Genomic DNA, 144,179 nt, shown 5'->3' on the forward strand with positions numbered 1-144,179 from the left:
CAGCTGTAGTAGGAAACTTTGGCAGCGTGCCGCCGTCCCATCATATTCCCTGGGAAGGGCGAGACGCATCCCACTGGGACCGGGTACAGGAGGGACGAGTAGTGGTAACCCTTGTTGTGCTGGTGGAGGCGCTGGAAGGACTCTCTGTCTCTCCCAGCGGTCTATGGTCTAGATTTATATATATATACGTATACTCTTCTGAGGGTAAGATGTTTTGGTCCTCCAATGTCAAAATGTACAAAACATTACAGCTCTCGTGTTATAGTTTAGGCCAAACTAAATAAGTGGAGATTGTTTGCTACAATGAGAAGGAGCGGCGATGGCTAGAAGACCGTTGATGTCGACCGCCGAGCGCCACCCGAACAAGGAGAGGAGCCGACTTCTGCGGGAGTCGTGACAGTATGGGAGGACATGAATATGTAAACTTGATGTCCTGCTGGAAAAGGTTAAATGGATAGTTCACCCAAATTACAAAATTAAATATTAGTTTCCTTACCCTGTAAGCAGTCTATGGACAAGGTATGCCAGCAATACATGCTTTGGTTTAGTTCCCCTGGCACTACTTACAAATGCTTACGTGTTTGGGAACAGTGCCAACCACTGCCAGGGAAACTTAACCAAAGCATGGAATGCTGTCATATCTTATCCATAGACTGCTTACAGGGTAAGTAAACTAATGTGCAATTTTTTGTAATTTGTGGGAACTATCCCTTTAAGACGAGCTTGAGCTCCAAATACTGGAGTTATTTTCTGTTTGTTCCTAGTTAAGGCCTATCTGAGTGATAATGCAGTAAGGCGACATCCCAAATGGCACCCGATCCCCTATATAGTGCACTACTTTTGACCAGAGGCCTGCTGTCATACCTTGTCCAAGGAATAGGGTGCCAATTGAGATGCAGCCTTAGAGCTTACAGTGCTGGTTCCTGCATGTTATCAGACTCATACCACTGCAATGACACTCCTCTTGGCTGACACGTCCCATAAAAATGTACTCACAGATACCTTGATGGTGTCCCAAATGCCTTACCTATATAGTGCACTACTTTTGACCAGGGCTCTATATAGGGATAAGGTAGCCTAGTAGTTAAGAGATTTGGGCCAGTAACTGAAACGTCGCTGGTTTGATTCCCAGAGCCAACTAGGTGGAAAATCTTTCTATGTTCCCTTGAGCAAGGCACTTAAATCTAATTGCACTGGTAAGAGTGTCTGCTAAAATGTGTTTCCTTTTGGGCAGGGTTGTGACGACATCAGTATCACAATACACAGTGGTATAATGGCAAGGAAAATAAACATGAAGTAGTTTTAAATTCTTTAGGAAAACTGCCCTAATGTTGGAAACAAACATCCTTATAATTTTTTGTTGGCTTTTATTATTTTTTATATATATCAAATAATATTTGACATGGAAAATCAAATATCGCGATACTGGTATTATCAAAACCCTACTTTTGGGAGGGATTTCTTGTCTTCGGTGTGTTTTGTGTAAATAATTAATTGTCACAGAAGTGCTTTCTCTGGCTGATAGGGAGCCATTAGATGGAATGAGCTGATTTGCTATGCGAATGAATTCATCTGTTAACCTACAATGTGTACATACACTAATGTGATTGATTACATAACAACATCTTACAGTACACAGAATTAATTTAGTAGTTAGTTCATTAACACAGATTTAGTTAACAGGGGGTTAAAAATGACAAAACAAGCAATCAGACACACACCCACAAACTCAAACAGTCAAAACAAGATACAGAGAATGACTTTATCATCAGGGCGAAGGGAAGGGATCTCTTTATCTGGTGAGGACTCACAGATGGACATCATTATCTTCAGACTGTTTCCATGACGAATGCAAGGACTAATGTTGATGCCAAGAGTTAGATAGCACAGAGGCTATAAGGCTGTGACTCCTTTCGATCATACAGACAAGCAGACGGTTTGTGTTTGAGGTGAAGTGAGCCTACCCTCTTGTGGCAATAGGATGCTAGTATTGATGATTGGCCAGATTTAGGACTCCTGTGCAAAATGTATAATCAAAACCAATGGGTTTATTGTGTATTTTCTGAGTTCTGGCACAAAAATGTATATCTGAACACACATTAGGAAAGAGAGGGAAAAAATAGAGGAGAGGGAAAAAAGAGGAGAGCTTTCTCTGAGACCCATCCCAGAGTACTTCTTGCCCACATGGTTAAAGTCCGTGCACTCTCTGCTGACCAGGAATTTGTTCTTTGGGATCCCAGCCAGACAATGTTGACCCCTCTCCTCTCCTAAAAGCCTAATTAAAAACCCAAAAGACAATGTGACTTCCTGCTTGGATGGTTATTGACTTTGACAGGTTCATCATACGTAATCAATAATCACCCCAGGACAGCCAGAATAGACTAAGGTCAACATTGATATGATACTGGACCACTGACTGCTACTGCTGCTGCTTCCGCAGCCAGCCATTGATTATATTCTGCCTGGACTATCATGTTAAAGTTTGGGTCTTTGTGGGATCTTGGGGTAAATTAAAGCCAGTGCATGTTTAATAACCGGCAGAAAATGAATGGGGGCAATGTACATTTTTATGCCTTTCCCTAACCCTATATATTGTCTGTATATTTCCTTTGTCTATCTTCGATTATGTGTTATCTATGCAGAGCCACAACCAAAATGTTAATGGGGAAAATAGTCATTATCTTATCTAACCCTTACCTTAACCTTACTCTTTCCTAAACCTAACATTAATACATTTGATTTCTTAGGGGAGAATGGGGTAAGTTGAGCCATTTTTTAAATTCAGTAAAGAATATAGTATTCTTTCTAACAAAGATATCTACATTCAGCATGTTGTGTATCCCTGGAAATAATCAGCATTCATGTAAACATAACCGTTTTGAAAACCTAGCTTGTCCATAAAAAGTGGTCTCGTGGCACAACCTGCGTATGCGGTAAGTTGAGCCGCGAGACAAGCTAAGTTAACCTGCCTGCCTACACATTTCTGTACAGAATTAAATATTACGACTACAATGTCTATCTTTACTTCCCAAACACTTAATTCAACACATTCACAATTTAATTTTGTCTTGTAATCATGTTCAGCATCTTTTAACACAGGCAACCTCTTGGTGTTAGGGGGCAGTATGTTCATTTTTGGATGAAAAACGTTCCCATTTTAAACAAGATATTTTGTCACGAAAAAAGATGCTCGACTATGCATATAATTGACAGCTTTGGATAGAAAACACTCTGATGTTTCCAAAACTGTAAAGATATTGTCTGTGAGTACAAAAGAAGTGATGTTACAGGCGAAACCCAGATAAAAATCCAACCTGGAAGTGCCGCATTTTTTAAAACTGCCTCATGCCAATGACTCCTTATATGGCTGTGAATGAGCTACGAATGAGCTTTTCTACGTATTCCCCAAGGTGTCTACAGCAGTGTGACGTCTTTTTACGCATTTCCGTTGAAGAATAGCCGTAAGGGACCATATTTAGCAAGTGGTCACGTGGTGTCTCCCGCAGAAAACGGATATAGGCCAGGCCCTGTTGTTATCTCATATTGGGGTGGTAGGTAGCTTAGTGGTTAGAGCATTGGATTTGTAACCAAAAGGTTGCAAGATTGAATCCCTGAGCTGACAAGGTAAAAATGTGTTGTTCTGCCCCTGAACAAGGCAGTTAACCCACTGTTCCTAGGCCGTCATTGAAAATAAGAATTTGTTCTTAACTGACCTGCATAGTTAAATAAAGGTCAAAAAATTAATATTCCAGTGATAGTGCCTTGGAACAAAAAACATCTATTTGCTCAACTTACCCCATGGCCAACATTTGAACTATATTAGCTCAGGATGCACTTTCATACTATGTTTAGGACCTCATATTGAAGCTTATGGAGACCCCAATTTATGTATCGATATTTTTTTTAAATGATATAATTTGGTTTAGATGCAAGCATCATGAAACCACTAACACTAAAAAATTATTTGACTTGTTGAAAATCTGTTTTTTGTACCTAACTTGTTTAACACTTTTTCCATTTGGTTGGTTCCTTTACAAACTCCATGAAATGATAACATCTTCTTAAATATTTTGTCAAATTATTAATTTGGTGTATGTATTCCTAGAAACAAACTTACCCCTTTGGCTTAATGTACCCCACTCTCCCCTGTGCCTAAACTTAAATTATCATTCTTTAGTGGGGTCATAAGATCTGTGTTTTGTCTGTGTATAGGTCACATTCCAAAAGATGTTTGCTCTACACAAACAGATGGAACGATTGAACATTGATTGCCTCATTTATTGTCTCTCTAATTAATTAAACGTGATCTCGCCTGAAGCCTTAGATACATTATTGGCTTGGGTCACTGTGTCACGCATAGGGACTGAGCTCGCTGGTAACACTGACACACAAACACATATACAATGTAATGTGCAGACTAACACTACCAAACCTAGTCAATATGTTCTATGGCCTCAATTGTCCCATTTGTATAGTAACCTGATGATGCCAGCATACTAGCTATGATTAAATAATTGAATGAGATATACTGTATATTATTTAGAAAATTATGATATTTTGGTTGGCTCAGAGCAGACCACACGCACATGTACTAACACACACAAACTAACAAACACGCACAATCAAACACGCACTAACACACTCAGGCACATAGATTTGTTTTGTACACCACAGCATGACATGTTACCATCAATTGATGCAGTAGTTCCTTTGCCAGTGAAGAAGCTCTATCCTAGCACCTTCCTAATACTCTATATCCTTCACATCGCAGCTATGTCCGCCCAAGGCCTGATATACAGATCCAGATCTATGACATGCACTGAGCAGCAATTCACCCAAATAAGAGAAAGTACTACAAAAATCAAAGCGGTCGTCATGACAATGGCCTACCCGGGCGGGCTGGAGACAGATTCATTCCACCAATCGATGGATGGTTCTATTGTATCTGTGCATGTGCAGAATCCTGCGGTCTGGAACTAGCGGATGTGTGCCAATGTCTATAGACCTAGAAGAGCCAGTGTCCCACATACAGACCCCTCTTTCCAATTTCAGCATCAGGCCAGACCGACCGACAGAGCAGGACAGCCATAGGATACCACATGCCCAGCTAAGAAGGGGAGAAGAGAGAGACAGAGAAGGGGATATAGAGGAGAAAAAGAAGAAGAGGAAAATAGACAAAGAGAGGGAGGTAGAGAGATTGAGAGGAGAAAGGGAGACGAGTGAGACAGAAGAAAAGTACTTTCTGTAAGAGTAGAGGAAAAGAAGGAGAGATGCCTGCTGCCCTTCTCAGACCCAGAGTGCCCCTGGCCCAGACCAACCTGATCAGCACGCTGCTGTTGTCTCTCTGTCTCCACACCGGCTCCGTCACTGGAGGTAAGGCCACCCAACACCACCACTGTCTGTCTGACCCCAGTGACAACTCACCTTGCTGGGTAGGATGACAGCAACACAGGGTTGAATTGAGATAACAAAACATTTCAGAGCAATGTATTGTAGATGGTCATTGTAGGTGCATATAAACCTTGGAGGCATAGTAAATGTAACAGTGGGAGTGTTTGATCCGTACCAAGCTAGCACATTTGGTTCCTTGGAAGTTTTGGGAACGTATTTTTAGGTTGCCGGAAAGTTTTACTCTGATTTTGAGTTTTCCAGTGCGCTATTACTTTCTTAAAACTTTCACTGAATGTTTCAATAAGACTTTTAATACCACTGCTGGCTTATTTTGGGTTAACTTTTTTGAACTCCAAGTACAGACAGGACACATGGAAATACATTTCCTTGGGCATTAATCATCAAAAAACAGATGTATTTTTTTATTGTGGCACAGCATCAGTGAGATGCAATACTATAGGTTGTTATCAATAAAATAAGGTGCAGAGCGTTCGATTTGCCTGCTGGGGGGCAGGGAAACGCTAAGCTCCGCTAAAACCATTGATGGTGCAGTTTTCAAGGGATTGTTAAATACATGTTAACTATTTACTTTAGTATCGTCACATCTTAAAGAGCGTAGTCAGAACTACAAATGTCTGACTATTCCATGTAAAACAATTGTGCACATTTAGCTCCATCGTCCGAGTTATACAGAAAGTAACTCCATGTGTTTAATGATCAGTAAACATCAATTGATCATGTAATTTCAGATACGTGAGGGTAGCCACACAATATCTCTCAATATTGGCCACCATTAATTGGATATTTGAGTGATATAAAATAAAGTTTAACTATACCTGACAAGAATGAGTGGTTTAGGTAATTTTCCATCCTTTGTGGGCTCTGCCTGTCAAGCATCAGAAGGGCACATTTGCCAATAATGTTTACTTTGCAAGCTACCAGTAGAAACTTTGTACAGTTGGCTAAACATATATTAAGTAGACCTAATGTACTTTTTTCACTGACCAATTTAGGCCTACCTAGCGGCATTAGCTAACATCCCTTTTTCAACATTGTTTTTAAGAGTTTTTCAAGATTGCTGCTGACATACATGATTGGCTACATTGATTGATTGACCACGTCAAACTGGCTAGCTAACAAATATTGTTTGATTTGCTTGCCGTCTATAGTGATGATGACAGTAGTCCGACAGACAACTTTACCAGGGCTTGCCAATGTCAAGCTCTTTCCAAAAGCCCAATTTCTGATGAAGCAAGTTAAATAACATGCCAAATGAATAGGCTACCCTCACGTATCTGAAATTACATGATCAACTGATGTTTACTGGTCATTAAAAGCATGCAGTTACTTTCCGTATAACTCTGATGATAGATATAAACAGTTACTTTCTGTATAACTCTGATGATAGAGCTAAACAGTTACTTTCTGTATAATTCTGATGACAGAGATAAACAGTTACTTGTTGTATAACTCTGATGATAGAGATAAACAGTTACTTGTTGTATAACTCTGATGATAGAGATAAACAGTTACTTGCTGTATAACTCTGATGATAGAGATGAACAGTTACTTGCTGTATAACTCTGATGATATAGATAAACAGTTACTTGCTTTATAACTCGGATGATAGAGCTAAATGTGGAATAATTGGAAATGTGTAGACTATGCTCTTCATGAGGTGATGATATTAAAACCAAATAGGTATAGCTAACATTTATTTAACAATCCCTTGAAAACTGCATGTAGCTAGTTGTCAATGTTTTAGCGAAGCTGCCCCCCAGCAGCCAAATCAAACACTCCGTACCGTATTGTGATGTTTTATTGATAAAGACCAATAATCTTCTGTTCCCTATCCATGGATTTAGTCCACTGTGCCACCAGAATAATATTCTTAAAACGTTCTTTGAACATTACTAATGTTTTCTTGTGGTTTTTATGTAACGTCTTCTTGAAGTTCTGAGTACATGACTTTAAATAGAACCATGAGGAAACCTGCAGAAAATGTTATGCCGAAGTACTGAAATACCCACGGAAGAACGTTGTTTCTTAGGCGCTAGCTGGGTATCCTGCACAATTCCCAGAAAGTTATGGGAAAGTTGTATGCAAAATAACCATAGGACCACCACGCACTCACCAAGTTCTAAGAAACATATGCTATGCTATACACACTTGACCTACTCCAATTATCCTACCGCTCCAACAGATCCACAGAAGATGCCATTTCCATCACTATTCACACAGCCATAACACATCTATGTGAGAATGCTGTTCATTGAATACAGTTCAGCATTCAACACTATTGTTCCCTCCAAGCTTGACACAAAGCTCAGAGCCCTGGTTCTGGAGACCACCATCTGCAACCGGATTCTGGACTTCCTGATGGGCAGACCACAACAACCCCTCCTCCACACTGACTCTTAACACAGGGGCACCCCAGGGGTGTGTCCTCAGCCCTCTGCTGTACTCCCAATTCACCCACGACTGCATTGTTTGCATGACACCAACTCTATCATCACGTTTGCTGCTGACATCATGCTTGTTGGCCTGATAACCTATAGTCAGCCTATAGGGAGGAGGTAAGTGAACTGGCATTGTGGTGCCAGTGTAACAGTATTGTTTCCATCCCTCTCCTCGCCCCTACCTGGGCTTGAACCAGGAGCCCTCTGCACACATCAACAACTGACACCCACAAAGCATTGTTACCCATCGCTCCACAAAAGCTGCAGCCCTTGCAGAGCAAGGGAAACAACTACTTCAAGGTCTCAGAGCGAGTGACGTCACCAATTGAAAGGCTATTAGCGCACACCCCGCTATCTAGCTAGCCATTTCCCACGAGTTACACTCACCACCCTTTTGACCTCCTCCTTTTCTGCAGCAACCAGTAATCCACGTCAACAGCATCAATGTAACAGTTTTGCTTCCGTCCCTCTCTTCGCCCCTACCTGGGCTCAAACCAGGGACCCTCTGCACACATCAACAACTGCCTCCCACGAAGCATCGTTGCCTATCGTTCCACAAAAGCAGAGCAAGGGAAACAACTACTTCATGAGGTCTGATTGAAACTGTCTCTGAGCCTGTTGGTATTTACAAGCCATCAGCGTGCTTAACACTTGAATTGGACTGACCACCTGCACTGACTCTCTGCACCTTAGCACACATGCACTAACTCAAGCACACACAGATATACACTCATCCACACACACACACATACATTCATGCTACACACATATCACAACTGCAGCTACCAGGCTCTTATTACGATTGCTAAATAATGCACCATTTCAACACTTGCCCCCAATTTTCCAATTCCCCCTTCCCCGAAACAAGTGTAAATATTGTACTATAAAATGTTTAATCTATTCTACTGAGCCATTTACTTTATGTTTGTATTCTTATCTTATGTTATTTCTTATTGTTGTTGCATTGTCCAGAAGGAACCTGCAAGTAAGCATTTCGGTGTGCGGTGTATACCATGTGTATCCTGTACATACCAGTAATAAAACTTGAATGTCAGTGACTGACATAACAAGAGAAAAACTGCTGATGCACAACCAAATTTCAAAATTGCACCTTGTGGATTGTACCATTCTAACTATCAACAATAAGTTGAGACCCCGACTGAGTTTTGGGAAGTTGATCCGCAGGCCTACTAATTGTTTTCAACAATTAGTGCAGTCTTATAGTAATTTACACTGTCATCCTCATGCCTGTGTGAATCAGTACTGGTTGAGATTTCTGGAAACATTAAGTTAAAGTGTAAATTTACACAAAGGTAACTGATGTTTCTTGTTCCCCTTTCTTCCGGAAAAGGAAGTTTGACCAACAGAAAAAGAGGAACTGCCTCTGACAAATTAATAAAAGCTAAAATAGATCTTCAATTCAAATAATATACAGTCTCTGAGTCCCATTTGAATCTGGTCAGGGCATGTATCACAGCCTACATTAGCAGCACATTAATCAAAGTTGAATTAAAACTGACCTACGATCACCCAGTGTGCACAGCTGTGATGATTGATCCCATGGATTGGGACTCTACCCCCCTACTCCCAATAGTCATGGTGAAGGTTGAGGGGGCATAGATTGGGCTTTGTCCCGTTTCTTTATTTAACAACCATCCTTTCCCCATCCTTCTCTATCCATTGGTGAGGGTGCCCAGGCCATCTCCTGCGTCTATGCCCTTGCTAAAGGGCAAATACACCACTTTTCAACCTCATATTAATTATCTCCAGCATCATACCAGTGTCTGCATGTGAATACGGTAAATGTTTTGGTTTTGTAGAAACAAAAAGTTAAACCATAGAATGTCATTGCCCTTTAAAACCTAAAACTTCCTATTCTAGGCATAATGAAGGCTGATGAGACCCAGAATGGTGGCGGGGACACCATCAGCCACTCCCTGGCCCTGGTGCAGCATCTGGAGGCCCTGCTGGCTCAGGGGAATGGCAGTGATGTGGCCCTCAGGGTGCAGGTAGGAAACTAGCCTAGAGAGTTAAAGAGGCGGGCCGGAGGGTTACCGGTTTAAATCCTAGGTCTTACTGGGAAAAATCTGGTGGCTGACACTGTTCTTGAACCTCTCTGTGTATTTATGTATGTGTCTTGGGAGGATAAAGGAAAGAGACAAATCACAGTGTTTGTGACTTTTAAAAAAGTAATCTTCTCTTCCTCCTCCTCCTCTTCTTCCAGACAGTGGGAGCAGAGCAGGTAAAGGTGATCCAGGCCCACTCCCTGATGCTGTCCCTGCAGAGCCCTGTGTTTGAGGAACTGCTGCTCAGCCGTAACGGCACCACCCTGGTCCTCCTGGAGACCGCTGAGTGTGCTGCCGTCTTCGACAAGTTCATCAGGTAATAATAATAATAATAACAACAACTAGATGGTAATTGTACATGAAGTACAATTGATGGGACTTGCTTTAACACTTTAAACATATTTTTGTAGTAGTGGTAGAAGCTTAAAAAGTTATACTTTACTATTTAAAGCAAAGCAGTTCTAAAGTATGTATGGTTTTGAAAAACGTTATAGTAGTGATAGTGTCTGCAGTAGTAATTGTAGTGACTGGTTATAGTTGAAAAGGTAAGTAGATGATAAGTTAGAATAGCTTGAAAGGTTTAAGAGTTACTGTTGGTGAGTTATATTGTGCTAATTTATGCTAATTTCTATCGTTTTAGACAATAAACAATTAAAGAATTTGAAGTTAGGATTTCCTGAACATGTAAAAGTTGGTTTGCTGTATCTAGATTGAAAGGTTCAAGAGTTACTGTTGGTGAGTTGTATTATGCTAATTTCCATTGTTTTAGACAATGAACAATTTAAGAATTTGAAGTTAGGATAGCCTGAACATGTAAAAGTTGTTTTAGTGTCTCGAGTTTACTCTTGGTGGGTTATTTATGCAACTGTATATAGTTATAGTTGATAAATATCTTTCAAACACTTGAAGTTAGGATAGCCTGAATGTTTTAAAGTTGATTTTATAGCTTAATCTAGCCCTGCAGACAAAGAACCATATATTTGCATCATTCCCCATTTTCAGATAATCAATCATTTCTAATTGTTTTTGTTTGTGAACCACATCTGGAGTTTTGCAGCTAAAATGTATATGAAGCACACCTAACTATTCCTACTAGTATTGGTATGTTTTAGTTACACAACACACACATTCTCCAGGTTTGCAACATTGTATCATTACTGACTGACCAGGACCTCAGTCCCTGTGTCTGTCAATCAACACATTACACCAAGAGCCTTGACAGTTTTGATGATGGTCTCATTAGGGCGCCATCCCACTCTTGACAGTCGCAAAGACCTGCGTTCATGTCAGGCACTAATATCTCATTAAGGTACAAAAATAAACTGATGCCTGTATAATTCTACATGTCCCTAACAAGCCTAGCATAAATAATATTATAATAATGTGAACGAAAAATAAGCTAAAACAAAGTAGCGTCTATACAGGTCCATTAACCCAAAACGAACAGTAACAATGATGATAGACAATCTGCTTGAATATCCTTGTCTAGCTTACACTACTTGAGTAATGGTCATACACTCTCTCTTTAGACCAGCAGCTGCAGGACTGCAACTTCTGTTGGTGTATCATCTGCTTCACGTTCATTGAGTGTACAATAATATACCTATTCAGTCACTCCAAGCCTGAGAGAATCCAAGCTTGCTCCTTCTCGTATGGGACTGTGTAGAATCCGCTGCAAAGCTGCAACCTGCGCTCCTCCGTCAACTTTACACAATCAATTCTGCACGAAACATTATAGCCACACACTCGCCCTTATGCAGGAATCAGTGTAATGTTACCGAATCATCAGGTGGATAGATAGATGTAAATGATACGTTCTCCGGACTAATCTAGCAACCACTTTCTTAATGTATTGCCTATTAACTGATATGTTTCGCTGCAGCTAGTTAAACAGAACTAAATAACGTCGTTAACCAGCTAGCAAGATAGCTTGGTTGATATATGGTTCTTTCACATGCCTCTTTTGGACAAGTTTTCCCAGTTTTTTTTGCCCCTTATGATTAATATAGGGTTTCCCCGAAGGCCTCAATGTCTTTCATTGCCTGTCCTTTCATTCCTTTAGTTTGGTTTTTCCGACATTTTGGCTATTTTATTCGGCAGCAGAAAATGAAAGCGCTTGTCCGCCCATTCTTAGTTGTGGACATAACAGTTTTTTTTCACCGAGTGAGCCTATTTTGATACATACAATACAGTCATAGTTATGGTCAGTAGACTAGTTATGGTTAGTAGTTGTGGTCAGTATCTGTATGGTTCAGTTGCTAGGCAACTGTAGCCTTGTCAACACTTCTCCCTTATACTGTAGCTAATTCATTTTTATTTTACCTTTATTTAACTAGGCAAGTCAGTTAAGAACAAATTCTTATTTTCAATGACGGCCTAGGAACCACTGGTTAGCTGCCTGTTCAGGGGCAGAACGACAGGTTTGTACCTTCCGGTTACTAGTCCAACGCAATAACCTCTAGGCTACCCTGCCGCCCATGCTAAAATGCAGTTTGTTTGTGCTAAAACTAAATAAATACTGCACATAGACCCACAAAACGTATTTGCTAGATTCGTGACAGTGTTTATAGACAAAGCAAGAAAAGTGAACTTCAACGCGTTGTAGTTTATTGGAATTTGGAGATGTTATTGGTAAATAATTAATCCGCTAGCTTCTGACATGACTTGCTGCATCTAGAAAGAAAGCAGTTGATGGGTAACTTAAATAAAAAGCTATATCTACAGATTGATACAAGCTATTCCTAATATTTCTTCTGTTTTGAAAATCGGATAAGTAGATGAACATTTTATATTTTATTTGTTTTTGTCTGACTTGCTGGGGGAGTGGTCATAGCGGCAGTTGTTTGGAAAAAGTGTGGTAAATGCAGTTACTAAAACAGCTGTACCGTTAGTTCCGTAGTGAATATTTTTGTTCCGTAAACAGATATGAATAGCAGAGAAGTAGACGAAGATGTCATACCCTCTAACTTTTTGTCTAACTTGTTGGGGCAGTGGTCAAAGTGGCAGATGTCTGCAAAAAAAAAAATCAGAAAATGTTGATGTGGTTACTAAATCAGCTGTAATTTTTTATCAAATCAAATTTATTTATATAGCCCTTCGTACATCAGCTGATATCTCAAAGTGCTGTACAGAAACCCAGCCTAAAACCCCAAACAGCAAGCAATGCAGGTGTAGAAGCACGGTGGCTAGGAAAAACTCCCTAGAAAGGCCCAAACCTAGGAAGAAACCTAGAGAGGAACCAGGCTATGTGGGGTGGCCAGTTGTCTTCTGGCTGTGCCGGGTGGAGATTGTAACAGAACATGGCCAAGATGTTCAAATGTTCATAAATGACCAGCATGGTCAAATAATAATAATCACAGGCAGAACAGTTGAAACTGGAGCAGCAGCACGGCCAGGTGGACTGGGGACAGCAAGGAGTCATCATGTCAGGTAGTCCTGAGGCATGGTCCTAGGGCTCAGGTCCTCCGAGAGAAAGAAAGAGAGAATTAGAGAGAGCATACTTAAATTCACACAGGACACCGGATAGGACAGGAGAAGTACTCCAGATATAACAAACTGACCCTAGCCCCCCGACACATAAACTACTGCAGCATAAATACTGGAGGCTGAGACAGGAGGGGTCAGGAGACACTGTGGCTCCATCCGAGGACACCCCCGGACAGGGCCAAACAGGAAGGATATAACCCCACCCACTTTGCCAAAGCACAGCCCCCACACCACCCTCCTAGGGACGGTATGAAAGAGCCCTAGTAAGCCAGTGACTCAGCCCCTGTAATAGGGTTAGAGGCAGAGAATCCCAGTGGAAAGAGGGGAACCGGCCAGGCAGAGACAGCAAGGGCGGTTAGTTGCTCCAGAGCCTTTCCGTTCACCTTCACACTCCTGGGCCAGACTACACTCAATCATATGACCCACTGAAGAGATGAGTCTTCAGTAAGGACTTAAAGGTTGAGACCGAGTTTGCGTCTCTCACATGGGTAGGCAGACCATTCCATAAAAATGGAGCTCTATAGGAGAAAGCCCTGCCTCCAGCTGTTTGCTTTGAAATTCTAGGGACAATTAGGAGGCCTGCGTACGTGTAGAATCATTTTTGGGGTTCAAAACCCATATTTGAGTAATAGAGAAGTAGACCAAGATGTAAACGCTTTAACTTCTTCCCTAAGTTGTTGCAACATGGTCAAAGTAGCTGATTGGTGTCAAAAGTTGCATTATTGCATTTACAGTGAATGGAAGATGGAAGTGATGATGTCACGATGGGGCTTTTTAGAATCTTGAGGAAATCCCAAACAAGGAAATGGAGGACAAAATGTGTAATATTTTAAAAAGCATAAAAGTTGTAAAGAAGCAACTCAAGTGCGATTGAAGCTGGGGCTTTGCTTTGCAAGCCCCACAATGATTCATTTGATTTATAAAGCATATTTCTCACATCAAAGGTGCTAAAGTGAGGGAGAGCATTGAGTGTGCTGCCTTCTAAGTTTGGGTGAAAAGGGAGACACTTGCATGCGCGCGCACACACACACACACATACATACACAGTGTGTGTTGCCATATCAGGTTCTTCAGTTGAGGGAGACTAGAGGAAGTAGCCTGGTTAACCATGTGGACCGCTGCCCTCCCCACTAGAGGAAGTAGGTAATAAGTCAGAGGGAATTATACAATGAGGAATTCCCCTCCTGACAAGCATTACACACCAAGGTTTAGGGTTAATTGGAAAAAAAATTGGAGGAGAGGGAGTTTTTCTGTTTATGTCACAAATGCTTTACAGTATTTATGAAAGTGTACAACAGTTCTGTATTTTCATATAGCTTGTGTGACATCTTGTGGGTGTACTAAGTAACTGCAGCCTCTTGACTAATTCAGCATGGTTGGTTGGTGTGAGAATACAGTACATCAATGAGTAGTAAAACCTAATGGTCAATGGAGGAGTCAGCACATCAATCATTGATCATAGTAGTGTTGTCACGATACCATCATTTTTGGCTTCGATACCGATACTAGGTTTAGTATCTCAATACTTAATACCATCACAATACTCATTACCAAAATGATACCCAAACTAGAAAACATTACCAACCCCTACGCTCCGTATTATCCGCTGGCTGCCCCACCACCAGACAAAGCACTGGGCTAGGCTGAAACACCTGCATTTTGGAGCTGCCATACTCAAGAATGCAAAAAAAGAGACCAAATTTGTACATGTACATTAACTCAATGATTATTTATATTTTTACATTCTCAAACTGATATGTGACATGTATGTATTAATAATAGCAAAATAACATGCAAAACAAGGAAAAATTATATATTTACATAATAAACAGTACAAGTCAAAAGTTTGGGCACACATAGTCGTTCAAGGGTCTTTGTCTATTTTTACTATTTTCTACATTGTAGAATAATAGTGAAGACATCACAACTATGAAATAACACATATTGAATCATGTAGTAAGCAAAAAAAGTGTTAAATGAATCAAAATACATTTTATATTTGGGATTCTTAAAATTAAACACCCTTTGCCTTGATGACAGCTTTGCACACACTTTGCATTCCCTCAACCAGATTCACCTGGAATGCTTTTCCAACAGTCTTGAAGGAGTTCCCACATATGCTGAGCGCTTGTTGGATGCTTTTACTTCACTCTGCGGTCCAACTCATCCCAAACCATCTCAATTGGGTTGAGGTCGGGTGATTGTGAAGGCCAGGTTATCTGATGCAGCTCTCCATCACTCTCCTTCTTGGTCAAATATCCCTTACACAGCCTGGAGATGTGTTGCATCATTGTCTTGTTGAAAAACAAATGATAGTCCCACTAAGTGCAAACCAGATTTGATGGCGTATCACTGCAGAATGATGTGGTTGCCATTCTGGTTAAGTATGCCTTGAATTCTAAATAATGCGGAGATAATCCTTTCACCTACTCTGCGTCTCACAAAGACCTCACAAAGACCAAAAATCTCAAATTTGGACTCATCAGAGTCCACCGATTTCCACTGGTCCAATGTCCATTGCTCGTGTTTCTTGGCCCAAGCAAGTCTCTTCTTCTTATTGGTGTCCTTTAGTAGGGATTTCTTTGCAGCAATTAGACCTTGAAGGCCTGATTCACACAATCTCCTTTGAACAGTTGATGTTGAGATATGTTTGTTACTTGAACAATGTGAAGCATTTATTTAGGCTGCCACTTCTGAGGCTGGTAACTAATGAACTTATCCTCTGCAGCAGAGGTTATATTGGGTCGTCCTTTCCTGTGGCAGTCCTCATGAGAGCCAGTTTCATCATAGCGCTTGATGGTTTTTGCGACTGCACTTGAAGAAACTTTCAAAGTTCTTCAAATCATCTGCATTGACTGATCTTCATGTCTTAAAGTAATGATGGACTGTCGTTTCTCTTTGCTTATTTGAGCTGTTCTTGCCATAATATGGACTTGTTCTTTTTAGAAAATAGGGCTATCGTCTGTATACCACCCCTACCTTGTCACAACACAACTGATTGGCTCAAACGCATTAAGAGGAAAGAAATTCCACAAATTAACTTTTAAAAGGCACGCCTGTTAATTGAAATTCTTTCCATGTGACTACTTCATGAAGTGGCAACTGAGTGGGACGGCAGTCTAAGGCACTGCATATCAGTGCTAGAGGCGTCACTACAGACCCTGGTTCAATTCCAAACTTTAGGAGTATGCTTGGGGTCATTGTCCATTTGGAAGAGCCATTTGCGACCAAGATTTAACTTCCTGAGATGTTGCTTCAATATATCCACATAATTTTCCTGCCTCATGAAGCCATCTATTTTGTGAAGTGCACCAGTCCCTCCTGCAGCAAAGCACCCCCACAACATGATGCTGCCTGCCCCGTGCTTCACGGTTGGGATGGTGTTCTCGGCTTGAATGTTCTATTTTTGTTTCATCAGACCAGAGGACATTTCTCCAAAAAGTATGATCTTTGTCCCCATGTGCAGTTGCAAACTGTAGTCTGGCTTTTTTATGGTGGTTTTGGAGCAGTGGCTTCTTCCCTACTGAGCGGCCTTTGAGGTTAAGTTGATATAGGACTCGTTTTACTGTGGATATAGATACTTTTGTACCTGTTTCCTCCAGCATCTTCACAAGGTCCTTTGCTGTTGTTCTGGGATTGATTTGCACTTTTCACACCAAAGTACGTTAATCTCTAGGAGACTGAACGCATCTCCTTCCTGAGCAGTATGATGGCTGTGTGGTCCCATGGTGTTTATACTTGCTACTATTGTTTGTACAGATGAATGTGGTACCTTCAGGCATTTGGAAATTGCTCCCAAGGATGAACCAGCCATGACATCATTTTCTGCAAGCTGTTTAAAGGCACAGTCAACTTAGTGTATGTCAACTTCTGACCCACTGGAATTGTGATACAGTGAAATAATCTGTCTGTAAACAAGTGTTGGAAAAATGACTTGTGTCATGCACAAAGTAGATGTTCTAACCGACTTTCCAAAACTATAGTTTCCTAACAAGAAATTTGTGGAGTGGTTGAAAAACAAGTTTTAATGACTCCAACCTAAGTGTATGTAAACTTCCGACTTCAACTGTATAAAATATATTTTGATTTGTTTTACACTTTTTTGGTTACTACATGATTCCATATGTGTTATTTCATAGTTGTGATGTTCACGTTATCATTCAACAATGTAGAACATTTAAAAAAAGAAAGAAAAACCCATTAATTAGTAGGTGTGTCCAATCTTTTGATAGGTGTTTAGCTAAACAGTTGAGGCTCAAAACCTTCCTTGAATGACCGGTCGCCACTGCTGCCAGGCCATTGCAGGATATCTTGGTTGACTCATTTTCCCCGGCTTTGTAAAGACTACAACCTGACAGGAGCCAAACTTCCTTGTTCCCACCCTCGGAGGCAGTCTTTTGAAAATTGGGGCGGAACTAGTTTACAGGTGCGATGTCACTGACTATCCTCAAAGATTGCTAAATAATTATTATGAATCTGATGATTCCTCCTTCCAAGAAGAGCTGGACGTCGAAATGTTAATGTAATGGCCGCCGTCGGTGGAAGAAGGTGAGGACCAAGGTGCAGCGTGGTAAGTGTTCATGATTTTTAATATAATCAAAACTGAACACTAAACAAAATAACAACTAGGAAGAACGAACAAACGAAACAGTCCTGTCTAGTGATGACACACAAAACAGAAAATAAACACCCACGAAACACAGGTGGAAAAAGGCTACCTAAGTATGATTCTCAATCAGAGACAACTAACGACACCTGCCTCTGATTGAGAACCATACCAGGCCAAACTCAAAAACCAACCTAGAAAAACAAACAGACTGCCCACCCCAACTCACGCCCTGACCATACTAAAACAAAGACAAAACAAAGGAACTAAGGTCAGAACGTGACAGTTAAATGTTATTTTTAAATAGGAACATACAGCCCTATTTATTTCTAATGAAATCAAAGCTTATTTGTCACGTGTGCCGAATACAACAAGTGTAGACGTTACAGTGAAATGCTTACTTACAAGCCCTAACCAACTGTGCAATTAAAAAAAAAAAAAAAGTATTAGGTAAACAATAGATAAGTAAAGAAATTTAAAAAAAACTGTAAAATTACAGTGAAAATAACAGTAGCGAGGCTATACAGGTGGTACTGGTACAGAGTCAATGTGCTGGGGAACCGGTTACTCAGGCTCAGTGCAAATAGTCCGGATATCCATTTGATTACCTGGTCAGAGCAAATTAACTGTCCTTGAATACAAGCAATGTTTACTTATTTCCTATAGTGACACACTAATGGACTGTTTTATTAAAACATGTTGACTGTATTTAGTCACTTGTCAGTACACTTGTATTTTTTTTAATAGAAAACACCATTATATACACTGCATTCGAAAAGTATACTTTTTCCACATTTTATTACGTTAAAATTAAAACATTTTACTCATCAATTTACACACTCTACGCCATAATGACAAATCGAAAACAGGTTTCTAGAAATGTTTGCAAATTTCTAAGTAATAAAAACTAAAATACTTTGTTTACATAAGTATTCAGACCCTTTGCTATGAGACTCGAAATTGAACTTGGGTGCTTCCTGTTCCCATTGATTATTCTTGAAAAGGTTTGACAACTTGATTGGAGTCCACCTTAAAACATTTCTGCAGCATTGAAGGTCCCCAAGAACATAGTGGCTGTTACGTCCATTGTCGGAATGAGACCAAAGCGCAGTGTGGAAAGTGTACATCTTCTTTATTTAAAATAAACACTAAAAAACAATAAAAGATAAACGAACGTAAAGTTCTGCAGGGCTATACAGCTACTGTGCAAAAACAAGATCCCACAAACTCAGGTTGAAAATGGGGGGATGGAAGAACCTTCCAGAAGGACAACCTTCTCTGCAGCACTCAATCAATCAGGCCTTTATGGTGGAGTGGCAGACGGAAGCCACTCTTATAGTAAAAGGCACATGACAGCCCACTTGGAGATTTCCAAAAGTCACCCAAAGGACTTTCAGACCCTGAGAAACAAGATTCTCTGGTCTGATTAAACTAAAGTTGAACCTGGGCCTCCCGGGTTGCGCAGTGGTCAAGGGCGCTGTACTGCAGCGCCAGCTGTGCCATCAGAGTCCTGGGTTCGCGCCCAGGCTCTGTCGTAACCGGCCGCGACCGGGAGGTCCGTGGGGCGACGCACAATTGGCCTAGCGTCGCCCGGGTTAGGGAGGGCTTGGTCGGTAGGGGTGTCCTTGTCTCATCGCGCACCAGCGACTCCTGTGGCGGGCTGGGCGCAGTGTACGCTAGCCAAGGTGGCCAGGTGCACAGTGTTTCCTCCGGCGCATTGGTGCGGCTGGCTTCCGGGTTGGATGTGCGCTGTGTTAAAGAAGCAGCGGCTTGGTTGGTTGTGTATCGGAGGACGCATGACTTTCAACCTTCGTCTCTCCCGAGCCCGTACGGGAGTTGTAGCGATGAGACAAGATAGTAGCTACTACACAATTGGATACTACGAAATTGGGGAGAAAAAGGGGTAAAATTTAAAAAAAATAAAAATAAAAAAAACTACGGTTGAACCCTTTGGCCTGAATGCCAAGTGTCACGTCTGGAGGAAACCTGGCACCATCCCTACGGTGAAGCATGGTGGGGATGTTTTTCAGAGGCAGGGACTGCGAGACTAGTCAGGATCGAGGGAAAGATGAACGAAGCAAAGTACAGAAAGATAATTGGTGAAAACCTACTCCAGAGTGCACAGGAGGGGGGGATTCATCTTCCAACAGGACACAAACGCAGGAGTGGCTTTGGAACAAGTCTCTGAATGTCTTTGAGTGAACCCGATCGAACATCTCTGGAGAGACCTGAAAATAGCTGTGCAGCAACGCTCCCCATCCATCCTGACAGAGCTTGAGAGGATCTGTAAAGAAGAATGGAGAAACTCCCCAAATACAGGTATGCCAAGCTTGTAGCATCATAACCAAGAAGACTTGAGGCTATAATCGCTGCCAAAGGTGCTTCAACAAAGCGGTCTGAATAATTATGTAAATGTAATATTTCCGTATTTAAAAAAAAAACATTTTCCCAAACGATTTAATACATTTATAAGACTGTAACCTAACAAAATGTGGATAAAAGTCACAGGATTTGAGTACTTTCCAAATGCACTGTACATACAGTGCGAAAGTACTGTATTGAACTTTGCGACCTTTTGACACATTTCAGGCTTCAAACATAAAGATATAAAACTGTATTTTTTTGTGAAGAATCAACAACAAGTGGGACACAATCATGAAGTGGAATGTTATTTATTGGATATTTCAAACTTTTTTAACAAATCAAAAACTGAAAAATTGGGCGTGCAAAATTATTCAGCCCCTTTACTTTCAGTGCAGCAAACTCTCTCCAGAAGTTCAGTGAGGATCTCTGAATGATCCAATGTTGACCTAAATGACTAATGATGATAAATACAATCCACCTGTGTGTAATCAAGTCTCCGTATAAATGCACCTGCACTGTGATAGTCTCAGAGGTCCGTTAAAAGCGCAGAGAGCATCATGAAGAACAAGGAACACACCAGGCAGGTCCGAGATACTGTTGTGAAGAAGTTTAAAGCCGGATTTGGATACAAAAAGATTTCCCAAGCTTTAAACATCCCAAAGAGCACTGTGCAAGCGATAATATTGAAATGGAAGTATCAGACCACTGCAAATCTACCAAGACCTGGCCGTCCCTCTAAACTTTCAGCTCATACAAGGAGAAGACTGATCAGAGATGCAGCCAAGAGGCCCATGATCACTCTGGATGAACTGCAGAGATCTACAGCTGAGGTGGGAGACTCTGTCCATAGGACAACAATCAGTCGTATATTGCACAAATCTGGCCTTTATGGAAGAGTGGCAAGAAGAAAGCCATTTCTTAAAGATATCCATAAAAAGTGTCGTTTAAAGTTTGCCACAAGCCACCTGGGAGACCCACCAAACATGTGGAAGAAGGTGCTCTGGTCAGATGAAACCAAAATTGAACTTTTTGGCAACAATGCAAAACGTTATGTTTGGCGTAAAAGCAACACAGCTGAACACACCATCCCCACTGTCAAACATGGTGGTGGCAGCATCATGGTTTGGGCCTGCTTTTCTTCAGCAGGGACAGGGAAGATGGTTAAAATTGATGGGAAGATGGATGGAGCCAAATACAGGACCATTCTGGAAGAAAACCTGATGGAGTCTGCAAAAGACCTGAGACTGGGACGGAGATTTGTCTTCCAACAAGACAATGATCCAAAACATAAAGCAAAATCTACAATGGAATGGTTCAAAAATAAACATATCCAGGTGTTAGAATGGCCAAGTCCAGACCTGAATCCAATCGAGAATCTGTGGAAAGAACTGAAAACTGCTGTTCACAAATGCTCTCCATCCAACCTCACTGAGCTCGAGCAGTTTTGCAAGGAGGAATGGGAAAACATTTCAGTCTCTCGATGTGCAAAACTGATAGAGACATACCCCAAGCGACTTACAGCTGTAATCGCAGCAAAAGGTGGCGCTACAAAGTATTAACTTAAGGGGGCTGAATAATTTTGCACGCCCAATTTTTCAGTTTTTGATTTGTTAAAAAAGTTTGAAATATCCAGTAAATGTCGTTCCACTTCATGATTGTGTCCCACTTGTTGTTGATTCTTCACAAAAAAATACAGTTTTATATCTTTATGTTTGAAGCCTGAAATGTGGCAAAAGGTCGCAAAGTTCAAGGGGGCCGAATACTTTCGCAAGGCACTGTATGTACAACAGCTAGCAATATCTATACCACAACGCAGTTGTGAGCATACTAGGCATTCTCCACCAGAGCTGTTGCTAGATAATTTAATGTTCATTTCTCTACCATAACCTGCCTCCAACCACGCCAGCCCAGTACCTACACATCCAACTTCTTCACCTAAGGGATCATCTGAGAACAGCCACCCAGACAGCTGATGAAACTGTGGGTTTGCACAACGAAGAATTTCTGCACAAACGGTCAGAAACCGTCTCAGGGAAGCTCATCTGTGTGCTCGTTGTCCTCAACAGGGTCTTGACTTGACTGCAGTTCGGTGTCATAACCAACTTCAGTGGCAAATGCTCACCTTCGATTGCCACTGTTGGAGAAATGTGCTCATCTGTACCAGGCAGATGACTGACAGCGTGTATGGCATCATGGGGGCAAGAGGTTTGCTGATGTCAACGTTATAAACAGTGCCCAATGGAGGCAGAGGGGTTATAGTATTAGTAGGCATAAGCTACGGACAATTAACACAAATGCATTTTATCGATTGCAATTTGAATGCAGAGATACCGTGAAGAGAACCTGAGGCCCATTGTCGTGCCATTCATCCACCGCCATCACCTCATGTTTCAGCATGATAATGCACAGCCCCATGTCCCAAGGATCTGTACACAATTCCCTGAAGCTGAAAATGCCCCAGTTCTTCCATGCCTGCATACTCAGACATGTCACTCATTGTGCATGTTTAGGATGCTGTGGATCGACAGCGTGTTCCAGTTTCTGCCAATATCCAACAACTTCGCACCGACATTGAAGAGGACTGGGACAACATGCCACAGGCCACAATCAACAGCCTGATCAACTCTATGCAAAGGAGATGTGTTGCGCTGCATGAGGCAAATGGTGATCACACCAGATACTGACTGGTTTTCTGATCCACACCCCTACCTCTTTTTACAGTATCTGTGACCAACAAATGCATATCTGTATTCCCAGTCATGTGAAATCCATAGATTATGAATTTATTTCAATTGACTGAAATCTTAGAAATTGTTGCATGTTGCATTTATATTTTTGTTCAGTGGATATTATACTATAACGCCAGTCTAACCGAATATGGATGTTATGTTGGTTGAATGTTCCAGGCAGGTTCCAGAATGTTCTTCAACTGGTGAACCTCTTCTTGTGTTCGGTAATTGCAGCTGGTTTAGCCGGCTTTGGCGCTGTGGCGATGTTGGCAGGGATGTTGAGTTTCGGGGGCTGTGACTCTGGCTCCTTGTAGACAACCGTCTGGTCCTTTCTGCACTCCACAGCCAGGTGGACAAGCCTGTTGTCCACATTCTTCACCATCTTCTGCTTCAACCGCTTGCAAAATATTTGTTTGTACTGCAAGTCTCCTGGAAAGTCATGAAGACTGATCATGAGGATACAATAAACCATGTTAGTCTGTAAACAAAAAAGGGTACAGTAGACTGGTATGCGTTTTGTTACACTCAATGAGTCAATGATGGAGCATTGAGATCGGCTTTTAGCAAAGATGTGAAAAGTTTGAGGGGGGATTGACTTGTAGAGTCTAGTTGTGTATTATTGTATATGAGCACCTACAGTTGTGCTGTTGAGTAGACAAGCACTGCCAACCATATAGTGAATAGGCTAGAAGAGTATACTAACAACCACTCTCCCCCATGCCAACGAACTGACTGCAAAGGTGTGAAAAGGTTGAGAAATACTTGTCTGGTAGACAGTTTAGTGTATTGGTGATTTTTTTCTTCTTTGTGTCAATAGATCATGCATATTAACCTTCACACACAATACCCACCACCCAACAGACACCATCCCCTCCTTACTAATACCTAATTTTCTCAAATGTAGACTTCGCCTGAACAATCAACTAAGCCTCCATAATACAGAGAAAACTACAGTAGAAGTTGTAGCCTACTTGTAAACACAGCAACTATGACAACAAGACACAGACCATGTTTATGTCTAGCTCCAGTATATTTATTTGCTCATCATGGAGTCATTGAAAGATTTAGTAGATTTTAGTAAGATTTTATAAGGTGACACACTATTTCCTGGTGCTGAGCTTGATGTTGAGGCCGCTGCAGATATTCTTGGGATCAGACTCTAAATATAACACATATACTCACATTAGCCTCTACAGTAGTTATTTAACAAGCTAGCGCTTAGTTAACGTAACCTAACGAAGCTAATGTTAGCTTGCAAAGTTACAAATCACATCGCCAGATAGCAGCTTGCTAATTACATTGATATGCTTCGGAATGTCTAGCCAGCGTATTATGAAAGCTAGCTAGATAGATTTTAGTTTAGATAAATAAACAAATGTAGTTCGCTAGCTATGACGTGACCATGAGTTGAGACTTCAGTTCCTTTTCAAAATCCTCAGGCTGAAAGTGCTGGCTTCAAACACAAGTAAAACTTTACATGTATGTTAGATGATCAAAGACTGTGTATGTTACCTGTGTGTGTGTGTTAGAGGTACTGTTTCAGTTGTCAGTTCAGTTCAGTTATGATATAGACTGCATCAAGTGCAAACGTAAACAGTATTTATCCCTAACCAAGTTACCTAGTTTCTGAGAGACTGACCTCTGACCCCCTGCTCTTCTTTCTCTCTATCCTTCTCTCCTAGTATTATGGAAGGATCTTCCTGTGTATCCCTATGGCTGTTTTCCTCTCCTTGGGTTTAACATAATATACTGAACAAAAATTTCAACTGGAAGAACTTGTCCCGATTGGTATTTTTAAATCATTGATGAATGATTTTGAGACTGATTCCCTGACCTGTCAATGTTTTTAATTTGCTGTTTTTGATTTTGTTATACTCTTGTGAATTCTATGGTTTTTACTAGATTACTTGTAGTTTTTCATGTTGTTTGTCTGTAATTTTTGTAATGACTTGGTGCTGCCTATCTTGGCCAGGACGCTCTTGAAAAATAGATTTTAAATCTAAATGAGCCTTTCCTGGTTAAATAAAGGTTAAATAAAAAAAAAATTAAAAACGCAACATGCAACAATTTCAACAGATTTACTAAGTTACACTTCATATATAACGGAAAGCAGTCAATTGAAATACATTCATTAGGCCCTAATCTGTGCATTTCAAATGACTGGGCAGGGTCGCAGCCATGGATGGGCCTGGGTGGGTATAGGCCCACTCACTCAGAATTTGTTTTTCCTCACAAAAGGGCTTTATTAGAGACAGAAATACTCATCAGTTTCATTAGCTGTCCGGGTGGCTGGTCTCCGGATGTGGAGGTCCTGGGCTGGCGTGGTTAAACGTGATCTGCTGTTCTGAGGCCGGTTGGACATACTGCCAAATTCTCTACAACGACGTTGCAGACGTTGCAACAGCTCTGGTGGACATAGCTACAATCAACATGCCAAATGCATGCTCCCTAAAAACTTGAGATATCTGTGACATTGTGTTGTGTGACAAAACGGCACATTTTAGAGTAGCCTTTTATTGTCCCCAGAATAAAGTGCAGCTGTGTAATGATAATGCTGTTTAATCAGCTTCTTGATATGCCACACCTGTCAGGTGGATGGGTTATCTTGGCAAAGGAGAAATGCTCACTAACTGGGATGTAAACAAATGGGTGCAGAGCATTTGAGAGAAATAAGCTTTTTGTGCGTATGGAACATTTCTGGGATCTTTTATTTCAGCTCATGAAACATGAGACCAACACTTTACATGTTTACATTTTTGTTCAGTATACAGTATATTTGTTGTTCCATTGTCCAACTAAGAGATGTTGAATATCTATTAATCTCCCCCTTCTCACTCTCTCTATCCAGGTACCTGTATTGTGGAGAGATCTCCCTGTGTCTGGAGCAGGCCACCTCTCTACACAAGCTGGCCACTAAATACCGCGTCCAGGGCCTTCAGCAGGGGGTCACCCAGTACATGACCCAGAACCTGGCCAGCAACTCCCCTTCTGGACACGTGGTGGAATGGTACTGTACCGTTTATTTATTTAATGTTTATTTAACCAGGTCCCATTATTTTACCAAGTCCCATTGAGGTCAGAAGACATCTTTCACAAGAGAGACCTGTATTTTCATTATGACATCCATACATTAGTCTTTACAATAAAGATTGCATTTATTAACAACTAGTTCAACTTGTAAAACATATACTTGACTTAAATAATTGTTATCACTATTCCAGGTACAAGTACGTAAATGCATCAGTTGGTAACATGAAAGCATGGACTGGACTATTTGTTGAAACCATTGCAGGTACTATTACCTAAGTGCATCGGTTGGTATCATGGAAATATGGTCTGGACTTTTTGTTGACAACATTGCAGGTACCAGTACGCCCTGCAGACTGGAGACGTGGCCCTGCGGGACAGCTGTCTGCAGTACCTGTCCTGGAACCTGTCCTCTGTGCTGCAAAGTGGGGAGTGGACGCATGTCAGCAACGACCTGCTCATGACCCTGCTGCAGCGCTCAGACCTCATCCTGCAGGTACGCCTGATCCCAGATCTGTTTGAGAGTCATTCCTCACAAAACTCAGACAACAACAAATACCATAATTTGGGCGATTTTCACAAAATGTAATCCATTGAATAGTCCTTTCTTAACGCATATTTGAGAAATAATTAATGAAAGTCTGCATATTTATGACATTTTGGCATTTCATCTGTAGATGAAAGCAAAGCAAAAATTACTGTCATATGAAGCTTTACTGCTTGCTCTGTTATGAGCAGGGGCCGTAATAGCAAAACGGGGTCGCATTTTCAAAACGCAGGCCAATAAAAAAATCTGCGTTTTAACCATTGAAAGTCAACAGTGTTATTTTTCTTCAATAGAGTGATCAGGGATGTGCAACTATAGTTTTCCTTTACACAAAATACATTAGTGCAACACATTCGGCAGAAAATAGATTAATTTTCATCAGATGACAACATAAGTGCAAAGCTAAATTAGCTTATGTAGTGGGCAGTAATTTTTTACATGTGCATGTAAAGTTTATATTATATTATAAATATCTCACATCACACGACTCGTAATAAGAATAAGCAATTAACCTATTAAAATGTTTATCTGACTCCATAAAAATAATGAAAATATATCTGCAAGCTTTAGGCAATGAGTTGATGTAGACTAACAAGAATTGGTCTTGAGAATGGTCTACAGTACATTCAGAATGTATTCAGACCCCTTGACTTTTTCCGCATTTTGTTTCATTACAGCCTTATTCTAAAATGTATTAAATTGTTGTTTTCCTCATTAATCTACCCAATAATTACAACAACAAAAAAGGTTTTTAGAAATGTTGGCAAATTTATATAAAAAAAAAAACTGAGATAAATAAGTATTCTGTACTTTGTTGAAGCACCTTTGGCAGTGATTACAGGCTCAAGTCTTCTTGAGTATGATGCTACAAACTTGGCACACCTGTATTTGGGCAGTTTCTCCCATTCTACTCTGCAGATCCTCTGAAGCACTGTCAGGTTGGATGGGGAGTGCGGCTATTTTCAAGTCTCTCCAGAGATGTTCAATTGGGTTCAAGTCTGGGCTCTGGCTGGGACACTCAAGGACATTCAGAGACTTGTCCCAAAGAAACTCCTGCGTTGTCTTGGCTTTATGCTTAGGGTTCTTGTCCTGTTGGAGCAGGTTTTCACCAAGGATCTCTCTGTTCTTTGCTCCATTCAACTTTCTCTTAATCCTGACTAGACTCCTAGTCCTTGCTGCTGAAAAACATCCCCACAGCATGATGCTGCCACCACCATGCTTCACCGTAGGGATGGTGGAAGGTTTCCTCCAGATGTGACGCTTGGCATTCAGGCCAAAGAGGTCAATCTTGGTTTCATCTTGTTTCTCATGGTCTGAGAGTCTTTAGGTCCAAGCGGGCTGTCATGTGCCTTTTACTGAGGAGTGGTTTCCGTCTGGCCACTCTACCATAAAGGCCCGATTGGTGGAGTGCTGCAGAGATGGTTGTCCTTCTGGAAGATTCTCCCATCTCCACAGAGGAACTCTGGAGCTCTGTCAGAGTGACAATCAGGTTCTTGGTCACCTCCCTGACCAAGGCCCTTCTCCCCTGATTGCTCAGTTTGGCCGGGCGGCCAGCTCTAGGAGGAGTCTTGGTGGTTCCAAACTTCTTCCATTTAAGAATGATGGAGGCCACTGTGTTCTTGGGGACCTTCAATGCTGCAGACATTTTTTGGTACCCTTCCTCAGATCTGTTCCTCGAGACAATCCTGTCTCGGAGCTCTACGGACAATTCCTTCGACCTTATGGCTTGATTTTTGCTCTGACATGCACTGTCAACTGTGTGACCTTATATAGAGAGGTGTGTGCCTTTCTAAATCGTGTCCAATCAATTGAATTTACCACAGGTGGACTCCAATCTAGTTGTAGAAACATATCAAGGATGATCAATGGAAACAGGATGCACCTGAGCTCAATTTTGAGTCTCATAGCAAAGGGTCTGAATACTTTCCGATTATATTTGTGTCTAATATAATACTGTCTGCAAAATTAATTTCCCAGGCCTGTGGGAACAATAATGTTTTAAAAATGTGACTTTGAATTGCAGAGTGAAATGGAGCTCTTCGCGGCACTGGAGGCCTGGATCAACCAGAACGAACCGGATGCTCTAACGGCCGAGAACGCTCTGAGAGCCGTCCGTTATGCCATGATGCCCCCTCTGGAGCTCTTTCGCCTGCAGACCCAGTCTCCTGTTCTGGCCCGCTACCAGGAGTCGGTCCGGGACCTCCTCTATCAGTCCTACCAGTTCCACTCCTCCTCTCCCCTCCACATGGCCAAGTACTTTGACGTGAACTGCAGTCTCTTCATGCCCAGGAACTACCTCTCCCCTGCCTGGGGGAGTCCTTGGGTCATTAACAACCCCATGAGGGACGACCGCAGCACCAGCTTCCAGACGCAGCTGGGCCCCAGCGGCCATGATGTCAACAAGAGGGTGACCTGGAACTCCCTGTTCTCGCCCCGTTGGTTGCCCCTCAGCATGAGGCCAATGTACTCCGAACAAGGTTCCACACAGCCGACACGTGTTGACGGAGGCCGCCTGCGCATCATTATTACTCCCGCTACATCGAGTGCAGAGTTTGCCGGGGTGAGCTTCCAGAAGACGGTGGTGGTGATGACGAGGAAGCAGGGAAAGATGGTGGTGAGACATGTTTATAATTTCCACCAGAGCACCGAGGAGACTGGTGACTTCCTGGTGGAAGCCGATCTGCACCGTAAGACATCTGAGTACCTGGTCGATGGTTCCCTCCATCTACACATCGTGGTGAAGCCACTCTACCAGACCCTCATAGCTACAAAGAAATGACCACCTCCACTCTTTCTATGCGTCCCAATTCTCTATCCTTCTGCTCTGAGTGTGCACTTGTTCACTTCCCTTCAGGTCACTTGTTCACTTCCCTTCAGGTCACTTGTTCACTTCCCTTCATGCATGTGGAGGAGTGCATGAGTGCACACTTTGGGAGAAATCCCTCTCCGTACATGCAGTGGTATGGTGGACACCATGTAAGCCAAGCACTGCCCTCTTAAAGCATCACACTCATATCGCATAATACGCAATGTCAAGGGAGAACCAACCCACCCCATCATGTCTGCAGTGTATGGGATACATGGATAGTAGACGATATCTGTTTGATAGCTTTTAGAAACATTTTGAACAGTATTTATTCAAGATCAATATGTCTTTCAAACTTAGCTATGTTTTAAATACTATGTCTCTTGGTGATATTATACGCCAGGCATTTACCTCAAAGGGGTCTTTGCCATTCATCACATCTGACATGGTCACCCTGTCCAGGTGCTTATAGCCATTCTGTTTCTCATGTAGCATACCAAGGCCTACAAACCACAGTACTAGAAATTGATAGTGAAATGGATTGAATCCATATAGCCAGTTTGTATAATAAATAACACTAAGTTTATCAAAAACATTTTTAGATTAGATTAATTGTCACTTATTTTTATTAATAATAGTAAATATTAGTTATCTTAGAAAATTAAAAAAATCATACAAAGTTTTTTAGGAGCTTTTATTATTCTCAAGCTGTTCACCAAGGTTCAGAAACAGAGTGTTTCCTCTTCATTGACATTACTGTTGAAGATATATGTTGCTTGTGGTACCATCCAATAAAGCGAAGTTCTTCCAGGGCATTTTCTGTGTTTCCAATATTTTAGAGTGATGTATTACAAATATAGCTTATGTCTTTGTTTATTGATTATGCCAGCATATGAGTGCATTCAAATGGGGAACTTCCAAGTTTCATTTAATGTAAATCATAATACACTTTAAATGAATATTGTGACGAATCGCTACGACCTCCGCCTAGCCATCAAACAGGCAAAAGGACAATATCGGAATCCTATTCTACCTGCTCCGATGCTCGACACACGTGGCAGGGGCTACAGTGCATTACGGACTACAAATGAAGCCCTAGCCGTGACTTGCCCAACGATACCTCTCTACCAGACAAACTTAATGCCTTTTATGCACACTTCGACAAAGAACAACGAGGAGCCCTGCGTAAGGCTCCACGCTAATCCGTAGGACTCGGTGATCTCTCTCTCCGAGGCTAACATGAGTAAGGTTTTTAAACAGGTCAACACTTGTAAGGCCACAGGGCAAGACGATATTCCAGGGCGTGTCCTCAGGGCATGTGCAGACCAGCTGGTAGGCGTATTCAGATATGTTCAACCTCTCAATGTCCCAGTCTGTAATCCCCACATTTCAATCTAACTACCATCATTCCTATCCCCCAAAAAACTCCAAGCCATCCTGCCACATTAACTACCACCCTCAAGCACTCACATCTGTAATAATGAAGGGCATTGAAAGGCTGGTCATTGCACACATCAAGACAGACACCCTGGACCCACTCCAACTTGCATACTTCCCCAACAGAACCATATATGCCACAATCTCAATTGCACTCCACTCTGCCCTCTCCCACCTTGAAAAGAGCAGTGCCTATGTGAGGATGCTGTTCATTGACTACTGCTCAGCGTTCAACACCATAGTGCGCTCTAAAGTCATCACCAGGCTGGGACTGAACACCCACCTCTGCAACTTGATCCTGGACTTCCTGACGTGTTGACACCAGGTATTTGTATTTATTATTAATCCCCATTATCTGCTGCCAAAGCAGTAGCTACTCTTCCTGGGGTCCAGCAAAATTAAGGTAGTTATATACAATTTTAAATTGTATATTTTCCCACCGGGAATCAGTATCAAGAAGAAAATAGTATGAAAATGTATGCACTGACTACTGTAAGTCGCTCTGGATAAGAGCATTACAACACATAAAAACATTAAAACACATAAATACATTTCACAACAGATTTCACACCACATTAAACGTGTGCCCTCAGGCCACTACTCTACTACCACATATCTACAACACAAAACCCATGTGTACGTGTGTGCAGAGTGCGTGTGTTTTCTGGTGTGTGGTGGTAAGAGTCGGCAACAACACCTCCCCCACACTGACCCTCAACACGGTGGCACCAGGGGTGTGTGCTTAGCCACCTTCTGTACTCCCTTTTCCCTGTTTCAAGCCATACGATTTCTTAAATTGTTTGTTAAATAGTTTATCCAAATAGCTACCCGGACTATATGCATTGACCCATATCGTGGAGAAATGAAAAGATCATGTTAATTATACTGTTAGGGTTCTTAGAACTCTATTGTGTCTGTGTGAACTGAGAGGAGCTTCTGAGATTTAACTCTAGCAACTGATTTATGATGGTCTTGTCCTCTCTCAGAGCCCGCATTCCATAGAAGGAGTTGGTGTTTGTGTGCCAGGAGGTACCAAGGTGAAGATGGCTCGGGTATGGATAATGATGAGAGGAACTTTGTTTTGGGGGCCAGACCCTGGTTTCTACACAATGAGAACAGGCTTTTACAGCAGATACTGTCTAATGTGAATTATTGTCATCTTTCATACAAATCCTAACCTTGTGACCCATTCCATATACAGGTATATGTTGTTTGTCATGAACATGCAGGAGGATGTACTTAGCTATAATTTGCTGTGTCTCAAATCCGCTCCTTGGGCTCTAAACAAATCATCTAGGGGTGATGCATCTACCAGCTTCATTATTGCAATAATTAATAGATGTTATTAATACAGTGGCTTGCGAAAGTATTCACCCCCTTGGCATTTTTCCTATTTTGTTGCCTTACAACCTGGAATTAAAATTGATTTTTGGGGGGTTTGTATCATTTGATTTACACAACATACCTACCACTTTGAAGATGCTATTTTTATTTATTTATTGTGAAACAAACAATAAATAAGACAAAAAAACAGAAGACTTGAGTGTACATAACTATTCACACCCCCCAAATTCAATACTTTGTAAAGCCACCTTATGCAGCAATTACAGCTGCAAGTCTCTTGGGGTATGTCTCTATAAGCTTGGCACATCTAGTCATTGGGATATTTGCCCATTCTTCAAGGCAAAACCGCTCCAGCTCCTTCCAGTTGGATGGGTTCTGCTGGTGTACAACAATCTTTAAGTCAAACCACAGATTGTCAATTAGATATAGGCCTGGGCTTTGACTAGGCCATTCCAAGAAATGTACATATTTCCCCTTAAACCACTCAAGTGTTGCTTTAGCAGTATGCTTAGGGTCATTGACCTGCTGGAAGGTGTACCTCCATCCCAATCTCAAATCTCTGGAAGACTGAAACAGGTTTCCCTCAAGAATTTTCCTGTATTTAGCACCATCCATCATTCCCTTAATTCTGACCAGTTTCTCAGTCCCTGCCGATGAAAAACATCCCCACAGCATGATGCTGCCACCACCATGCTTCACTGTGGGGATGGTGTTCTCAGGGTGATGAGAGGTGTTGGGTTTGCGCCAGACATAGCGTTTTCCTTGATGGCCAAAAAGCTCAATTTTAGTCTTATCTGACCAGAGTACCTTCTTCCATATTTTTGGTGAGACTCCCACATGCCTTTTGGCGAACACCAAACATGTTTGCTTATTTTTTTCTTTAAGAAATTGCTTTTTTTCTGGCCACTCTTCCGTAAAGCCCAGCTCTGTGGAGTGTATGACTTAAAGTGGTCCTATGGACAGATACAGTGCCTAGCGAAAGTATTCGGCCCCCTTGAACATTTCAGGCTTCAAACATATAGATATAAAACTGTATTTTTTTGTGAAGAATCAACAACAAGTGGGACACAATCATGAAGTGGAACGACATTTATTGGATATTTCAAACTTTTTTAACAAATCAAAAACTGAAAAATTGGGCGTGCAAAATTATTCAGCCCCCTTAAGTTAATACTTTGTAGTGCCACCTTTTGCTGCGATTACAGCTGTAAGTCGCTTGGGGTATGTCTCTATCAGTTTTGCACATCGAGAGACTGAAATTTTTTCCCATTCCTCCTTGCAAAACAGCTCGAGCTCAGTGAGGTTGGATGGAGAGCATTTGTGAACAGCAGTTTTCAGTTCTTTCCACAGATTCTCGATTGGATTCAGGTCTGGACTTTGACTTGGCCATTCTAACACCTGGATATGTTTATTTTTGAACCATTCCATTGTAGATTTTGCTTTATGTTTTGGATCATTGTCTTGTTGGAAGACAAATCTCCATCCCAGTCTCAGGTCTTTTGCAGACTCCATCAGGTTTTCTTCCAGAATGGTCCTGTATTTGGCTCCATCCATCTTCCCATCAATTTTAACCATCTTCCCTGTCCCTGCTGAAGAAAAGCAGGCCCAAACCATGATGCTGCCACCACCATGTTTGACAGTGGGGATGGTGTGTTCAGCTGTGTTGCTTTTACGCCAAACATAACGTTTTGCATTGTTGCCAAAAAGTTCAATTTTGGTTTCATCTGACAAGAGCACATTCTTCCACATGTTTGGTGTGTCTCCCAGGTGGCTTGTGGCAAACTTTAAACAACACTTTTTATGGATATCTTTAAGAAATGGCTTTCTTCTTGCCACTGCTCCATAAGGCCAGATTTGTGCAATATACGACTGATTGTTGTCCTATGGACAGAGTCTCCCACCTCAGCTGTAGATCTCTGCAGTTCATCCAGAGTGATCATGGGCCTCTTGGCTGCATCTCTGATCAGTCTTCTCCTTGTATGAGCTGAAAGTTTAGAGGGACGGTCAGGTCTTGGTAGATTTGCAGTGGTCTGATACTCCTTCCATTTCAATATTATCGCTTGCACAGTGCTCCTTGGGATGTTTAAAGCTTGGGAAATCTTTTTGTATCCAAATCCGGCTTTAAACTTCTTCACAACAGTATCTCGGACCTGCCTGGTGTGTTCCTTGTTCTTCATGATGCTCTCTGCGCTTTTAACGGACCTCTGAGACTATCACAGTGCAGGTGCATTTATACGGAGACTTGATTACACACAGGTGGATTGTATTTATCATCATTAGTCATTTAGGTCAACATTGGATCATTCAGAGATCCTCACTGAACTTCTGGAGAGAGTTTGCTGCACTAAAAATAAGGGGCTGAATAATTTTGCACGCCCAATTTTTCAGTTTTTGATTTGTTAAAGTTTGATATATCCAATAAATGTCGTTCCACTTCATGATTGTGTCCCACTTGTTGTTGATTCTTCACAAAAAAAATACAGTTTTATTTCTTTATGTTTGAAGCCTGAAATGTGGCAAAAGGTCTCAAAGTTCAAGGGGGCCGAATACTTTCGCAAGGAACTGTACTCCAATCCCCACTGTGGATCTTTGCATTTCCTTCAGGGTTATATTTGGTATCTTTGTTGCCTCTCTGATTAATGCCCTCCTTGCCAGGTCCATGAGTTTTGGTGGGCGGCCCTCTCTTGGCAGGTTTGTTGTGGTGCCATATTCTTTACATTTTTTAATAATGGATTTAATGGTGCTCCGTGAGATGTTCAAAGTTTCAGATATTTTTTATAACTCAACCCTGATCTGTACTTCTCCATAACTTTGTCCCTGACCTGTTTGGAGAGATCCTTGGTCTTCATAGTGCCGCTTGCTTGGTGGTGCCGCTTGCTTGGTGGTGCCCCTTGCTTAGTGGTGTTACAGACTCTGGGGCCTTTCAGAACATATACTGAGATCATGTGACAGATCATGTGACACTTAAATTGCATACAGGTGGACTTTATTTAACTAATTATGAGACTTCTGAAGGTAATTGGCTGCACCAGATCTTATTTAGGGGCTTCATAGCACGCACCACTTTTCCGTTTTTTTTTTAAAGAAATAATTTTTTGAAACAATACATTTTTTTCATTTCACTTCACCAATTTGGACTATTTTATGTGTCCATTACATGAAATGCAAATAAAAATCCATTTAAATTACAGGTTGTAATGCAACAAAATAGGAAACATGCCAAGGGGGTGAATACTTTTGCAAGGCACTGTATGTTTTGAATAAAGTAATATTCTGATTGGTGAGTGACATTGTCTCTCCTCATTATTGATTAGAATTTCCACAACACCCCTTTTTGCACTAACATTTTTTACTCATAACATGCTGCTGCTACTGTTTACTGTCTGTCACTTTATTTCTAGTTATATCTACCTCAATTACCTCATACCACTGCACATCGGCTCAGTACTGGTACCACTTGTCTATAGCCAGGTTATTATTGCTAATTGTGTATCTAGTATACTTTTATTATTACGTGTTTTAATTGTTGTTCACGAAGCACATGACAAATACAATTGTATTATATTTTCACCCACAACAACAACTCCATCATCAAGTTTGCTGACGACACAACCGTGGTCAACCTGATCACCAATGCCGATGAGACAGCATACAGGGAGGAAGTCAGAGACCTGGCAGTGTGGTGCCAGGACAACAACCTCTCTCACAACATCAGCAAGATCAAGGAGCTGATCGTGGACTTCAGGAAACAGGGGTGGGTGCACACCCTATATCCACGAGGCCGCAGTAAAGAGGGTCAAGATCTTCAAGTTCCTCTGTGTCCACATCGCTGAGGACTTATCATGGTCCTCTCACACCAGCACAGTTGTGAAGAATGCACGGCAGTGCATCTTCTCCCTCAGGAGGCTGAAAAGAGTTGTCATGGCCTCTCAGATGCCCTCAGTAACTTCTACAACTGCTCCATCGAGACCATCCAGCCAGACTATTCTCCATGCTCCTGTCTGGCAGACGGTACCGGTACATCAAGGATCAGACCAGCAGATTCCTAAACAGCTTCTATCCCCTGGCCACTGTTAAATTATTGTTTGCCATTACCATTTGTATCTATCCATTTTATCCTGCTACTGGTCACTATTGCTCCTGTTCACATGTGTCACGCCCTGGCCTTAGTATTTTATGTTTTCTTTATTATTTTGGTCAGGCCAGGGTGTGACATGGGTGATTATGTGTTTGTCATGTCTAGGGGTTTTGTAGATTAATGGGGTTGTGTTTAGTACAGTAGTCTAGGTAAGTCTATGGTTGCCTAGAGTGGTTCTCAATCAGAGGCAGGTGTTTATCGTTGTCTCTGATTGGGAACCATATTTAGGCAGCCATATTCTTTGAGTATTTCGTGGGTGATTGTTCCTGTCTCTGTGTTTGTTGCACCAGGGCTGTTTCGGTTTTTCACGGTTCTTGTTTTTGTATATTTTTCATCTTTCATTAAAGATGTATAAAGATAACCACGCTGCATTTTGGTCCTCTCTTTCACCAGAAAACTGTAACATGTATATGTTACCTGTCACGAATCCCGCCGAAGATGGTGCCTCTTCCTGTTCGGCGGCGCTCGGCGGTCGTCGTCGCCGGCCTACTAACTGCCACCAATTCCCTTTCCTGTTTCATTTAGTTTTTTTCTGATTAGTTGCACCTGTTTCTTGTTTTGGTTTTGGGCTATTTAATCCCGGTAGGCCTGCTGGCTTTTGTGCGGGCTTGTTTTCTGTTATTTGATGTGTGTGATTTCTGTGGAAGTATTTTGTTCTCGAACCGTTTCGTCCTGTTGTTTTGGACTGGGTCTTATTGCGCCCGTGTGTGTGGCGTTGACCGACACTGTTGTTTTGGGAACAAAAGGGACTCCTCCACCCACTTTTTCCAGAAGTACATGACATTACCACTAGTATATTACCATAAGTATTTATATATTTCTGTTTTTTCCATGACATAGACTGACCAGGTGAATCCAGGTAAAAGCTATGATCCCTTATTGATTACACTTGTTAAATCCCGTGTGCCTTGCAAAAGTGATTACTGTCCTCGTTATGAAATTATCAACTTTACCCTGTATACCTAAAGATGACCATGCAGTATACACCAAGTGTACAAAACATTAGAAACACCTGTTCTTTCCATGACAGACTGACCAGGTGAATCCAGGTGAAAACGCTTATCCTTTATTTACTGAATGTCCTATGAGCAAAATCATTTTGTGAACCGGCGATTCTTAACGTTTGAAAAAATACTTACATTTTTTATGCTATATTTGGATTGGTTTGGGGTTGTTGGACCAATCCACTCATATCTTAAAATATTGAATCGGTGACAGATGCATATTGGTGAATCGTTACATACTTAATAGATACACAAACTCATCACCACGCACGCACACACCCACCTATCACACATGTTGCGGTTGTATTTTTGTGTATTCAAATTGCCATTGTCTGGGTTTGTTTACATCCCTGTTAGTGAGCATTTCTTATTTGCCAAGATAATCCATCCACCTGACAGGTGTGCCATATCAAGAAGCTGATTAAACAGCATGAACATTACACAGGTGCACCTTGTGCTGGGGACAAATAAGAGGCCCCTCTAAAACGTGCAGTACTGTCACACAACACAATGCCACGGATGTCTCAAGTTTTGAGGGAGTGTGAAATTGGCATGCTGACTGCAGGAATGTCCACCAGAGCTGTTACTAGATAATTTAATGTTAATTTCTCTACCATAAGCCCCCTCCATCATCATTGTAGAAAGTTTGGCAGTACATCCAATTGGCCTCACAACCACAAACCATGTGTATCATGTCGTGTGGTCGAGCGACTTGCTGATGTCAACGTTGTGAACAGAGTGCTCCATGGTGGCGGTAGGGTTATGGTATGGGCAGGCATGTATTTTATCGATGGCAATTTGAATGCACAAAAATACAATTTTTTCTACGGTATCTGTGACCAACAGATGCATATCTATATTCCCAGTCATGTGGCCAAATTAATTTATTTCAATTTCCTCATGTGAACTGTAACTCAGTAATATCTTTGAAATTGTTGCATGTTGCGTTTATATTTTTGTTCATTATATATATTTATATATAATAAAATACCGGAAATAAGAGATGCTATATAGCCTTCAAACATGAAGCAGTTCTTCATGGAAGAGTGGGTCAAAATTCCTCCACAGCGACGTGAGAGACTGATCAACAACTATAGGAAGTGTTTGGTTGGAGTCATTGTTGCTAAAGGTGGCACAACCAGTTGAGTGTAAGGGAGCAATTACTGTTACACATAGGGCCATTAGGTATTGCATAACTTTGTTTAGGAAATAAATGAAATAAGTACGTAACTGTTGTATTATTTGTTCACTCAGGTTCCCGTTATCTAATATTAGGTTTTGGTTGAGGATCTGGTCAAATTCAGTATAAAAAATATGCTAAAGTAGAGAAAATTAGAAAGGGGGAAAATACTTTTTCACAGCACTATAGCTATATAAAGTTTAATATAGCAGCCAGAGAAAACATGCTGATCATTTATCACACATAGCCATACTCAGATACTGCAGTAAAGTAATATAATGCTGTAATACAGTATGCATAACTACATAATTGACTACAGTTCCCACAATCCTTTTGCCCAAGCAGTTAGAACGTTTGTAAAGCAGGCCAATGGTTCTTGATATCTGGAATCCTTGGGACGTCCCTACCCCCCATTGAAGTTGACATTTGAATGGTTAAGGTAAGGATTCAGGTTAAAAAATGGTTAGGGTAGGGACGTCCCAATGATCCCCCATAGCACAAACCATAGGCCAATGGCTCACACCAAAGATGGTGGATAAATGAAGACAGTTCACTCAGGCATTTTACCATAAAAAAAACTGTCAGTGCCGGTCTACATAACATGGTGCGTCTCAGCTGGGTCTGGTCTACTTAGTTCATCGACTTTCATTGAACTAAAAAAACAAAAAAACAGTGAGTGGCATGTCTCGCTTCCTCTTCCGTCGCTGGCTCGCACTGTCTGATCGAAATGAGTATCTTTCAGCTGCCAGCCGTAGCCCATTATTTAAGTGCCGCTGAGAATTCTTTGCGATACAATTGCAAAATTACCAATTTCCAGACCGTTTTGCAAGGTGTGCAATTGTAATATTGCTCTTTGCACGACACACACGGTTCAAACGCAAAAAGGCTCCAAGTGCATAAAGATCGCTGCTTGTATTTTGCATCTTTATTGCAAAGCAAGCCGCTGAAGCAAGCTCCCGTGCGAAGGCGATGGAGGGAGGGAGTGAGAAAGAAGGCAAAGTCTTTTGTGCTTCCCCTCCCCCCGATCAAAGTACTGGGGAAATGTCTCAGCCAAAGGGAGGTAAGAATATTACATGCGATCTGTGCAAAAATAGTGATATGCAATCAGCTCTGCATTGTCTGCAGGTTGGATATAGTCAAGGCATTTTAAAGTTTGATACGTTAAAAGGGTCAGCATTTCCTGTTTAGATATTTTCTTTTGCAGAGTTCCTGGTAAGACGATGCTGTCTAACAATCATTGCTCATTTTTACGGTATTTGCAGTCCTCTTGTACCAGAGATGTTATAGCGTAGATATAACTGTCATACAGTCAGCAACATGTCATAGTCAGCAACACACTGCAGACATAACATTGCAACGCCTTTAAAGCATGCACTATCCATACACATTTCGACGAGATGTTGCATGTGCAAGGTAATGCATCAAATACATGTATTGCACTGCATTTGCACTTTCACACAAGGTGCATCCATTAACTGCGAACTGTGCGTACAGTATTGTGCATGCGTTGTAGCCAGGTCAAGTTCAGTTCAAACGGATTTTTGAAAATCACACAAGTTACTCTAACCATTTTCTTCTTGTTACGGTTTTGTTTTCACTGTCAGTGGTGCGCAATGGAAAATTATTGGGACGCCTCGTCCTAGTGACTGAGCTTTGTTCCTGCAGTAATAAATAATTTAGACATTTCAACAAATAAAAAGCTAAATTTAGATCTGCTGTGTGAACGTCTACTGATGCAAACAGCCAAAGGAACAGGGCAATATGCTATTAAAATACGAGTCTCCAAGCAAAAATGTCCTTTTCACAGTCAGTAAGTAGCTAGTAGAATATTTTATGTCAGCTCTAACAGCTTTCCCTTACGAAAACAGATTGCAGTATGCTGCAAATACTGCTTCCAAAATACGTTTTTTGTTATTGCAGTGTTACGCCATAGCAACCATTACTGTGTCCAAAATATCAGTTGACTGCAGTTACTGCACTTTTACTAAAGTTTCAAAACAGCCATCGCCATCTTTTTTTGTAAGGGAATTCTCTCAAGACCACTGCACAAGAGTATGCCTAGAGACAATAATCAGAACCAACTTCTATAACCCTCTGGAATGCATTTCTACTGACCTAATGAATCCACAGGTGTCAAATGTATTCTATGGAGGGATGAGTGTCTGCAGGTGTGCGCTGCTCCCTTGTACTTGGTTAATGAATGATTACTGATTTAATGAATACTGGTCACTGATTAATTAGGAGTTCCCCTCACCTGGTGGTCTTGGTTTCCATTGGACACACATTAAAAGAGAAACCAGCAGACTCTGGGCACTCCATGGAATTAGTTTTACACCCCTGATCTAATCTTCTCAGACAGCATTTGCATCTTTGAAAGTCTTGGAGTGTTTTCACACCACATGCCTAATTGTTTTATTACTTCTATAAATCCAGAAGTTTTTATGAGTCGGCCTTCCCTCATTAGCCTTCACTGCTGGGGTGAACATGAATTTTGACAGATCATCAAGGAGAAAAAATGTACAGTATATGATTCAAATAAGATAGCCAGGAGTACAATTATCGGATGTGTCACAAAGGGCACCATATTCCTTCTAGTTAGGGCTATTACATTTTTCTGGGGGGACCAGTATTTCCAGCATTATTCACTAGGTTTGCTGCAGGTAGAAAATCCTGGGAGATGTTATTTAACTTCTTTGGGACAGGGGGCAGTATTTTCACTTCCGGATGAAAAGCGTGTCCAAAGTAAATGGCCTGCTACTCTGGCTCAGAAGCCAGGATATGCATATTATTAGTCGATTTGGATCGAAAACACTCTCAAGTTTCTAAAACTGTTTGAATGATGTCTGTGAGTATAACAAAACTTATTTGGCACTCTTTTCAATGGGGTTTCATTGGGAATCTAGAATTCTAAGGCAAGGGCTTGCAGTTCCCATCGCTTCCACTGGATGTCAACAGTCTTTAGAAATTGGTTGAGGTTTTTCCTTTGTGTAATGACGAAGTACGGCCATCCAGAACGAGGGTAACTTGAAGTGTACTGTTAGATAGAGGCGCGTGACCAGAAATGCTCGCTACACTTTGTTATCATCCTGTATTGAACTCTGTTTATCCTGTCTTCAATTTTATCAATTATTTACGTAAAAAAATACCTAAAGTTGTATAACAAAAGTAGTTTGAAATGTTTGGACAATGCTTACAGGTAACTTTTGAGATATTTTGTAGTCACGTTGCGCAAGTTGGATCAAACGCGCCAAATAAATGTACATTTTGGATATATATCGACATAATTAATTGAACAAAAGGACCATTTGTGATGAATTATGGGACATATTGGAGTGCCAACAGAAGAAGCTTGTCAAAGGTAAGGCATGAATTATATTTTTATTTCTGCGTTTTGTATCGCGCCTGCAGGGTTGAAATATGCTTTTCTCTCTTTGTTTACTGGGGTGCTATCCTCAGATAATAGCATAGTTTGCTTTCGCCGTAAAGCATTTTTGAAATCTGACACGTTGGCTGGAATCACAAGTGTAGCTTTAATTTGGTATATTGAATGTGTGATTTCATCAAAGATGAATTTTTATAGTAGTTTATTTGAATTTGGCGCTCTGCATTTTCACTGGATGTTGGCCAGGTGGGATGCTACTGTCCCACATATCCCAGAGAGGTTAATTGACATAGGCTGTCTACAATCAATATCTGGTTGTGCGTGAGTGTTTGGTTGGGGGATTGCCTAAAAGCGACCGTGTAATAGGTTCGGTTTGCTACTAGCAGAACACCGCCAGGTGAAGTGAACGTCTGTGCTTCGCATACTCCCTTTAAAAGACCTTCGCTGGAAAAAAAAAATGAAAAATGCGGCAGTATTACTGTTGCGATGCCGTAGCAACAACATGGCCAGTATACACTTCCTCCAAATATTTGGAATTAATTTAAGATAAATCAAGATCTGTTATTAATTTATTTCAAAAAATTGCAGAGGAGGACTTAGTTGTGCAATTTTACATCTAACAAGAATGTTTGATGCAGTATTTCTCAACATTTGCATTTAAATTGGACATCTCTCGTTGAATGACAACAAACACTTAATTGAAGAATCCCGTCCATAGTTCCCACTCCTACTAGGAGTAGTACTGTTGACTAGTGATGTAATGATTCTCCGATATGCATCATTCCTAATATATATATTAGAGGTCGACCGATTAATCGGAATGGCCGATTAATTAGGGACGATTTCAAGTTTTCATAACAATCGGAAATGGGTGTTTTTAGGTGCCGATTTTGCCGATTTTTATTTTTTTTACACCTTTATTTAACAAGGCAAGTCAGTTAAGAACACATTCTTATTTTCAATAGTCTATGCCTCGTTCAGGGGCAGAACGACAGATTTTCACCTTGTCAGTTCGGGGGACCCAGTCTTGCAACCTTACAGTTAACTAGTCCAACGCTCTAACCACCTGCCTCTCATTGCACTCCACAAGGAGCCTGCCTGTTACGCGAATGCAGTAGAAGCCAAGGTAAGTTGCTAGCTAGCATTAAACTTATCTTATAAAAAACAATCAATCATAATCAATAGTTATAACTGCACATGGTTGATGATATTACTAGTTTATCTAGCGTGTCCTGCTTTGCATATAATCGATGCAACGCTGTGGAATGATTTAACAAAAGCGCATTTGTGAAAAAAGCACAATCGTTGGACGACTGTACCTAACCATAAACACCAATGCCTTTCTTAAAATCAATACACAGAAGTATATATTTTTAAACCTGCATATTTAGCTAAAAGAAATCCAGGTTAGCAGGCAATATTAACCAGGTGTAATTGTGTCACTTCTCTTGCGTTCATTGCAAGCAGAGTCAGGGTATATGCAACAGTTTGGGCAGCCTGGCTCATTGCGAACTAATTTGCCAACCTACATGTACATATTAAAGGGACTATGCATAGATGATAACAGTAGTAGCAGCGATGTAAAAGGGGGGGGGGGGGGGGGGCAATGTTCAGGAGTCCTATGGCTTGAGGATAGAAGCTGAAGCCTCTCGGACCTAGACTTGGAGCTCCGGTACTGCTTGCCGTGCGGTAGCAGAGAGAAAAGTCTATGACTAGGGTGACTAGAGTCTGGCGATTTTTAGAGCCTTCCTCTAACACCGCCTGGTATAGAGGTCCTGGATGGCAGGATCCTTGGCCCCAGTGATGTACTGGGCCGTTCACACTCTATAGTGCCTTGCGGTCAGAGGCTGAGCAATTGCCATACCAGGCAGTGATGCAACCAGTCAGGATTAGAGATCGACCGATTATGATTTTTCAACGCAGATACCGATTATTAGAGGACCAAAAAAAGCAGATACCAATTAATTGGACAATTATTATTATTATTATTTTTTTTTTACACGTGTGTGTGTAATATATGTGTGTATGTATGTATGTATGTATGTATGTATGTATGTATGTATGTATGTATATATATATATATAAGTGTAATAATGACAGTTACAACAATACTGAATGAACAATGAACACTTTTATAACTAAATATAATATATACAATCTATTTAGTCTCAAATAAATAATGAAACATGCTCAATTTGGTTTAAATAATGCAAAAACACAGTGTTGGAGAAGAAAGTAAAAGTGCAATATGTGCCATGTAAAAAAGCTAATGTTTAAGTTCCTTGCTCAGAACATGAGAACATATGAAAGCTGGTGGTTCAATATTCCCAGTTCTTCAATATTCCCAGTTAAGACGTTTTAGTTTGTAGTTATTATAGGAATTATGACGTGTCAACTATTCTCTCTATACCATTTGGATTTCATATACCTTTGACTATTAGATGTTCTAATAGGCACACTAGTATTGCCAGCCTAATCCCAGCCTAATCTCAGGAGTTTATAGGCTTGAAGTCATAAACAGCGCTTTGATGCAAGCATTGCTAAGAGCTTCCGGCAAACTCAGTAAAGTTTGAATGAATGTTTATGAGCCTTCCGCCGCCTACCACCGCTCAGTCAGACTGCTCTATCAAATCATAGACTTAATAATAATATAATAAACACAGAAATACGAGCCATTGGTCATTAATATGGTAAAATCAGGAAACTATAATTCTGAAAACAAAACGTTTATTTCAGTGAAATACGGAACCGTTAAGTATTTTATCGAACGGGTGGCAACCCTAAGTCTAAATATTGCTGTTACATTGCACAACCTTCAATGTTATGTCATAATTATGTACAATTCTGGCATATTAGTTCGCAAAGGCGGCCCAAACTGTTGCATATACCCTGACTCTGCGTGCAATGAACGCAAGAGAAGTGACACAATTTCCCTAGTTATTATTGCCTGCTAACATGAATTACTTGTAACTAAATATGCAGGTTTAAAAGAATATACTTCTGTGTATTGATTTTAAGAAAAGCATTAATGTTTATGGTTAGGTACATTCGTGAAACGATTGTGCTTTTTTCGCAAATGCGCTTTTAAATCATCCCCGTTTGTAGGCTGTGATTCGATGATAAATTAACAGGCACCGCATTGATTATATGCAACACAGGGCAAGCTAGTTAACCTAACTACAATTACCTAGGTGTCTGGTTAGACTGTAAACTCTCCTTCCAGACTCACATAAAACATCTCCAATCCAAAGTTAAATCTAGAATTGGCTTCCTATTTTGCAACAAAGCATCCTTCACCCATGCTGCCAAACATACCCTCGTAAAACTGACCATCTTACCGATCCTCGACTTCGTCGATGTCATTTACAAAATAGCCTCCAACACCCTACTCAACAAATTGGATGCGGTCTATCACAGTGCCATCCGTTTTGTCACCAAAACACCATATACTTTCCACCACTGCGACCTGTATGCTCTCGCTTCATACTCGTCGACAAACCCACTGGCTCCAGGTCATCTACAAGACCCTGGTAGGTAAAGTCCCGCCTTATCTCTGCTCGCTGGTCACCATAGCAGTACCCACCCGTAGAACGCGTTCCAGCAGGTATATCTCATTTGTCACCCCCAAAGCCAATTCCTCCTTTGACCGCCTCTCCTTCCAGTTCTCTGCTGCCAATGACTGGAACGAACTACAAAAATCTCTGAAACTTGAAACGGTTATCTCCCTCACTAGCTTTAAGCACCAGCTGTCAGAGCAGCTCACACCTGGACATAACCCATCTATAAATAGCCCAAACAACTACCTCTTCCCCTACTGTATTTTTTAAATTTTTTAATTTTGCTCCTTTGCACCCCATTACTTCTACTTTGCACACTCATCTACTGTCAAATCTACCATTCCAGTGTTTTAATTGCTATATTGTATTTACTTCGCCACCATGGCCTATTTATTGCCTTTACCTCCCTTATCTCACCTAATTTGCTCACATTGTATATAGACTTATTTTTCTACTGTATTATTGACTGTATGTTTGTTTTACTCCATGTGTAACTCTGTGTTGTTATACATGTCGAACTGCTTTGCTTTATCTTGGCCAGTTGTAAATGCGAACTTGTTCTCAACTTGCCTACCTGGTTAAATAAAGGTGAAATAAATAAAAACCTAGTAATATCATCAACCATGTGTAGTTAACTAGGGATTATGAGAAGATTGATTGTTTTTTGTAAGATAAATTTAATGCTAGCTAGCAACTTACCTTGGCTCCTTGCTGCACTCGCGTAACAGGTAGTCAGCCTGCCACGCAGTTTCCTTGTGGAATGCAATATCTGTGTCCAAAAATGCAGATTACTGATTGTTATGAAGACTTGAAATCGGCCCTAACTAATCGGGCATGCCGATTAATCGGTCAACCTCTAGTTCAGGATGCTCTCGATGGTGCAGCTTTAGAATCTTTTGAGGATCTGAAGACCTATGCAAAATATTTTCAGTCTCCTGATGGGGAATAGGTTTTGTCGTGCCCTCTTCACAATTGTCTTGGTGTGCTTGGACCGTCTTAGTTTGTTGGTGATGTGGACACCAAGAAACTTAAAGATCTCAACCTGCTCCACTGCAGCCCCTTCGATGAGAATGGGGGCATGTTCTGTATTATTTTTCCAGTCGTCCACAATCATCTCCTTTGTCTTGATCATGTTGAGGGAGAGGTTGTTGTCCTTGCACCACATGGCCAGGTCTCTGACCTCCTCCCTATAGGCTGTCTCGTCTTTGTCGGTAATCAGGCCTACCACTGTCATCGGCAATCTAAATGATGGTGTTGGAATTGTGCCTGGCCATGCAGGCCTGAGTGAACAGGGAGCACAGGAGGGTACTGAGCACGCACCCCTGAGGGGCCCCTGTGTTGAGGATCAGCATGGCGGATGTGTTGTTACCTACCCTTACCACCTGGGAACGGACCGTCAGGAAGTCCAGGATCCAGTTGCAGAGGGAGGTGTTTAGTACTAGGGTCCTTAGCTTATTGATGAGCTTTTTGGTCACTATGGTGTTGAACGGTGAGCTGTAGTCAATAAATAGCATTCTCAAATAGGTGTTACTTTTGTCCAGGTGGAAAGGGCAGTGTGGAGTGCAATGGAGGTTGCATCGTCTGCTGGGGCGGGTTGCAAATTGGCGTGGGTCTAGGGTTTCTGAGATAATGGTGTTGATGTGAGCCATGACCAGCCTTTCAAAGCACTTCATTGCTACAGATGCGAGTGTTACAGGTCGGTAGTCATTTAGGCAGGTTACCTTAGTGTTCTTAGGCACAGGCACTATGGTGGTCTGCTTGAAACATGTTGGTATTACAGACTCGGACAGGGAGAGGTTGAAAATGCCAGTGAAGACACTTGCCAGTTGTAGTCTGTAATGGTTTGCAAGCCCTGCCACATCCGACGAGCGCCAGAGCCGGTGTAGTACGGTTCAATCATAGTCCTGTATTGACGCTTTGCCTGTTTGATGGTTCATCGGAGGGCATAGCTGGTTTTCTTATAAGCTTTCCGCTCCTTGAAAGCAGCAGCTCTAGCCTTTAGCTCAGTGCGAATGTTGCCTGTAATCGATGACTTCTGGTTGGGGTATGTACAGTGCCTTGCGAAAGTATTCGGCCCCCTTGAACTTTGCGACCTTTTGCCACATTTCAGGCTTCAAACATAAATATATAAAACTGTATTTTTTTGTGAAGAATCAACAACAAGTGGGACACAATCATGAAGTGGAACGACATTTATTGGATATTTCAAACTTTTTTAACAAATCAAAAACTGAAAAATTGGGCGTGCAAAATTATTCAACCCCTTTACTTTCAGTGCAGCAAACTCTCTCCAGAAGTTCAGTGAGGATCTCTGAATGATCCAATGTTGACCTAAATGACTAATGATGATAAATACAATCCACCTGTGTGTAATCAAGTCTCCGTATAAATGCACCTGCACTGTGATAGTTTCAGAGGTCCGTTAAAAGCGCAGAGAGCATCATGACGAACAAGGAACACACCAGGCAGGTCAGAGATACTGTTGTGAAGAAGTTTAAAGCCGGATTTGGATACAAAAAGATTTCCCAAGCTTTAAACATCCCAAGGAGCACTGTGCAAGCGATAATATTGAAATGGAAGGAGTATCAGACCACTGCAAATCTACCAAGACCTGGCCGTCCCTCTAAACTTTCAGCTCATACAAGGAGAAGACTGATCAGAGATGCAGCCAAGAGGCCCATGATCACGCTGGATGAACTGCAGAGATCTACAGCTGAGGTGGGAGACTCTGTCCATAGGACAACAATCAGTCGTATATTGCACAAATCTGGCCTTTATGGAAGAGTGGCAAGAAGAAAGCCATTTCTTAAAGATATCCATAAAAAGTGTTGTTTAAAGTTTGCCACAAGCCACCTGGGAGACACACCAAACATGTGGAAGAAGGTGCTCTGGTCAGATGAAATCAAAAATGAACTTTTTGGCAACAATGCAAAACGTTATGTTTGGCGTAAAAGCAACACAGCTGAACACACCATCCCCACTGTCAAACATGGTGGTGGCAGCATCATGGTTTGGGCCTGCTTTTCTTCAGCAGGGACAGGGAAGATGGTTAAAATTGATGGGAAGATGGATGGAGCCAAATACAGGACCATTCTGGAAGAATGATGGAGTCTGCAAAAGACCTGAGACTGGGACGGAGATTTGTCTTCCAACAAGACAATGATCCAAAACATAAAGCAAAATCTACAATAGAATGGTTCAAAAATAAACATATCCAGGTGTTAGAATGGCCAAGTCAAAGTCCAGACCTGAATCCAATTGAGAATCTGTGGAAAGAACTGAAAACTGCTGTTCAAAAATGCTCTCCATCCAACCTCACTGAGCTCGAGCTGTTTTGCAAGGAGGAATGGGAAACATTTTCAGTCTCTCGATGTGCAAAATTGATAGAGACATACCCCAAGCGACTTACAGCTGTAATCGCAGCAAAAGGTGGCGCTACAAAGTATTAACTTAAGGGGGCTGAATAATTTTGCACGCCCAATTTTTCAGTTTTTGATTTGTTAAAAAAGTTTGAAATATCCAATAAATGTCGTTCCACTTCATGATTGTGTCCCACTTGTTGTTGATTCTTCACATAAAAATACAGTTTTATATCTTTATGTTTGAAGCCTGAAATGTGGCAAAAGGTCGCAAAGTTCAAGGGGGCCGAATACTTTCGCAAGGCACTGTACGTACGGTCACTGTGGGGATGACGTCAACGATGCAGTTGTTGAGGAAGCCAATAGCTGATGTGGTGTACTCCTCAATGCCATCGGAGGAAACCTGGAACATATTGGAGTCTGTGATAGTGAAACAGTCCTGTAGCTTAGCATCTGCTTCATCTGACCACTTTTTTATTGATCTACTCACTGATGCTTCCTGCTCTATTTTTTGCTTGTAAGCAGGAATCAGGAGGATAGAATTATGGTCAGATTTAGCAAATGGAGGGCGAGGGTGAGGTATGTTTGTGTCTCTGTGTGTGTGCAGTAAAGGTGGAGTTTTTTTCCCTCTGATTGCACATTTAACACGCTGATAGAAATTTGGTAAAACGGATTTATGTTTCCCTACATTTAAAGTCCCCTGCTACTAGGAGCGCCGCCTCTGGGTGAGTGTTTTCTTGCTTGCTTATGGCAGAATACAGCTCATTCAATGCTGTCTTAGTGCCAGCCTCTGACTATGGTGGTATGTAAACAGCTACGAAGAACACAGATGAAAACTCTCTAGGTAGATAGTGTGGTGTACAGCTTATCATGAGATACTCTACCTCTGGTGAGCAATAGCTCGAGACTTCCTTAGATATCGTGCACCAGCTGTTGTTTACAAAAATACATAGACCGCCACCCCTTGTCTTACCAGATGTCGCTGTTCTATCCTGCCGGTACATCGTATAACCAGCCAACTGTATGTTGATGTTGTCGTCGTCCATCAGTTTTAATGTCCTGTTGGTAGTTTAATCTTCCGTGTAACTTGTCGATTTTATTGTCCAAAGATTGCAGGTTTGCTAGCAGAATGGAAGGAAGTGGGGATTTATTCGATTGCCTACGAATTCTCAGAAGGCACGCAGATCATGGGGACGGGGCCTGTTCCCGAGGAAGCAGTGTATCCTTCATGTCGGGCTCGTCAAAGTCATGAAAGGAAAAATAGGATTCTGCTAGTCCGTAGTGAGTAATCGCAGTCCTGATGGCTAGAAGTTATTTTTCGGTCATAAAAGACAGTAACCACAACATTATGTACAAAATAAGTTACAAACAACGCAAATTAACAAACAAAAAAACACAACCGGTTGGGGACACGTAAAACGTCAGCCTTCATCTCCTGCGCCATTTTAATGATATACAGGATAATGTTGATAATTTAATAATGAGGATTCACTTTTGCGAGGCGCATGGATGGCCAAAGCTGGAGGAGAAAATAAGCTCACTAAACTTCTAAACGTTAAAAAAACCATTTGATTTTGCGATGGGGGTGGAATCCAAACTTCTGCTATATATTCATTGCAACAAAAAAAAGAGGCCCAGCTCATGAACTTCATCGGCAGCAGATTTGATTTGAATTTAGAATGGAAAATGAATGTGTTTATGCATCGAATGTTAGTGTATCATATCGCATTGAACAGAATCGCATAGATTCATTCTCTAATCAAACGGAATCATTTCAAACTTAAAGGTATTGTTCCTATATCAGAGCTAGGGTTGCACATTTTGGGGAAAATTCAGAAGTGGAAACTTTCTGTGGGAATTATCAGGAATATATGCAAATTAATATTGATAGCGTTTAAATGTAGATGTTTTTTAATTGGATATATTTACCATATATGGAGACAGAAACATTTTACCTTATCATAAATAGACATAACTGCAAATGATTCAATCCTTCCAATAGAAATAAAAAACAAAACAATTTAGTTCCGAATTTAACTTGAATTTAATGAGTTGACCCTTCACATGGGATGATTTCACTGAACAACAAAAGGGAATATGATCCCCAATGATCCATCGCATCTCCCAAAAATGTTTTCAACATACATCTGTAAAAGTATAGTCTAGAAACTAAAGCTTTGGTTGGCTTCCATGTCTTCTCCCTGGACCTCCTCAATATCCACGTCTTGAACATCAGACTGAGGCCTCATCTTCACTGTCACTTTCCAACCTTGTTGAGGATGGCTTGTTGTCAGGCTCAAAAAGCCTCAGATTTGCCCAGATGGCCACCAATATTTCAACCCTTGTATTGGTCAGCCTGTTTTGTGCTTTGGTGTGTGTTTGTTTTCCCAAACAGGAACCAGTTGGCTCTGAGGCGGCTGATGTTGGTGGGATTTGGAGGATGATGGATGCAACAGGGGAAAGAGCTTCAGATCCACGAAGTCCCTTCCACCAGGTGGCAGATTGCCATATTGCATCTCCATCCCAAAGCCCTTGCTTGGAAGTGTACTTCGCCAGACTGCCAAGAACCTTGCCCTCATCCAGGCGAAGGTAGCGAGACACAGTAGTGATGACACCATAGGCCTTGTTGATCTCTGCACCAGACAGGATGCTCTTGCCAGCATACTTGGGGTCCAACATGCACGCTGCGGTGTGTATGGGCTTCAGAAAGAAGTCTTCACGCTTTTTGATGTATTTCAGAACTGCAGTTTCCTCTGCTTGGAGAAACAGTGAAGTGGGCAGGGCAGTACGGATTTCTTCTCTTACATCTGCAAGCAGAGTCTGAAAATCAGACAGGATGACATTGTCTCCCTAAATCCGTGCATGCAATGGCTACTGTTATAGGTTTCAGGCTGCTTACCACTCTCCCAAAATACATAATTCAGGAGGATCCTCTTGATGGGGCTGTCCATATCGGCAGACTGTGATATGGCCATTTCTTGGAGAGACTCCTTCCCCTCCAGGAGACTGTCAAACATGATGACAACACCACCCCAACGGGTGTTGCTGGGCAGCTTCAATGTGGTGCTCTTATTCTTCTTACTTTAATTGGTGAGAACTTGATGACCCTTCACATACCTAACCATTTCCTTGGCTCTCTTGTAGAGTGTATCCATTGTTTTCAGTGCCATGATGTCATTGAGGAGCAGATTCAATGCATGAGCAGCACAGCCAATGGGTGTGATGTGAGGGTCAGACTCCTCCACTTTAGACCAAGCAGCCTTCATGTTCGCAGCATTGTCTGTCATAAGTGCAAATACCTTCTGGGGTCCAAGGTCATTGATGACTACCTTCAGCTCATCTGCAATGTGGAGACCGGTGTGTCTTTTGTCCCTTGTGTCTGTGCTCTTGTAGAGTACTGGTTGAGGGGTGGAGATGATGTAGTTAATTATTCCTTGCCCACGAACATTCGACCACCCATCAGAGATGATTGCAATACAGTCTGCATTCTCTATGATATGCTTGACGTTCACTTGAAAGCTGTTAAACTCTGCATCCAGCAAAAAAGTAGGTGAAGCATGTCTGGTTGGAGGGGTGTATGCTGGGCGAAGAACATTCAGAAATCTCTTCCAATACACATTGCCTGTGAGCATCAGAGGTGAACCAGTTGCATACACAGCTCGAGCAAGACATTCATCAGCATTTCTCTGACTACGTTCCTCCATTGAAAAAAAAAAGTTCTGATTCCAGGAGGACCATAAGCTGTTGCTATTGATAAGGTGTCTGATTCATAATTTTCACCTCGAATAGAAGTACAGGGACTTTTGTCAGAGGTTGCTTGTTGTGAGCGCTGAGGGAATTTTATGCACTTTGGCCAGATGATTCTGCATCTTTGTTGCATTCTTCACATTTGGCACAGTATTTGCAAATGTACACCACTTTTCCTTCTACATTAGCTGCAGTAAAATGTCTCCACACATCAGATAGTGCCTGTGGCATTTTCCTGTAAAGATGAGAAAAAAACGAGTTAAAAAAACATGCAATTCCATGTACAGATAAATAGTTAAGTAGTTAGATTATACAACTCCTTTGTAAGATAAATGTTTTAAAATGAAACATGTATGGAAACAGGTGAATTAACACTCAGGCTCAATCAGGCTAAAACTAACTAGCAGAAATGGTTAGAAATTATTTAAACACACTTTGCTGTAGGCTACTATTTACTAGTTAACAAAAAATCATGTATGTCATATAAAATATTTTCACCCCACCCAGTATTGTAATCAAAATTTACCAGAAAGCATGAAGTCCTTGGCTCAGACAGTGTAGTAGTGTGGGCTCAATAGCATCTCATTAGTGTGCAAGATCTTCAGAATCAGATGTACATGTGATGGAAGAGTGTACTGCACATGTGATGGAAGAATGCACTGTGCATGCAGAGGGTTGCAATTCCATTGAATTGGGAATTGTTTAACCAAAATATGCCACAAGACCTAGAATTGCCTTATGTGTATCCCACAAAAAAGGTTCACTGTTAGCTTAACTTTTTTGATGAATTTAAGCAAAATTGCCGGTCTTAACTTCCCATGGAAAATTTCTGGAAAAATCCTGGAAATTTACTGGAAAGTTTCCGACCCTTTGCAACCATACCCCCAACATATATTTTTTTTGTGGACCCGGACAAGCACACCTGATTCTACTTGTCATCTAATCATCAAGCCCTTGACAAGTTGAATCGGGTGTTTTTGCCCGGGGGTCCAACAAAATGTGTGCTGTTGGGTGTAGGGCTGTGACATAATGGTATTTCGGATGATGTAATTGGCCAGCTAAATGATTGCGGTGTCATTTTCTCCGCTCCTGTGAATGTACAGCCATGGGTGGACTTTCAGCCATTGCAAGTGTACCCATAGGTGCAAAGCATGAAATAAAACCAGGTAGTAAAAGCAGGAAGTGTACCCATCAACATGTGCTGTGATTTGTTGATTCAACTGATCAATAACAACAAAAACATTCCACTGCATGAGCCACATCTGAGATGCGTTCAACAAGGGAAAAAGTTTGCGAACCCTAGCTAACATATAAAAAAGTTTGAAAAGGTATTGTGTGGCAAATTAAAATGTAGAAGATGAAGAACAGCGGAAGCACTACGGGTGAGTAAAGGCACTTTGTCAATTAACTTGCAATTGAACAAATGTTGAACTTTGTTAATTTACGTTTTTTGTTTTTAGCAGTGTAACTAGCTTGGTTACTTAGCTAACTAGAAACTCAAGCAGCCTCGTCTTAGCAAGCTTAGCTGGCTAACATTAGCTAGCTTACTCACTAACCTTTAGCTAGGCAAACTGTTGAAGTTTGTTTTGTTCTATTTCAGGATTTAACTAGACCTACTCATCTGTAATGCTTCTGATCAATACATGAGAGCCCCGTTACCAAGAAGAATGAGGCCTGGGAAAATTGTAGCTCTAATGCTTCAAGAGAAAAAGTTATACTGTGACATGGGAGACGTGCGATGCGAAGTGTGTGTGTTGTTATGTAGCTACCTCCTCTTTGTCTTTCTCTTCTTTCTTTCCTTTTGCTAGCTTGTTCTCTCACTTCCAGAGAGAGAGAGAGACTGCCTTAGTGTGGCTCAGTTGGTAGCGTTGCAACACATTCCCACGGGGGACCAGTATAAAAATGTATGCTCCCTTTTGACTGAAATGGAAATGTTGTTAATGTTCACTCATGATGCCAAAATATTGTGTCACACAGGTACAAGGCCATCATTGATGGACATCAGAAGACTGGTCAGGGGAGAAGAAAGTGGGAGTTCTAGTTCATGGAGGATGCTGTGACCCCCTGCAGTCATTATATCATCTTTTCTCACACGGTCACCCACAGAAGCACACCTACGGTCACCCACACCTACAGTAGCACTGACACCCTGTCACCCTCTCTCTCTAATACAACACCTTATAATCCTCATACCAACACCACTCCCTACAAACAATCCAAAAATAATACCAGAAGAGATGCTCGAGGGCAAAACTGGACAGTATCATTGCACTTCAAGAAACAAAACAAACACTTCAAGCACAGAGTGAGAGAAACTATTTTCTTAAACAATTTACCGCTGCTCTCCAGAATTTCAAAGAACAGTAGCCTAAATAGATTTATTTATTGTTTATTTGTCAACTAATAACATTCTCCTGAGATTTTCCTTGATTGTATGTTTAACTGAAATTGTTAATAACTAATTGTTTTGGAACATGTTTTATTAAAATGGAAACATAAATAACTGGCTTTGTTAATTAACTTGTGCTTGCACACAAACACACACAAAAAATTCTCATGAAATCCAATAATAATTTATTGATCAAATATGGTTATGTACTATACCTGGGGTTCCCAACTGGCGGTCCGTGGACCAAAATACTGTTACAACACCAGCAAATCAGCTCCAAGTAATTAACATTTTGGAAATCTGTTCCAAAGTATTCACATGCGTAATGGCAAGACACATTTGGTCATGTAGTGTATGTGGACACCTGCTCGTCGAACATTTAATTCCAAAATCATGGGCATTAATATGGAGTTGGTCCACCTTTGGCTGCTAAAAACAGCCTCCACTCTTCTGGGAAGGCTTTCCACTAGATGTTGGAAAATTGCTGCTGGGACTACAACAACCTGTCATTCAATCGAATAAGAGGAATATAGTATCAAAATAAACTGGTGTGAGTGTAAATGTGTTTTGGAGCTTAGTTCTCCTTCAGCTAGGCTAGTTCAGGTTCTCCCTCTTCAGCTAGGCTAGTTCGGGATCTCTCTTCAGCTAGGCCAGTTCAGGTTCTCCCTCTTCAACTAGGCTAGTTCGGGATCACTCTCTTCAGCTAGGCTAGTTCGGGATCTCTCTCTTCAGCTAGGCTAGTTCGGGATCTCTCTCTTCAGCTAGGCTAGTTCGGGATCTCTCTCTTCAGCTAGGTTAGTTCGGGATCTCTCTCTTCAGCTAGGCTAGTTCGGGATCTCACTTCAGCTAGGCTAGTTCGGGATCTCTCTTCAGCATTCCTGCCTGTCAGGGATGGGGTCAATGGTGGCCTACTGGTATTTCCTTGGTGAATCCTTCATGGATCAGGACCAAGTTGTGGAGAACACATGCACTGGCAATCACATGGAGTACTTTGTTGAGAAGGAACATTTACAAGTGCAGCAGTCTCCGCCACTTGAGTAACCCAAACGCCCTCTCAATGTGTCAAAATGTGGACCTGATTTTGAAACACTTTTATTCATCTTGAAGGTGGCAGCTGTTTCTGAATGGGACAATTATGTCCACATTAGTGGGTGGGTTGGTCTCCAGGTGGGTCTCGAGTTCGCTGGTCATGTACATTCTGGCATCGTGCACAGAACCAGCAGTCGCTGTGTAGATGTTTGTTAACATGAGCTGGCTATCGCATACTTCCTGGAGTTGAAAGGTGGAATGGCCATTTCTGTTTGTGTAGTCATCTCTATTGTTGAAAGGTCCCCTGATGGTAATATGGGTGGCATCTATACACCCAATCACCCCAGGGAACCTTGTCTTTTTCTCGAACGCGGTCTGCACTGCTGATAGTTGCTCTACAGAAGACCACTTCACAGTCAAGCACCAGCTGTGTGAGGCCTGTGACCACTTGAACGAGGTGGTGATGCAATGTTCCTTTGTTGAGATTGAACTGGTCTGCCACTCCCCTGAAACTTTCCTGGTTGGCCATCAGCCACAGGGAGGCCAACACCCTATTTTTAATGAGTCTACCTCTGTGAGGCACCATAGGAGCCAGGTCCTCGCACAGTATCTGGAACAAAACAAAATAACAATCTGTTAGCTCTGTCTTTGAGCTAAAAACACTCAATGTTGAGTAATCTGTTACTCATTGGTTGCATTACTGCAAAGTCTGCCAGTAGCCTATTGATAGGCAGCTTACATAGGTTTACAGTGCAGAGTACTTTAATAGTATAACTTATGAGGATGGTGTTACTAAATTAATTAATTAGGCCTATTAAATTATTGGTAAATCATTAGCCTACTTTTTACATACAGTGGGGAGAACAGGTATTTGATACACTGCAGATTTTGCAGGTTTTCCTACTTACAAAGCATGTAGAGTTCTTCATTTTTTTGTATCATACGTACACTTCAACTGTGAGAGACGGAATCTAAAACAAAAATCCAGAAAATCACATTGTATGATTTTTAAGTAATTCATTTGCATTTTATTGCATGACATAAGTATTTGATCACCTACCAACCAGTAAGAATTCCAGCTCTCACAGACCTGTTAGTTTTTTCTTTAAGAAGCCCTCCTGTTTTCTACTCATTACCTGTATTAACTGCACCTGTTTGAACTCGTTACCTGTATAAAAGACACCTGTCCACACACTCAATCAAACAGACTCCAACCTCTCCACAATGGCCAAGACCAGAGAGCTGTGTAAGGACATCAGGGCTAAAATTGTAGACCAGCACAAGGCTGGGATGGGCTACAGGACCATAGACAAGCAGCTTGGTGAGAAGGCAACAACTGTTGGAGCAATTATTAGAAAATGGAAGAAGTTCAAGATGACGGTCAAACACCCTCGGTCTGGGGCTCCATGCAAGATCTTACCTCGTGGGGCATCATGAGGAAGGTGAGGGATCAGCCCAGAACTACACGGCAGGACCTGGTCAATGACCTGAAGAGAGCTGGGACCACAGTCTCAAAGAAAACCATTAGTAACACACTACGACGTCATGGATTAAAATCCTGCAGCGCACGCAAGGTCCCCCTGCTCATGCCAGCGCATGTCCAGGCCCGTCTGAAGTTTGCCAATGACCATCTGGATGATCCAGAGGAGGAATTAGTGAAGGTCATGTGGTCTGATGAGACGAAAATAGAGCTTTTTGGTCTAAACTCCACTCGCCGTGTTTGTTTGGAAGAAGAATACAACCCCAAGAACACCATCCCAACCGTGAAGCATGGAGATGGAAACATCATTCTTTGGGGATGCTTTTCTGCAAAGGGGACAGGACGACTGCACCGTATTGAAGGGAGGATGGATGGGGCCATGTATTGCGAGATCTTGGCCAACAACCTCCTTCCCTCAGTAAGAGCATTGGGTCGTGGATGGGTCTTCCAGCATGACAACGACCCAAAACACACAGCCGGGGCAACTAAGGAAACTTGTCAGTCTATTCTTGTTTTGAGAAATGAAGGTTATTCCATGCTTGAAATTGACAAGAAACTGAAGATGTCATACAATGCTGTGTACTACTCCCTTCATAGAAAAGTGCAAACTGGCGCTAACCAGAATAGAAAGAGGAGTGGGAGGCCCCGGTGCAAAACTGAGCAAGAGGACAAGTACATTAGAGCGTCTAGTTTGAGAAACAGACGCCCCACAAGTCCTCAACTGGCAGCTTCATTAAATAGTACCTGCAAAACACCAGTCTCAACATCAACAGTGAAGAGGTGACTCCGGGATGCTGGCCTTCTAGGCAGAGTTGCAAAGAGAGAGCCATATCTCAGACTGGCCAATAAAAATACAAGATTAAGATGGGCAAAGGAGCAAAGACACTGGACAGAGGAACTCTGCCTAGAAGGCCAGCATCCCGGAGTCACCTCTTCACTGTTGACGTTGAGACCGGCGTTTTGCTAACATAATTGCAAAAGTCCTTTCTAATGATCAATTAGCCTTAAAATGATTAAAATTAAAATGATAAACTTGGATTAGCTAACACAACGTGCCATTGGAACACAGGAATGATGGTTGGCTGGGCCTCGCTACCCCTATGTGGATATTCCATAAAAAAATCTGCAGTTTCCAGCTACAATAGTCATTTATAACAATGTCTACACTGTATTTCTGATCAATTTGATGTTATTTTAATGGACAAAAAAGTGCTTTTCTTTGAAAAACAAGAACATTTCTAAGTGACCCCAAACTTTTGAACGGTAGTGTATAGTTTTTATACAGTGGGGCAAAAAAGTATTTAGTCAGCCACCAATTGTGCAAGTTCTCCCACTTAAAAAGATGAGGCCTGTAATTTTCATCATAGGTACATTTCAACTATGACAGACAAAATGAGAAAAAAAATTCCAGAAAATCACATTGTAGGATTTTTTAATGAATTTATTTGCAAATAATGGTGGAAAATAAGTATTTGGTCACCTACAAACAAGCAAGATTTCTGGCTCTCACAGACCTGTAACTTCTTCTTTAACCTGTTGCGACGAGCAATCCCGAATCCGGGAGCGTAATTATAGCCTCAAGCTCATTACCATAACGCAATGTTAACTATTCATGAAAATCACAAATGAAATGAAATAAATATATTGGCTCACAAGCTTAGCCTTTTGTTAACACTGTCATCTCAGATTTTCAAAAAATGCTTTTCAACCATAGCTACACAATCATTTGTGTAAGAGTATTGATAGCTAGCATAGCATTAAGCCTAGCATTCAGCAGGCAACATTTTCACAAAAACAAGAAAAGCATTCAAATAAAATCATTTACCTTTGAAGAACTTCGGATGTTTTCAATGAGGAGACACTGTTAGATAGCAAATGTTCAGTTTTTCCCAAAATATTATTTGTGTAGGAGAAATCGCTCCGTTTTGTTCATCACGTTTGGGTAAGAAAAAAACCTGAAAATGCAGTCATTACAACGGCAAACTTTTTTCCAAATTAACTCCATAATATCGACAAACATGGCAAAAGTTGTTTAGAATCAATCCTCAAGGTGTTTTTCACATATCTATTCGATGATAAGTCATTCCTGGCAGTTTGGTTTCTCCTCTGAAAATAAAATAAAAATAATCATCCACAATTGCTTCAGCTGCAGCAAGCATATCTACTATTCTTGTTGCATCCATTTTTTGTTTTGCCAAAAACTAACAAATGGAACATGTTTGATACAAACGTTCAACAAACTGTTTAAAACAAACAGTTTGCCACGAACGTTGTTTGCTGCTACTGCATTCCGGGTGGCGTTGCTCAAGCAACTTAAGACTTGTTTGCTACAGCAGCTTGCTTGTTTCAGCAAGGAGCAACAAAGTTTCATCACATTGTTAAGAGTCAATATTGCCGCAGAAACATACTTAAGCGCATGAATGCCCGGCCATCCCGTCTTCAGTCAGCTGTTTGCCCCTCCCCAAGTTAAATAAACGGATGACTACATCCATAACTGTAATTTATATGGTAATTGTGCCAGCCAGGGTTTCCTTTATGAAAATGTTGCGCCGAACATTTGACCGGCAGCATTTGAATTTACTGGACCCATGTCCATTGGGTGTGCATCCTGATTAGGGCGTCCACCCACGGTGCTCAGAATGACAGAAATCACTTTTCGATTAGTGTAATTAATCCTAACCTAACATGTAAGTCGAGGATGCAATGACCTGTGTCCTTACCGCACACTTTGTAGATGTTAGCATAATATTTACCTTTCCTCAGACGACAAGACGAGTTTCAAGTTTGGGGAAGAACATTTTCAGCATAGAAATTCACCTATATAATACATTTCATGCATCATCATTTGCAGACTTATGTAAGATAGCCTACTATTCATAATGTGATGAGTAGATTGAATAGTCATAATTTAGGCTAGCAATATAACTCAATCACTGTTTGCAAAAAAGACTGTTCAATGCATAACTGAACGCCTATAGTGTAGAGACCTGGGCTATAGGCTATATGACATACGTTTCTTCATTCTTTTCACGGGAAAAATACATTTCATGCAGTTTTGCTAAACTTGACATGACTGGTGACATTAGCACAATCTTTTTTAATAAGACAAATTACAGGGTAGCCTACTCTGCTGACACTGACAAACAGATCAGTAAAAATGACGTTTATAATAAGCCTCTGAGAAGGGGAAACACACATTGAATCTAAACTGGAGAAGGAAATTATTATCCAAAAACAAACTTGTGGCACTGACCCAACAATGATAAAAGAGTGAATATGAGTGCGCACTCACTGTGGATATGGCCTATGCTCTCCACTGGTACCAATAAGATTGTCTATATGCCTACTGGTGTTGTCTAAATTAAGTTGAGAATTTTTATAACTAAAAGACAGATTAAGAGTATTTTCAGTGTCTTCTCTTTACAGCAAAAGCCATTTGCTTTCCAAACTAGGTTTTCCTGTGATTATATTTACAAATTTTGCGATATTCCTGGCTGGGCCTCTACTTTTCACTGACAGTCACAACTCAACAATCATGTATTTAGTATTTGCAGCGTGCGCTGCCCAAATTGCAAATTTTGCCTTTCCTTCCGACTGTAGGCAATGCAATTTAAAACAATCCACAATATTTGAAGACTAAGGGGAACTAATGATCCTCTGTGGTCAAATCATGCTTTAGTATCCTATTTTGAATCGTTTTATTTATTTACTTAGGGAAAGCGTCCCCTAGCCTAATGAACACGCCCCCCTATGCACCCAAGTCAATCTACTACCCCCCCATGGTAGAAAAGTTAACTATTTCTATTGGTCAGCTTGTCGAGAAAGAAATAGCCCAAACAGACTCTAGGACTGTTGTTGGACGATAGATCCCAAATTCATACAACCAGTAGGCCTAGGCTAAATAAAATATATTTTTTAAAGTATTAATCTGATGCAACAGATCAGAACGTTTTGCTTAAAATGTTGATAAACTATTCTTTCTTAACATTATCAGAGCACAAGGCAGTAGGCTACCCACGAATGTTCATTTGGCTACCGGACAATGAAAGAAAGTTGAAAACCAATCAAACATGAGAGAAATAGGCTACTGGTTTCAATGGCATATGGTTGTCTTTATAAAATAATTGCCTCCAGGGATATTGTCGGATTTTGCCTAGGCTGCTTTGAAGCAATGTAAAACATTTGATTTGATTTGAATTGCCAGGGACATCACAATACAATATTATCACAATACTTAGGTGCAGATACGATATCGATTGCAATTCTAAACTGTGATTTTATTGCTATTTGATGTTCAAAACATATTGCTCACTATGTCTTCTGTAGAGAGATGAGAGAGAGCAAGGGAGCATGAATTTAGATCAGACATGGAAATAAAAGTGCTGAAAACACGTTGGCTCACTAATTAAAAAGAAGACGGGGAACAAGCTATAGGATGAATAATACATGAGTTATTTTTAAATCTAAAAATCGATACTTGGAGTCAAAGTATCGATATGATATTGGCCAAAATAATATTGTGATTAGTTACTATTGATTCCCACCCATCATTAGTAACCTTTCTGTGCATTGAGCTTCATACATCAGGACAGTAAGCGTCACGACAGTTAGGCCTAACATGACACATTCATCTGAACAAGCTTTGAGGTCTCTGTGTGCTGGAGCTCTGTGTGAAGTGGAGTGTGTGCCGTGCAGCTGAAAATGAGAGGAGCATAAATCCAGGCTTGTCTTCTTTCACCCTCCGAGGAGTAACCAACCGCCTCACGATGCATGCCATCACAGCAGGTCTCGTACACCGTTTTCTCCTTCCCTGCTCTCAAAGGGCAAGGGAAGGAGGGCATCTTAAATGCCACCCTATTCCCTATAATAGTGCACTACTTTTGACCAGGGCCCATAGAGAATAGGCTGCCATTTGGGATGCAACGGGCCTCTGCTCAGTAGCTCAGTCCTCCTAGTGCATGTCAAGCACGCCAAAATAATAAAATCAATGGATCACAGCTGACTCTTAACGATGATCTTGAAGTTTCCTGACTAAGCAATCAATGTTTTCAAAACACATCATTGACGGGGCTGACGCCTTTTGCAATGCTTTTCTATTTGTATAAGCTCCCTCCCTGCAACCATCCAATTTTTGTAAATTATTTTTTATTCAGTGTTTATTTGACAGGAGGACCGTTTTTAGTAAATCCATGTCATGTATCTAATGAAATTACAGGCCGACCAATTCTAGTCTCTTGCCCAATTATTGGAAAAAGATCTGATCGAACAAAATAACATTTAGTGGAAAAAGATTGGCCTGTCTGTGTAAACGCAGCCTGTCAGGATAGAGGGTGAACTTTGGCTGCCCGGCTCAGCTGGAGGCAAAACAGCACTTGTCATCATGGCTGGATTAAATGTGCACTTAGCTGTCCCCTGTCTGATTACCAGTTACATAAAACCTCCAGCTAGCACACGGAGGAAAGGAAAACATGTCATGCCGCTCCTCTTGCAAATTACTGCACTCTGGTTCCCACCGAGAGAGTGCATCGCATTGCATGGCATGCTATTCGACAGTGGTTACATCCCAAATGGCACCCTATTTCCTACATAGTGCATTACTTTTGACTAGAACCCTATAGGCCCTTTTCAAAAGTAGTGCACTATATAGGGAATATGGTGCCATTTGGGACACACAGTGACAGTCCTCTGGATGTGCGACAGACAGACTGTCTGGAGGTAAATACACTTGAATTAATTCCAGGTAGACATTTTGTTCCATATTTAAGTACTGATTATTAGGAAAGTTAGTTTAGCTACTCTTGCAATTTTTTTCCTAAATTTTGAATGAAAAGTGCTTGAATTATGTGAAACCCAGATGAATTGTGGATTTTATTTTAGCAACACACCTGTTAGGGTTTTGTAAACAGATCTCTCTCCTGTGTGTGTGTGTGTGTGTGTGTGTGTGTGTGTGTGTGTGTGTGTGTGTGTGTGTGTGTGTGTGTGTGTGTGTGTGTGTGTGTGTGTGTGTGGGTTGAATAAAACGTAGCAGGTCACCTGGTCCCAGCAGTCAATAATATTTAATCTAATCTCGGGGGCCAATTTTCTTTTTTCCTCCTTTCTGTTCTGTAACAGCCTCTCACCTCCAGCCAAATCTCCAGGCCGAAGCCTGGCCAAATCAAACAGCCCGGTAGGCCTACATCCTGTGAAAATCTGCTATGAGAGAGTTAGCAGGCTGCCACGCTTGGACTCGTAAATAATGCTAGCTCATGTTAGGCTGCTACCAAACCAGCAACTGTTATGGCTGCTTGTTACGAATACTGTTACGAATACTGTTACGAATACTCTGAAGTATCCAGAGTGTGTATCCTGTGTGTATTTATTTTCTATCCTTCTCCCCTCACAGGTGACAATCATTCCCCAATCAGTCGCTAATCAGAAGACACCTGCTCCTTTTCTCTTACCCTCACATCCCCTTTCCCTTGGTTTAAAAAAAACCCCAGTCAGTTGTATTCTCTGGAGATTGAGACACAGAGAGATTAAAACACAAAGAGATCAATCTCTCGCAATATTGCTCTCACTCGTTATTTTTTGGTTTTTGTTCCTACATGTCACATTTGCCCGGAATTATGTGAATATGTATTGTTGTGCTTCATGGCTATTTGTTTGTTGGTGGGGAAAGGGGGTATCAAGACAAGTCGCCCATGGGCATACACTACCCGTAGGGAAACTTTGTCTAAATACCATAGTTAGAACTGGGCGGACCACCCACTGTATTTTTGGTTGGTTATAGTTAGCTGTATTGAAGTAGGCTAGTCTAGCTTAGGGGTGTTTTTGGATATTTGTTTATTTCCTTGGGTCCAGCTCAGCCCCTTTTCCCGCCCCCTGTTACCGTGTGTTTAGAAATAAACCATGAGTGTTTGACGGTAATTTAGTTGTCTGGTTTTTCGTTCTCACTGTTTTTCGCTATTATACTTGGCATGAGTTATGTTACGGGTCTCGTTACCATCCCCTCCTAGACTGCATAATGTACAGACAAGGGTATGGTAGGATGTGGAGGTAAACCTAGGCATTGAGTGATGAGAGAGATATTGTCTCTAGAAACATAATTGAAACCAGGTGACGTCATCACAGGTGTGGGTGGTGGAACTAAAAGGTTGGATAAGGTATAATGAGCAGGGCTAGAGGCTCTACAGTGAAATAAGCCAATAAACACTAACCAGAACCGCAATGGACAAGACATATTGACATTAAGGAGAGGCATGCATAGCCGAGTGATCATAAGGGTCCAGTGAGTAGTGAGGTTGGTTCGGGTTACTGTGATTCAGACAGCTAGCCGGGCCATCGGTAGCAAGCTGGCAGAGGATGGAGGTCTGTTTTTAGCCTCCTCGTGCGTTTCCTTCGGTATATTAGTGGGGTTCCGTCTGGTAGAGGGGGACCAATCCAATTGGCAAAATAGTTATAGTGATCCAAGAAAATTGTCCGATAGACCTATTCAGATAGCAGCCGATAAGACAGCCAACGATTAGCGGGCCGCAGATGGGCGTTCAGGTAACGTCGCAACGGAGGGGCCAGTTGGATAACTCCCTCGGGCAGATAACGTCGGTAGTCCAGTCGTGAAGGCCCGGTGGGGCTCCGCATCGGCAGTAAAACGGGTCCAGATAGGTGATTGTAGCCCAGGAGTGGCTGATGGAACTCTTCAGCTGGCTAGCTCCGGAATAATTGATGTTTGCTCCGGGACCGACGTAAGCAAATAGTCACTCGGATAGCAGCTAGCTAGCTGCAAGATCCAGGTGTAAATGTCCAGAGCTTGTGGTAGTAATCTGGGGATATGGAGAGAAAATAGGTCCGGTATGCTCTGGTCTGAGTCGCGTTGTACAAAACTGGCGATAGCTTTTCGAGCTAAAGGATAGCTGATGACCACCAACCATGGTTAGCTGAATACTAACGTTAGCCAGTAAACTGGCTAGCTTCTATTGTGGATTTCAGATTTGAGGTGAATAATACTTGTATTTTTATTTTAAATTGGTGAGGCGGGTTGCAGGAGAGTTTTGAAGTTGAGTTTTTAGAAAATAAAATATGAAAAAATTTAACTATATATACACAGGACACGACAAGACAAGGACAAAGGACGTCTGACTGCTATGCCATCTTGTTTTAAACGTGATAAGGGCTAAAAACAGGTGTACTAAATACGACATGAAGATCACATGTATTGGTCGGTCCCCCTATAGTTGAACAGTGATCTTCTGTTGTAGTCATCGTGGTGAAGTTAACCACTACTTAAGCAGGACTGTGCACTGCAGTGACCTGAAGCTGATACACTTATGCACAGACAACACCGCCGAGAGTATCGTTAGGTAAATCTCAACCGTCTAAGAAGCCTTGTGCTGACGAAATGGTTCCCAGTGGAGCTTCACAGCATGACAGCTGTAACCCAAAGGATATATACTGAACAAAAATATAAATTCAAAAATGACTTAGTTACAATTCGTATCAGGAAATTGAAATAAATAAATTGGGCCCTGCCGGTTGGACGCACTGCCAAATTCTATAAAACGATGTTGGAAGCGGCTTATATGGTTGAGAAATTAATATTAAATTCTCTGGCAACAGCTGGTGGACATTCCTGCAGTCGGCCTGCCAATTGCACGCTCCCCCAAAACTTGAGACACCAGTGGCATTGTGTTGTGACAAAACTGCACATTTTACAGTGGACATTTATTGTCCCCAGCACAAGCTGCACCTGTGTAATGATCATGCTGTTAAATAAGCTTATTGATATGCCACACTTGTCAGGTGGATTGATTATCTTGGCAAAGGAGAAATGCTTACTAACAGGGATGTAAACAAATTTGTGCACAACATTTTAGAGAAATATGCTTTTTGTGCATATGGCACATTTCTGGGCTCATTTCTTTCTGCACAAAAAACATGGGACCAACGCTTAACATGTTGCGTCTTATATTTTTGTTCAGTGTAGAATGCCTAGTATGCTCACAACTGTGTTGCGGTATAGATATTGCTAGCTGTTGTGTGTGTATATATGTAATTGTATTATTTATCTTTTATGACTGTACTGACAAATGACTAAATGATTTCAGCTGCATCAAACCATTAAAGTGTTGACTTCAACTGGTTGATCAATTCATTGTGATATTCAGTAAATGTATTTCAATAAACTAGCTTCAGTCTTACTGCTAAAACAAATGATGCAGGTAGTTGGTTTATCATTTAAACTTTAATTTGTTGCCAAGTAAACATGTTTTAATTAAACGGTAGATTAGTCTGTCAATATAGAAAATAAGTAGACATGACTTGTATTTGCTCTAGAGACCGAGGTGAGTTTACACAGCAGTATGCAGGAACAGTTATCCCTGAACTTGAGACATCTGTGGCATTGTGTTACAAAACCGTACATTTTAGGGGCCAAGCTGTTTAATCAGCTTCTTGATATGCCACACCTGTCAGGTGGATTGATTATCTTGGCAAAGGAGAAATGCTCACTAACAGGGGTTCTAAACAAAACATTTTTGAGAAATTAGCTTTTTGTGCGTATGGAACATTTCTGGGATCTTTTATTTCAGCTCATGAAACATGGGACCAACACTTTGGAAGTGTAGGGTATCTCTCAGACTGCCTGGGTGGCCAGTAGGGGCGTAACAGCCGCAGGCTCAATATATGTTATTTTCATCCCGCTCTCTCTGTCGGTCTCTGCTCTGGCCTGCCCCCCCTCCCGTTTCTATTTCCCTCCGTCCATCCCTCATGCCGATGTCTTATTCATATCTTCCTCTGGGTCTCTGGAATTTAATTGAGGACCTCTTGAGATTGTTGGGATTCCGGGCCGTGTGGGTTTGGAAGAGGAAGAATAAGCGGGCTGATTGGTTCTGCCTGCTATGAATGCCACTCTGGGTTTATTATCTGCAGTGTGAGGCATGGGCCTGTCTGGCTGCTCAAAGATTTTGCTCTAAATTCACAGTGCTCGAAGCACTGTCTCTGGCAGCCTTGGTTTCAGCAAAGATCGCTCTGGCAGAGGTCACTGGCTGTTTTCTTCGCCATTTCTTTGGCTTCAGTACTACTGCTTTTAATTACATGCTGACTACACCGGGCATGCACGTGTGTGCGCTATTGTGTGCATGCTGATTTTGTCTATCCACACCAGATGCGATCAGAACATGCAAGTTTAAATAAAAAAATAACTCTGAACCAACTATATTCATTTGGGGACAGGTCGAAACACATGAAACATTCATGGACATTTAGCTAGCTTGCTGTTACTAGCTAATTTGTCATTGAATATAAACATTAAGTTGATGTTTTACCTGAAATGTACAAGGTCTTTTTTTTTTTTTTGCTGTATCTTTGTAGTATATCGACCCATTTTGAGTCACACAATCGTGTGTTCTCTACTCAGAATATATCCACAGATAAAAGGGGAAACCTTGTTAGTTTCCAGTAATCTCTCCTAGTTGTCTTCTGTGGTTTTTATATGGCGTTGGCAATCAACTAAGGTGCATTACTGCAACCAACTGGAGTGGCGTGGGTATATTCTCCTAAAACCAATGAGGATATGGGAGAGGCTATTTTAGCGCCTGGCTAGTCAGATGCATGCAAGCAGTTTGGATGAAATTATTAATTAACAGAGTACCAGTCAAAAGTTTGGACACCTACTTATTCAAGGGTTTTTCTTTATTTGTACTATGTTCTACATTGTAGGATAATAGTGAAGATATCAAAACTATGAAATAACACAAATGGAATCATGTAATCAAAGTGTTAAACAAAAAAAGATAATGTTTAAGATTATTCAAAGTAGCCACCCTTTCTTTGCCTTGACAGCTTTGCACGCTCTTGGCATTCTGTCAAACAGCTTCATGAGGTTGTCACCTGGAATGCTTTTCCAACAGTCTTGAAAGAGTTCCCAATTATGCTAAGATATGATATGATGTTATTAGTAGATTTGGATAGAAAACACTCTGAAGTTTCTAAAACTGTTTGAATCATATCTGAGTATAACATAACTTATTTAGCAGGCGAGTGGTTATTATGCCAAAATTCTCACAGATGTGAAAATATATGAGCAGAATTGTAGTCTTAGGAAGAGCGTTTTTTGAAGGCCTGTTTTTGAAACTAACCATATTTGATTAGCTCAGGACAGACAATGCAGCATATTAGCTTATTCTTTCCCTGTACACTGTAAATGATATAATCTATTGATCCTATACCTTTCTCTCTTTTGTTCTGAGTAACGATCACTGGACATTTGTTCTAGCTCAACTGCATGTTCCATTTGTTGTGATTTTCCACTCTGGAGAGATCTGATAGAATCCTAATGTTTAAACAGGCCTGCCATAGGTCTGCGTCCCAAATGGCACCTGTAGTGGACTACTTTTGACCAGGGTCCATAGTGCACTATATAGGGAATAGGGTGCCATTTGGGAAGTACACCAGGTCTGCTCCAATCACTTAGCGACATCTTGACTATGCGTGCCTGATTGAGCTATATTCAAATGTTTCTCTACTCATGTAATTCTTTGGCATGTATGTCAGTGCGTGCACTGTCTTTTTGTATCGTTACGAGTTACTTCCGTTTGCGCACATGTATGTATCTCCCATGCATGCAAATCTGTGAATGAATGTAAAGCAATCCCATATTAAATCGTCGTGCATTCAGCAGGGAGTGGTGTCTGGCTACGTTGTGATGATTTGCATGTTTGGCCTCTGGACTTGAGATGAAAGCTTTGAAAGCTCTTCTCGATGGATCAGAGCGTGCCGCGTCTTGTCCTATCCCATTGAGCCTGAGACTGTGAGGCTGAGGCTTATTTCTGTGTAGTTTTGTTGAATCACCTAGCAGCATGGCATGCCATGCACAATCATTGTGAAAGCCTGGTAAAGTTGGTGCCGGTGCTCAACCAAAACCACTAACCAGATATTATTTTTGGCCGAAGTTTGGGTTATGAAAATGCATTTTTTGAGGTAGTGAGGAGGCAGAGGACCAAAGAGAGAATGCCAGAAGTATACTTTACCAGCCTGGCATGCATAGTCGTTGAGAAAGCTTGGGGAAGCTGGTGCCTGGTACTTAGCCATAATAACCACTCACAAATTCATTGTTTTGGCACAGAGAGCAGTGAGAGTTGCCAGCAGCTTGTCCAAAGGATGTGTAACGTTGCATAACATACTGTTAGAAATGTATCGTGTAGAACAGATATGATTGTCAGATTCATTCTATTTCTATCTGCAATGTTCAGAACATTTCAGGCTGGCAGGGTATGTTATAGGAAGGCTCTCTGTTCGGACCTCAGCCGCCCAAGTTTCACTGAACACACATGCCAGGTGTTGAATAGAGCAGGGAATATTTTGACAATCTGAAACCTGCAGATAGAACAAAAACTGTTGGTTCAAATGTAGACTTATTAGAACACTATAGTGTCGGTTTTCATTTAGGCTACTATTGTTGTCTGTGTAAATGCGTGTGGGAGGGACCCAAAGTGACATTTTGGTGCAACAAAGCTGCTTTGGAAAGTGGAAGCCATGAGGTATGCAGTGAGAGGCAGCACAGAGAGGTGGTGGGGGTGGCACACCATGGGCTGTGGTTTCAACAAACCAGGACACCCTGTGTGTGGGTGTTTTATTTATATTTGTGAGGTTTCAGTTAGTATGGATGGTATCGTTGATTGTATGATCGTTTTCCTCACAATACTTTAGTGAAACTTTTTCAACCAAAAAAATGCTAGTCCCGTGAGTTCATTGACTGAGTAGGCACTGTTAACAGTGAGCATTAGCCTACAACATCATAGCACAGACTTTGCATTGTCAGGTGGGTTTACCTGACAATGCAAAATACCGCTGTGGGATTCTCCCAAGTACTTGTCTTCAGTTACTTTTAAATGTTCTCAGGTTTGAAAACTATGCCTCCTGGTGCAAGTCAAATCACTGCGCTCAAAGCCAGGTGGTGGCATCACCTGTTTACAGTGTGTGATGTGGATGTGTGGCCCAGCCCTGCTGTGTGAGCAGACCTGGATTTAAATATTATTTGAAATCGTTCAAATATTTTCAGCGTTTGCTTTAGTCTGCCTGGACTGCCAGGTGGGCGGGGTTTCCAATTTTGGGACTTTTAATATTGGTTCTGTTGCAACAGGCAAGCTAAATGACATGCAATTATTTCAAATGGTAGTTAAACCCAGGTCTGTGTGTGGAAGCACTAGCTTCCTCATCCAGTCAGGGGAGGTGTGAACCAGATGCTCGCGTGCACGCTCACACATACACACACTTTGTCGGCGATGGCAACTGTCACTCATGCCCCAGTCACACCATCAGGAGTGTCAGTAATGCCCTGTTACTGTGGCATTGTGCCATTTAAACCCTCTGCCCGCTCAGTGCAGTACCTCCAGATGGCAAGAGCTCTAACACACCTGGCTCCACCACTGCAGACATATCTCCTCTCGCTGCTCGCAGTCTAACCCACCTGGCTCCACCACTGCAGACATATCTCCTCTCCTCTCGCTGCTCGCAGTCTAACCCACCTGGCTCCACCACTGCAGACATATCTCCTCTCCTCTCGCTGCTCGCAGTCTAACCCACCTGGCTCCACCACTGCAGACATATCTCCTCTCGCTGTCACAGGGCTTGTTGTGTTCAATTAGGATCTGGAGTCACTCACTGCATCCAACCGTAAGTGTCTGACTGGCTGTCGCGTGTTGGGCTTGGGCTCTGGAAGGGAAAATACACAAAGATGGGACATCTGAGATTACTAAAAGGAACATTTTTAGAAACTCCAGTTTACAATTGATTGTGGTCATCCAAACTGCTGTTCTAACTTTGTTGAATGTGATTTGCTGTCTTCAGGTGTGTATAATTGTATTGTTCTACAAATTGTTTATTGCTGTCCTTTCTGTCTCCCTCCAGGTAAGAGGAAGCCGGTGCTCTCGCTCTCCAAGGATGTGTTTGAGCAGCCTGCTGCTGCCGCGTAAGACTTTCAGTCTTTATCTGCTTTATGACAACTCTGTGTATTCCAACACTGTTATTCCCCTTGTGTAATTACAAAAAAACTCACTATGCAATTAAAATGCGGTTACTAAAGTAGCCTATTAGTACCAAAATTGTATTACCATGTCGTTACTAGTGTAATTACAATGTTACTTGAGTACAAAGGTACAAGAGCAACTTAATATATTAATATAACGTGTTCCCCTGTTTTTTATGATACATGATAATATGAATGTCTTGTTTTGCACACTTTGTACAAAATAATCAAATGCAGGATGACAGGATCTTTATAAAACGTAGCTATACTTTATTAACTTAACTCTGGTGTAACAGATGTGATTATATTCTCTTTTGCGTTGTGTAATACCTAAAATGTCATGTATTCGTCCCAGTTGCTCTGACATAGAATGAGCACAAGATGTGTGACATGCACCAAGATGACTGCTGTAGCATAGATCGCCTGCACAGAATTATCAGACTGGGGAAAAATCACTAATATACTCTACCGGTCAAAAGTTTTAGAACACCTACTCATTGAAGGGTTATTCTTTATTTTTACTATTTTCTACATTGTAGAATGTGAAGACATAAAAACTATGAAATAACACATGGAATCATGTAGTAAATATGTTTTATATTTGAGATTCTTCAAATAGCCACCCTTTGCCTTAATGACAGCTTTGCACACTCTTGGCATTCTCTCAACCAGCTTCATGAGGTAGTCACCTGGAATGCATTTCAATTAACAGGTGTGCCTTTTTAAAAGTTAATTTATGGAATTTTCTTGCAAATCAGTTGTGTTGTGACAAGGTAGGGGGGTATACAGAAGAGAGCCCTCTTTGGTAAAAGAACAGCTCAAATAAGCAAACTGAAACAGTCCATTACTTTAAGACATGAAGGTCAGTTAATCCGGAACATTTTAAGAACTTTTTATGTTTCTTCAAGTGCAGTCGCAAAAACCAAGCGCTATGATGAAACTGGCTCTCATGAGGACCACCACAGGAATGGAAGGCCCAGAGTTACCTCTGCTGCATAGGATAAGTTCATAAGAGTTACCAGTGTCAGAAATTGCAGCCTAAATAAACGATTCACAGAGTTCAAGTAACAAACACATCTCAACATCAACTGTTCAGAGGAGACTGTGTGAACCAGGCCTTCAGGGTCGAAATGCTGTAAGTAAGAAGAGATTTGCTTGGACCAAGAAAAACGAAATTTGTCCTTTGGTCTGGAGTTCAAATTGGAGATTTTTGGTTCCAACCGCCGTGTCTGTGAACGAATGACCTCTGCATGTGTCTTTCCCACCGTAAAGCATGGTGGTAATATGGTGTGGGGGTGCTTTGCTGGTGACACTGATTTTATTTACAATTCAAGGCACACTTAACCAACATGGCTACCACAGCATTCTGCAGCGATACACCATCTGGTTTGGGCTATCTTTTTTTTTTTTTTTTTGAAGGGAACTCCTTCAAGACTGTTGGAAAAGCATTCCAGTTGAAGCTGGTTGAGAGAATGGCAAGAGTGTGCAAATCTGTCATCAAGGCAAAGGGGGGTTATTTGAAGATTCTCGAATGTAAAATATATTTTGATTTAACACGTTCTTGGTTACTACATGATATGCAGGCAAGCTATTTGTTATTTCATAGTTTTGATGTGTTCACTATTCTACAAAAAATATAACCAAAAGGTGTTCTAAAACTTTTGACCAGGAGTGTAACTATAAAAAACACTGTATAAATAAATACCTGAAAGAGCACATAAGATGTGACATGCACCGAGATGGGACATGCACCAAGATGGCTGCTGTAGCATGAATCTGACATGCACCAAGATGGCCGCTGTAGCATGGATCTGACATGCACCAAGATTGCTGCAGTAACATGGATCTGCTGCAGTAACATGGATCTGACATGCACCAAGATGGTTGCTGTAGCATGGATCTGCAGCAAGAAGAAACCACCATGTATGAATCATGAGCTAAATACTACCACCATGACTTCAGAGCATGCTAGCTAATCGCTCATACAGCAATCATGTCAAAATGCATGGCTGGAATACATCAAACTGTATATTATGCACGTGTTGAACTCGTAAACATCGTAAATATGCAAACAGAACACAGCACTTCAGAACATGACCTACTGCCTGCACAGAATTATCGGGCTGGAAATAATTTTTTTGAGATCTCCCCCTATCAGTAAGCGCAGCCAATGACATTACACCTTATTGACGTCTGACTTGAACCTACCAAGTGAAATATATAAACATTAAATACACATTTTTGCAGTGGCAAGTTGAACCATAACTAACCACTTTACGCTGGTATGTTCGTGTCTCTGGCCATGATGAACTGCAATAACCTCACGACCTGGTTGGTGTTAACCAATCATAGCACAGTATGATATGACAGCAGAATGCAACCGATTTTTTTTGATTTAAGTATGTTTCACATGAATATTACAGGATACAATGCTGCTAAATCAACTTAATGATCCTAAAGATGTCACTGGCGACTGTTTCCTCCCATGACTAATGAGGATAGAGGAGGCTAGTTAGAGATGACCTTTTGGATGCGTTCACATACTGTTACATTTGGCGCAATGCCCCAGTGAATATTGTTGATGGAGCACATTTTCACTGTCAAAGAGAAGATAACTCTGGACTAATGCTCAGTTATATTAACATTTAGGCTACATGCAGTTATTCACATGAAATGTGTAAATCATAATGAATTAATGCACACCCGGGTATGGGGTCCATTCTGAATTGAGTTGAAAATTGCTCTAATTTCAATTAAATGGTTGAATTAGAATATCATTGGAATTTGTTTTAAAGAAAGTAGAATTTATTTCAATGAAATCCAAATGGCTTATTTATTCTACACCCCACCAAATGAATGTTTATTTTGACATATGGTCAGCAATGCCATGCAGCATAAGGTTGAAACGTTTCATTTTTAAAACTCAATTTAAACCATTTAAAATTTGAGGTCTGGAAACATTCCAGGATCATGTCTTGTGTTGTCCATAATAATGAATAATTCCCTTAACGTTTTTAAATATCAGAAGATGAAAAAAATCCCAGAATGCATTAGATCGAACACTGCAGTATACAAGGGAACAATCTAACGTCTCTTGCCAAAGAAGAAAAATACAGTGGCATCTGAATTATAAACAAATTAATATTTGAAATGGTATGTGTATTTTTTGCATTAAGTGGCATATCCTTTCGATAAACTATTTGTCAAGTGAATGAGACTTTCATGGTTCACCTCTCAGTTGAATTGGTTTAAATTATTTACATTTTACTTCAATTCAAATTTTCTGCATCTTGTGGGGTGTGGCCAATTCATTGTCTGAATTAAATTAATATAAATATATTCAGAAATTCCAAATGTACCCCAACCCTGATGAATACAGAACATGATGTACATGATGTACATAAAAAAAACAGTTAATCCTAACAACTGTCTACCTTACAGACCCCCAAGAGATTTGGATTCGAAAGCTTGTGTGACCATCGGAGAGAAGGTACCTCATCTAGTTAATGATCAGTATGCTATCTCTTACTGTCTCTCACATTCTTACCTTTCGTCTACCACTGTTCTTTCCCACACATGTTCCTTTGACAAAACCTTTCTATAAAACTAAAGAACTTACATAAACATATGTTTTTACATCTGTGTATAGTTGTTCAAACCTCTGTATACTTTAGGTTGAGTTAGGTCCTCTGTCTGTGGTCTGGATGCAGAAAGCTGAAAGCTTGGCTCAATTAAGGGTCTGTGAGCCGTAAAGAACGGCCTAACAAACATTATGACCCAGATTGAACACTTCTGATTGTAGGCAGACTGGAATGTGCTTTACTGCCTGACGGGCAGTAAAAATATTTATTTTAAACTCATCAAATAAGTGGAATTTTCCATTGGCAAAGATGCAAGGTTTTTTTGTCTTACAATATAGCCTGAAGTCAAAGTCAGGGCTGCAATTTATTTTTTGGTTCTTGTATAAAGTGTAAGAAAACAAATGGTCCCATGATTTACGTAAACTTTTCTTTCAGATGAAAAGGGGCATTTGTGGTGTCTTTGGACTCAACCCATCAACCCCTTAGAAGAGACTATATACAGTATTTAGTGTTAATGTTCAAAGCTTTCCATGTTGATAAAAAACTGGTTGGAGTAGATGTTTAAACAAAGACGTAGCTCAGAGCAAAGCAGCACTCTCAAATAAAGAGAATAAGAGATACTCCCACTTAAAATGACCCCCCCGTATGTTGGTAGATTAGGATTTAGTCTTTCTTTTCGTGTTTGTCGCTCTCTGTTTCTGTTTGTTTGCACAAGATGAGGATTGGGTACCAAAAACCCCAATGACCTCTTGTGACTTAATATATTTATCCCTCTTTTTGTATTCAATGATTACTTCAAGTATGGGAGAAGTAAGGGAAGGAAGGGAGATTTTACCCAGTCTTGCTCTCTCTCATTACATCACTGTGTTTTAATCCAGCCTGACATGGCTCTCTCCCCTGTCTGTCCTATGCAGAACTTTGTGGTGAAGGCCGATGACCTGGAGCAGATCGACGAGCTGGGAAGAGGGGCGTATGGTGTGGTGGACAAGATGAGGCACATGCCCAGTGGCTTGATCATGGCAGTGAAGGTATGTGAGATTTGATGATGTAATTGATGTTCACTTTCAGGAGATCTAGGTCAGGTTACTATATAGCAAAAGCACTTATAGCAGCCTAATTCTGGTATTTTGAACAATCAGGTCAGTTATTTTGCCAATAATTGGGTAAAAGATCAGAATTGGGCTGCCTTTGTTAATGCAGCCATAGTGACAGCTGTTGATGTAATAAGTTTGTTGGATGGATAGATGGATGGATGGATAGACTTGATTGATTTTTGATGTCCTTTCGCTCCCACCCTAGAGGATCCGTGCCACAGTGAACACCCAGGAACAAAAGAGACTGCTGATGGACCTGGACATCTCAATGAGGACAGTAGACTGCTTCTACACAGTCACCTTCTACGGCGCACTCTTCAGAGAGGTAACTAGCTACTTTATTACAATAATACTTAGACATTATAGGTTGTTTTTCTTAAACCCAAATACACTTTACAATAAACAGCCTATTTGTTTATTTTGTTGCCATACGTTTTTACAATTGCAAAAGTTACTCTATGGGGTTCTCCTACTGACCTAGTTTATTCCTATAAGGAACATAGGCTTCCTACAATGTCATTACCAAAATAGAGGACAGAGCCTTGTAGATATGCTGTTAAGTATATTGGCACCCTTGCAATTTCAAACGGAGTGCAATCAATCAGAATGTTCTGTTTTTCTCTTTTTAAAAACAGGCTATTTTTATCCTGTAAACACATAAAATGAGGATTCCTCAAGGGTTCTATGGTAAGGGGGATTGTTCTATGTGTTGCAATAATGACTAAAATAACCCTTTGAACTCTTTAATGGTTCTTTGCAATTCAGAAAAGTGTTGTTTCATCTTTGAGTTATAATTCAAATGTGGCTCATTTAGAGTATTTTGAGGCTACAAAAAAAATGAATCTGTAATTTAGGTTAATATTGTGGAATAACTACAATGTTGTTGATCCGTCCTCAGTTTTTTCATATCACAACTATTAAACTCAAATGTTTTAAAATCACCATTGGCATCATGGTGAAATCCCTGAGCAGTTTCCTTCCTCTCCGGCAACCGAGTTATATCTTTGTAGTAACTGAGTATATTGATACACCATCCAAAGCCTAATTAATAACTTCAACATGCTCAAAGGGATATTCAACATCTGATTTTGATATTTTTTACACATCTACCAATCCGTGCTCTTTGTGTGACGCATTGAAAAACCTCGCCGGTCTTTGAAGTTGAATCTCTGCTTGAAATTCACTGCTCGATTGAGGGACCTTACAGATTATTACATGTGTGGGGTACAGAGATGGGGTAATAATTCAAAAATCCTGTTTACCACTATTATTGAACACGGATTGAGTCCATGCAACTTATTATGCGGTTTGTTAAGCACATTTTTACTCCTGAACTTATTTAGGCTTGCCATAACAAAGGGGTTGCATACTTATCGACTCAAGACATTTCAGCTTTTCATTTTTAATTTCTAACATGTTCTACAAACACAATTCCATGTGTGTGTATATCAGTGACAAACTCAATTTAATACATTTGATATTCAGGCTGTAACAGAAATATATAGAAAAAGTAAAGGCGTGTAAATGCTTTCTGAAGTCACTGTATATAGCACCAAAAAGGGATCTGCTATGGTTTTGTCACTATATACTGTAGAAGCATTTTTTGTTAGTGTGTAGGCACCTGCAACTTAGCACAAGTAGGATAAATTACAATTGTCCAGAACATTTTTGACTTTGTGGCCAGTTGTTAATTAAACAAATACAAGTGTAAACAATTTGTATTTATTTTTTTATTTAAACTTATTTGAGGAGAAACAGTGAATCGTGCATCGGTGCCAACATATTTGGCCCCATCTGTATGTGCATAGAGGCAGGTACCGAGTTACTATCTTAGTCCTCTTCCTAACTATATGGAACATAAGGCTTCCTACACTGCCATTACAGCCTTGATTTATACAATGACAGAGTACAATGATGTGCTGCCATTCAGACCGGTACCATAGAGATATGGGAGGGCATAGCTTTTTATGTTGTAGTCAACATAAACAAATAAGAATTCCAGATTTTTCTGGATGTAGTTGCCTTCCTCCTGAAGAGAAGAGCGTTCCACAGGATATCCCTCCACAGCAGAGCACATTGGAAAAAGCTCTTTCCTGTTAGTTGAACCGTGTGTCAGGAATGTGGTCTGACTCTGTTGTGTTTTTCCAATCCCTCCCTCAACCGCTTTCTCAATCTTTCTGTCTTCCCCTCTTTCCATTTATTTTTCTCTCTATCGCCAATCTCTCTACCCCTCTATCAATCTCCCCCTTTCGACTCCCTCCATCTCTCCATCTGTACATCATACTGTATCCTCCACTATATGAAAGATTGCCCCTTGTTATGTAATCAGGGTGATGTGTGGATCTGTATGGAGCTGATGGACACTTCTCTGGATAAATTCTACAAGCAGGTGATAGATAAAGGCATGACCATCCCCGAGGACATACTGGGAAAGATGGCTGTCTCGGTGAGTAGGACTAGGGCGCAGGGGACCATTTGGATTGGGCCCATGTACAATCATACTGGTAGAAGTTTCACCATATTGCTTATACCAATCAAATCCTCTCAGATCTCCACAAATGCATAGGGCATAGAGTGTAGGTGATGATTTGGGATTATTTGGTAAAAGCATGCGTTTTCTGTATGTTCCATATTTGAAATGCAAGATAGGCCATACATTGAGAGAGGATTCTGTGTAATTTAGATGTTGTCCACAAGATGGCAGCAGTGTGTGCAAAGTTTCAGACTGATCCAGTGAAGAATTACATCCCTACACAATATTTTGTTTCAATATAAATTCGGTGAATTTATGAATGTTCAACGATACATAACTATAGAGAACATACAAAAATCCTATGGTAATAAACAATTGAAGATTACACACTCCCAGGAATGTCATACATGATGGATCATTAGTATCCCTACAGAATACACACTAACCTTCACACATCTAGATGGTTGCTCGGGGTGGGTGTGGAGCCAGAGACAACAGTGGGGTCAAACTGTAGAACCCAGTTCCTACATTTGAATATACAAAACTATGCTACATTTGATCTCTGGGACCCTCAGGATGACAAATCAGTGCAAGATTACTGAATTTAAGTACATTATTTACCTTCAGAGTTGAATGTATCAAACCATTTTCCGCGAGAAGTGTTTTGTTGTGTTCTATCCTCAAACAATATTTTGTTTGCTGTAATAGCTACTGTAAATTGGATACTGCAGTTAGATTAAGCTTTCTGCCCATATAAGACATGTCTATGTCCCTGAAAGTTGGCAGTTTTTTACAATGTCACATTATTGCATATTGAGCAACAACTGTCCCGGTTTAGGGACACCAGTCCCGTAGAGGTTAATTCATATGAGTAGGACTAAAGTTATCAGTCAGCCTAGAGACCAAGATGGATAATACATGGGTTGGTTATGTGTAGGAATATACAGTATATTATGAACGTATTGTTGTCAGATCAGTCAGTCTCTAGACAAAGAGGAATAGCCTATTACTGTACGTGGGTATACATGTAGTTGACTAAATGTGTTAATTCATGCTAGGTGCTTAATATAATAAGAATGAATAAATAATAGATGCAACCATATGGATTCCCCAATCTCCTCTTTCTGCTGGTGTTCTGTTCTTATGTTCTAATCTCCCTGGTTACAGGTAGTGAAGGCTCTGGAACATCTGCACAGTAACCTGTCAGTGATCCACCGAGGTAACATCAGAGTTAAATAAAACGTTTTATATTCAAATATGTATATGTTACTGCCAGAAATAAAGGAAAGACTTGAGTAAATGATGGATACACAGTATGTTGTGGTTCCTGAGTTAATTAAGCAATTAACATCCCATCATGCTTAGGGTCACGGTTAAAGGGTATGTGTATATGCGTCTCAGTCCCCAGATCTCAACCCAATTGAACACATATGGGAGATTCTGGAGCGGCGCTTGAAAATGTTTTCCACCATCATCAAAACACTAAATGATGGAACTTCTCGTGGAGAAATTGTGTCGCATCCCTCCAATAGAGTTTCAGACACTTGCAGAATCTATGCCAAGGTGCATTGAAGCTGTTCTGGCGGCTTGTGGTGACCCAATGCCCGAATAAGACACAAAGTTGGTGTTTCCTTTATTTTGGCAGTTACCTGTATTATGCTTATCTATGGGGTACACCCAGTTGGACTAGTGTCCATCCTTTAAAACCATGTCTCACCAAAGGTCAAAGACTCTATTTCTTGTGTCTAAAACCTGTGTTCCATGCATCTGTTTCTGTATTAACATTGCATGTAGTAATTTAAGATGATTGCAGGTTACTAAAATAAAGTGAAAACTGTGCCTAGCCAGCAACCACAGTCCTGCTGCAAATGTGTTTTGAGGGCTGTGTGTTTGAGACTGTTATCTGCTTCCCAGTTCTGTCACTGTGGCTAACTGACTCGGCAGATTAAATCAGTGATGACCCTGTTTCTCTTTCACTTCCGTCACACTCCTCTGTCTCTTCCATATCTCTTTCCTCCTCTCTCTCTCTCTCTCTCTCTCTCTCTCTCTATATCAATCCATCTCCTCTTTTTCTCCCCTCTCTCTCCCTCAGATGTGAAGCCATCAAATGTATTGATCAACACACAGGGCCAGGTGAAGATGTGTGACTTTGGGATCAGTGGTTACCTGGTGGACTCCGTGGCCAAGACCATAGACGCCGGCTGCAAGCCCTACATGGCGGTAAGTGGGTGTGTGGTAGGAGAGGTATAGGGGTTTTAAAAGATATACAAAATATATGTCTACTCAGTAAAATCAAACTATAAAGATTTAGGCTTAAAGATGCTCATGAGCCAAAGCGGGTCCCCAAAACTGTTGGACAGCTGTGTACGTCATCCAATTATGTTATGTCCTGCAAAAATAGTATGAAAATAATTACATTTCCTACAATTCACATGACCTATTACGAATTCCAATTCATACAATGTTACTTAAAAAAAATGTTTTTTAATACATTTAACCTTTATTTAACTAGGCAAGTCAGTTATTTATTATTAATATTTACAATGACGGCCTACACGGTCAAACCCGGACGACGCTGGGCCAATTGTGCACCACCCTATGGGACTCTCAATCACGGACGGTTGTGATACAGCCTGGAATCGATCCAGGGTGTCTAGTGATGCCTTAGACCACTGCGTCACTCGGGAGCCCAAATGCTGGCTCAGTGAATAACTGTTTACAGAACATAGATATGATACATGATGTTAATTAATTATTGTACAAGTTTGACTGAGCTGACTGCTTGCTGCCTGAATGTTTCAGTGCTACAGGTCTCTATGTTATGTCATTAGCCATGCCCTTTAATAACCACGGTTAGCTTTTAACTGCTGTGTGTCCACAGAGACTTTGATTGGCTGAGCAATTTAAGGCCTGGTAGCACTCCGAGAACAGAATGGGTTGTGTGTGTTTGAGGTACAGATGATGGGGGGAGTTTGGGTCGTCTAGGACAACTAATGTTAGTTTGCAATACTAAAGTGATATTATCCGGGTCTCGTGTGTGTGTGTGTGTGTGTGTGCGGTTCTGTTCTGTCCCCCAGCCAGAGAGGATCAACCCAGAGATTAATCAGAAAGGCTACAACGTCAAGTCTGACATTTGGAGTTTAGGAATCACTATGGTGAGTCTCTATTCAAATTTGTACTTATGCAGATTATTCATTTATAATTATAAAAAAAGTGATTATTACACTAGTAGGCCTATTTTATTTTATTAATGCTACAGTAACCACAGATTAAATGTTTTATTTTAGTTTTCCTGGGTGACATTTTGTACATTGCTAGTAATAGTCAAAAGTGGAGAAAAAAAAGTTATTGAATTTAAAATAATTATTGTGCTAATAGAACATGTTTTTCATGTTCAAGAAAAGCTTTTGTCTTTCAGTGAGACATGATGACCCTCTACTGCTCTGCTCCAGGAGAGCTGTTACATATTCCTCTCTCTCATTTGCACATCCTAAATTCTATCACACCCAATATCAGTTTGGTGTCAAAAGAACGTGATGATCCTCCAGCTGCCAATGGTAGTTTTCAGAAATGTAACTGTCTAGGGCAGGGGTATTCAACTCCTAACCTCCGGAGACTGCTGGTTTTCTCTTCTACCTGATAATTAATTGCACCCGCCTGGTGTCCAAGGTCTAAACCGGTGCCGATTAGAGGAGAACAATGAAAAAACACAGTGGAACTGTATTCAAGGTCCAGAGTTGAATTTGAGGGGTCTAATGTCACACATCACCCAATTTCTGGCGTTTAACGACAGAATCTTTAGCTTAGTGCATTTTATGTACAACAATACAATGCTGCATTCCTGCATTGCACCTCCATTACTAGGTCGCTTCATGCCATTGTTTTGAATGTTCTAAAGCCACCCTCTACCGGTGGCGCAATACTGGTGCCCTAAAGTCGTGATAATCCCAGTCATTCTGGGCGGAGGCTAACGACTGTTTAGTGTAAATTACATTACAGTGCCTGGAAATACGATTATATTGCTAAAGTAGTCAAATGTTTAGTAGGAAACAACTTTGCCAGCATTATCATGTTGTCAAATTTACTTTCGACATACGGCAATATTGTCATTAGCCAGCAAAGTTCCTCAAAAATAGCTAGCAATGCTAACGTTAGCTATTTTAAATCAGGTGACCTCTCGATCTTAGCTAACTAGCTACCGTTATACTGCATCGAAAGTCAATCTGGCGACATCAAAAGGTTTTACCACAAATGATTTGCCTCTCTTTGAATGGCATTGTATTTCCAAGCCACTAATGCACTTTTGATGAAATGCTCATCAGCGCTCATTGACGATGCATTGAGTAGAATGCTCAGTTGCTCATCAGTATAAAACAAATGTTCAAAATAATATTGTGACGAAACATGCAACCCATGATTAGCCTGCTCTCTAGCAGTGCCCTGTGATATCCTGTGCCCTGTCATCTCATTCCCTGTAATATCCTGTGCCCCCCTCTTCAGATTGAGCTGGCCATCTTGCGTTTTCCCTATGACTCGTGGGGCACCCCTTTCCAGCAGCTGAAGCAGGTGGTGGAGGAACCATCCCCCCATCTTCCTGCTGACCAGTTCTCCCCTGAGTTTGTTGACTTCACCTCCCTGTGGTACGTTCTCCTCTCCTGTAAAGCTAGCCTGGTCCCATATCTGTTTGGGCTGTCTTTCCAAGTCTATGGTCGTTGTTATATTTGTCATGACGGCGACCATTGGATTTGGCAAGACATCAGAAGCAGATCTGGGACCAGGCTTACCTGTACATAATTTAGGCCCTACAAAAGTGTTGTCAATGTCAGTTATGTCAGTATTTTCTTTCTGTACTTTGCCTCGTCTAATTCCACTCAAGGTCTTTGGCTATTGTATGAGTCCTACTTGAGCGCTTGCTGGATTGAGACTCACAAGTGAATTTCTCTTGACAATTTTTCCAGTTGTTGTTGTAATAGCCACAAGTACTTTATGACCAGGACAGAATGTGATGCATGTGCCTGGGTTCCAGAGACTAGGCTACCCTCTGTGGAATGTGTCTAAATGTGCATTCTCACCAGCCTGTTATGTCTACCGCGCACTGTTAGGCCTCCACACCAATTATTTAATATCTACTCATGCCATTTTTCCCTTCACACAACCCTAAAAGGTTTTACATTTGTTTTACATGTAGGCCTACAGTACAGAAGATAAATGACATTTTTTCCCACCATAAAACCTTGCTAATGGTCATCTTGGTATGTTGTGTTGTTCAATGTAGGCCCTAATTTTTCAGTTTTATGGCTGTCCGAAATGGGAACGTATTACCTACAGCAGGGATGAGCAACTTTGTTCTGGGTGGGGGCCACACAATCTGAACTAATCATGAGGGGCCGACACTAGCCCTTTGGGAGCCCCCACCTTGCGAGCAAAAGATTTTAGCAGCCTCCCTCTTGACAGCGGAGAGAAAAAAAATGTAAGCTTTAAAGTTAAGTTCCTGCATTTAGAAATGGGGCGTAGAGAAAATGTTGCCATTTTAAAGAAAGTTTGCTGCAATTCTGCACTTTTTGCCAAGGGGCAAAGAAGATTTTGGATTTTTATAACTAATTTCATATGTTTCTACACATCGTGCAATGGGGCAATGATAATTTGTTTCAGTTTTACAGCTAATTTCCTGCAATTCTACTCATTTTGCCATACTGCTATAAATGTTTGCAGTTTTGAATATGAAATCTGGGTGAGAATGATTAACAAAATCAACCCCCCCCCCGATCAGTAATTTGACTATGATTACTAGAAGTTTAGTTAGCTGGCTAGATGAATTTACCAATCTTTGGGTTTTTACTCCGTTGACAGGTCCATGTCCGCTTGCAGCTGATTCAATCTGGAGTAGAGTGGAGTGGGAGACACATTACCAGATATGAGTCATCTAACAGTATCTCTATATGAATCATAGACATTGCAGTTGTAATCCTTTCTCTCATTGCCCTTTTCATTCCCAGCTTAAAGAAAAATTCCAAAGAGCGGCCAAACTACCCAGAACTCATGGTGAGTGTGTTTTGAACTTTGGAGATGTCTTATTATTTAGTTACACACTTTATTTTCAACTCTAAGAAATGTTCAATACAAAGTGAATGTGAGTATGTCCTCTTCCATTACTAACAGTTGACCACTAGATGGCAGACTTAGTCCAGTAATAATTTGTTTTGAAATAATCTCCCCACTTAATTTATATCCAATCAATGCTATTGATTATATATCAAACTTTTGTTGAGTATATTATTTTTCTACTTTATTTGATTTTACATGAATCACTTAAGAAAATAAATGAGACAATTGATCTTTTCTTCTCTTCATCCCAGCAACATCCTTTTTTCATCTCCCACGAATCCAAAAAGACTGACGTGGCTTGCTTTGTCAAGGTCATCCTCGGGGACTGATCTAAGACAACGCTCTGACCAATTTCCACAGGGGGAGGCGGGCCTTTAAAAAAAAGCACCAATTGCAAACCCTGTTACCTGCGGGACTCCACAACGCCTCCCCAGTTCCCGACCCCTCCCTCTGGCACAGATACAAATGGACAGTAAAGGAACTCCGAGGAGATGAATGATGCCCAACCATGTTGGAGGAATGAGGAGTTAGCCTTAAAGCCTCAAGGCCCTCACATATTAGATATAGGCAGTGGGGCAACGTGTAATTTACTGTTGTTTTGAGGATTGGTGGGCCGGGCCATGTGTAATCTGGATTAATTTAACTGTATGAAATGCGACTCCCGCCGACTCTAATTTTGTCCCACCCTTGTTACTGTACTAGACCCACTGCTCAAACAGTGATTTGGATGTTAGTGAATTTAGGAACGTGTGGATTATGCCCTGTGCTATTGGTCAATCTCTAATATATTTTTAAACCTGGTGTGAAAACATAAAACAGAGTTTTAAAAACAACTAAAAGTGATAAATATACATATGTATAATCTAAATGTTTGTATTATACTCAAAGAAAGTTGCATTGGTTTACTAATAGACTGCACATGTACAGAACATATCTACTATATAATGAGTGGGTTTCAGTCCCCTTAGATAAACAGAGAGATTCAAATTCTATGACTGTCCAATGGTTGAGCTGTAGACCGCTAGACAGGCTGGAGGCCTCAGTCAGAACTGCAATGGGTTCTTCAAAGTATGTTACTGCAGTTTGCTCTCAACTGCTCTCTAATGTTGTGGGCTGTGTGTTTGGGTGGGTGGGTGGAAGCCTTCCATGCATGTGTTGTGAGATATATGTGGGCGATGTCATTGTTGTGGGAGGGGTGCATCTAATCCTTCCTAGTCACTTCCTGAATATTATTCTGTTCAACTCGAATAGAACTGGAGATAAGTTATACAGTTATTATTTTAAAGATATTTAGCTTTTATTTATACTGATGAGATACTGACAGTATATTCCAGTGCGCTTATTTATTAACTGCTGTTTTTTTCCCTTTGAAAACTCTACATTAACAATAGATAACTTTCTTATTTTACTGTGTGTGTATTTATTGTGTGTCGCACTTGACAGGTAATGCTGTACTGAAACAGTTACTCATAACGCAAGCCTTATACACTGACTATACATTAAGGACAACTGCTCTTTCCATTACATAGACTGACCAGGTGAAAGCTATGATCCCTTATTGATGCCACTTGTTAAATCCACTTCAATCAGTGTAGATGAGACAATTGAGACATGGATTGTCATAGGGTTAATGGGCAAGACAAAAGTTAAGTGCCTTTGAACGGGTTATGGTAGTAGGTGCCCGGGGGCGCACCGGTTTGTGTCAACTACAATGCTGCTGGGTTTATCAAGCGCAGCAGTTTCCCGTGTGTATCAAGAATGGTCCTCCGAATTGTGTTTTCCCAAATTTGTACAAATGAATACAAATTCAAAACTAAAATGTCTTGAGGTAAGTTTTCAACACCTTTGTTATGGCAAGCCTGCATAAATTCAGGAGTAAAAATGTGCTTAATTTAGTTTTTACTCATTCTGTGTGCAATAGTAGCTTTTAACATTTTTTAATGACTCATCTCTGTACCCCACACATACAATTATCTGTAAGGTCAGTCAGCAGCCTCCACTGCTTTCAGCACGACAATGACCAAAAACACAAAGCCAAATCTACACTGGAGTTGCTTACTAAGAAGACAGTGAATGTTCCTGAGTGGCTGAGTTACAGTTTTGACTGAAATCTACTTGAACATTTTATGGCAAGACTTGAAAATGGTTGTCTAGCAATGATCAACAACCAATTTGACAGAACATTTTAAATAGAATAATGGGCAAATGTTGCATAATCCAGGTGTTGAAAACTCTTAGACTTACCCAGAAAGACTTCCAGCTGACTCAAGTATTCACACCCCTATGTAAATTAGATATTTATTTTATTTTCAAAACATTTGCTAAAATGTATGCATGTGTTTTCACTTTGTCATTTTGGGGTACTGTGTATAGTGAGGTACATTATGGGGTACTGTGTATAGTGAGGTACATTATGGGGTACTGTGTATAGTGAGGTACATTATGGGGTACTGTGTATAGTGAGGTACATTATGGGGTACTGTGTATAATGAGGTACATTATGGGGTACTGTGTATAGTGAGGTACATTATGGGGTACTGTGTATAGTGAGGTACATTATGGGGTACTGTGTATAGTGAGGTACATTATGGGGTACTGTGTATAGTGAGGTACATTATGGGGTACTGTGTATAATGAGGTACATTATGGGGTACTGTGTATAGTGAGGTACATTATGGGGTACTGTGTATAGTGAGGTACATTATGGGGTACTGTGTATATGTGAACAAAATGCAATAATCCATTTTTAATTCAGGCTGTAACATCAATAGCCTACATCAATGCAAATGCAATCGAAAATCACATCAAGTAGTAAAACTCGCCTCACTGTGATTGATCAGTTTGAAGAAAGAAGTTCAACAAACTGTGGAATAAGTCAAGGGGTATGAATAGTTTCTGAAGGCACTGTACCTACTTGGACTGCAGTATCATTAACTCGCCACTTGCTTGCATAAATTGCTTATGTAGCTGTTAATGCACTTACCCTCTCAAGCCCAGTCTACTAGATTGGGAAAGGGGGATACCTAGTCAATTGAATGCATGCAACTGAAATGTGTCTGCCATAATCAACATCCACAGCACCCAGGGGACAGTGAGTTAAAAATCTGTTCTGAGCAAGGCAGTTAAGTCTGGCGTTCACTAGTGGCTTGATGCTGTGGCAAAAACCATACAACTAATTTACGTGAGTTTTCAAAAACAACAGCATTTCTGAAACTCTAGACTAGTTTGATGGAATCCTTGGTTGTTGCATTTTGTTTATTGTGGCTGATATTGTATAGTAAGTAGGTCATTGTCAATTACTATTGTGCTGCTTTCGTAGAGTGACTGGCAGGATGGATGATGCTTTTGAGTCTCTTTGCCATTACGCAAGTACTCATGTCATCAATATGAAAACTTGAATTGTTATGATCCAGCAGAATGTGAAGGCAGGATCTTACTATGGCTGTTGTGGTAACCGTATTACTGCCACACCGGCAGTCATGAGTCATGACCGCAGTGAAATTGTATGTCACCATTGAGCCACAGTAATCTGTGGACATGCGTTGGTAGTACACAATTCGCTAACCACGCTAATGGCCTGGTACTCAGCGCTCTGTTGTCCCTCTAACCCAGTGGTGTAAAACTCATTCCATGGAGGGCCTAATATCTGCTGGTTTTTGGCCTTTCAATTAAGACCTAGACAACCACATGAGGGGAATTCCTTACTAATTAGTGACCTTAATTCAACAATCAAGTACAAGGGAGGAGTGAAAACCGACAGTCACTCGGCCCTCCATGGAATGAGTTTGACAGGTGCTCTAACCATTGACATCAATGCAAATTCAATCAAATCTCAACAAATCAAATGTTCTAATCATCTTATTTGTCATGTGCCGAATACAACAGTGAAATGCTTACTTACAAACCCTTTTAACCAACAATGCAGTTTCAAAAAAATGTATAGTTATTTTCTTAAGTATGAGATAAGAATAACATAATTAAAGAGCAGCAGTAAATAACAATAGTGGGGCTATATACAGGGGAACTGGTATGTGCTGGGGCACCGGTGTCGAGGTAATTGATGTAATTATGTACATGTAGGTAGATCAAACACATCAAAATAGTTTCATGCTTTTAAAACTCACCTCACTGTGATCGATACATTTGAAGAAAGAAGTTCAACAACAGGTTGAAACTGAGTGGAAAACATGGTCGTTGTGGATGTTGTTTCAAAACCTAACACAACGAAATGAAGAACGCTTTCTAAGGTGATGATTAATTGAAAACACCCCTATTATTGGAGCTTATGCACACGCATAGGCCTATATATGAAACCAAGTCCGTGAGAAAAAAACTGGTTCATTGGACTGATTGATTGTGCAGGGCGGCCAACATTTAGCCTACAATTATAGTGAATTTGATTTTGAGTGGCCTTTTCATAATAAATAGGCTGATACATTGCTTTAGCTGCAGAATATCTCCCTACTGTATGTTTCCATCTCCTTTCTCGTCTTCATTACTCTCGAGCTGTCACGTTGTTTGTAATAATGATGGTCGGATCAAGGCGCAGAGTACTTCGAGTTCCACATATTTTAATGAAAGTGAAACTTAAGCTAATACAAAACAAAATAAAGAATAAACTAACCGTGATATCAATGCAGTGCGAACAGGCAACTAAACTTAAACAATATCCCATAACCCACAGGTGGAAAAAATGCTACTTAAGTATGATCCCCAATTAGAGACAACGATAACCAGCTGCCTCTAATTGGGAATCATACAAATCATCAACATAGAAAATCAAACCTAGAACCCCACATAGAAAATATAAACTAGAACAAAAAAAAACAAATCCCCCCCAAAAAGGTGCGGACTCCGACCGCAAAACTTGAAACAAAAAGGGAGGGTTAGGGGGAGTGTCTAGTGTCGGCTCTGGTGCGGGGCGAAGTACACGCTCATCCGCCAGCATCGGGGGCGGCTCTGATGCGGGACGAAGTACCCGCTCATCCAGCCATGGACCTTGAAGTTCCGGACCGTTTACCGTCGCAAGAGGTTCCGGGCGGTGGGACCTCTCAGGAGGTTCCGGACCGGGGGCCGTCGCCAGAGGCTCCGGACCAGGAACCGTCGCCAGAAGCTCCGGACCGGGAACCGTCACCAGAAGCTCTGGACTGGGGATCTTCGCAGGAAGCCTGGTGCTTGGAGCCGGTACTGGTGGTACCGGGCTAGTGACACGCACCTCAGGGCGAGCGTGAGGAGCAGGCACAGGATGTACTGGACTGGGGAGGCGCACTGGAGGCCTGATGAGTGAGGCTGGTACAGATGGCACCGGACTAGTGACACGCACTTCAGGGCGAGTGCGGGGAGGAGGCACAGGACGTACTGGACTGGGGACACACACTTCAGGGAAAGTGCAAGGAGCAGGAACAGGACGCACCTGACTGGGAAAGCACACTTGAGGGAGAGTGCGAGGAGCAGGCACAGGACGTACTGGAGACCTGGTGCCTGGTGCGTATAGCCGGCAAGTGCGAGGAGCTGGCACATGACATACTGGGCTGTGAAGGTGCACTGGAGACCTGGTGCGTATAGCCGGCAAGTGCGAGGAGCTGGCACAGGACATACTGGGCTGTGAAGGTGCACTGGAGACCTGGTGCATATACAGTGCCTTGCGAAAGTATTCGGCCCCCTTGAACTTTGCGACCTTTTGCCACATTTCATGCTTCAAACATAAAGATATAAAACTGTCTTTTTTGTGAAGAATCAACAACAAGTGGGACACAATCATGAAGTGGAACAACATTTATTGGATATTTCAAACTTTTTTAACAAATTGGGCGTGCAAAATTATTCAGCCCCCTTAAGTTAATACTTTGTAGCGCCACCTTTTGCTGCGATTACAGCTGTAAGTCGCTTGGGGTATGTCTCTATCAGTTTTGCACATCGAGAGACTGACATTTTTTCCCATTCCTCCTTGCAAAACAGCTCGAGCTCAGTGAGGTTGGATGGAGAGCATTTGTGAACAGCAGTTTTCAGTTCTTTCCACAGATTCTCGATTGGATTCAGGTCTGGACTTTGACTTGGCCATTCTAACACCTGGATATGTTTATTTTTGAACCATTCCATTGTAGATTTTGCTTTATGTTTTGGATCATTGTCTTGTTGGAAGACAAATCTCCATCCCAGTCTCAGGTCTTTTGCAGACTCCATCAGGTTTTCTTCCAGAATGGTCCTGTATTTGGCTCCATCCATCTTCCCATCAATTTTAACCATCTTCCCTGTCCCTGCTGAAGAAAAGCAGAACCAAACCATGATGCTGCCACCACCATGTTTGACAGTGGGGATGGTGTGTTCAGGGTGATGAGCTGTGTTGCTTTTACCCCAAACATAACGTTTTGCATTGTTAACAAAAAGTTCAATTTTGGTTTCATCTGACCAGAGCACCTTCTTCCACATGTTTGGTGTGTCTCCCAGGTGGCTTGTGGCAAACTTTAAACAACACTTTTTATGGATGTCTTTAAGAAATGTCTTTCTTCTTGCCACTCTTCCATAAAGGCCAGATTTGTGCAATATACGACTGATTGTTGTCCTATGGACAGAATCTCCCACCTCAGCTGTAGATCTCTGCAGTTCATCCAGAGTGATCATGGGCCTCTTGGCTGCATCTCTGATCAGTCTTCTCCTTGTATGAGCTGAAAGTTTAGAGAGACGGCCAGGTCTTGGTAGATTTGCAGTGGTCTGATACTCCTTCCTTTTCAATATTATCGCTTGCACAGTGCTCCTTGGGATGTTTAAAGCTTGGGAAATATTTTTGTATTCATCATCATTAGTCATTTAGGTCAACATTGGATCATTCAGAGATCCTCACTGAACTTCTGGAGAGAGTTTGCTGCACTGAAAGTAAAGGGGCTGAATAATTTTGCACCCCCAATTTTTCAGTTTTTGATTTGTTAAAAAAAGTTTGAAATATCCAATAAATGTCGTTCCACTTCATGATTGTGTCCCACTTGTTGTTGATTCTTCACAAAAAAATACAGTTTTATATCTTTATGTTTGAAGCCTGAAATGTGGCAAAAGGTCGCAAAGTTCAAGGGGGCCGAATACTTTCGCAAGGCACTGTAAATAACAATATGGTGATGAGGTATTTGGATGGGCTATTTACAGATGGGCTATGTACAGGTGCAGTGAGATGCTCAGACAGCTAGCTGGTGCTTAAAGCTAGTGAGGGAGATATGAGTCTCCAGCTTCAGTGATATTTGCAGTTCGTTCCAGTCATTGGCAGCAGAGAACTCGAAGGAAAGGTGGCCGAAGGAGGATTTGGCTTTGGGGGTGATCAGTGAAATATACCTGCTGGAGCGCGTGCTGCGGGTGAGTGCTGTTATGGTGACCAGTGAGCTGAGATAAGGCGGGGATTTACCTAGCAATGACTTATAAACCTATATAACCTGGAGCAAGTGGGTTTGGCGACGGATATGAAGCGATGGCCAGCCAACGAGAGCATACAGGTCGCAGTGATGGTAGTATATGGGGCATTGGTGAAAAAACGGATTGCACTGTGATAGACTGCATCCAATTTGCTGAGTAGAGTGTTGGAGGCTATTTTGTAAATGACATCACCGAAGTCAAGGATCGGTAGGATAGTCAGTTTTACTAGGGTATGTTTGGCAGCATGAGTGAAGGATGCTTTGTTGCTTTGCAAAATAGGAAGCCGGTTCTACATTTAATTTTGGATTAGAGATGCTTAATGTGAGTCTGGAAGGAGAGTTTACAGTCTAACCAGAAACCTAGGTATTTGCAGCTGTCCACATATTCTAAGTCAGAACTGTCCAGAGTAGTGATGATGGACGGGTGGGTAGGTTTGGGCAGTGATCGGTTGAAGAGCATGCATTTAGTTTAGCTTGCATTTAAGAGCAGTTGGAGGCCATGGAAGGAGAGTTGTATGGCATTGAAGCTCGTCTGGAGGTTAGTTAAACAGTGTCCAAAGAAGGACCAGAAGTATACAGAATGGTGTCGTCTGCATAGAGGTGGATCAGAGAATCACCAGCAGCAAGAGCGACATCATTGATGTATACAGAGAAAAGAGTCGGCCCGAGGATTGAACTCTATTGCACCCCCATAGAGACTGCCAGCAATCCGTACAACAGGCCCTCCGATTTGACAAACTGAACTCTGTCAGAGAAGTTGTTGGTGAACCAGGCGAGGCAGTCATTTGAGAAACCAAGGTTGTTGAGTCTGCCGATAAGAATATGGTGATTGACAGAGTCGAAAGCCTTGGCCAGGTCGATGAATACAGCTGCACAGTATTGTCTCTTATCGATGGCGGATATGATATTGTTTAGGACCTTGAGCGTGGCTGAGATGCACCCATGACCAGCTCTGAAACCAGATTGCATAATAGAGAAGGTACGGTGGGATTCGAAATGGTCGGTGATCTGTTTGTTACCTTGGCTTTTGAAGACTTTAGAAAGGCAGGGTAGGATAGATATAGGTCTGTAGCGGTTTGGGTCTAGAGTGTCTCCCCCTTTGAAGAGGGGGATGACTGCGGCAGCTTTCCAGTCTTTGGGGATCTCAGACGATACAAAAGAGAGGTTGAACAAGCTAGTAATAGGGGTTGCAACAATTTCGGCTGATCATTTTAGGAAGAGAGGGTCTAGATTGTCTAGCCCTGCTGATTTGTAGGGGTCCAGATTTTGCAGCTTTTTCAGAACATCAGCTATCTGGATTTGGGTGAAGGAGAAATGGGGAGGCTTGGGCGAGTTGCAGTGAGGGGTGCAGGGCTGTTGACCAGGGTCGGGGTAGCCAGGTGGAAAGCATGGCCAGCCGTAGAAAAATGATTCTTGAAATTCTCAATTATCATGGATTTATCGGTGGTGACAGTGCTTCCTAGCCTCTGTGCAGTGGGCAGCTGGGAGGAGGTGTTCTTATTTTCCATGGACTTTAGTGTCCCAGAACATTTTGGAGTTAGTGCTACAGGATGCATATTTCTGTTTGAAAAAGCTAGCCTTTGCTTTCTTAACTGCCTGTGTATATTGGTTCCTAACTTCCCTGAAAAGTTGGATATCACTGGGGCTATTCGATGCTAATGCAGAATGCCACAGGATGTTTTTATGCTGGTCAAGGGTAATCACGTCTGGAGTGAACCAAGGGCTTTATCTGTTCCTGGTTCTAAATTTTTTTGGCAGGGGCATGCTTATTTAAGGTGGTGAGGAAAGCACTTTTAAAGAACAACCAGGCGTCCTCTACTGACAGAATGAGGTCAATATCGTTCCAGGATACCCGGGCCAGGTCGATTAGAAAGGCCTGCTCGCTGAAGTGTTTGAGGGAGAGTTTTACAGTGATGAGGGCTGGTCGCTTGGCCGCAGACCCATTACGGATGCAGGCAATGAGGCAGTGATCGCTGAGATCCTGGTTGAAGACAGCAGAGATGTATTTGGAGGGCAGGTTGGTTAGGATGATATCTATGAGGGTGCCCGTGTTTACGGATTTGGGGTTGTACCTGGTGGGTTCATTGATAATTTAAGTGAGATTTAGAGCATCAATCTTAGATCGTAGGATGGCCGGGCTGTTAAGCATTTCCCAGTTTAGTTCACCTAGCAGCACGAACTCTGAAGATAGATGGGGGGGCAATCAATTTGCATATAGTGTCTAGGGCACAGCTGGGGGCGGAAGGTGGTCTATAGCAAGTGGCAACGGTAAGAGACTTGTTTCTGGAGAGTATAAGCTCAAATTGTTTGGGCACAGACCTGGATAGTATGACATAACTCTGCAGGCTATCCCTGCAGTAGATTGCAACTCTGCCGTCTTTGGCAGTTCTATCTTGTCGGAAAATGTTATAGTTAGGGATGGAAGTTTCAGGATTTTTGGTGGTTTTCCTAAGCCAGGATTCAGACACGGCTAGGACATCCAGGTTGGCAGAGTGTGCTATGGCAGTGAATAAAACAAACTTAGGGAGGAGGCTTCTAATGTTAACATGCATGAAACCAAGGCTTTTAAGGTTACAGAAGTCAACAAAATGAGAGCGCCTGGGGAACGGGAGTGGAGCTAGGCACTGCAGGGCCTGGATTAACCTCCACATCACCAGAGGAACAGAGTAGGATAAGGGTACGGCTAAAGTCTAAAAGAACTGGTCATCTAGTACGTTCAGAACAGAGAGTAAAAGGAGCAGATTTCTGGGCACGGTGGAATAGATTCAAGGCATAATATACAGATAAGGGTATGGTAGGATATTAATACAGTAGGGGTAAACCTGTGCATAGAGTGACGATGAAAGAAATATTGTCTCTAGAAATATAATTTAAACCAGGTGATGTCATCACATGTGTGGGAGGTGGAACTAAAGTGTTAACTAAGGCTTATTGAGCAGGGCTAGAGGCTCAAGAGTGAAATAAGGCAGTCATTTCTAACCATAACAGCAATGGACAAGGCATATTGACGTTAGGGAGAGGCATGCATAGCTGAGTGATCATAGGAGTCCAGTGAGTGGCTTCAGGCAGCTAGGGGCTAACAAGGTAGCAGAAAGGCCTTTGAGGGAAGTTGCGACGGAAGAAAGTCTGTTGTGGCCCCCTCGTGCTGTTACGTCGGCAACCCCTACGGATCAGCAGGGCTCCGTGTGGTAAACCAGGCCAATTGGCAAAATAGGTATAGTTGCCAAAGAATTTGTCCGATGGGCCTCTTAATAAGCTAACAGTCCAATGTGCTCTAGACATCTAGCAGGCCGCAGCTAGCAGGCTAGCGGATGGGCATTCGGCGGACGTCGCGACGGAGGAGCCAGTTGAGAGACCCCCTTGGGCGAATGATGTCGGTAGTGCAGTCGTGATGGGTCGGTGGAGGTCCACGCCAGTCGGCAAAATAGGTATTGAAGCCCAAGGAGTGGCTGATGGACCTCTATGGCTAGCCGGGAGATGGGCCTAGCAGATTGGCCTAGCAAGACTAGCTCCAGGCTTATTGGTTCTTGCTCCGGGACAGAGACGTTAGCCAGGAGTGGCCACTCGGATAGCAGCTAGCTAGCTGTGATGATCTAGGTGAAAAAAAGCAGTATGTCCTTGCTTTTGAAACTTCCAACAGTCCTTTAAGTAAAATAGTTATATTATTTAAATATTGCTTAACGAGATTACAAAGATACAGAATTACCAACTGCATACATTCATACCTGTATTCCTGTCTCAATGACCCAGATTTGAGCATGTTGTAAATTAGTGTTAAAGGCAGCTGTGTTAATGAAGTGTTAGGGCAGCTGTGTTCTCTGTGCCACCTTGGTGTTTAGTCCCACTTTTCTCTTTGTCTTATTGTGAAGTAGCATGTTCTCTTCTATAAACTATGCAAACATCCATGCATTGATGTCCTCCGCTTGTCTGTAGAGGCAGTCAGCCCTGGGCTATAAAACCTTTCCTGTCCTTCATATCTGTTGCGGCACCTTTCTTTCAGCTCTCTAACTTTGCCGATAACTTCTTCATTGAGGAAAATGTACTTACTACGATTGTGATATGTGGTTGTCTCGCCTAGCTATTTTAAGATGAATGCACTAAAGTGTTAACTAAGGCTTATTGAGGTCGCTCTGGATAAGAGCATCTGCTAAATGACTAAAATGTAAATGTCTCACTACAATCACAGACTCCATACCTTTCATTACCAGACCCCCTGCATCCCAGAGTAGTGGACCTATTGTCCTTCGCCTCTTGGCATGACAGGTGCTGTGCCATCAACAAACATGATTGCTAGGGTCTGCTCACCCACAATGTGGCACTGATTTTATCCCAGCACTGTTCAAAAGAATGTCTCTTTTGAATGGTGTTCCACTGTTAGCAACTTAAAGCCCATTCTCTTCCACAACTGTTACTGTAAAACGGACAATGTTTTATTAGATTAGATTAGACTAAAGATGGATTATAGGACCACAAAATATAGGTCATGTTTATATAGCACAGACAAAAATACTTATTTTGTAATGGACAGGCAGTCCAATTCTGATATTTTTTCACTAATTGCTCTTCTGACCAATCAGATCGGCTCTGAAAAAGATCTGATGTGAAAAGATCTGATGTGATTGGTCAAATACGAATTAGTGTTAAAAATATCAGAATTGGGCTGCTGATCTAAACGCAGCCTAGGTGTGTCCAGTAATCTCCACCCATCTCCTCCAATTCTGAAATAGTCCCATCATTCCAGCTTGCTATTTTTTTAAGTATAGCTTTTAACTCTACACGCACGCACGCATGCACACACACACTCCTTATCTCTCTCATACACACACACTGACCACTGTGAGTCTTGTGACCACCCACTGATGTCCTGGCTGGGTCCCTTTAGTTGCATTTAGACAGGCAACCCAATTCTGATCTTTTTTTCCACTAATTGGTCTTTTGACCAATCACATCAGATCTTTTCACTTCAGATCTTTTTTAGAGCTGATCTGATTGGTCAAAAGACCAATTAGTGGAAAAAAAGATCAGAATTGGGATGCCGGTCTAAACGCAGCTTAATAGGCCCAGTCTCCTCTCTATTCATCACACACACACTCTTTATCACTCTGATTAAATTAACCAGTGGGTCATAGAGCTGATTTGTAAAGCCAGGGAACACGTGAGTTCAGGCTGAGGACAGGAAATCTAAGTCGGGGACATTTTGTCTGTGGCCACCTATTATTTTGGGATAGACACTTAACATCAAATCAAACAGCTGGCCAGCGCCCACGCAGGATGGGGAATATTTGGTTCTGTTCCAAGATTAGTGTCCTGATTCTGTGATTAAGGGCTTGTAATAGAACACAGGCAGTTAGTAATTACGTCCCCATCTGCTAGTCTCTTTTACAGTGGCGATTTTAGCATGTAAATCTTGGTGAGTCAAACAAAGCCACAACACTAAAGAATACATTAATTGCACTATAACGGTGACAAATGGTGCCCACAAACGGTTAGGGCCTACATAAAGCTATACCAACAGCAGAGCTTTCTTAGACTGAAGATGGACAATGGAATGAATCCTTACCACTGCTACACCTGGCTATCAACGGAGCCTTGTCTGGTGGCGAAACAGTTCATTCAGCCTCATTTACTCCCTTTTTTAAAAAACTAACTGATATGGCTGACTTGCTTAAACAAATGTGGTTTATACTGACAATTGAGATGTACAAACTATTGCATAAGGGAACAACAAGCGGATAAGAGGCAATCAGTAATTTCAATTAACACATTCATGAGCAAGCTAGGATGGATGTAGTCAATATAAAAAAAAATCTGCACTTTTGAAATGTACAGCAACAAAATTCAGAACATGGGCTGTTCTTACAGTATTCTCCCTGTACACCAAGTCAAAACCATAAGATAAATTAAAGGTGACATATAAGCAGACAATGAAAGCTCTTCAAATATTTGATGATTACATTTCTCTAAAACAGGCTATAGGCTCCATGAGCACCACCAAGTAAGAACAGTAGGCTAAGCTATGAGGGGGAAAGGGACCAAATAATTAGGGTGAGGCACATGGGCTACTAACAGCTTACTAAACAACATAAACTTCATATTACTTTCTTAGCTACAGTATACATATCTCCCTGGCATGTTAAATAATTTATGCAGCAGCATACAATACATGTTTGGACCTGGCGCGACGGTCCTTCTTGTGGACAGAATTTGTCATCAAAGATGTTCAAATGTTCATAAATGACCAGCATGGTCAAATCATAATAATCACAGGCAGAACAGTTGAAACTGGAGCAGCAGCACGGCCAGGTGGACTGGGGACAGCAAGGAGTCATCATGTCAGGTAGTCCTGAGGCATGGTCCTAGGGCTCAGGTCCTCCGAGAGAGAGAAAGAAAGAAAGAGAGAAAGAGAGAATTAGAGAGAGCATACTTAAATTCACACAGGACACCGGATAGGACAGGAGAAGTACTCCAGATATAACAAACTGACCCTAGCCCCCCGACACATAAACTACTGAAGCATAAATACTGGAGGAACTCACTGAAGTCTGAGATTTCCCAGTTCCAAGTTTCCAATTGTTTTGAACGGGGCAGAAGTCATGCTGGATTGGCAGCGTGGGCAATGTATTCACATTTTTCTGACCCATGGTGTGTTGCGAGTAAATGTTTATCCTTTTTTAAGCTTGGAAAAGAAACCCTTAAACCCAGACTCGGAGCACACACCCACTCCACTGAATAGCAGGCTAGTGAATGCTTTGCAAAGCTTGCAGTAAGCTACTGATTCCTTCCTAACTTCTCATTGTTGAATTTGCAATTTCCAACGTGTTGTGTAAAGTTTATGTCCAATGGCCGATGAGGATGACTGCTTTCAAGCTTGCTAGCTAAGATTTTGAAAGTATGATGTTGACTTGATCAGTCCAATCAAAGCTATGGTAGATATGTGATTTGATGTAATTTTGTCTTTGGAGAATGACATTGAGACGTCTTGGATGGGTACTTCTCATGTACATCTATGGCAGCACTTTGGGGGCTTACATTTTTGAGCTCTCACCATAGATTCTTCAGTGATGTAGTGTCCTCGTGAGTGACAGAACACTCAGGCAATCACGGCGGAAACTACCAACACCTACGCTCCATATTTTCCGCTGGCTACCCCACCACCACAGAAATGTTTTACCTTTGACACATTTTGAAACAGGCAATAACAACAACAAATCTGAAGTTTGAATACACCTTAGGCAAATAATTCCTGACATTTAATCCATCCACTCCCTGTCTTAGGTCAGTTTTAAGAATGTTAAATGTCAGAATAATAGTAGAGAGAATGATTTACTTCAGCTTTTATTTCTTTCATCACATTCCCAGTGGGTCAGAAGTGTACATACACCCAATTAGTATTTGGTAGCATTGACCTAAAACAATTTAAACTTAGATCAAACATTTCGGGTAGGCCTCCACAAGCTTCCCAAAATAATTTGGGTGAATTTTGGCCCATTCCTCCTGACAGAGCTAGTGTAACTGAGTCAGGTTTGTAGGCCTCTGTTTGCACACACCTTTTCAGTTCTGCCAACACAATTTCTATAGGATTGAGGTCAGGGCTTTGTGATGGCCACTAAAATAGATTGACTGTGTTGTCCTTAAGCCATTTTGCCACAACTTTGGAAGTATGCCTGGGGTCATTGTCCATTTGGAAGACCCATTTGCGACCAAGCTTTAATTTCCTGAATGGCTCCGTAAGAAGTGTCTCAAGGTCTTGGAGTGGCCTTGCCAGTCTCCAGACCTGAACCCAATAGAAAATCTTTGGAATGAGCTGAAAGTCTGTATTGCCCAGCGACAGCCCCGAAACCTGAAGGATCTGGAGAAGGTCTGTATGGAGGAGTGGGCAAAAATCCCTGCTGCAGAGTGTGCAAACCTGGTCAAGAACTACAGGAAACGTATGATCTCTGTAATTGCAAACAAAGGTTTCTGTACCAAATATTAAGTTCTGCTTTTCGGATGTATCAAATACTTATGTCATGCAATAAAATGCAAATTAATTACTTAAAAATCATACAATGTGATTTTCTGGATTTTTGTTTTAGATTCCGGCTCTCACAGTTGAAGTTTACCTATGATAAAAATGACAGACCTCTACATGCTTTGTAAGTAGGAAAAGCTGCAAAATCGGCAGTGTATCAAATACAGTGCCTTGCGAAAGTATTCGGCCCCCTTGAACTTTGCGACCTTTTGCCACATTTCAGGCTTCAAACATAAAGATATAAAACTGTCTTTTTTGTGAAGAATCAACAACAAGTGGGACACAATCATGAAGTGGAACAACATTTATTGGATATTTCAAACTTTTCTAACAAATCAAAAACTGAAAAATTGGGCGTGCAAAATTATTCAGCCCCCTTAAGTTAATACTTTGTAGCACCACCTTTTGCTGCGATTACAGCTGTAAGTTGCTTGGGGTATGTCTCTATCAGTTTTGCACATCGAGAGACTGAAATTTTTTCCCATTCCTCCTTGCAAAACAGCTCGAGCTCAGTGAGGTTGGATGGAGAGCATTTGTGAACAGCAGTTTTCAGTTCTTTCCACAGATTCTCGATTGGATTCAGGTCTGGACTTTGACTTGGCCATTCTAACACCTGGATATGTTTATTTTTGAACCATTCCATTGTAGATTTTGCTTTATGTTTTGGATCATTGTCTTGTTGGAAGACAACTCTCCGTCCCAGTCTCAGGTCTTTTGCAGACTCCATCAGGTTTTCTTCCAGAATGGTCCTGTATTTGGCTCCATCCATCTTCCCATCAATTTTAACCATCTTCCCTGTCCCTACTGAAGAAAAGCAGGCCCAAACCATGATGCTGCCACCACCATGTTTGACAGTGGGGATGGTGTGTTCAGGTGTGTTGCTTTTACGCCAAACATAACGTTTTGCATTGTTGCCAAAAAGTTCAATTTTGGTTTCATCTGACCAGAGCACCTTCTTCCACATGTTTGGTGTGTCTCCCAGGTGGCTTGTGGCAAACTTTAAACGACACTTTTTATGGATATCTTTAAGAAATGGCTTTCTTCTTGCCACTCTTCCATAAAGGCCAGATTTGTGCAATATACGACTGATTGTTGTCCTATGGACAGAGTCTCCCACCTCAGCTGTAGATCTCTGCAGTTCATCCAGAGTGATCATGGGCCTCTTGGCTGCATCTCTGATCAGTCTTCTCCTTGTATGAGCTGAAAGTTTAGAGGGACGGCCAGGTCTTGGTAGATTTGCAGTGGTCTGATACTCCTTCCATTTCAATATTATCGCTTGCACAGTGCTCCTTGGGATGTTTAAAGCTTGGGAAATCTTTTTGTATCCAAATCCGGCTTTAAACTTCTTCACAACAGTATCTCGGACCTGCCTGGTGTGTTCCTTGTTCGTCATGATGCTCTCTGCGCTTTTAACGGACCTCTGAGACTATCACAGTGCAGGTGCATTTATACGGAGACTTGATTACACACAGGTGGATTGTATTTATCATCATTAGTCATTTAGGTCAACATTGGATCATTCAGAGATCCTCACTGAACTTCTGGAGAGAGTTTGCTGCACTGAAAGTAAAGGGGCTGAATAATTTTGCACGCCCAATTTTTCAGTTTTTGATTTGTTAAAAAAGTTTTAAATATCCAATAAATGTCGTTCCACTTCATGATTGTGTCCCACTTGTTGTTGATTCTTCACAAAAAAATACAGTTTTATATCTTTATGTTTGAAGCCTGAAATGTGGCAAAAGGTTCAAGGGGGCCGAATACTTTCGCAAGGCATTTGCTTACTGTTCTGTACTTGTTCTCCCCACTGTACATGTGTATACACACACACACACACACACACACACACACTTCAAGTCAAAGTTTACATACACTTAGGTTGGAGTCATTAAAACTTGTTTTTCAACCACTCCACAAATTAATTGTTAACAAACTATAGTTTTGGCAAGTCGGTTAGGACGTCTACTTTGTGTTGATGTCATGGCTTTAGAAGCTTCTGATAGGCTAATTGACATCATTTGAGTCAATTGGAGGTCTACCTGTGGATGTATAAGGCCTACCTTGACTCAGTGTCTCTTTGCTAGACATCATGGGAAAATCGAAAGATATCAGCCCCAAACAATTGTAGACCTCCGCAAGTCTGCTTCACCCTTGGGAGCAATTTACAAATGCCTGAAGGTACCACGTTCATCTGTACAAGCAATAGATTTTGCAATTATGTTAGCATATCTGAAAACTGTTATTCTGATTAAAGAAGCAATAAAACTGGTCTTCTTTAGTTGGAAAACCTGCAAAATCGGCAGTGTATCAAATACTTGTTCTCCCCATATTTATATATATATATATATATATATGTACAGTGGGGAGAACAAGTATTTGATTATACAACACATTTTCCAAAAAGTAGTAGCATTAGTCACGTAAACACAGAAATAAACAAATGGCACATTGGATTCCTAATTTTAAAAATAAGTGGTGCTTTTCTTACCGAGGAGACAAAGTTAAATAAATTACTACCATAAACATTACATAATACTTTAAAATTACTTCCTGTCTCCTCTCCTTCCAGTCTGCGCTCATCTGAAAACACAGTAGAAGGAATACAGGTGCCTAGTGGAGAGATGTTTCACCTATTGAGGCCAGTGTCTGCTTTATACCCCATATTGAGACTGAACTGTTTTGTCACACACACACACACACACACACACACACACACACACACACACACACACACACACACACACACACACACACACACACACACACACACACACTACAGTTCAAAAGTTTGGGATCACTTAGAAATGTCCTTGTTTTTCAAAGAAAAGCTATTTTTTTTGTCCATTAAAATAACATCAAATTGGTCAGAAATACAGTGTTGACATTGTTAATGTTGTAAATGACTATTGTAGCTGGAAGTAGCTTTATTTTTTTTTTAAATATCTACATGGGTGTACAGAGGCCCATTATCAGCAACCATCACTCCTGTGTTCCAATGGCACGTTGTGTTAGCTAATCCAAGTTTATCATTTCATTAGAAAACCATTTTGCAATTATGTTAGCATATCTACTACACCATATCTGAAAACTGAAGCAATAAAATTGGTCTTTAGACTAGTTGGGTATCTGGAGCATCTGCATTTGTGGTTTCGATTACAGGCTCAAAATGGCTAGAAACAAAGACCTTTCTTCTGAAACTCATCAGTCTATTCTTGTTCTGAGAAATGAAGGCTATTCCAATGTGAGAAATTGCCAAGAAACTGAAGATGTCGTACAACGCTGTGTACTACTCCCTACAGAGAACAGTGTCTAGTTTGAGAAACAGACGCCCCACAAGTCCTCAACTGGCAGCTTCATTAAATAGTACCCACAAAACACCAGTCTCAACGTCAACAGTGAAGAGGCGACTCCGGGATGCTGGCCTTCTAGGCAGAGTTCCTCTGTCCAGTTTCTGTGTTCTTTTGCCCATCTTAATATTTTATTTTTATTGGCCAGTCTGAGATATTCACTGTATATAGATTTTCTATTGTGTTATTGACTTTACTTTTGTTTATCCCATGTGTAACTCTGTGTTGTTTTATCTTGGCCAGGTCTCAGTTGTAAATGAGAACTTGTTCTCAACTGGCCTACCTGGTTAAATAAAGGTGAAAAAAAAAAAATAATAATAAAAATGACTTTTTCTTTGCAACTTTGCAACTCTGCCTAGAAGGCCAGCTTCCCAGAGTCGCCTCTTCACTGTTGACATTGAGACGGGTGTTTTGCAGGTATATATATTTATATTTTATGTTTTAATTATTCTTTTTATTTTGTTTGCTAAACAGGTGGGGCTCCAAGCAAGTGGAACTATGTCTGAATGATTGGTCATCACTGCACTTTTAGCTGGCCGGTGCACTTGAAATTTGGTTCTGGTTTCTGAGATTGGTTGACAACCACGTGAAAACAAATTGGACTCTTCACTCATGTTGCATTTGTTTCTTATATCTCGTCAAATACCATTCTATGTCAAGAAATCTATGCTTGATGCTGTTTATCTTTTAACTTAATTTTCGAACGCTGAAAAGCTTTAATATCTTTAGCATCATATAGCTTGCATTTGGTGAAAGGAAGTTTCAGCTAAGCCAATGTTAGGGGCCGTTTGTGTGGTTACTGTTTGAATTTACTATTTATATAGTTTCAAGTGGCACTGTTGAAGTTGATTTGAAATTACATATGTTATTTATGTGCGTAAGAGGTTGCGGACAGTTTTTTGTCATATTTAAATGTCTTGTGGATTGTCAGATGAGAGGAGAGTGCTCCGTTTTGTTCTGACCGTATAGATTCTATTATATCAATTCTGGCTTTTGTCGGACAGTTGCGTTGTCGGACAATTGCGTTGTACTCTACGTATGCTGTGACTGAATATGTGTGGGGGGAGGGGTAGTGCTATCTTTATCACCACTGTTCCTGCACTGAGCTGTATTTTACTGGAAGATATCACCAGTCACATGTCTGACACACACACACACACACACGCACACGCACCCGCACACACACACACACACACACACAGGAGTGTCCGTGCGTGTGTGTTCACATCTGTGTGTGTGTGTGTGTGTCTCAGTTCACGTCTGTGATACTATTTGTGTGCTGGTTAGTAGTACCCACATGCCGTTGAAATTGCCACCCTGTGTTTGTCCTTGTGGCAGGATGTCACAGTGGAAAATATGTCCATTTGATTATATGTCCTCGTTATCATTTCCCACTGTCTGATGATTCTTCCTGGTTTCTGACTTTGAGAGTTTTTTCCAGCTGTATATTTTGGGACTTTGTGTTTGGTAAAATGTGAATTCTCCTTACGGGATTGGGAGGGTTGGTTATTAGTGAAAAAGGGTTGAGGTCACCGGTCAGATAGGTAGAGATGAGTCGTTCTGAATGGTCAGAAACTAAGAATCATAGGAAGTAGTATTTGTCATCATCTTCCTCACCCTCTTCCTCCTCATAAAACCGGTGACATGATGACATCCCATTCACAAACTGGAAATGAAATGCTTTCGTCAGTCTGTAGTTTCCCCCATTGTTTATGTTGGTCTCTATGGAATAAATAATGTATCTGTCAAGGAGAAGAAGCTGTTGTCTTCTCTATACACTTAAAGCCCTTTCTTTAGAAGCTGTAAATCAGTCGTGAGCAACATCATGGTGTAATGTTCTGTTATGCATTTGCCAGACTATATCAAGTGTAAATCGGTCGTGTGTGTCTGAGAAGTGTGTGATTTCATGGAAACGGATGCTTGAATACTATGCTTTTGTTTTCACACATTATTGCACAAAACTTTTGCTTGAATGTCCCGCGTTAAGGTGAGCTGTGTAGCCATCAGATTCACTGACCAGGTCAGTCCAAACAGTACCAGAAGATAGGTAGTCTCGAGTTCAGGCCAGGCAGGGGTCAGAAACCAGATCAAAGTCCAAAAGAGTACAAGGGAATAGGCAGACTGGTAGTTAGAACAGGCAGAGTGGTCAGGCAGGTGGGTTTGGAGTCAGGAAGGGCAAGGGTCAAAACCAGGAGGGCTATAAATAATCAGAGACTGGGAAAAATAGGTGCAAGGAAAAACGCTGGTTGACTTGGCAAACAAGACGAACTGGCACAGAGGGACAGGAAACACAGGGATATATACAACAGGGATAATAAGCGACACCTCGAGTGGGTGGAGACAATCACAAGGACAGGTGAACCAGATCAGGGTGTGACACAAGATTGTGTTGGTGAGAGTGAGACTAAGGGTGGGTGGACGGGTCCTTATTGTCAATGCTGACTGGTCTCAGAAAATATATTTTGCAGAGATGGTTGCAAATGCAACTGTAAGTAAGGAAGTGGGGAGGGGGCATATATTTGATTGTTTTGTTGCATGATGGGCAGGAGTTAACGTGGCAACAGATGCCTCCGGTAAAACAAGGCGTGGCAGCATGTGTCTATTTGTAAATAACAGCTGGTGCACAAAATCTAATACTAAGGAAGTCTCGAGGTAGAGTATATCATGATAAGCTGTAGACCACACTATTTACCAAGAGAGTTTTCATCTACATCAACAAGCTGTATAAATCCATAAGCAAACAAGAAAATGCTCATCCAGAGACTGCTCTCCTAGTGGCCGGGGACTTTAATGCAGGGAAACTAAAATACGTTTTACCTCATTTCTACCAGCATGTTAAATGCGCGACCAGAGGGGAAAAAAACTAGACCACTATTTACTCCACACACAGAGATGCGTACAAGGCTCTCCCTCGCCCTCCATTTGTCAAATCTGACCATAACTCTATCCTCCTGATTCCTGCTTACAAGCAAAAATGAAAGCAGGTGACTCGCTCAATAAGGAAGTGGTCAGATGACGAAGATGCTAAGCTACAGGACTGTTTCAGTCTGCTAGCACAGACTGGAATAAGTTCCGGGATTCCTCTGATGGCATTGAGGAGTACACCACATCAGTCACTGGCTTCATCAATAAGTACATCGATGACATCGTGTCACAAGAATTGTGTTATCTCAATGGATGAACTCAACTATCACTCAGGCTTTGGCCAATTTCCAGAGGTTGTAAGACTCTGGTTAATGAAGAATTAGACAAAGTCTAATTGTGTAAGTGTAAGTGTAAATCTGAAATAGATTTACACTTTATTCAGAGAGCGCTATGCCCCTCAAATGCAGAGCAGGTCTTTTTATATACATACACACACAATTTCTTATCATAGGCTACTCCCTGCTTAGACAGGCACAATATACATAGTTCTCGTCTCCTATACATAGTCCACTACCCCTATACATAGTTCTCGTCTCACAGTTGCTCCCTGCTTGCATAGCTACAAAATAATACAATGCCCTAGTTATAATTCTAACCAAGCTACACACATCATCAGATTATATTCTTATGATTCTAACACATTTCACACAGTTTCAGGGTGGAATACTTTAGTCATTATCTTAAACATACAAATTCTTCTATCACATCGTGCCCACAGTGACCGCACCTACATACCCCAACCAGGATGCTTATAAGAAATCCCGCTATGCCCTCCAACGAACCATCCAACAGGCAAAGCGTCAATACAGGACTAAGATTGATTCGTACTACACCGGCTCTGATGCACGTCGGATTTGGCAGGGCTTGCAAACTATTACGGACTACAAAGGGAAGATCAGACGCGAGCTGCCCAGTGAAACTAGCCAACCTGACGAGCTAAATAGCTTCTATGCTCGCTTCGAGGCAAGGAATGTGCATGTGCTGACCAACTGGCAAGTGTCTTCACTTACATTTTCAACCTGTCCCTGACCGAGTCTGTAATACCAACATATTTCAAGCAGACAACCATAGTCCCTGTGCCCAAGAACACCAAGATAACCTTCCTAAATGACTATCGACCCGTAGCACTCACGTCTGCACACATGAAGCTCTTTGAAAGGCTGGTCATGGATCACATCAACAGCATTATCCCAGAAATGCTAGACCCACTCCAATTTGCATACCGCCCCAACACATCCATATATGATGCAATCGCTATTGCAGTCCACACTGCCCTTTCCTACCTGGACAAAAGGAACACCTACATGAGAATTATATTCATTGACTACAGCTCAGCGTTCATCACCATAGTGCACTCAAAGCTCATCACTAAACTAAGGATCCTGGGGCTAAACACCTCCCTCTGCAACTGGATCCTGGACTTCCTGACGGGCTGCCCCCAGGTGGTAAGGGTAGGTAACAACACATCTGCCATGCTGATCCTCAACACAGGGGCCCCTTAGGGGTGCTGGCTATGTCCCCCTCCTGTACTCCCTGTTCACCCATGACCAAGCACGACGCCATCATTAAATTTGCCGATGACACAACAGGGAGGAGGTCATATACCTGGCAGTGTGGTGCCAGGATAACAACCTGTCCCTCAAAGTGATCAAGACAAAGGAGATGATTGTGGACAACGGGGCTGTAGTGGAAGAGGTTGAGAGCTTCAAGTTCCTTGGTGTCCACATCACCAACAAACTATCATGGCCCAAACACACCAAGACAGTCATGAAGAGGGCACGACAACATATATTCCCCCTCAGGAGACTGAAAAAATTTGGCATGAGTCCTCAGATCCTCATAAAGTTCTACAGCTGCACCATCGAGAGCATCCTGACTGGTTGCATCACCTGGTATGGCCACTGCTCGGCCTCCGACCGCAAAGTACTACAGAGGGTAGTGCGTACGGGCCAAGCTTCCTGCCATCCAGGACCTCTATACCAGGCGGTGTAAGAGGAAGGCCTAAAAATTTGCCACCCTAGTCATAGACTGTTCTCTCTGCTACAGCATGGCAAGCGATGCCGGAGTGCCAAGTCTAGGTCCAAAAGGCTTCTTAACAGCTTCTACCACCAAGCCATAAGACTCCTGAACAGCTAATCAAATGGCTACCTGGACTATTTGCATTGCCCCCACCCCACCCCTTATTTTTATGCTGATGCCACTCTCTGTTTATTATCCATGCATAGTCCTTTTACCTCAACCTACATGTACATATTACCTCAATTTCCTTGACTAACCGGTGCCACCGCACGTTGACTCTGTACCGGTACCCCCTGTAAATAGCCTCGCTACTGTTATTTTATTGTTGCTCCTTAATTATTTCAAATTTTTCTATTTTTATTATTTTTATTTTTTACTTTAGTTTATTTTAGTAAATACTTCGTAACTTTTTTTTCTTAAAATTGCATTGATGGTTAAGGGTTTGTAAGTAAGCATTTCACTATTCAGCGCATGTGTAACGGTTTTCCTCCTCTTCTGAGGAGGAGTAGGAAGGATCTGACCAATATGCAGCGTGGTAAGTGTCCATGTTAATATTTATTTAAACTGAACACAAAACAAAATAACAAGAGAACGAACGAAAACAGCTGCCTCTGATTGGGAACCATACCTGGCCAAACGCAGAAATACAAAAACATAGAATGCCCACCCCAACTCACGCCCTGACCAAACTAAAATAGAGACATAAAAAAGGAACTAAGGGCAGGACGTGACAGCATGTGACAAATACAATTTGATTAGATTTTCCGACAATGCAGAGAGAAAGATAAAAAACATGAAATAGTGACGCAATAATAATAATGAGTAAAAATAACATGGCTATAATTTATTTTTTATTTTATTTAACCTTTATTTAACTAGGCAAGTCAGTTAAGAACACATTCTTATTTACAATGACGGCCTACCAAAAGGCCTCCTGTTGGGACGGGGGCCCGGGATTAAAATAAATAAATACAATATAAATATAAACATAGAACAAAACACACATCACAACAAGAGAGACAACACTACATAAAGCGAGACCTAATACAACAACATAGCAAGGCAGCAACACATGACAACACAGCATGGTAGCAACTCAAAATAACAACAACAGCAACTTGGTGGCAGCACAAAACATGGGCACAGTCAACAGCACAAAGGTCAAGAAGGTAGTGACAACAAGACATCACACAAAGCAGCCACAACTGTCAGTAAGAGTGTTCATGATTGAGTCTTTGAATGAAGAGATTGAGATAAAACTGTCCAGTTTGAGTGTTTGTTGCAGCTCATTCCAATCGCTAGCTGCAGCGAACTGAAAAGAGGAGCGACCCAGGGATGTGTATGCTTTGGGGACCTTTAACAGAATGTGACTGGCAGAACGGGTGTTGTATGTGTAGGATGAGGGCTGCAGTAGATATCTCAAATAGGTGGGAGTGAGGGCAAAGAGGGTTTTATTAATAAGCATCAACCAGGGGGTCTTGTGACAGGTACAGTATGTAGAGATGACCAGTTTAAAAAAGAGTATAGAGTGCAGTGATGTGTCCCATAAGGAGCGTTGGTGGCAAATCTGATGGCCGAATTGGAAAGAACATCTAGCCGCTCGAGAGCACCTGTTACCTGCAGATCTGTAAATGTCTCCATAACCTAGCATGGGTAGGATGGTCATCTGAATCAGGGTTAGTTTGGCAGCGGGGTGAAAGAGGAGTGATTACGATCGAGGAAACCAAGTCCAGATTCAATCAATCAATCAAATTTATTTTATATAGCCCTTCGTACATCAGCTGATATCTCAAAGTGCTGTACAGAAACCCAGCCTAAAACCCCAAACAGCAAGCAATGCAGGTGAAGAAGCACGGTGGCTAGGAAAAACTCCCTAGAAAGGCCAAAACCTAGGAAGAAACCTAGAGAGGAACCAGGCTATGTGGGGTGGCCAGTCCTCTTCTGGCTGTGCCGGGTGGAGATTATAACAAAACATGGTCAAGATGTTCAAATGTTCATAAATGACCAGCATGGTCGAATAATAATAAGGCAGAATAGTTGAAACTGGAGCAGCAGCACAGTCAGGTGGACTGGGGACAGCAAGGAGTCATCATGTCAGGTATTCCTGGGGCATGGTCCTAGGGCTCAGGTCCTCCGAGAGAGAGAAAGAAAGAGAGAATTAGAGAGAGCATATGTGGGATGGCCAGTCCTCTTCTGGCTGTGCCGGGTGGAGATTATAACAGAACATGGCCAAGATGTTCAAATGTTCATAAATGATCAGCATGGTCGAATAATAATAAGGCAGAACAGTTGAAACTGGCACAGCCAGGTGGACTGGGGACAGCAAGGAGTCATCATGTCAGGTAGTCCTGGGGCATGGTCCTAGGGCTCAGGTCCTCCGAGAGAGAGAAAGAGAGAAGGAGAGAATTAGAGAACGCACACTTAGATTCACACAGGACACCGAATAGGACAGGAGAAGTACTCCAGATATAACAAACTGACCCTAGCCCCCCGACACATAAACTACTGCAGCATAAATACTGGAGGCTGAGACAGGAGGGGTCAGGAGACACTGTGGCCCACTCCGAGGACACCCCAGGACAGGGCCAAACAGGAAGGATATAACCCCACCCACTTTGCCAAAGCACAGCCCCCACACCACTAGAGGGATATCTTCAACCACCAACTTACCATCCTGAGACAAGGCTGAGTATAGCCCACAAAGACCTCCGCCACGGCACAACTTAAGGGGGGGGGGGGGCGCCAACCCAGACAGGATGACCACATCAGTGACTCAACCCACTCAGGTGACGCACCTCCTCCAGGGACGGCATGAGAGAGCCCCAGTAAAGCCAGTGACTCAGCCCCTGTAATAGGGTTAGAGGCAGAGAATCCCAGTGGAAAGAGGGGAACCGGCCAGGCAGAGACAGCAAGGGTGGTTCGTTGCTCCAGAGCCTTTCCGTTCACCCTCCCACTCCTGGGCCAGACTACACTCAATCATATGACCCACTGAAGAGATGAGTCTTCAGTAGAGACTTAAAGGTTGAGACCGAGTTTGCGTCTCTGACATGGGTAGGCAGACCGTTCCATAAAAATGGAGCTCTATAGGAGAAAGCCCTGCCTCCAGCTGTTTGCTTAAAAATTCTAGGGACAATTAGGAGGCCTGCGTCTTGTGACCGTAGCGTACGTGTAGGTATGTACGGCAGGACCAAATCAGAGAGATAGATAGGAGCAAGCCCATGTAATGCTTTGTAGGTTAGCAGTAAAACCTTGAAATCAGCCCTTGCTTTGACAGGAAGCCAGTGTAGAGAGGCTAGCACTGGAGTAATATGATCAAATTTTTTGGTTCTAGTCAGGATTCTAGCAGCCGTATTTAGCACTAACTGAAGTTTATTTAGTGCTTTATCCGGGTAGCCGGAAAGTAGAGCATTGCAGTAGTCTAACCTGGAAGTGACAAAAGCATGGATTAATTTTTCTGCATCATTTTTGGACAGAAAGTTCCTGATTTTTGCAATGTTACGTAGATGGAAAAAAGCTGTCCTTGAAATGGTCTTGATATGTTCTTCAAAAGAGAGATCAGGGTCCAGAGTAACGCCGAGGTCCTTCACAGTTTTATTTGAGACGACTGTACAACCATTAAGATTAATTGTCAGATTCAACAGAAGATCTCTTTGTTTCTTGGGACCTAGAACAAGCATCTCTGTTTTGTCCGAGTTTAAAAGTAGAAAGTTTGCAGCCATCCACTTCCTTATGTCTGAAACACATTCTTCTAGCAAGGGCAATTTTGGGGCTTCACCATGTTTAATTGAAATGTACAGCTGTGTGTCATCTGCATAGCAGTGAAAGTTAACATTATGTTTTCGAATAACATCCCCAAGAGGTAAAATATATAGTGAAAACAATAGTGGTCCTAAAACGGAACCTTGAGGAACACCGAAATTTACAGTTGATTTGTCAGAGGACAGACCATTCACAGAGACAAACTGATATCTTTCCGACAGATAAGATCTAAACCAGGCCAGAACTTGTCCGTGTAGACCAATTTGGGTTTCCAATCTCTCCAAAAGAATGTGGTGATCGATGGTATCAAAAGCAGCACTAAGGTCTAGGAGCACGAGGACAGATGCAGAGCCTCGGTCCGATGCCATTAAAATGTCATTTACCACCTTCACAAGTGCCGTCTCAGTGCTATGATGGGGTCTAAAACCAGACTGAAGCATTTCGTATACATTGTTTGTCTTCAGGAAGGCAGTGAGTTGTTGCGCAACAGCCTTTTCTAAAAATTTTGAGAGGAATGGAAGATTCGATATAGGCCGATAGTTTTTTATATTTTCTGGGTCAAGGTTGGGCTTTTTCAAGAGAGGCTTTATTACTGCCACTTTTAGTGAGTTTGGTACACATCCGGTGGATAGAGAGCCGTTTATTATGTTCAACATAGTAGGGCCAAGCACAGGAAGCAGCTCTTTCAGTAGTTTAGTTGGAATAGGGTCCAGTATGCAGCTTGAAGGTTTAGAGGCCATGATTATTTTCATCATTGTGTCAAGAGATATAGTACTAAAACACTTGAGTGTCTCTCTTGATCCTAGGTCCTGGCAGAGTTGTGCAGACTCAGGACAACTGAGCTTTGAAGGAATACGCAGATTTAAGGAAGAGTCCGTAATTTGCTTTCTAATAATCATAATCTTTTCCTCAAAGAAGTTCATGAATTTATCACTGCTAAAGTGAAAGTCATCCTCTCTTGGGGAATGCTGCTTTTTAGTTAGCTTTGCGACAGTATCAAAAAGGAATTTCGGATTGTTCTTATTTTCCTCAATTAAGTTAGAAAAATAGGATGATCGAGCAGCAGTAAGGGCTCTTCGGTACTGCACAGTACTGTCTTTCCAAGCTAGTCGGAAGACTTCCAGTTTGGTGTGGCGCCATTTCCGTTCCAATTTTCTGGAAGCTTGCTTCAGAGCTCGGGTATTTTCTGTGTACCAGGGAGCTAGTTTCTTATGAGAAATGTTTTTAGTTTTTAGGGGTGCAACTGCATCTAGGGTATTGCGCAAGGTTAAGTTGAGTTCCTCAGTTAGGTGGTTAACTGATTTTTGTCCTCTGGCGTCCTTGGGTAGGCAGAAGGAGTCTGGAAGGACATCAAGGAATCTTTGTGTTGTCTGTGAATTTATAGCACGACTTTTGATGATCCTTGGTTGGGGTCTGAGCAGATTATTTGTTGCAATTGCAAACGTAATAAAATGGTGGTCCGATAGTCCAGGATTATGAGGAAAAACATTAAGATCCACAACATTTATTCCATGGGACAAAACTAGGTCCAGCGTATGACTGTGACAGTGAGTGGGTCCAGAGACATGTTGGACAAAACCCACTGAGTCGATGATGGCTCCGAAAGCCTTTTGGAGTGGGTCTGTGGACTTTTCCATGTGAATATTAAAGTCACCAAAGATTAGAATATTATCCGCTATGACTACAAGGTCCGATAGGAATTCAGGGAACTCAGTGAGGAACGCTGTATATGGCCCAGGAGGCCTGTAAACAGTAGCTATAAAAAGTGATTGAGTAGGCTGCATAGATTTCATGACTAGAAGCTCAAAAGACGAAAACGTCATTTTTTTTTTTGTAAATTGAAATTTGCTATCGTAAATGTTAGCAACACCTCCGCCTTTGCGGGATGCACGGGGGATATGGTCACTAGTGTAGCCAGGAGGTGAGGCCTCATTTAACACAGTAAATTCATCAGGCTTAAGCCATGTTTCAGTCAGGCCAATCACATCAAGATTATGATCAGTGATTAGTTCATTGACTATAATTGCCTTTGAAGTAAGGGATCTAACATTAAGTAGCCCTATTTTGAGATGTGAGGTATCATGATCTCTTTCAATAATGACAGGAATGGAGGTGGTCTTTATCCTAGTGAGATTGCTAAGGCGAACACCGCCATGTTTAGTTTTGCCCAACCTAGGTCGAGGCACAGACACGGTCTCAATGGTGATAGCTGAGCTGACTACACTGACTGTGCTAGTGGCAGACTCCACTATGCTGGCAGGCTGGCTAACAGCCTGCTGCCTGGCCTGCACCCTATTTCATTGTGGAGCTAGAGGAGTTAGAGCCCTGTCTATGTTGGTAGATAAAATGAGAGCACCCCTCCAGCTAGGATGGAGTCCGTCACTCCTCAGCAGGTCAGGCTTGGTCCTGTTTGTGGGCGAGTCCCAGAAAGAGGGCCAATTATCTACAAATTCTATCTTTTGGGAGGGGCAGAAAACAGTTTTCAACCAGCGATTGAGTTGTGAGACTCTGCTGTAGAGCTCATCACTCCCCCTAACTGGGAGGGGGCCAGAGACAATTACTCGATGCCGACACATCTTTCTAGCTGATTTACACGCAGAAGCTATGTTGCGCTTGGTGATCTCTGACTGTTTCATCCTAACATCGTTGGTGCCGACGTGGATAACAATATCTCTATACTCTCTACACTCGCCAGTTTTAGCTTTAGCTAGCACCATCTTCAGATTAGCCTTAACGTCGGTAGCCCTGCCCCCCGGTAAACAGTGTATGATCGCTGGATGATTCTCAAGTCTAATACTGCGGGTAATGGAGTCGCCAATGACTAGAGTTTTCAACTGCAGCTTTGATATGTGTTGAGAAAAGGACAATGCACCATCTAGCCATACTCCCAAGTACTTGTATGAGTTGACTACCTCAAGCTCTAAACCATCAGTGGTAGTAATAACACCTGTGGGAAGAGGGGCATTCTTCTTACCAAACCACATGATCTTTGTTTTGGAGGTGTTCAGAACAAGGTTAAGGGTAGAGAAAGCTTGTTGGACACTAAGAAAGCTTTGTTGTAGAGCATTTAACACAAAATCCAGGGAGGAGCCAGCTGAGTATAAGACTGTATCATGTATCATCTGCAAATAAATGGATGATAGAGCTTCCTACTGCCTGAGCTATGTTGTTGATGTAAATTGAGAATAGCGTGGGGCCTATGCTTGAGACTTGGGGTACTCCCTTGGTGACAGGCAGTGGCTGAGACAGCAGATTTTCTGACTTTACACACTGCACTCTGAGAGAGGTAGTTAGTAAACCAGGCCAAAGACCCCTCAGAGGCACCAATACTCCTTAGCCGGCCCACAAGAATGGAATGATCTACAGTATCAAAAGGTTTGGCCAAGTCAATAAAAATAGCAGCACAATATTGCTTTACAATCAAGGGCAATGGTGACATCATTGAGGACCTTTAATTATTAAGGTTGCAGTGACACATTCATAACCTGAACGGAAACCAGATTGCATACCCGAGAGAATGTTATAGACATCAAGAAAGTCAGATTATTGATACGTTTTTCCAACACTTTTGATAAACAGGGAAAAATTAAAAATAGGCATATAACTGTTAAGATCAGCTTGATCTCCCCCTTTAAATTAAGGACGAACTGTGGCTGCCTTCCAAGCAATGGGAACCTCCCCGGAAAGGAGAGACAGGATAAAACGTTTGGAGATAGGCTTGGCGATGATAGGAGCAGCAACCTTAAAGAAAAAAGAGTCTAAACCATCTGACTTTTTTGGGGTCAAGTTTAAGGAGCTCCTTTAGCACCTCGGACTCAGTGACTGCCTGCAGGGAGAAACTTTGTAGCAGTAAGGGGAAAAAAAGAGGGAGAAGCATTAGGGGAAAGTCGCATTAGAAGGGGTGGGAGATGAGGAAATGTTGGACAGGCAAGGAGGCATGGCTGAGACAAATAGGAATCCTGACTTAATGAAGTGGTGATTAAAGAGCTCAGCCATGTGCTTCTTGTCAGTAAAAACCACATCATCAACATTAAGAGACATCGGCAGCTGTGAGGAGGAGGGTTTATTCTTCAGGTCTTTATCTATTTTCCAGAACTTCTTGGGGTTAGACCCACAGAGAGAGAACTGCTCCTTATTGCCTGAACAATAACCAGTCAGCTTGAGTATGCCTGTGCCAAGCCTTTTGCCAAATGTAATTCCTGAGGTGGAGTAACTCTACAAGATCACGGTTGAACCAGGGGCTGAAACTGTTTTTAATTCTCATTTTCTTTATAGGGCATGTTTGTTAACGATACTACTGAAAATATTAAAAAAGATGGTCCAACCGTCTTCGCCAGATAGGATCAAGCTGATTTTATACCATTTTACAGAGGCCAGTTGATGAAGGAAGGCTTGGAAGGCTCAGTTTTTTAACAAGTGTATATGGAGAATCAGGACAGATTGTTTCACTGAGCAGCCATTACGAACACAGGCTGTAAAACAGTGATCACTAAGGTCATTACAGAAAATACCAGACGGATACCTATTAGGATTATTTGTGAGGATAACATCATGGAGAGTGGCCTTTTCTGGGTGTTTGGAGTCATAGTTTGTGGGATTGGTGATAATCTGAGAAAGATTTAGGGAGTCCCATTGCTTTAGGACTTGGTCAGGTGGTTTAAGTATGTCCTAGTTTAGGTCACTTATCGGCACAAATTCAGACTTAGTGTAAGGGGCCAGAAGAGCGCTTAGGGCAGGTAGGGTACGGCCAGTGCTGATGAAGGACAATAGCACCCAGCAACAGTCAACAAAGAGCTATTTGAAAGTTTAATGCTTAAAACCAGCGAATCAATTATTTTGGGGACAGACTTGGTGGAGACAACCACTGAAGGTGATCCTTGATAAAGATTGCCACTCCCCAACCGTTGGAAGATGTCTTGCTGAAAAAGGTTATAACCAGAAAGGTTAACGGCAATATTCAAAACACTCTTCCTTAACCACGTCTCAGTAATGACCAACACATCTGGATTGAAGCTGTGAACCAACACTTTCAATTGATCCATTTTAGGTAATACGCTTCTAGTGTTAACGTGCAGAAAACCCAGGCTTTTAGGAGAGCAGAAATCAGTGAAGCAGATATCAGAGTACAAGTCAGATTTGGGGCTAGCAACAGTAGATGTACGTGCACATTTCCAGATATCGTCAACAGTAATACAATCAAGGCACGGCATAGTACAAGGAGAGCTCTGCAGTGCTGATTTATGACATCTGAATGTGCATCACATGGCAACAATCTCATATTGTACAGTAATTTCATCATGTAACATGAATACAAAGCCGGCTTCAGGTGGTTAGAATATGATGGGAGGCCAAAAGTCTGTGTAACCAATAGATAGTCAGAGTCCCGAGTGTGGGAATAAACATAGTCTGCACGTCGACAGATCTTTATATTGTCAGCTTGGGGATTCAATCTAGCAATCTGTGGTGGCAGGTAGCCTAGTGGTTAGAGCATTGAGCCAGTAACTGAAAGGTTGCTAGATCAAATCCCTGAGCTGACAAGGTATAAATCTGTTGTTCTGCCCCTGAAGAAGTCAGTTAACCCATTGTTTTTAGGCTGTCATTGTCAATATGAATTTGTTCTTAACTGAAATGCCTAGTTAAATAAAGGTAAAAAAATATATATATGTATTTCACTTACTGGCCCAATGCTCTAACCACTAGGCTACCTGTGGCATCAGTGGGTGTCTGTACTGTATGCTTTGGGGTGTCAGTGTACTCAAATCAAATTAAACTTTATTTGTCACATACACATGGTTAGCAGATGTTAATGCGAGTGTAGCGAAATGCTTGTGCTTCTAGTTCCGACAATGCAGTAATAACCAACAAGTAATCTAGCTAACAATTCCAAATCTACTACCTTATAGACACAAGTGTAAGGGGATAAAGAATATGTACATAAAGATATATGAATGAGTGATGGTACAGAGCGGCATAGGCAAGATACAGTAGATGGTATTGAGTACAGTATATACATATGAGATGAGTATGTAAACAAAGTGGCATAGTTAAAGTGGCTAGTGATACATGTATTACATAAAGATGCAGTAGATGATATAGAGTACATATGAGATGAATAATGTAGGGTATGTAAACATTATATTAAGTAGCATTGTTTAAAGTGGCTAGTGATATATTTTACATCATTTCCCATCAATTCCCATTATTAAAGTGGCTGGAGTTGAGTCAGTGTGTTGGCAGCAGCCACTCAATGTTAGTGGTGGCTGTTTAACAGTCTGATGGCCTTGAGATAGAAGCTGTTTTTCAGTCTCTCGGTCCCAGCTTTGATGCACCTGTACTGACCTCGCCTTCTGGATGATAGCGGGGTGAACAGGCAGCGGCTCGGGTGGTTGTTGTCCTTGATGATCTTTATGGCCTTCCTGTGACATCGGGTGGTGTAGGTGTCCTGGAGGGCAGGTAGTTTGCCCCCGGTGATGCGTTGTGCAGACCTCACTACCCTCTGGAGAGCCTTACGGTTGTGGGCGGAGCAGTTGCCGTACCAGGCGGTGATACAGCCCGACAGGATGCTCTCGATTGTGCATCTGTAGAAGTTTGTGAGTGCTTTTGGTGACAAGCCAAATTTCTTCAGCCTCCTGAGGTTGAAGAGGCGCTGCTGCGCCTTCTTCACGATGCTGTCTGTGTGGGTGGACCAATTCAGTTTGTCTGTGATGTGTACGCCGAGGAACTTAAAACTTACTACCCTCTCCACTACTGTTCCATCGATGTGGATAGGGGGGTGTTCCCTCTGCTGTTTCCTGAAGTCCACAATCATCTCCTTAGTTTTGTTGACGTTGAGTGTGAGGTTATTTTCCTGACACCACACTCCGAGGGCCCTCACCTCCTCCCTGTAGGCCGTCTCGTCGTTGTTGGTAATCAAGCCTACCACTGTTGTGTCGTCCGCAAACTTGATGATTGAGTTGGAGGCGTGCGTGGCCACACAGTCGTGGGTGAACAGGGAGTACAGGAGAGGGCTCAGAACGCACCCTTGTGGGGCCCCAGTGTTGAGGATCAGCGGGGTGGAGATGTTGTTGCCTACCCTCACCACCTGGGGGCGGCCCGTCAGGAAGTCCAGTACCCAGTTGCACAGGGCGGGGTCGAGCTGGAGGGCACTATGGTGTTAAATGCCGAGCTGTAGTCGATGAACAGCATTTTCACATAGGCATTCCTCTTGTCCAGATGGGTTAGGGCAGTGTGCAGTGTGGTTGAGATTGCATCGTCTGTGGACCTATTTGGGCGGTAAGCAAATTGGAGTGGGTCTAGGGTGTCAGGTAGGGTGGAGGTGATATGGTCCTTGACTAGTCTCTCAAAGCACTTCATGATGACGGAAGTGAGTGCTAGTCGTTTAGCTCAGTTACCTTAGCTTTCTTGGGAACAGGAACAATGGTGGCCCTCTTGAAGCATGTGGGAACAACAGACTGGGATAGGGATTGATTGAATATGTCCGTAAACACACCAGCCAGCTGGTCTGCGCATGCTCTGAGGGCGCGGCTGGGGATGCCGTCTGGGCCTGCAGCCTTGCGAGGGTTAACACGTTTAAATGTTTTCCTCACGTCGGCTGCAGTGAAGGAGAGTCCGCATGTTTTGGTTGCGGGCTGTGTCAGTGGCACTGTATTGTCCTCAAAGCGGGCAAAAAAGTTATTTAGTCTGCCTGGGAGCAAGACATCCTGGTCCGTGACGGGGCTGGTTTTCTTTTTGTAATCCGTGATTGACTGTAGACCCTGCCACATATCTCTTGTGTCTGAGCCGTTGAATTGAGATTCTACTTTTGTCTCTATACTGACGCTTAGCTCGTTTGATTGCCTTGCGGAGGGAATAGCTACACTGTTTTGTATTCGGTCATGTTTCCGGTCACCTTGCCCTGATTAAAAGCAGTGGTTCGCGCTTTCATTTTCACGCGAATGCTGCCATCAATCCCATTAAACCTATGTGTGTGTGGTAGAGTCCAGTGTTTGTGCATAGAGTCGATGCAAGAGAATTAGTGCAAAAAAGGGTCAACACAGATAGTCCGGGAAGCCACTTGATTAGCATTTTAGCAGTCTTGTTCAGGAGTCTTATGGCTTGGTGGGGTAGAAGCTCTTCAGGGTCTTGTTGGTTCCAGACTGGACCGCATGTCGTGCAGTAGCAGAGAGAACAGTCTATAGCTTGGGTGGCTGGAATCTTTGAAAATGTGTTGGGCCTTCCTCTGACACCACCTGGCATAGAGGTTCTGGATGGCAGGAAGCTTGGCCCCAGTGATGTACTGGGATGTTCGCACTACCCTCTGTAGTGCCTTGCGGTTGGAGGCCGAGCAGTTGCCATACCAGGCAGTGATACAACCAGTCAGGATTATCTCGATGGTGCAGCTGTAAAACCTTTTGAGGATCTGAGGACCCATGCCAAATCTTTAGGTTTTGTTGTGCCCTCTTCACGACTGTCTTGGTGTGTTTGGACCATGATAGTTTGTTGGTGATGTGGACACTAAGGAACTTGAAGCTCTCAACCTGCTCCACTGCAGCCCGTTTGATGAAAGTGGGGGTGTGCTCGGTTCTCTTTTTCCTGTAGTCCACAATCATTTCCTTTGTCTTGATCATGTTGAGGGAGAGGTTGTTGTCCTGGCAGGTCTCTGTCCTCCTCCCTTATAGGCTCTCGTCGTTGTTCGTGATCAGGCCTACCACCTTTGTGTCATTGACAAACTTAATGATGCTGTTGGAGTCATGCCTGGCTGTGCAGTCTTGAGTGAACAGGGAGTACATGAGGGGACTGAGCACGCACCCCTGAAGGGCCCCTGTGTTGAGGATCAGCGTGGCGGATATGTTGTTACCTACCCTTACCACCTGGGGGCGGCCCATCAGAAAGTCCAGCATCCAGTTGCAGAGGGAGGTGTTTAGTCCCAGGGTGGTGTTGATGTGAGCCATGACCAGCCTTTCAAAGCACTTCATGGCTACAGATGTGAGTGCTACGGGTCGGTAGTCATTTAGGCAGGTTACCTTTGTGTTCTTGGGCACTGGCACTATGGTGGTCTGCTTAAAACATGTTGGTATTACAGAGTCGGACAGGGAGAAGTTGAAAATGTCAGTGAAGACACTTGCCAGTTGCTCAGCGCATGCTTGCAGTACACGTCCTGGTAATCCGTCTGGCACTGCGGCCTTGTGAATGTTAAAGGTCTTACTCACATCGGCCTCGGAGAGCGTGATCACACAGTCTTCTGGAGCAGCTGTTTCTCTCATGCATGTTTCAGTGTTATTTGCCTCTAAGTGGTTTAGCTCGTCTAGTAGGCTCCTGTCACTGGGCAGCTCTTGGTTGTGCTTCCCTTTGTAGTCTGTAATGGTTTGCAAGCCCTGCCACATCCAACGAGCGTCAGAGCTGGTGTAGTATGATTCGATCTTAGTCCTGTATTGACTCTTTGATAGTCTTTGACTCTTTGATGCCTGTTTGATAGTTTGTCGGAGGGCATAGTGGGATTTCTTATAAGCTTCCGGGTTAGAGTCCCACTCCTTGAAAGTGGCAGCTCTAGCCATCAGTGCGGATGTTGCCTGTAATCCATGGCTTCTGGTTGTGGTATGTACGTATGGTCACTGTGGAGACGACGTCATCGATGCAGTTATTGATGAAGCCTATAACTGATGTGGGGCACTCCTCAATGCCATCAGAGGAACCTCTGTGACATATTCCAGTCTGTGCTAGCAAAACAGTCCTGCAGCTTAGCATCAGCTTCATCTGACCACTAGTCACTGGTGCTTCCTGCTTTAATTTCAGGAGGATTGAGTTAAGGTCAGATTTGACAAATGGAGAGTGAGGGAGAGCTTTGAATGAGTCTCTGTGTGTGTGCAGTAAAGGTGGTCCAGAGGTGTTTTGCCTCTGGTTGCACATTTAACATGCTGATAGAAATGAGGTAAACGCATTTAAGTTTCCCTGCATTAAAGTCCTTGCTATTAGGAGCGCTGCCTCTGGTGAGCGTTTTTCCTGTTTGCTTATGACGGAATACAGATCATTTAGTGCTGTCTTAGTGCCAGCCTCTGCCTGTGGTGGTATGTAAACAGCTACGAAGAATACAGATAAAAACTCTCTAGGTAGATAGTGTGGTCTACAGCTTATCATGAGATCCTCTACCTCAGGCGAGCAATAGCTGGAGACTTCCTTAGATATCGTGCACCAGCAGTTATTTACGAAAATACATAGTCTGCCGCCCCTTGTCTTACCAGATGCCGCTGTTCTATCCTTCCGGTGCAGCGTATAACCAGCCAGCTGTATTTTGATAGTGTCGTAGTGTCCGCGTAGGTCATCAAATCAAATCAAATTTATTTATATAGCCCTCCGTACATCAGCTGATATCTCATAGTGCTGTACAGAAACCCATCCTAAAACCTCAAACAGCAAGCAATGCAGGTGTAGAAGCACGGTGGCTAGGAAAAACTCCCTAGAAAGGCCAAAACCTAGGAAGAAACCTAGAGAGGAACCAGGCTATGTGGGGTGGCCAGTCCTCTTCTGGCTGTGCCGGGTGGAGATTATAACAAAACATGGTCAAGATGTTCAAATGTTCATAAATGACCAGCATGGTCGAATAATAATAAGGCAGAACAGTTGAAACTGGAGCAGCAGCACAGCCAGGTGGACTGGGGACAGCAAGGAGTCATCATGTCAGGTAGTCCTGGGGCATGGTCCTAGGGCTCAGGTCCTCTGAGAGAGAGAAAGAAAGAGAGAATTAGAGAGAGCATATGTGGGATGGCCAGTCCTCTTCTGGCTGTGCCGGGTGGAGATTATAACAGAACATGGCCAAGATGTTCAAATGTTCATAAATGACCAGCATGCTCGAATAATAATAAGGCAGAACAGTTGAAACTGGAGCAGCAGCACAGCCAGGTGGACTGGGGACAGCAAGGAGTCATCATGTCAGGTAGTCGTGGGGCATGGTCCTAGGGCTCAGGTCCTCCGAGAGAGAGAAAGAGAGAAGGAGAGAATTAGAGAACGCACACTTAGATTCACACAGGACACCGAATAGGACAGGAGAAGTACTCCAGATATAACAAACTGACCCTAGCCCCCCGACACATAAACTACTGCAGCATAAATACTGGAGGCTGAGACAGGAGGGGTCAGGAGACACTGTGGCCCACTCCGAGGACACCCCCGGACAGGGCCAAACAGGAAGGATATAACCCCACCCACTTTGCCAAAGCACAGCCCCCACACCACTAGAGGGATATCTTCAACCACCAACTTACCATCCTGAGACAAGGCTGAGTATAGCCCACAAAGACCTATATAGATCTATAATATTGTCCAAAGAATGCATGTTTGCTAGCAGAATGGAAGGAAGTGGGGGCTTATTCAATAGCCTACAAATTCTCAGAAGGCAGCCGGCCCCTTTTTCTTCGCCTCTTCACGCAAATCACGGGGACCTGGGCCTGTTCCCGAGAAACCAGTATATCGTTCACGTTGGACTAGTTAAAGGAATAAAAGGATTCTGCCAGTCAGTGATGATTAATTGCAGTCCTGATGTCTAGAAGTTATTTTTCGGTCATAAGAGACGGGAGCGGCAACATTATGTACAAAATAGATTTCAAAAAAAGTTACAAACAATGCAAATAAACAAACAAAAACACAATCGTTTGAGGGCACGTAATCTCTAATGCATGAGAAGCCCAGAAGGCCTGATGTTTCTGAGATACTGGAACCGGCACGCCTGGCACTGACGATCATACCACTGTCAAAGTCGCTACCGTAATTGGAATGAATGAATGAATGAAATTCATTGAGGGGAGTGGTTTGTATTTCACATTATTGCAAGGAGGTTGGCCGCTAGGTATTGTGTTTACACATTTCAGCATAGTAATGAATATTTTGTTATATCACTTGAACTTCTAGAGGCCTAAACAAAGGCTTCCAAACTGGCAGCGACTACAGGGCAAAACTGGCCAAAAGGACATGGCAAAATTCTCAATCATTTAAGGTGTAAGACTAGCTGCCACTCCAAACTGTCCTCTTTATATTTTAAATTGATGGCGCACATAACCACTTGGAGTTAAATTGGTACAGCATTCTCACTCTCAAGTGCAACAAATATAGTCTCTTACAAGGCAAAATGTGTTAATGAGCCAGAAACAACAATACCATGCACCCACTAGTGGTCAAAAGGGTTTTGGCACTCCAAAGACACAGTTAGGTACTGTATTCTGTGGGGTTGAATTAGAGTATCATTTCGGAAATACAGGAGCTCTTTCCCCATCCACAACATTTTCCCACTATGCACCATAATTTACAGTTTGATGCAGTAAAATGTTTCAGAGTATTTTACTATTGATGATACCGACAATTACCACATACATTACAGTTTTCTGCTCAGAAAAATGGATTTGCTCATTGTTTTGAACAAGAGAAGAATGAGGTAGGACATTATTGATGGCACCCCATAGGCAGTGACTGACTGTCAGTCTGTGTCCTCTGACCTGACCCTAATAGTCTGTCATTGACACACCACCTTGGAAGGCTGAGGTCTAACCGTGTCCCCAATGTCCAGCTCCAACCTTTTGGATATCCACTTTCATTGGAATGAGAATATACAGTAGCTAACCGAAATGTATTTTTAACAGCCCTTACATTTTCTGTGTGCCAACAAAGCTGTTTTTCCTCCTTGGCATAGTCAGACGTCATTTGCTTCCTCTGTCACCTCAGAGTTTGGTCAATATACTCATAGACAATCTAGGAATGATGCCTTTCTTTTAGCTTTGGGCATGAGGGTTGGTTTAACGCTTTGTTATTGTCTCGTACAATACTTGTTTTGCCCAATATTTGACCCCTGACCTTTGGTTTAGTACAATAACAGCCTCACCTGTTGATGCAATAATCAGATCTGGGTGAATGATAACTCTGAGATCTGCGCCAACCTAAATGTAAAAATTAGATGACTCATTCTATTGAAGAAAAAAATTATGTTTGTCACGTGCATATTGTATGTCCACTCACTCTAGGTAATGTCCCAGTATTAATGCTTCTGTATGGCCCAGCAGGGTCCTGGGTTGCATGAGTACTAGCTTGCTTTCTCTGTGCACTGGTTTGAATTTCACAATATAAGCGACTGACTTCCCATACTGACAGTTGATGATGTCATGGAAACTATTCTTTCTGAGTGCACTTAAAAATAATAATTTGTAATGAAACGCAGGCTCTCTCTCTCTCTCTTTTTGGGGTGGGGGTGGGCAAATTGGTTGAGGGTGGAGGTGGAGTTGGAGGGGGGGGCTCTGTTAGATTATATTTATTGAACGTGAATCTATGTAACCACGAGCAGCCCTTACGTCCTCCCTGGTCAAAGGCAAGAATTCCTCCTCCCCCACCTCCGATATTTGAAAAAGAAGAGGAAACAACGCCTGCTCTTAAAGCCCTATTTTTTTTACGGCCCCGTACCGGCCAAAGTTTTTGAACGCTCTCACTGTAATTATATCACAGAACAAAGGCTTACTTGACTTCATTCTGCAGCCCCACTCTTTCTGCAGCAAAGCCCCAGTGCTCACTACTCATGCAGCGCCCATTGAATATAATGGAGCGCCACTTAGGGCTGTGGGTTAGTAGCTGTGTGATGTGACAACTGACGTGACTGGGAGCAGTGGATATTTGTATTCCAGCTGGGGCAGAAAAAAAGGCCCAACTAAAGCATAAGGTCTTACATAAAGATGAAATGTAATTCTAAATCAAAGTCAGGAACTCTTTACAGAACCTTCTTTGACCCGTGTCTTACATGACGTCCCAAATTCACAGAGGTCGGTAATGGACCAAGAGATCCCAAAAGTAACTTTGCTGGATAACAATGGATGGTTTTGTAAGGGGAGAAAATATGGTGTGTGTGCGTGTGTGTCTGTCCATTGGAGAGAGAGTGAACAAGTGAGAGTTGAAGCAGGCTACATGTTCTCAAACGGGAACAGGGAAAGAGTTGAACTTGTTTGGGTGGGGGTTTTCAAAGGAAAGAGGGGGTTCACGGAGGTTAGAGGAGGGCTTGTGCACCTGCGTTAAAGTAGCTTCTTGGGAAAGGGAAGAAAACAGGACGTGAAACTCAAACAACATCCTGTTGCTTCCCCTGCCTCCCCTCCTCCCTCCCTGCCTGCCTGCCTGCCTCCCTCCCCTCCCTCCCTGCCTCCCCCTCTTCCATCTGTGTCTCTCCCTCCTCTCCCTCCCTGCTTCCCCCTCCTCCCTCCTCACTCCCACTCCTGCCTCCCCCTCCTCCATCCCTACCTTCCCCTTCTCCCTCCCTCCCGCCCTGCCTGCCCTCTCCCTCCCTGCGTAGCCCCACCCCAAATCCCTATGCTGTTTGTACTCATGCTATTCTTGCCTCCTGTGTAGATCATTGGAAAGGGATGAATTAGGGGTGGAGAATGGGGGTGAGGAGGGGCTCTTCCTGTTTTCTGGCCTATGCTCATCTCCACTATGTTCACTGGCTTGACTGGACTGACTGACACACTCACAAACTCTTTCCTATTCATCTTTTTTTATTCAAATCTGGGTTCGCAGATACTGTTGTGAATGTGGGAAATGTGATTCCTTGCCCGTGTATGTTTGTGTCAACTCACGTATGTGATTCTCTTTCCGGGTTAGGTTAGTGTGAGTGAGAGGAAGAGCACGTCCTTAACTGTAAATATAGCTGAAGAGGTATGATCAAACTTTCTAGTCAGTCACCTTAAAATACAGGATACTCTTCCTTGTGGGAAATGTGTAACGCTTGTGGAAACCCCTTGGATAAAAAAGGAAACGTCCGGTGTCGAGATGCAGGAACATTCATCCTGTTACAAGTAAGAGGCACATTGGCTCTGCACAACCTGTTGTGTGAGTGTGTGTATGTGCATGCGTGTGTTTGAGAGAGAGGTGGCCAACTACAAAAGAAAAGACCGGCAGGTTTGTCAGCCTTTTCTATTTCCTTAATAACTGAAGAAACACGTGTATGAACTGTACCTGCTGGTGCAGTCAAGCCTTGTGGACAAAACCACATTAATTTCACGTTCCACATGTGATCACGTGATCTTATGTGAAGTTAATAAGATAACATGTGAAAGTGCAAATTAAATTTTCACATATAATTTTCACAAGTAATGAAATGGTATGGGGGTTTTAAGGTAAGTGGTATTCTGTTGAGCTAAAATAGCGTAAACATTTTTATTTAATATGATTACATTTGACATGAGCACGAAGTGCTAACTTTTCAATATGACCCCACCTGGGATTTGAACTCAAAATCTTGGGATTTAGGATAGTCTGACCATTCTACAGTGCCACAAAGTCTGACACAAAGTATGACAAAAAGTAATTCTCAGAAGTCCCCTACAGATTCATTATCTATAATACATCTCTGTACTTAGCAAAATAGTGCCTTCCGCACTGCTATATTAATCTGACTATTCTCTCATTATTGAGTTCATTTACTTATTACTGCAATTTGAGTGTTTTCTGTAAAGTTGTCCAACGTTGGTGGGCATATTATTCTGTTTTACTGTTACTCCTTAATAAGATTCAGATAACAGTTTTTCTGGAGTGTATTTTTAACAAAGCTGAGATTTCTTTGAATTGCAGAGTTTAGAAATACAGGGGGAAAACATTTATTGACACAGACACGGTTGCAGGAAGTTTGGAATGCTATGAAACAGAAGATTGTGAGTTCAAATCCCAGGCAAGGACATGTTGAATAATGAATGTTGTATAAACATACGCAATTGAATCATGTGTGTCAAATATGTTAGTTGAAAACACTGTGACTGTGCAATGTACTGGGGACATCCTAATTTGTTTGCAGGGTGTTACCTATGAAAGATATCCACAATTGAAACTTAATGTGAAATATCATTACATATGAAGTGTTCCCAAACCACAAGATTTCACATGTGAAAGGTTATGCAATCACATATGAAACTTCATGTGAAATATCACCACATGTAAAGTGTTCCAAAACCACCTGATCAAATTTTACATTTGCAAAGTGGGAAAATTGACATGTGAAATCATGGATTTTCCAAATGTGAAATCGTGTGTTTTCCACAAGAGCTAAATATTGATAGATATTATCATGTTGTGTGACTGAAACGCCAAGCAAGAGAAATGCTGTGTGTTTAAGTGCTGTGCACAGGCACACGTTTGTGTAAGATCCACTTGGTCAATGTTAAGAGTTGGTCGTTCACACACACACACACACACACACACACACACACACACACACACACACACACACATACACAAAAAAAAAAAAGTACAGAAAGAGGAACCCTGCTAAACAGGAAGTGACCATCCCGGTTGTGTGCAGTGGAAGGGGAAGAAGAAGTGTTAAAGTTATTAGCCAAGTGGGAGCAGGGTGTTTAGGGGGCATCCTGTGCACAACTACTGCTTCCTGCCCATACTTCCATTTCCACAAAACAGATAAAGCAAAACAGATAGAGCAGATCGGAGGGGAGAGGAGAGACACAGGAGTTCTGTACTCACTGACCAGCCAACACATTAACCCACCCTTCTGAGATACAGGTGCAGACACGCAGGGAAACTCACTGTAATAGAAGAACATGTGCCACAGTATCCAAATCATACACATAGTTTCCCATGGATGGAACTTTTTTTTAGACAAGCGGGGGCATACACACACACACAAACAAATGCTTTGTACAGGATGTGAGTAAGACATTTAAACGTGTTAACACTCACAAGGCTGCTGGCCCAGACAGCTACCATCCAGAAGGCGTGGTCAGTACAGGTGCATCAAAGCTGGGACTGAGAGACTGAAAAACAGCTTCTATCTCAAGGCCATCAGTCTGTTAAACAGCCATCACTAGCACAGAGAGGATGTTGCCTACATACAGACTTGAAATTGGCCACTTGTATAATGTTTACATATCTTGCATTACTCATCTCATATGTACAGTGAGAAAACAATATATAATTTTGCCTGTCATAGTTTAAGTGTACTTATGATGAAAATTACAGGCCTCTCTCATCTTTTTAAGTGGGAGAACTTGCACAATTGGTGGCTGACTAAATACTTTTTTGCCCAATAGCCAACTACTTCGCAGACAGAGTTCAGTGTGTCAAATTGGAGGGCCTGTTGTCCGGACCTCTGGCAGTCTCTATGGGGGTACCACAGGGTTCAATTCTCGGGCTGACTCTTTTCTCTGTATATATCAATGATGTCGCTCTTGATGCGGGTGATTCCTTGATCCACCTCTACGCAGATGACACCATTCTGTATACATCTGGCCCTTCTTTGGACAATGTTAACTAACCTCGAAACGAGCTTCAACGCCGTACAACACTCTTTCCGTGGCCTCCAACTGCTCTTAAATGCTTGTAAAACCAAATGCATGCTTTTCAACGGTTCATTGCCTGCACCCGCCCGCCCGACTAGCATCACTACCCTGGATGGTTCTGACCTAGAATATGTGGTCAACTACAAATACCTCGGTGTCTGGCTAGACTATAAACTCTCCTTCCAGACTCACATTAAACATATCCAATCCAAAACTAAATCTAGAATCGGCCTTCTATTTCGCAACAACGCCGCCAAACTTACCCTCGTAAAACTAACTATCCTACCGATCCTCGACTTCGGCGATGTCATCTACAAAATAGCTTCCAATACTCTACTCAGCAAACTGGATGCAGTCTATCACAGTGCCATCCATTTTGTTACCAAAGCCCCTTATACCACCCACCACTGCGACCTGTATGCTCTAGTCGGCTGGTCCTCGCTACATATTTGTCGCCAGACCCAGGTCATGGCTCCAGGTCATCTATAAGTCTATGCTAGGTAAAGCTCTGCCTTATCTCAGCTCACTGGTCACGAAAACAACACCCACCCGTAGCACGCGCTCGAGCAGGTATATCTCACTGGTCATCCCCAAAGCCAACACCTCCTTTGGCCGCCTTTCCTTCCAGTTCTCTGCTGCCAATGACTAGAACGAATTTCAAAAATCGCTGAAGCTGGAGACTTATATTTCCCTCACTAACTTTAAACATCAGCTATCTGAGCAGCTAACGGATCGCTGCAGCTGTACATAGTCCATCTGCAAATAGCCCACCCAATCTAACTACCTCATCCCCATATTGTTTTTATTTACTTTTCTGCTCTTTTGCACACCAGTATCTCTACTTGCACATCATCATCTGTTCATTTATCACTCCAGTGTTAATCTGCTAAATTATAATTACTTCGCTACAATGGCCTATTCATTGGCTACCCCCTCACACCATTTGCACTCACTGTATATAGACTTTATTTGTTTCTATTGTGTTATTGACTGTACGCTTGTTTATTCCATGTGTAACTCTGTTGTTGTTTGTGTCGCACTGCTTTGCTTTATCTTGGCCTGGTTGCAGTTGTAAATGAGAACTTGTTCTCAACTAGCTAAACTGGTTAAATAAAGGTGAAAAAAATAAATAAAAAATAAAAAAATAAGGTCAGGGCTGGCAGGAGGGAGGCGGCGGTGGCGGACCGGGCTTCCGAGCGCCAGGGAGAAGGAGCGGCAGTTGTCTTGGTGGTGGAATTGGTAGAGGAGGTGGTGGCGGAGGTAGCAAGGGCGGCAGTGGTAGAGGAGGTGGAAGTGGAAGGCACGGTGGTGGAAGAAGTGGGTGGAGAGGACAAAGCCCCCCACCGCAATCCCCCTGCCCCAGACTGATGTGACCCCTGAGGGAGAAAGTGCCGAGAAAGACGGCTCTGGAGATGTCTTGAGTGAGAGCTCCATGGATAGCACCATGAAGACGGTGTCAGGAGATACGGGAGAAGGGGGATTTCTGGAGGATCACCTCCCCCATGAAAAATATATTTTTTTTAGCGCTATTTCTGACTTTCATGACGCATCTGCTTGGTTGCAAAATGTACGTAATGCTTTTGTGTGTGGGGTGCTGTCCTCAGATAATCACATGGTGTGCTTTTGCCGTAAAGCCTTTTTGAAATCTGACAACGCGGCTGGATTAACAAGAAATTAAGCTTTTAACTTCACTAGGGTATGGGGCACTATTTTCACTTCCTGATGAAAAGTGCACCCAAAGTAAACTGCCTGCTACTCAGGCCCAGAAGCTAGGATATGCATATAATTGGTAGATCTGGATAGAAAACACTCTAAAGTTTCCAGAACTGTTAAAATAATGTCTGTGAGTACAACAGAACTGATTTGGAAGGAGAAAAGCTTAGAAAAAATCCATTGAGGAAGTGGGATTTTTTATGTTTGTAGTTTTCTATTGAATGCCATTACAGTAGCCATTGACTTACGACTCAAATTGCACTTCCTATGGCTTCCACTAGATGTCAACAGTCTTAAGAAATTGTTTCAGACTTGCATTCTGAAAAATGAGGGAGTAAGACCTCTCTGAATGAGTAGACACTGCAGTGGCCCAGAGCTTTTTCATGCGCATGACCGAGAGCGCACCTTTCTTGTTTACCTTTTATATTGATGACGTTATTGTCCGGTTGAAATATTATTGATTATTATGACTAAAAACAAACTGAGGATTGATTTGATTTGATTTTATTAGGATCTCTTTTAGTCCCCATTTAGACTAATCTTCCAAGAGTCCTTAACATTAAAATACAATTTCTAATACAAACACACTTTCACATATAACACACTATTACAAACATACATAATACACTAGCATAATTACCCAATAAATACTCAATCTAAAAATAAAAAAATATATAAAAAAATTAAAATATATATATTGATTCTTCATCTACAACATTTCTATATACTATATTTAAATTGTTTTTAAATAATGTTTAAACTTATATATTGAAAGGTTTCTAGTTTGCTCAGTTAATTTATTAAATTTCTTTATTGCTCTAAATCGAAATGTTCTTTTGCCCATTTATTTTTTCTGTCTGGATAACGCATAGATGGTGGACAATCTATTCCTAGTATTTACGGAATGTCTGTCTCTTACCAACTGAATACAATTGTGAATAGAACTTGGCCGTTTTAAATTATGTATATTATAAAATAAGATAAGCATGTTTTTTTCAATTATCTTGTCGATTGATGACCAACCAAGAACACTGCGCATGACTGCAACAGAATAACCATATCTCCGCCTTAAAACAATCCTTGCTGCTCTATTCTGTGCATTCTGCTGCCTCCTAACTTCACTAGATGATGCATTTCCCCAGACCACCGAACAATAGTTCACTTGACTCTCAACCAATGCCTGTGTTATTTGCTGAAGGATTTTCCCTGGTAAATATTTAGCTATCCTTCTGATTATGCATGCTGTTTTAATTTTTTACATAGATTAGTTATTTGAGACGACCATGATAAGCAGTTGTCTAGCTGCACTCCCAGTAGTTTGGTTTCTGCCACTTCTTCAATTTGTACTCCTCCCATACTTAATTGTATCCCATGCTGTTTTGGCCTTTTCCTAGTTGAACAGACCAACATGACTTTGGTTTTCTTGGTGTTTAAAGCAAGTTTGTTTTGGCAAACCCATTTCCTGATAATCTCCAAATCTCCTTGCAAAGCTTGCTGTACCTGTTGAACCGATTGTCTTGCTGCATAAATTGTAGTATCATCTGCAAATATAGTAGCTTGAGTTTCAACCAAGGCATAGGGAATGTCTTTGGTGTGTATTAAGTAGAGAAGTGGCCCAAGGCAGCTGCCCTGCGGTATTCCACAGTTTAACACATTAGGTGAAGAAAATGAACCATTGATATAGGTGGACTGATTCCTATCAGTTAGATATGACTGTACCCAATTCAATGCTACCTCCTTAAAACCTTAATGCATTAATTTTGTCAAAATAATTTCATGATCCACTAAATCAAATGCTGCACTGAAATCTAAAAATAGTACACCTACAAACCTGCCATTATCCATAGCATTGAGCCACTCATGTCAACCAATGCAGTGGTAGTGGAATGTTTTTTTGCGATAAGCATGCTGATTGGCTGTAATCAGATCATTCTTTTCCATATACTCCCACATTTGTCTACTCACAATACCTTCCAATATCTTACTGAGTGTAGGGAGGATTGATTATAAACATCGTTTTGCATGTTTCTACGAACCTTACGGATACTATTTGGATTTTTTCGCCTGCATGTTGTGACTGCGTTTGAGCCTGTGGATTACTGAACAAAACGCAAACAAAACAGAGGTTTTTGGATATAAACATGGACTTTATCGAACAAAACAAACATTTATTGAGTATATGGGAGTCTTGTAAGTCTAACCATATGAAGATCAAAGGTAAGTGATTCATTGTATCACTATTTCTGACTTGTGTAACTCCTCTACTTGGTTACTGTTTGTAATGATTTGTCTGCTGGGCGCTGTTCTCAGATAATCGCATGGTATGCTTTAGTCGTAAAGCCTTTTTCTGACACCGTGGTTGGATTAACAAGAAGTTCATCTTTAAACCCATGTATAACACTTGTATGTTTTATGCATTTTTATAATGAGTATTTCTGTTTTTGAATTTGGCGCTCTGCAATTTCACCGGATGTTGGCCAGGTGGGACGGTAGCGTCCCAATGATCTGTAAGAAGTTAACACTCAGAATGTCTTCTATTTTAGGGAAAGTGATCCACCCCGACCAAACCTGTGCCATCCCCGGAAGGAAGATCATGGACAGCCTGGTACTGATCAGAGAATCCATCTGTTATGCGAGAGACAGAAACATGCGGCTTGTAGTCCTAAATTTAGATTTTGAAAAAGCTTTTGATAGGATCTCGCAGCAGTATCTTTTCAAGAAATGGGCTTCCCAGACAGGTTCTTAGCTTGGGTGAGACTGCTGTATGGGGATATCAGCAGCAAAATCCTTGAAGATGGGCATTTGTCAAAAGCAGTGGGAGTACACTGCGGCGTCCGTCAGGACTGTCCATTATCGCCTCTTCTGTTTGTGGCCTGCATCGAACCACTGGCACAGGTCTTGCGAAGAGATCAACGGATCAGTGGGGTGGGTATCTCGGGGAGTACGGATGACCGCCAAGTGCGTCTTTTACATGGACGATGTCAACATTTTATGTATCGACCTTTTATCTGTTGACAGGACTCTGGACAGGACAGGACAAGGACAAGCCTCTGGGGCAAGACTGAACAGAGAAAAGACAGAGGCCCAATTATTCGGACCATGGACTGACCCAGACTTGACCAGACTACCACTGACTGTTAAAATGACTGACATAAGGGTACCGGGAGTAAAGTTTGACCGGGAGGGAGGAGGGAGCGGTAATTGGAGTAGGATCCTGGGGACAGTATGACAGAGACAGGGTTTTTGGGGACTCCGACAGCTGACTTTTGAGGGCAAGGTTTTAATCATTAAAGCGGTGATGTTACCTGTGCTTTTATTAATCCGTTCTGTTTTTATCCCCCCACGAACAACTATTTTAGCTTTGGAACGGATGCTGTTTTACTTCCTGTGGGGAAGCAAGTGGGAGAGGCTAAGGAGGGAGGTGGTCAAGAGGCCCAGGTCCAAGGGGGGGAAAGGCTTCCCTGACGTCTACTTGATCCTGGGCAGCTGCTATACAGCGTTACATCTCACTCTTGCCACCTCCCCGGTCAACATCAAGGCACAGGCCCTCGCACGGTTCTGGCTGGGATCTTACCTCAGAATCCTGAGGCTGATCCCAGTCGACCTGCGAGCCCCAGAGGAGTCAGTGAGACACTTTCTCTGGGAGTGCAGAGCCGCCAGGGACCTGTGGAAGGAAGCAGGCCCCCTGATCTCTCCGTGTCTGCCAGCAGGGGTGGACCTAACGCCCCAGCTCGTGCTGTATGGGGTGGGCCGAAGGCCTATTCCACCGAAGGCCTTCACCAAGCTCGGGCCCACCCTCTCGTGTCTGAAGGAAGCACTGTGGTCCTCCCGCAACCTGCTGGTAGTGAAACGAGTCGAGACCACCCCCCAGGCAGTGGCCATGGTAGCCACTGCCATATTATTAGTGGATTTGGATAAGAAACACTCTGAAGTTTCTAAAACTGTTTGAATCATGTCTGTGAGTATAACAGAATTTATAAAGCAGGCGAAACCCCGAGGACACACCATTCAGATTTCTTTTTTTGAGGTGACTCTCTTTTCAATAGGTTTTCATTGGAATCCAGATTTCTAATGGACCTTCTTGCAGTTCCTACTGCTTCCACTGGATGTCACCAGTCTTTAGAAATTGGTTGAGGTTTTTCCTTTGTGTATTGAAGAAGTAGCCCTGTTCAAAACGAGGGTCACTTCAAGTGTACTGTTTGTTAGAGGCGTGTGACCAGAAAGGTAGCTACAGTTTGTTTTCTTCCTGTATTGAACACAGATCATCCGGTCTTCAATTTTATTGATTATTTACTGTAAAAAAATACCTAAACTTGTATTACAAAAGTAGTTTGAAATGTTTTGGCAAAGTTTACAGGTAACTTTTGAGATATTTTGTAGTCACATTGCACAAGTTGGTGAACTGGTGTTTTTCTGGATCAAACGCGCCAAATAAATGGACATTTTGGATATATATTGACAGAATTAATCGAACAAAAAGGACCATTTGTGATGTTTATGGGACATATTGGAGTGCCAACAGAAGAAGCTCGTCAAAGGTAAGGCATGAATTATATTTTTATTTCTGCGTTTTGTGTCGCGCCTGCAGGGTTAAAATATGCTTTCTCTTTTCTTTACTATGGTGATATTCTCAGATAATAGCATCGTTTGCTTTCGCCGAAAAGCCTTTTTGACATCTGACATGTTGGCTGGATTCACAACACGTGTAGCTTTAATTTGGTATCTTACATGTGTGATTTCATGAAAGTTTGATTATTATAGTAATTTATTTGAATTTGGCGCTCTGCATTTTCTCCGGCTTTTTTTTTTTTATTCATGGTTGTTTTTAACAGCATGTTCTTAACAAATTTAAATGTACTATTCAAATGCTGTTTTTATGCTTTTATGCCATTTTTATGTATATAAATATATAAATGAGCTGTTTTAAAAGGAAATGTGACAATAACACTTTTCCAAAAGAAAAATTGACTTAAAACCTGTTTGGGCTAGGGGGCAGCATTTTCACATTTGGATGAAAAGCGTGCCAAGAGTAAACTGCCTCCTACTCTGTCCCAGATGGGAATATATGCATATTATTATTACTGGTGGATAGAAAACACTCTGACGTTTCTAAAACTGTTTGAATTATGTCTGTGAGTATAACAGAACTCATATGGCAGACAAAAACCTGAGAAGAAATCCAAACAGGAAGTGAGAACTCGATTTTCAAAACAGTGCCATTTGAAGTCCATCTTAGATATGGATGTGCATGCACTTCCTAGGGCTTCCACAAGATGTCACCATCTTTAGGTTCTGGTTGTATGATTCTACTATAAAGGAGGGGCTCATAGGAGCTATTTTACTGAGTGGTCTGGCAGAAAGCCTCTGTCTCATTGCGCGTGCTTCAGACAATGAAATTCTCCCGTTGGAACCTTATTGCTGATTCATGTTTAAAACATCCTAAATATGGATTGCATACATCATTTAACTTGTTTCTACGACCTGTAACATAACTTTTTGAGTTTTTGTCTGGAGGAATTGCTCGTGCTTTTTGAGGATTGAATGCTCGGCTGAACAAGCTATCAACAAGTGGCTAAATGATGGGCTTTATGGAACTTTATGGAACAAAACAGTCATTTATTGTCGAACTGGGATTCCTGGAACTGCCTTCTGATGAAGATATTCAAAGGTAAGTGAATATTTATAGTGTTTTTTTGTAGCTTCTGTTGACGCCAAAATGGCGGCTATTTCTTTGGCTAATTTGGGATCTGAGCGCCGTTCTCAGATTATTATTTTTCCGTAAAGTTTTTAAAATATCTGACACAGCGGTTGCATAGAGGATACGTTTATCTTTAATTCTGTGAATAACACTTGCATCTTTTATCAATGTTTATTGTGAGTATTTCTGCAAAATCACCTGATGTTTTGGAATCAAAACATTACTGCACGTAACGCGCCAATGTAAACTGAGATTTTATATATATATGCACATTATCGAACAAAACACACAATACATGTATAACATGATGTCCTATGAATGTCATCTGATGGAGATAATCAAAGGTTAGTGATTCATTTTATCTATATTTCTGTTTTTGTGACTATCTTTGGCTGTAAAAAATGGCTGTGTGTGTTTTTGAATTTAGTGGTGATCTAACATAAATATATGTTGTGTTTTCGCTGTAAAACATTTTTTTAAATCTGACACTTTGGGTAGATTAACAATATGTTTATCTTTCATTTGCTGTATTGGACTTGTTAATGTGTGAAAGTTAAATATTTCAAAAAAATATTTTTTGAATTTCCCGCATCACCTTTTCAGCTGAATGGGAGGGGGTGTTCCTTTTGGGGGACTCCTAGCAAAATTGGAACATTTTTGTAATTTAAATTTGAGTAGCATAAGTTTAACAAACATAGATATTGAAAAAAAACAATTCTAAAAGTCAACATGCAAAATAGCATTCAGGGAAATGTTATGCTGGTTTAATTCAAAGTGATGTGCATGAGTTAAAGGTCTGTATTAGGGTAAAACTCTGCCCTCAAAATAAGGCCTTATGAAATACATATGGTATTGTGTTAAATACAGTGCATTCGAAAGTTCAGACCCCTTGACTTTTTCCACATTTTGGTACGTTACAGCCTAATTCTAAAGTTTATTGAAAAAAATTATTCAATCTGCACACAATAAATCAAATCAAATGTATTTATATAGCCCTTCGTACATCAGCTGATATCTCAAAGTGCTGTACAGAAACCCAGCCTAAAACCCCAAACAGCAAGCAATGCAGGTGTAGAAGCACCTTATGACAAAGCAGAAACAGGTTTATGGAATGTTTTGCAACTTTATAATAAAAAACAACGGAAACGTTGCATTTATATAAGTATTCAGACCCTTTACTCAGTACTTTGTTGAAGCCCCTTTGGCAGCGACTACAGCCTCAAGTCTTCTTGGGTATGACGCTACAAGCTTGGCACACATGTATTTGGGGAGTTCCTCCCATTCTTCTTGCATTCAGGCCAAAGAGTTCAAACTTGGTTTCATCAGACCAGATAATCTTGTTTCTCATGGTCTGAGAGTCCTTTAGGTGCCTTTTGGCAAACTCCAAGTGGGCTGTCATGTGCCTTTTACTGAGGAGTGCCTTCCTTCTAGCCACTCAACCATAAAGGCCTAATTGGTGGTGTTGCAGAGATGGTTGTCTTTCTGGAATGTTCTCCCATCTCCACAGAGGAACTCTGGAGCTCTTTCAGAGTGACCATCGGGTTCTTGGTCACCTCCCTGACCAAGGCGTTTCTTCCCCGATTGCTAAGTTTGGCCGGGCAACCCAGCTCTAGGAAGAGTCTCGATGGTTCCAAACTTCTTCCATTTAAGAATGATGGAGGCCACTGTGTTCTTGGGGACCTTTAATTTTGCCTAATTTCTTTGGTACCCTTCCCCAAATCTGTTCCTCGACATAAGGACAATTCCTTCGACCTCATGGCTTGGTTTTTTCTCTGACATGCACTGTCAACTGTGGAACCTTATGTAGACAGGTGTGTACCTTTTCAAATCATGTCCAATCAATTGAATTTACCACAGGTAGACTCCAATAAAGTTGTAGAAACATCTCGAGGATGATCAATGGAAACAGGATGCACCTGAGCAAAATTGTTTGTTGGGGGGTTTAACACTGGAATTGCTGTGTGAATATGTCGCCTAGTTGGAAATTACATTTAAATGTCAATCAGCGGTCCTGATTGAATCTAGGCCTAAGTCTTGTCAACGGTATAGTGAAAAGTTCACTACAGTATTAACAGAGTGTGGTATGCAGATTGGAGTTATCCTTGCCTTCAAGGCTGAGATTCCCTCAGAGCAATCTTGAAGGAAACCTCAACTGAGTGGTGAAGTGGTATTGTGAAATACTTTACATCAAATATGTAATTTTGTGTTTTCTTAGTACTTTAATAGACAGCTAATGCTGAATGTGTATATCAGTGCTAAGCCTATGCTGCTCAAGTGGTGTCCTCTTGTTCCTTTTCATTGTATATCACACTATCAGATTATCTTCATCCATATTGATGTCACTCACAGCTGTGTATTTAAACCATGCATGGGGCATTCACACATGATCAGACTCTCCCATGGAGATAAAATAGACCTGAGAAGTGCTGTGTTGCTATGGGCTTGAATTATTTTAATGCTTCGTTAATACAGTGTGGCTGTATTGTGTCCAACGGCCTCTGTCTTTGAACTTCACAGTGGTTTTGCAAGCCGGTATGGTGTCATCTATCTGATACTGTTGACTGATCCCCTCTGCCATGACATGTAAAGCTCCATCTATGTGCTCCAGAATCAAAAGCCTTCTAAGACTCTGACTTTAATAGTTCAGGGCCGGAACTGACCTTACTGGTAATTTAAAAGTGGAGGATTAATAAACACATCCTTGTTTACTACAAATAGTAAACAAGGCTCTATATGGGAAGCCCTGTGGAGCAGGGTTGTGTTTTGTTTGTACAGTACTGTAAAATTAAAGGATGGGTGCATACATTTTATGTATTGGTGACCCCCGGAAATTGAACCCAGTATCCTGAGCTACAAAGGGTCACACGTTGTGTAATTGCATTCACTTGTGAGTGGTTGAGAGCATATAAAGAAAATAGATGATTATTGTGTCAGAGGCTTGGAGAGTTTTGTTTTTGTTTTGGAACACCCTCACTGTCTTTCTCTCAGGTACTGCAGTATATTCTGTAGGCAAACAAGAGGTTGGAGAGGAGGGTATTCCATCTTATAGCTCTGACACACCGGTAGCATTGTGAAATGTTTGCCTGCCGACAGTACTTACACCTCTGAACAGAGTGTCAGAAGTCACTCTTTTGTGTTCACACAGAAAAGACCTTGAGGTTGTCAGCCAATCAGCCTTGTTAAAATACTCCAAACCAGAAGGTGTCAGTAGCGTTGCTTGGCAATGCATTTCCATGTGTGTTGCTTTATAGTCTAGTCCAGGGCTCACCAACCCTGTTCCTAGAGAACTACCCTCCTGTTGTAACTAACCTGATTCAGCTTATGCACCCAGATAATTATTAGAATCAGTTTTGCTAGATTATGGTTGTAGTGAAAACCTACACGACGGTAACTCTCCAGAAACAGGGTTGGAGAGCCCTGCTAGTCAATGTTAGCTAGCTACCTAGCTGCACTAATGTTGCTATTGTTTTAGAAAGCCCTTGTTGATACTAGTCAGATGTCTACAGCTAGATAACAAGCTAGAAAGCAAAGACACAACTGTATTCACTGTCCATAATCGCACACAGCCCATATACATTTTTAGCTAGCTGGCTAACATTAGCTAAATGGTTAGCATGATTCACTAAGTACCTAGCTGTTGTGCTAGCGAGGTAAAGTAAATACACTGTATTGACTCTGAGCAGCCAACTACAGGCAGCTGCTTCATGGAAACAAATCCATTGTGATTTCAGTATAATGTTACGAGATACAGTGGACAGATAGCTACTGTAGCTTGGTAAAGCATTTAGTGTTGTGTGCATTGTGCTGTACTTACCACCTTATTAGTTTCCTATGAAGTGTATGTGTGTTACGTCCATCTTTAGATGAATGAGACCAAAGCGCAGCGTGGAAAGTGTTCATGATTTTTAATATTGAACTCCGACAAAACAACAAAATACAAAACCAAATGTACCGTTCTGCAGGGCTAGACATCAACTATGCAAAAAAAACAAGATCCCACAATCTGAGGTGGGAAAAAGGGCTGCCTAAGTATGATCCCCAATCAGAGACAACGATAAACAGCTGCCTATGATTGGGAACCATACTAGGTCAACAAAGAAATAGAAACATAGATTTGCCCACCCAAGTCACACCCTGACCTAACCAAATAGAGAATAAACAAGGCTCTCTAAGGTCAGGGTGTGACAATGTAACTGCCTTGCTCAGTTAACAAACTTAATGTTAGCTAGCTGGCTAACTAATAAGCTAGTGGACATGATCAATCCTAACAAAAAAATATCCTTCTTCAAGCACAAAACTCGCTGGACTTAAAAGATGTAAAGACTAAAAAATAAATAATAAGCAGCTTTATTGTTTTAGTTAGAACAATTCTGATGAAAGGGGGTCAGTTAGATTGGAAAAAGCAACCTGGACTCAGGGGTAGATGTAACAACATAGGGTGTATCTACTCTAATTTACGAGCACTCTAGTCCAGGTGTGCCTGAGCGCAGAATAACTGATGAATTAACAACGCTCAACACCTGTTGAATATGGTGTCAATAAACTTTGGCAAAAAGGCGTAATTCAATTGTTGCCAGCAGCACAATTACAATCACCAACGCTCTGGATAACATAAAAACAGCCTAACCAGCTCTGCTAAGGCGAGTAAAATGATCAGAGTGAGTTGTTCTCTCATTTGTGTCAGGAAGTAGCTAGCAAGCTAGCCAGCGTTGGACAGTTAGCTTGGGTGCTTGACTGCCGTTGGGAGGTCAGAACGCTCTGATCAAACCTACTCCTCGGCCAGAGTGTCCAGTGTGCGCTCTGAACGCTCGAGATTGTTACTAACGGGAAAATCTAACAACGCTCCGAGTTCATGAATGCCCAGAGCGCACTCTGAGCACATTCTGGCACACCAGATTGAATTTACAAACACACGCATAATAAAAGTATACCCGGGACACTCCAATTAGTATGATACACTATGTTACATTCCATATGGTATGGATTAATTTGTGGATGTCTGTCATCCATTTCATATGATATGTTACAAATTGCAATTGGTACAATATATTACACATTTGCAAAACGTATGATATGTTACCAATTACAATTTGTAGTGGCTAACATTAGCTAGGTGGCTAACGCTAACCTGTTAGAGATTAAGTTTAGGGTTAAGGTTAGGGTTAGGAGTTAGGTTAAAGGGTTAGGTGAAGGGTTAGCTAACATGCTAAGTAGTTGCGAAGTAGCTAAAAAGTAGTAAGTAGTTACAAAGTTGCTATTTAGCTAAAATACGCAACCTCTGGGTTGGTAGACATTTGCGTTACACGCCCACCCTACTACCCCAACCAACCAACCTACTTTCGATTTTTGCCTTAACTTCGTACGGCTGAAATCCCGTTAACCTCTTGAGTGTAGGGGGCAGTATTTTGATGTTTGGATGAAAAAGTACCCAAATGAAACTAGAATATGCATATAATTGTCAGATTAGGATAGAAAACACTCTAAAGTTTCCAAAATTGTTAAAATATTGTCTGTGAGTATAACAGAACTGATAATGCAGGCAAAAACCTGAGGAAAATCAAAAGAGGAAGTGCCTTCTATTTTGAAAGCTCCCTGTTCTATTGCATGCCTTCCCTCAATTTAAAGGGATATCAACCAGATTCCTTTTCCTATGGCTTCCACATGGTCTGAACAGTCTTTAGACATAGTTTCAGGCTTTTATTCTGAAAAATGACAGAGAAAGATCACATCGTGTCAATGGATGGCTGGGGGCCAGCAACGTTTTGCATGCGCGAGCAGCTTGGAGCAGACATTTTCTCTCTCTCTCCAATTGAAACTGCTATAGTCCGGTTGAAATATTATTGATTATTTATTGTAAAAACAACCTGAGGATTGATTATCATAAACGTTTGACATGTTTCTACGAACTTTAAAAAATACTATTTGGAATTTTCATCAGCCCCATCGTGACCGCTCGAGCCTGTGGATTTCTGAACATAACGCGCCAACCAAATTGAGGTATTTTGGATATATAAATAAATAAATCATCTTTATGGAACAAAAGGAACATTTATTATGTAACTGGGAGTCTCGTGAGTGCAAACATCCGAAGATCATCAAAGGTAAGCGATTCATTTTATTGCTTTTCTGACTTTCATGACCAATCTACTTTGCTGCTAGCTGTTTGTAAGGTTTTGTCTGCTGAGAGAGATGTCCTTACATAAACGCTTGGATAGCTTTCGCCTAAAAGTTTTTTTTTTATCTGACACGCCAGGTGGATTAACAACAAGCTAAGCTGTGTTTTGCTATATTGCACTTGTGATTTCATGAAAATTAAATATTTTTTGTAATTTCATTTGAAATTGGCGCTCTGCAATTCAGCGGATTTTGACGAAAATGATCCCGCTAAAGGGATGGGTGCGCCAAGAAGTTAATGGGATCGATTTGACAACAGCCAGTGAAAGTGCAGGGAGCCAAATTCAAACAACAGAAATATCATCTTTAAAATTCCTCAAACATACAAGTATTATACACCATTTTAAAGAAAAACTTGTTGTTAATCCCACCACAGTGTCTGATTTCAAAAAGGCTTCACAGCGAAAGCACACCATATGATTATGTTAGGTCAGCACCTAGTCACAGAAAAACAGCCATTTTTCCATCCAAAGAGAGGAGTCACAAAAAGTAGAAATAGAGAGAAAATTCATCACTAACCTTTGATAATCTTCATCAGATGACACTCATAGGACTTCATGTTACACAATACATGTATGTTTTGTTCGATAAAGTTCATATTTATATCCAAAAATCTCAGTTTACATTGACATGTTCAGTAATGTTTTGCTTCCAAAACATCCCTTGATTTTGCAGAGAGCCACATCAATTTACAAAAATACTCATCATAAATGTTCATGAAAATACAAATGTTATCCATGGAACTATGCAAAAACAAGATATACTTCTCCTTAATGCAACCGCTGTGTCAGATTTCATAAAAGCTTTACGGAAAAAACACACCATGCAATAATCTGAGTACAGCGCTCAGAGACCAAAACAAGCCATACAGATACCCTCCATGTTGTGGAGTCAACAGAAGTCAGAAATAGCATTATAAATATTCACTTATCTTTGATGATCTTCATCGGAATGCACTCCCAGGAATCCCAGTTCCACAATAAATGTTTGTTTTGTTCGATAAAGTCCATCATTTATGTCCAAATACCTCCTTTTTGTTCTCGCGTTTAGTTCACAAATCCAAATTCACAAGACGCAG

The 144,179-nt window shown here is 41.8% G+C and overlaps 2 protein-coding genes across 3 annotated transcripts; both read left to right on the forward strand.

The window, feature by feature from the left end:
- Positions 1 to 5,001: 5,001 nt before the first annotated feature.
- btbd17a (BTB domain containing 17a) lies at positions 5,002 to 30,295 on the forward strand. The gene is made up of 6 exons (XM_021581079.3): positions 5,002 to 5,373; positions 9,732 to 9,859; positions 10,075 to 10,232; positions 25,950 to 26,108; positions 26,465 to 26,624; positions 28,699 to 30,295. The coding sequence occupies exons 1-6, from the start codon at positions 5,271 to 5,273 to the stop codon at positions 29,452 to 29,454; spliced, it is 1,464 nt and encodes a 487-aa protein (XP_021436754.2). The 5' UTR covers positions 5,002 to 5,270; the 3' UTR covers positions 29,455 to 30,295.
- An 8,786-nt stretch (positions 30,296 to 39,081) lies between these two features.
- Positions 39,082 to 86,189, forward strand: map2k6 (mitogen-activated protein kinase kinase 6). Of its 2 annotated transcripts, none has more exons than XM_021581080.3 (12): positions 39,082 to 39,644; positions 71,409 to 71,469; positions 74,968 to 75,016; positions 76,022 to 76,135; positions 76,407 to 76,526; positions 78,531 to 78,647; positions 79,842 to 79,893; positions 80,767 to 80,894; positions 81,752 to 81,829; positions 83,175 to 83,314; positions 84,671 to 84,716; positions 85,031 to 86,189. In XM_021581080.3, exons 1-12 carry the CDS (start codon positions 39,554 to 39,556, stop codon positions 85,106 to 85,108), a joined length of 1,074 nt encoding a protein of 357 aa, XP_021436755.1. In that variant the 5' UTR covers positions 39,082 to 39,553; the 3' UTR covers positions 85,109 to 86,189. The 2 variants fall into 2 exon arrangements, 1 of the variants encoding a protein (XP_021436755.1); XR_016491087.1 differs by having other exon boundaries at positions 39,106 to 39,644; positions 84,525 to 84,716.
- The last annotated feature ends 57,990 nt before the right edge of the window (positions 86,190 to 144,179 follow it).

This window comes from Oncorhynchus mykiss, chromosome 23, assembly GCF_057628025.1.
Source record: "Oncorhynchus mykiss isolate SJ-2025 chromosome 23, ASM5762802v1, whole genome shotgun sequence".
Taxonomy (NCBI): domain Eukaryota; kingdom Metazoa; phylum Chordata; class Actinopteri; order Salmoniformes; family Salmonidae; genus Oncorhynchus; species Oncorhynchus mykiss.

What these genes read in the sequence shown, in the direction of transcription:
- btbd17a (XM_021581079.3), top strand. Translation starts at nt 5,271, where the DNA reads ATGCCTGCTGCCCTTCTCAGACCCAGAGTGCCCCTGGCCCAGACCAAC. An exon ending in ATGTGGCCCTCAGGGTGCAG is followed by an intron (nt 9,860 to 10,074) that starts GTAGGAAACTAG and finishes CTCTTCTTCCAG; the next exon opens with ACAGTGGGAGCAGAGCAGGT. An exon ending in TCTGGACACGTGGTGGAATG is followed by an intron (nt 26,109 to 26,464) that starts GTACTGTACCGT and finishes ACAACATTGCAG; the next exon opens with GTACCAGTACGCCCTGCAGA.
- map2k6 (XM_021581080.3), top strand. Translation starts at nt 39,554, where the DNA reads ATGGAGGGAGGGAGTGAGAAAGAAGGCAAAGTCTTTTGTGCTTCCCCT. An exon ending in TGGGAAAGATGGCTGTCTCG is followed by an intron (nt 78,648 to 79,841) that starts GTGAGTAGGACT and finishes CCCTGGTTACAG; the next exon opens with GTAGTGAAGGCTCTGGAACA. An exon ending in CCTGTCAGTGATCCACCGAG is followed by an intron (nt 79,894 to 80,766) that starts GTAACATCAGAG and finishes TCTCTCCCTCAG; the next exon opens with ATGTGAAGCCATCAAATGTA.